This window comes from Hemitrygon akajei, chromosome 29 (assembly GCF_048418815.1).
Source record: "Hemitrygon akajei chromosome 29, sHemAka1.3, whole genome shotgun sequence".
In the NCBI taxonomy this organism is placed as follows: Eukaryota; Metazoa; Chordata; class Chondrichthyes; order Myliobatiformes; family Dasyatidae; genus Hemitrygon; species Hemitrygon akajei.
Genome location: NC_133152.1, coordinates 17,532,939 through 17,677,117, shown reverse-complemented (window position 1 = coordinate 17,677,117; position 144,179 = coordinate 17,532,939). Strand labels below are relative to the sequence as shown.

Sequence of the window (144,179 nt, the reverse complement as noted above, 5' to 3'; positions counted from 1 at the left end):
TCCGTCCCCATCAAATCAGGATTGTACATGGCCCCTACTTACAGATAACAGATACTCATTCCTGGAGTGGCGGCTGCGCGCTGCGTCGCGCCGCCATCTTGAATCTTAGCAAGGTAAGGATAAAATCTTCAGATGAATCACACATAAATAATGAACTAAAGCACATTAATATTAAATATCACAAGGTACAGAACAGATTAACCAGTGACACTTCAAATACAATGCAGCCAGAAATTCAGGAGCCTATTAACCTGGGGGAAGAAACTGTTTCTCATCCTGACTGTTCTTGTGTTTATGCCTGGTGGAAGAAAGTCAAAGAGAATGCTAGATGGATGGGTGGAGATCCTTAATAATACCAAGAGCCGTGTGTATGCAGCGCTCCTGATAAATGCCCCCATGGATGGTAGGGAGACTCCTATGATCCTCTCAGCTGTTCTCACAGTCCTTTGTAGGGACTTCAGGTCCAATGCTCGACCGCCCCCATACCAGATGCAACTTGTCAGGACGCTCTCGATGGTACTCCTGTAGGACACAGTTAAGATGGGGGTTGGGAGCCTTGTCTGCCTCAATCTCCTTAGGAAGTGGAGGTGCTGCTGTGCCTTCTTATTCAGGGAGGTAATATTAAGGAAGCAGGAGACTTCATCCATGATGTGAGCTTCCAGGAACTTGGTGCACTTAACTCTCTATACAGAGGAGCCATATATTCGCAGAGGCAGATGATTGGTCTGCACCTCCCTGAAGCCCACAATGAGTATACCTTTGTCTCCTCCATGTTCAGATTCAGATTGTTGTTCTCACACCAATCTACCAACCACTCTACTTCCTCTCTATACTCTGTCTCGTCATCGTTCTTGATAAGGCCAACCACTGTTGTGTCATCCGCAAACTTGATAACACGGTTCGAGATGGATCTTGCAACACAGTCTTATGTCAGCAGTGGACTGAGCACACAGCCTTGGCAAGTGCCAGTGCTCGGTGAAATGGGATGAGAGACATTGCTGCCCACACGGACGGACTGTGGCCTTACTGTTAAGAAGCTGAGTATCCAGTTGCAGAGGGAGGTGTTGAGACCCAGTGAGGACAGTTTCCACACCAGCTTCTGCGGTATGATAGTGCTGAATGTTGAACTGGTCTATATACAGGAGTTTGACATATAAGACCCCATTTTCCAGTGGGATAGGACGGAGTGGAGGGCAGAGGCTATTGCATCATCAGTGGATCGATTTGGATTGAACTGAAAAGGATCCAATGCAGCCAGGAGAAAGGCTTTAATTTGCACCATGACCAGCCGCTCAAAGCATTTCATTATAGTTGATGCTAATGCCACGGGACGGTAGTCATTCAGGCAGGTTGCTATCGCCTTCTTTGGCACTGGAATGACCGTAAATCCTCTGAGAATGCTCCCATTTCACCTTCCTAAGCAGGAAAGCACAGCTCTTGCTTCCATGAGAGCGGTCGCATCTCCCAATCTAAAAGCAGCATCATGATCCCTCAGCCTGGCACGGACCCCGGCAGTAAGCCATGGCTTCTGATTTGCCCTCAGCTGGATGTATTTCATAATGGCAACATCCTCAGTAAACTTCTCCACTTAGCTGGTCACAGAATCCACAGCTCCCTGAATGTTAACGCGGTTGCCATAGGTGGCAACATCGCTGAACATTCATTTGATTCCTTAATGTTTGCTGAGCTAACATAATTAACTTCCAATAATTTGTTTCCAGGTTCCTTTGAATCCCAATGTTATTCAATCTCATAGCCAGTCTATAGTCCCTCTGTATAGGAAGCCTCTTAGTACCCTCCTCACAACCCAGGCTGTCACCTATCTTTGTATCATCAGCACTCTAGGATATATTGCATGGCTTGTCATCCCAATTGTTGACGTGCACTGACTGTGAACAGCTGAAGCCTTGCCACTGATCCCTGCGGCACTGCACCAATCACAATCTCCAGACCAAAAAATAATCTGTTCCTGTTCTGTACCCGCTGTTCACTAAACAAACTATTATCCACAATTCTGTGCCTTCTAATCTTATTTGATAAACTGTGGGTCCTCCTTTTGAAGACCTTCTTGAAGTACAAATATGCTTCATCAACTAATTCATCCTTAACCTCTGAACTAGTTATAGTCTCAAATTCTCTTTTATTTGACACGATTATCATATTGATCTTACCTAGTTTTGCTATTAGATTCACAGTGCCCTGTTACATGTCCTTGATGAGATAACATTTCCTTTATGAATGCTAACATAATGATATCATTCACTTCCCTTTATGAATTATATCAAGCTAGTGGGTGCTCTTGTCCAGTGAGCAGCAGTTTTGTGAGTGACAGCACCTTGTTAATGAGAGAGGACAGAGAAGAATTGCCACAACCGTGGACTCTGCTGCGCAGCAGATTCAACAATTGCGCTTGTGAATATGCATGTGTCAGTTAGTTACTATTTGATTATGGCAGTATTTAACTCCCCACTTTTCGTTGTAGCGCTTGTCCATGCTGAAACAAAGCACAGCAATGTTACGCTGCCTGCTTGCATTTGGCCTTGCTTGCGAATGTGGACCATCGATTCAACTGACACTGAAGACTAGCGGTATGTTTTGATTTCATATTTAGACATTCCCTTTCAGCCATAGTGTTGGCATCTGTTGTGTCTGTGCACAACTACGTTATCAATTAATAAAAGCACGCACACAAGAGATGGCTTTACTGTGTGTGTTCATGTTGCAGTAAGCGAGAGAGAGAGAACAATGTGCATGTGTAGACAACAGCACATGTGCAGACAACAGATCAAATGTAGGGCTAAGTGGGGAGGAGAATCGTGTTAGATAATAGATAGTTGCAAAGGTTCGTGGATTGTGGGAGGGAATATGATATCAGGGTGGATGGAGACCAGAGGACCTCGTCATATTCAAAATGGTAAAGCGCTTGCAAAATGTTTGGGAATAGAATTTTGTAACTCAGCACCCTCTTTTTAAATTTTTTATTTAATCCTTTCATGTTGTAACATGTTAACTGGTATGAATTTTCTCCAACCATTAACAGGCTGTTGATTTTAAAAGATTGGATATGACGAGGTCCTCTGGTCTCCATCCACCGTCATATCATATTCCCTCCCACAATCCACGAACCTTTGCAGTGATCTATTATCTAATACGATTCTCCTCCCTGCGTGCGATTGTTCTCTGTACTACTGGGGGTGGGGACGGTTTCTGCCGCCTTTATTTACACATGTTTCAAATATGAGGAGATAATGAGTCAAATTCTCGAAATCAGGAGATGGAATCTGTGAGAGGCAAAGAAAAACATACAAATTATAGGGATCAACGTATCATTGGTAAATTGTTTACTTCATGAATTTAAACACTACCTGCTGATGTGCTGTCTATAACAACATCAGACCAGCAAACGAGTTTAGTCTGCACTAGCTTATCTCTTAAACATTTTGTTAGATTTTTATGACCACTCATCTCACACTACCAACAGCTTTTGGTACAACTATGTTTCCAGGAATCTTCGGACAATTAATGTAATGATAGTTCTGGCTGTACATGTCTAAAGATGGAGTTGCGTTTGAAACCACTCCCATGCTTTTGTTAATCAGTTTCACCTCACATTGACCAGCTTCTCATTAGCTGAACTACATGAATAAATAGATTGTTGCTTAAACGTCTGTGGTTAAGACTGCAATAAATTTACAATGACAGCATCTTCCAATTGTTTAAGAAGAACACACATGAAGTTACATGCTGACATTATTCAGAGCACCTCTAAGATTTAACTTTTCCAAATTATTTTTTTATACGTGGCACTCAGAAGTCATATCGGTTATTGGCCTGGCCCTTCCTGCAATGAAAGTGACCTCTGTTTTAAAGTGTAGACACTCTACCTAGGAAATGAGAGCAATTCATATCTTCTATGTGGCTGAATTATCCCAACATTGAGAAGTGTTGAAATGCATTTTTGGTGAGCCAGTCAGCTGTGTCATTCAATCTTTCTATGACAGGCAGGTGTTAAGGTAGAAATGTAAACTCATCTGAACTCATAATGTAAATGAAATATTCAATTCGAGGTCATTTCTGAGGAAGGATGTGGAGTTTAGAATCACAGCGCCATCTAGTCCATGATGAACCTATAAACTGCCTAGTCCCATCGACCTGTATCCAAACCATAGCCCTCCATACTCCTCCCATCAACGTTTATGTGTCACCCCTCCTGGGGCATAGGTGACCAACAGCAGCTCCACAGAGCTCGACAGAAGGTTGATCATATGTTAAAGTTAAAGTCTGTCCCGAGTCTTATAGGCAAATCAGGCCGGTGCTTATGCCAGTTTCCATGGCGTGAAGCAACTGAGAGTACAGAGAACCCCCCACAAGATAGGATGTCAGTCTATCGTGAGGTTAACTCCCAGCATTTTGCCGGTACCCATTTTCAGCTGGGTGGACCATAATTTGCGGTTAAGTGCCTTGCTCAAGGACACAACACGCTGCGTCGACTGGGGCTCGAACTCACGACCTTCAGGTCGCTAGTCCAAAGCATTAACCAGTTGGCCACGCACCACACAACTTCAAATGTCTTCCAGGAGCAAATCCTTCCTCCTTCAAGCTTGAGGTCTTTTGAGAGTTCTGCAGCATAGTGTTGATATCCCCGTGTACAACCCTCCTCCTTTTGCAGCCGGGCTTGGAACTGCCCATGGCATTGTTCTCCCATAAACGTACCTATCCAAACTTCTTTTGAATGTTGAAATCAAAATCACATGCACCACTTGCACTGGCAGCTCATTGCACACTCTCAGCACTCTCTGAGTGAAGAAGTTGCCCCTCATGTCCCCCTTAACCATTTTACCTTTCACCCTTAACCCATGACCTCTAGATGCAGTCTCACTCAACCTCAATGGAAAAAGCCTGCTTGCATCTACCCTTTCTATACTCCTCATAATTTTGTATGCCTCTACCAAATCTTCCCTCAATCTTCTGTTTTCTAGGGAATAAAGTTCTAGCCTATTCAATCTTTCCTTATAACTCAGATCCTCCAGTCCCGGCAACATCCTTGTAAATGTTCCCTGTACTCCTCAATATTATTTACATCTCTCCTGTAGGTAAGTGACCAAAACTGCATACAATACTCCAAATTAGTCCTCACTGATACAGCTTCAAAATAGCATCCCAATTCCCAATATAGTTCTATTAATGTGGTCATACCTTTCTTGTTCCTCAGTCAGGGGCGTATCTACGGAAACTCGTGCCTATAGCAAGCACTGAAATTGTGCCCCTGTCCAACATCTGGCACCCATCTTTTAGAAAACTTTTCCATAATATCAGCTCAAAAATACAAGTCATGCTCGTTAATCTTTTGATTAACATATTATGGCACTACCTGAAAATTATAACTGTACCTTCCTTGCTTTCACTGATGCAATTTGTCTATGATGTGATCAAAGTCAATTTTTTTAGCAAGAGGGTGGTGTAAGATTATTGCTAATTTGGTCACACACTCTCAAAAATGTTCTCCACTGCTGGAATAGGTGATATTCAATTGGTGGCTGATCATGAATAAAGTTCAGTCTCAATAAAGTACCTGACCAGAGGCGTGAGAGGATCGGCTTGTTTGTGGGTTTTCCAGGATCAGGAAAGTGACTAATTATGCGGAAAGATCCATTCGCTGTATAAAACCATCTGACATTTTTAGATTGTTGGAGGAAATTGGAGCATCTGGAGAAAACCCCACACAGCAGCAGGGAGAACATGCAAACTCCACACAGACAGCACCGGAGATCAGGATTGATCCCAGGTCATTGGAACTGTGAGTTGGCAATGCCATTAACTTTATCCTGTGCTACCTTTCTGAATGGAAAGATTCTTAGTCACGATCAAGAGTGTGGATGTCACTTTAATTGAGATAATGGCTACAATCTGAATCCAGGATCTCTGTTTGATCAGTTCAGTTATCACAGAGGTGTACAGCATGAGAACAGCTCCCTGATTCACTGAGCTCGTGCGACCATCCAACACCCAACAACGTGAACAACATTTTGTTCTCCCCACATTCCTATCAACTGCCCCAGGTTCCACCTCTCTTCTCTGCACTCTAAGGTAATTTGATGTGTCCTGTAGATCCACCAACTTTCATGTCCTTAGGTTTTGGAGGAAACTGCAGCCTGGATGAAGCCCACACAGTAACAGGGAGGACGTGCAAATTCCACACAGACAGCTCCAGAGATTACCATTGAACTCAAGTCACTGAAACTGTGAGGTGGCAGTACCATTAATTCTGCAGTGTGTCACCTTTCTGAATGTCAAGGTGATTGGTTAACCTGTCACTTTAATTGATAGTTAGAATACTGGGGAACGGCCAGGTGTCACTGTATCACCATCCATCTTGTTTCAATTCCCATTGCCTTGTGCCAAGACCTTGAAAGCACATGTATACTCTTATCAAGTCTTCCCATGACCTTGGGTAGATTGATTCCTTTCTCCATAACACTTGTACACAAACTGTGTGAAATTCAACAGATTAAAAACATTTGGTATTGTCTCCTCCCTCTTTGAGCCTCTGAACCAAGTCTTTCATCTTTTGAGATACGTGTAGTTTGGAGGACTCTAACCGGAGGACTTACTGCACAACTTAAGAATCAGATTACTTATTTTATGTTGAGTATTTATATGAAAAGAACATAGAGATCCAGCACAGAAACAGCCCATCTAGTCCTTGCCATACTGACCCGCTATCCATGTACTTCTCATAAACATTGAAATTGAGCTCACATTTGCCACTTGCGCCGGCAGCTCATTCCACCCTCTCATGACCCTCTGAGTTCAGAAGGTGCCCCTCATGTTCCCTTTAAACGTCCCACCTTTCACCCTTAACCCATGACCTCTTGTTGTAGTCCCATCCAACCTCGGTGGAAAAAGACTGCTTGCAGTTACCCTATCTATACCCCTCATAACAGCACTATTAACTTATTATTCATTTAGTTCCCTTCCTCCCACCCACCTTGTTCTCTCTGGGGCTTCCTCAGAACATTGATCAAGGGATATATTTTTAAAAAATATACATAGTATTGACAAGATTGGGAAGGAAGGGGTAGAAGAGGCTGTTACCACTAAGTTCCCTTACTTGCTCCAGATTGTTAACCAGATTCACTTGATAAGAGGTAAAAAGAAACTTACTTCCTAATCTGATCAATCGTTATAGCACTGAGCCAAAATCAGGAGATGCCAACTGTAGTTAAAAGGTTCAACTGAACAGATCAGGAACTTTCACCATTTCTTTCCTGTATTTTGTTCTTTGTGCAAATGAATGAAAATTTCTAACATCGTGAACACAAGGAAAATGAAACAATGACAAAGGAAACGCTAATAATTACCCTGTAACTGGGTGCACAAGATTGACTATCTGGGGGGTTCAGAAGAGAAAGAGGTGGTAGACGCACGTGCAAAAACAAGGTTTAAGAGGCACCTACAGAGGAGATAATGCTGGAAACCAGTGGAGTGTCCAACCATGTGAATCTCCAGCTATTTGGTGAAACTATTACATGTCAGACAAAGAAGGATATTTTGCCTCTAACTGCTACAGACAGCAATTTGGCCTCTTCTATCACATAGAATCCTTTCATCTAATCCACCATTCCACCCCACCCCCATCTTCTCCCACTTTAAGCTAACTTGCTTTCCTTCTTTCCCAGTACTGATGAAGAGTCTTGCAGCCGAATGATTTACTTTGCTTCCCCTTCCATTGTTACCGTCTGATCAACTGAATATTCCCAGCATTTTCCAGGTTCTTACCATAGAACCATAGAACATTACAGCACAGAAACAGGCCTTTTGGCCCTTCCTGGCTGTGCCAAACCACTTTTCTACCTGGTCCCACTGACCTGCACCTGGCCCATATCTCTTCATACACCTCTCATCCATGTACTTGTCCAAGTTTTTCTTAAATGTTAAAAGTCAGCCCGCATTTACCATTTCATCTGGCAGCTCATTCCACACTCCCACCACTCTCTGTGTGAAGAAGCCCCCCCCCCCCCATGTTCCCTTTAAACATTTCCCCCTTCACCCTTAACCCATGTCCTCTGGTTTTTCTCTCCCCTAGCCTCAGTGGAAAAAGCCTGCTTGCATTCACTCTATCTATACCCATCATAATTTTATATACCTCTATCAAGTCTCCCCTCATTCTTCTACGCTCCAGGGAATAAAGTCATAACCTATTCAACCTTTCTCGGTAACTCAGTTTCTCAAGTCCCGGCAACATCTTTTTATATGTTTTTTAATATGTTCTTTTTATATGTTTTTTAAACACTTTACTTTGGAAGCGTCTAATAAGCCTCTGTGCTCTGAATGTCGGCGACTGATCTAACAGTCCTTCAGCCACGGAACATTGTGTGGAGTGCCGCACAGTATCATTGCCCGGGAGGCTGGACTGCAAAACACCTGAGGTGATGCATAAACAGTGTAGCTCACTTGATGACAAATCCACTTGGGTATGGTGTGCTAGTCTTCATTAGTTGGGGAATTGACTCCAAGAGCCATGAGGTAATGTTGCAGCTCGATTAAAGTCTGGTTAGATACTGTGTTCAGCTCTGGTCACCTCATTCTGGCAAGGATGTGGAAGCTTTCGAGAGGGCACTGAGGGGATTAACCAGGATGCTGCCTGGATTAGAAGGCATATCTTATGAGGAAAGGTTGAGTAAGCTTTGGGGTGAAGGAAGATAAGGGGTGACTTGATAGAGGCACATAAGATATTAAGAGGCGTAGTTGGAGTAGATGTCCAGCACCTTTTCCTCAGGGCAATTTGAGAGGGCTTACTTTTAAGGAGATTGTAGAAAAGCATAGTAGGGGGTGGGTATCAGAGGTAGTTTTTTTACACAGAGTGGTAAGTGCATGAAACACGCTGCCAGGGGTGGCCATAGAGCCAGATACATTGGGGACGTTTACAAGACTCTTAAGTCGGCACACTAATGAAAGTAAAATAGAGGGTTATCTGGGAAGGAAGGGTTTGATTGGTCCTGGAGAAGGTTAACAAGTTGGCACAACTTTGAGGGCCAAAGGGCCGGTACTGTCTTATGTTCTGTGTTTGGCCCGGTTCTGTTCGGTGTTGCTTGCTGCTCTGCAATGTCTCCTCAGCTCCATGCCGAACTGAGGCTCTGTACTGCTCCGGCTACAGTGACGTCTAGGTTCACCTCTGTGCTCACACACCATTTACCCAGCTTTGCGATGAATTGAGGCTGTGACCTCCTCCAGCTGCAGTGACGCCTGGCTCTGTGTCTTTTGTAAAACTCCAGTTCTGAGGCTATTTGCTTACGTTATTGTTGGCATGATTTGTTCTCCCTCTCCTCTGCCCCCCATTATCTCAAAAGCATTTCAGTAATTTTCCATGGCAGTTTAAATGAAGAGCACACCTTTGTGTACACAAGAACGATAAAAAGTTCCCGCAGCTAAAGAAAGAAATTGGTGGATACAGCCCAGTGTGCCACAGGCAAAGCCCTCCCCAGCATTCAGCACATATGCAAGCCCTCCTCAAGAAAGGAGCATCCATTATCAATGACCCCTGTCAATCAGGTCATGCTCTCTTCTCATCACTATCATTGAGCAGGAGGAGTCACAGAAGACTTAGGTGTCTCACCACCGGGCTTAGGAACAGCTGTTATCCCTACAATCACCAGTCTCTTCAACTGGTGGGATAATTTCACTCCCACAACTCTAAAGTGACTATGACCTACAGACTCATTTTCAAGGACTCTTTCCAGGTCAAATTCTCAAATTTTTTTTTTTTTTTGCACAGTTTGTCTCCTTTTGCACACTGCTTACTTGTCAGTCTTTGTTTATGTACAGGTTTAGTAAATTCTACTGTCTTCTTTTTTTTCCTGTAAATACCTCCAGTAAAATGATTCCCAGGGTAGTATATGGTCACATTTATGTACTTTGATCATAAATTTACTTTGAACTTTGAAATTTTGAATCATACCAGAGACCATTTAGTCGCAGGCCGTTTGTCCTGGTAAAATGGTGCCCTGACAAGAACCCTTGGCTCAGTGTCAGCAAAATGAAAGAAGCTGGTTATTGACTTACAGGAAGGGGACAGTGCACGTGATCCTGCTTACACCATGGGTGCTGAGGTTGAGAGGATTGAGAGCATCAAGTTCCTAGGAGTAACCATTACCAACAGCCCGATCTGGTCTGATCACATAGACGGCCTGGCCAAGAGAGTGTACCAGCAGCTCTACTTCCTCAGGAGGATCAGGAAATTCACTATGTCTCCACTTGCCCTGAACAACTTTTATAATTGCACCATCCAAAGCATTCTATTGGGATGGCAAATAGCCCGCCCTCGAAACTGACGAGAGCAGTGGTCGCAGCTCAGCACGTTGCAGAAATCAGCTTCCCCTCCATGGACTCTGCCTACGTTTCTTGCTGCCTCAGTAAAGTGGCCGGCATTATCAAAGACCTCACCCAACGGGGAGAAGAGACCGACAGCATTACCACCAGGCTCGAGGACAGCATCTATCCCACTGTTATAAGACCACTGGATGTACCTCTTGTACGAAATGATTACCCCTTGACCTCACAATCTAACATGTCGTGGTCTTCCACCTTATTGTCTGTCTGCACTGCATTTTCTCTGTAACTGTTACACTTCATTCTGCCTTTCCCCTGTACTACCTCAAAGTATTGATGTGACGAAATAATCTGTATGGATGGCATGCAAAACAAAGTCTTTCCTTACCTTGATACAAATGACAATAATAAACCAATTTATCAATTATCTTGTTTAAAGTTCTGTACAAATTGTCCTGGACAATGAAGGTGAGCAAAAGCAATCAAAGAAAAAACTGCAGATGCTGATTTAAAAAACTGCAAAAGCAGATCACAATCTATCCATCTTGGCTCAGTTTTTCCCTTTCTACTAGTATAGCCTGACCCACACCCCTGCTATTAGCAACACTCAATTCAGATAAGGGAATATAATTTGGCTCTGTTTATTCATTTGATCTCACTCTATCAGAGATATCACCACCCCACCTTCTGCTCTGCAATAGAAACTTTTTTGTAGTCTCTCATTCTCAGTTCTAACCAGTATGAAACCTTAACTCTGTTGGGATTGGCACTGCTATTGGTTTGTTCTTGTCACATGTACCAAGAAACAGTGAAAAGCTTGTCTTTCATACTGTTCATAAAATCAAATCATAACACCGTGCATAGACTATAACAAATTAAGACAATGCAGAATAAAGCGTAAAAGCTTCAGAGAAAATTCAGATCAAGTAAACAATAAAGTACAAGATAGAGTCTATCTCATCGTGGAAGACTGTAACATCAGGACAGCGAGTTGCTGGTCTCCCCTCTCACAGCTGCAGGAGCGACCTCTCTCTCCCTATATGGTTGGAGGGATGTAGGGAGGGGAAGGGGAGGGTCGATGATACTGCTGCTTATGTTTGGGAGAAGGAGGGGAGTTTTGGGGTTCTGATGCTTCTATTATTCATTCTTTGGGGTTTCTTGTTTTGTGGATGTCTGCGAGGAGTAAGAATTTCAGGTTGTATATTGTATACATTCTCTGATATGAAATTGAACCATTTGATTTGAAGAGGTCTCTTCAGGATTCTGTTAACAGTAGGATAGAAGTTGTCCTTGAACCTGGAGGTATGTGCCTTCGGGCTTTTTTAAAAATCTTCTGCCTGATGGGAGAATGGAGAAGATCTGGGGCAGGTGGGGTCTTTTGGTTTTTCTGGCTTCTTTACTGAGGCAGTGAGAAGTATAGACAGAGTCTTTAGAAGGGAGGCTGGTTGGTTTCCATGAGGTGCTGAGCTGTGTCCACAACTCCCTGCAGTTTCTCACACAAAATGCTGGAGAAAATCAGCAGGCCAAGCGGCATCTATGGAAAGGACCACAGTCAACCTCCCCTCTCCCCCTCCTTTTAAATCTACACCTTGTCTTTTTTTCTCCAGTCATGCTAAACGGTCTCGGCCTGAAACATTGACTGTACTCTTTTCCATTGATGCTGGCTGGCCTGCTGAGGTCTTCCAGCATTTTGTGCTTGTTACTTGGATTTTCAGCATCTGCAGGTTTACTCTTGTTTTCTCTGCAATTCTTGTGGTCTTGTGCTGAGTTAGTGCCATACCAAACTGTTATGCATCCAGATAAAATGCATCGATAAAAATCGGTAAGGGCTGACGGGGCATACCAAATTTCCTTAGCCTCCTGAGGAAGAGGAGGGTGCTGGAGATCTTTCTAGGCCATGGCACCAATGTGGTTCAATCAGGACAGAGTATCAGTGACATTCACACCTGGGAACCTGAAGCTCCAAACCCTCTCAACCTCAGAAGCATTGACATACACAGGAGCATGTGCACCAGCCTCCTTTCCGAAGGCTAAGGATGAAACCCAGGATGTTGGAATTCTGAGTGGTTCACTTCCCACTGCCTTTACCATTTTCCACCTTGAAGAAAAAACCCTGGTTTTAATTTCAATCCAAACAGAAAATTAGGATACGTACACGGGGGGGGGGGGGGGGGGGGTAGTCTAGTTTCTCATTCTCTATATTTCCTTCTCTTTTACCCCTCCTTTTCTGTGCCTCCATAATCATGTCAGACTTGATTGGATTGGTGGATTAATTGTGGTCATGTGTGGGTGAGTGCTGGAGACTCTGGGGAATTGACAGGAATGTGGGAGAATGAAATAGAACAAATATAAGTGAATGTTTGAATGGAATTTGTGAGCCAAAGGACCTGTTTCCAAAATACATCACTCCATAAATCCAAGTGGATGAAGGATATACTTGCTTCCCTCTTCCTACCTCCTCTGCTTGCTTTCTGAACCATTGATATCACTTCTCATTTTGTCTGTTGTCTCTACCGTTTTTTCTCTCTCTTTAATTAGAAATCTCTCTCTATATGTCTCCTCCCCCCCCCCCACCATTCTTCTGCCTTTCTCTTCTCATCTTGATAGATTTTTAAATTTTCCTTTATTGATCTAATCTCAGTTATTTTTCCTTCAAGGTAAGACAAGGGTCTCAGGACTTGTTCTCATGGTGTGGAAAAATTGTGCAGCCAATCAATATTTACCAAACTCAATTAGATGTTATTTTCCCACAATTAAGATCATGTCATTTTTTTCTGAAGGTCAGTTTTTTTTTCATAAGGTATAAATACAGATCACAGAACGTGTGTGGAAGCCCCACAGCAAATTGCAAACATGATCCGTTGTGCCTTGGCTGCGTTGCTTATCGCAACAGGTGAGTACAGTATCTTTGAGATCACGTTTAGTTTCCTTCTTCATTGCGGTTCAAGGGAATTCAACTTCAGTGCTTTTCACGGAATGAAGAACTCGTTTGCCCCTCCGAGTCCAGAAGCCAGATGTCCACCAATTCTTCAATTTCAGGTGGCAGGCCAAGAGGTAAAGGAGAAGGAATGGAAATGGCTTTATAGGGGGACAATCTATAAAATCGGACAGTATTTTCAATAAATAGTGAAAATAGTGTAGAGAGAAGATAGTTATAAATCAATAAATAGCCTGTAATTCTATTAAAAAGATCTGTTGATTAGCTTATAATTGTTCTAAAATTTCTGACCCAAACGTGCCTCTGTCATAACTTGCAGATGAGTTCAGTGCTAAGCTGTGGAAGATTCAGGAGTTGGTTTATCCTAGGTTTCATTCCAAACCAATCAAGAATTGTGAAACAAGCCATAAAATCTCTCAGACAGGTGAAAATGGTGAAGAATCTAGGGAATGGTGGAAACACAAAAACTTTGAAACTGACACAATGTCTTCTTTTGCAGTCTACGGTTGTGGTACTCCTGCCTACCAACCCATCCTCTCCAGGGTAGTGGGTGGTACAGATGCTAGACCCAACAGCTGGCCATGGCAAGTATGTCAACCCTCAAACCAAAATGGTTTCATATTTAAAGTGTTAAAACTGTTGAGCTGTGGCATCTCATTTGCTGCAAGCACGATACTTGTGAACAGCATCACGCAGATCAGGAGTGACGTTATGAGTCACTGCTCCCAGCTAAATCTCACCAAAGTGGAACCAGTGGGATTAACAAACCCAGAGCTTCAGACCCTGATCTGTACTTCGTTTTCATTAACGGAAGAGCAGACACGTTAATGTTAAACAAGAATAACATTAACTCTAATTGGCAGTCATACAGATGAGAACGATGAGAAGAGTAAAGAAAATGATCTCCCTCTCTGTTTGCACTGGGGTACAATTGCTACCCATTCTTCTGTGGGAATCCATTTTTCATATAGGATTCCTGGAATCTGAAATATTTGACAATAAGCTGCCCCCACACTTCTTCCCACACCACCATCCCAGGCCCCAGACAGTCCTTTCAGGTGAGGCGCCACTTCACCTGCGAGTCAGCTGGGGTGATATACTGTATCCGGTGCTCCCGATGTGGCCATTTATACATTGGGGAGACCCGCCGCAGACTGGGAGACCGTTTCGCCAAACACCGGCAATCAGTCCTCCAGCAGTGGCGGGATCTCCCTGTGGCCACACACTTCAATTCCACAGACCACTCCCACTCCGACATGTCTGTCCATGGCCGCCTCTACCGTCAAGATGAGACCTTATCTCCCGCCTAGGTAGCCACCTACCTGCCGGCATGAATATCCAACTCACAGACCTCCGTTGATACCCCTGCCCCCCACTTACCCCCATCCCTATCTATTATTTTAGTCTGGTTCTCTTTCTCTCTCTTTTCCCCCCTCACTATAATCACCCCCCAGCCCTACCTTTCTTTCTCTTTTATTTCCCATAATTCTCCACCTTCCCCCTAGCCCATTTCCCTCCAGCCTATCATTTCCCAGCTCTCTACTTCATCCCTCCCCCCACTTCTTATCCCCCCTCGACCATCCCATGTTACTTCACTCCTGATGAAGGGTCACTACCTCCTCCCATAGATGCTGTCTGGCCTGCTGAGTTCTGCCAGCATTTTGTGTTTTTATTTATTTCCAGCATCTGCAGATTCACTCATGTTGCCCAAGTTATCATTGCTTTATGTGACTGGGCCAATTGTAATGTCCCTGCATTCAGGTAAGGTGATGATTCTGGCATAATACCAACAAATATAGGAAGAACACTGAGAAAATGTTCTCTAGGAAATCATTTGCATTACGTTGATTTCCCTCATTACACATTTTTTTGAAGATGAACATTTGAATTTCTTGCAGGTCTCCCTCCAGGTGTCTAGAGAAGGTCGCTGGGGTCACATCTGTGGGGGATCTCTCATTGATTCAAAATGGGTTATGACTGCAGCACATTGCATAAAGTAAGTTTCTTGTGTTAAGGTGGAGTTGATGGGCTACTCGCTAAGACTGTTCATGTGGTTACATCTTGTTACATTGCTTGTGCTAGTCTTGTAGCTCAGTTTTTGTGGAACTGCCATCAACAGCAATTACGTTTACTTGAAACCCTCAATCACAGTGGATTAAGGGATTTGAGTACAGAGCTGCGTCTCCCAGGTAATCACTTAGCAAAGTGGAGCAGACACATCAACCTCGCATTGATAATTACTGACCTCTCTATCCTTCCGTTCACGTGGGAGAGCATGGGCAGGCAGATGTTGTAGAGCAGCTGGGAGAAGTAGCGCCAGGAACAGGTGAGCAGCTATGAATAATAATAATCTGACCAAAGGCAGCAAGATGGCGACCCGAGGCAGCCATTCTGGGAGCAGCTCGGGAAAATAAAGGTAAACTGCAGCAGCAGACCACTCAAGTAGATAATGCACTAGGCGTCAGGCAGTTGGGAGGAATAATTGAAGGAATAACCCAAAAGAAGAAAAGACAGCCAAATGGTTAGAAGAAATTGAAATTGCACAGTCCAAATGATAAACACAAACGTCATCAGTGGAAATTTTCAAATTCAGAGGAAATAATGAAATTGCCAATGGAAGTTGAAGGACTACAGCAAAACCAGTTAGAGTTAAAATGTGGCTGGCAGATCCTTGTCAAGAAATGGAGCAGGACTGGGATGTTTAATACTTAACACCCAGAGAACTGGAGCTGCAAGTTGTTAAAACAGAAAGCTTACTACGGCCATTGGTCGGCTTGTAAGAGATGCTTTCAATGATTAGTCAGTACACGTTGCCCAATGTTACAAGGAAAACTAATGACTATCTTGAACCTGAATAGATAGCATTAGGTGAATCGTCAGCTTCCAATTGAAGATGCGAAGCTCATGTTGCTGAATTAAACAAAACACTCCCTTAGAGAGTAGAAGGGATGGAGAGTTTTCAGAGCCACCTCTCAGTGAGTGAGAGATATATTTCAGGAGTGGCTGGAGTGTGGCTGACAAACTCAGGCAAACTATAGTAAATCACCGTGTAGAGTTTTAAAAAGACAAGCAATTAATATTCAGGCAATGCTAGAGCTTTCCCAACAGAACCAAGAGCAAAACAAGGTGACTGAGACTAGAAAAATGTAGCCTGGTAAAGGAACAAGACAATCTTTCAGGACAGGAATTACAAAGTATTGCTTGTTGTTTGGAAATGACAGAGGGACCGGCACGAAAATATTCAACCTGCATGACTAACAGCATGAGGGCATGCAGCAGAAAGGACACCACAGGCTGAGGTCGTAAAACATTGATTATCAAGCACCTTTCACACCAGATGATGTTAGCTGACCACATGAAGTCTTTAACGATACTATGGACATTAAAAGTATGATCTCCTTAAGATCCCAGGAATGCTGTTGAATTTGTGAACAATTATTTTGACTTGGAGTTGGCATTCAGGCTCAAGGCTAAGGATTAGAAAGTGTGGGAAGATTTAGATATGTAGAGGAATGTGTAGAGTGGATGGTAATTATTCATATAACAATGCTGCAGCAAGGCAGTTGCAAGCTAGGGAACATCCTAGCTGAGGTGAAGACCACATCGAACGTGAGGAAGCAGAAAGGGGGAAGCATAGTTCGGGAAAACAAGTTGATAGGTTTTTGATTAGAAAGGGCATCAACGTTACGGTGAGAATGCAGGAGAATGAGACTGAGAGGGATAATAAATCAGCCATGATGGAACGGCAGACTCAATGGACTGAGAGGCCAATTTCTGCTCCTGTTGGCTTATGCGTCTTATGGTCTTCAGCAGAAACATAGAAATAATAATTACAAGATCTAGAATATTGAAAAACCAAGAGGAAAGATTTGGCTATAGAGGAATATTCCACAGAATAAGAAGAGTGAAAGAGGCACCTGCTTCTTCGATGCGTGGCCCAGTTGTGTATGGATTTATGACAGTTTAGTCTGCTTTGATTTATTTGTATATTCATACTTCACAATTTGAACACAACAGATCTAAATTGGGTTTATTACAGACCAAACTAAACATGTTCATATTCCCAGACGTTAACACAGTTGTGAATGTGTTAATGTCTGGGAATATGAACATGTTATTAATGTAAATGCCTGACTGGTATTGTGCATACAATGTCTATGCAAGTTTTCAAAAGCACCAAAACATGCAAGTTTATATTATACACATAATGATATATCAGTGTAATTAAGGAGACTGTTTTGAAAAGGGTATTTGATTTTCGATATTCATATTTCATCAGATGCTATCTGACCTGCTGAGTGTTACCAGCATTTTCTCTTTTTACTCCAATGAAAGCCATTTATCTCTTAAAACAATGTTCACTCCTTTCTTAGTGTAGTGGATGTCTGTGGGGTATGCTTTGCTTATGATGGCTGGTGAGTTGCTCGGAATATCACAGGGTTATCTCTTATAACATTGATTGAACTGTGCTTGCAGTTTTCAATTGAACACCAGAGCCACAAATAAGGCTGTGTTTACCTGATGCTCTCACACCAAATGAGACGGTGTAAACCTCAGGCGTAGATAACAAGAAGACCCAACTGGGCACTGCATTCCTGGTTGACTTGAACATGAGCAGCATTCATTTTAGGTTGTGTATGCAAAATGGTACTTTGATTTATGAACCTCAGAGAGGTGTTCATTGCAAATGTTGTTTGAATGCCTATATCAGCATCAAGAAACCGCAGCGAATTATAGAACATAACCGTTTGCTGAGCCTGCGTAGGGGTTCAGTGTGACACTGGTGTGACATTTTGCATTCTCTGCCAGCTTGCCTGCTGAATGAGTGGCATTTTGTTGCTGAGGTGAGTCAAGTTCTTTTTTCTCTGCAGTAGAGTGGTTTTGGACAGCCTGTCATGCAGTTCCAGTGCCATGTTAAGCACAGTCCTCCCAACCTCAGTCATACTGAGATGATCCATTCACAGCCCCTCAGGCCAAAGGAAGCTTCATTCCATTGGCGCACAATGAATTCCTAATTTCACGGCTGGGAATGAAAGAGGGCTCTGTCCCACTATCCTCGCCATTCTCCAAGTGGTTCAACATACATAAAAGAGTTGCTAATTGTGTAATGCTGGGGCTGATTTGGAAGCCTTCACAATGCTTACAGCACTGATTTCTTCTCACAGTACAAAGTACACCTACAGAGTGGGTCTCGGCAAGCAGGTCCTCTCAGAAGATGAAGCGGGCTCTGTCTATGTTCCAGTTGAGAAGATGTTCCGTCACGAGAAGTTCAGCATGATCTTTGCTGCCAATGGGTCAGTAGAAGAGAAACATAGCTAAATGAGAAAATGTTCTTCATTCCTCTCCTCCGACTGTTTGTTCTTGTTCTGGCAAAATGGAGTGTTTGACTGATAGATTAAACCTGCTCAACAAGAAATTAGGTAAATGAAGGAAGGAAAAAATGGGGTTATGTTGCCGTCACAAGAAGGGAGGTGGGAGAAGGCGCAATCTGAGAAAAATTATGGTACGGATATCTTGGTCAAGTGGCCCATAGCTCTGCTTTAAATCCTTTGTAGTGTCTAGTTAAAATATTCATCACAAATATATCTGTGATAGGAATTTGATACCCAGTACCTAAAGGGTGGTAGAGGCAGAACCCAATTTCTGTTTAAACCAGATTTGGATGTGTACTTGAAAAGCCACAGCCTGGCTTGCTGTGGGCCAAGTGTTGAAGGAGGGATGAGATCAAATGTCTTTTTATTGACTGGTGATATCCTGAATAGACTCATTGTATCATTCTAAGTAGAACTCAAGCATTGCAGTAATCACATTGACTCACAACAGCACAGTCTACAAGTGTAATAAACAGGGAGATTAACCATACACCTTTAGCCCAGCCAATGGTGCCGATACCACAACATTGGTTATAAATCCATTCTTTTTCTTACAGTAACTCTTCTACATTTTGTCCAGGGGGAGAACCTGGATCTCCATTCATGCCTCCTTACACAGTTATTTTCTGACTTCAATTACACTGTCAATGAGGTATATCAATTTCAGGTCTGAACTCCTCACTGTAAATGAGGGAATTATTCTAGCAGATCTCTCATTCACTGAAAACTGTATGTCCTTAGCTTTGTGGATAATAAAACAAGTAAAAGCAGATAGGAGTGAGTTGGAATAGTCAAAATATAAGCTATGTATGAGGATTTCAGCAGTAAGTGATCTGAGGAAGATTCATAGCTGGGGTGAAGCGATAGAAGGTTTAGGCCATGACATGGAGATACAGTCCAAAGCTCATACCAGATATGACATGAAGGCTGGAGATGCAAAAGTTCATTTCTGGAACATTCCCAGGGAGAGGGATGGAGAAGATGGTTAGGGAAAGCAGACTGTGATGGGGATAGTTCAAATTTCGAAGTACATTTATTATCAAAGTATTTATACCATATGCAACCTTGAGATTCATCTTCTTGCAGGCAGCCACAAAACACAGAAACACAAAATAATCCATGACAAAGCCCTTCACAGCAAAGACCATCAAACATCCGATGCATGAAAAAAAGAATAAGTCGTGCAAACAACAACAACAGAAAACAAAAAATAGACAGAACATAAACCGCAGAGTCCCTGAAAGTGAGTACACAGCCACAGAGCCAGTTCAGCACTGCGACGATGCAGGAGCCCGATGGCTGCGGGCCACAGCTGTAGAGTCAGCTCAGTGCCGAGACAAATAGAGCTTCACGGACTAGAGATTTGAACACCGGTTCGACTTCGCCCTCACCCTTGATGCCTTTATCTTTTCAATCTGGCTTGGTTCTTAAATCACCTTAATAACATTGGTTCGTGTTTCACTCTCGGGCCCAGGTCCCACTACTGCAGTCCAGCCCAAAGTTTCAATCCATCCTGAAGTCCACTCCAGCAATGACTGCCATAGCCATACCTACATTCTCGAGAGTTCATTTCGCCGAATCCTTCAGGATAACACAAAAATGCTAGGTCATCTGGATGGTTCAAAAGCACAACTCCCAAAGGAAAATAACAGGATGCAGATTGCAGAGATCATAGTCCAGAGAAAGTATATTATTAGAATAATTAGTAGTTTTGTTAGCTGCCTGCAAAACTTCACTGTATATTGCCAGTGCTATCCTGGTCACATTGAATACAGCTGATATTTAAGGTGTTAGGCACTGCCACCTTAGATAGCAGCTTCAGAAAACTGTGTGCTGGGATGTAAAGATCAATACTGAATTATTTTTCTTCCTTTTTCCCAGTTATGATATTGGTCTTCTCAAACTTGCTGAACCAGTGGTCCTGACCGACAAAATTGAATTGGGATGTATCCCTGCCGCTGGCACTATTCTTTCCAATAACTACAGCTGTTATATCACTGGCTGGGGATTGCTGAAGGGTGAGTTGATTAGTTATACAAAAAACAGGAATATATATGTAATAATGCAGTGCTTCACAACAAGTGTATCTAAGCTTTGGACCAAATGTGTTGGCAAGACTATGCAATTCAGCTGCTTTGGACTTCAATTACATAACAGTTAACTGTGGCAAAGTTTCACAACTTTTTGCAAATCTTTATTGATGCTCTTATTTTAGTTAATGTGCTGGCGGCTCGTGGAATCTGGATACAAACAATTGTATTAGAGCATAATAAGACAAAGAACCAAAAAGTCCATGAGAAAAGATATTACTCAAAGAAAACAGAAGAATGGCCAGCTACAATACACTGTGGGTGAAGAAAAAGTTGAGGTCAAAATTGAAACAAAAAGGAAATCGCGTATTTTAAGCATAGATGATGGTTGATAGTAAAACAGAAAACATAAAGGTTAAAGAAAAACAAAAGGAATGGCATTGTGTGGACCTGAGGTTTTTTTTTAGCTAATGCTGATTGGGATCTTGTTGTAGGACTCATTTACTGTATCTATTTTCTATCTGTATTGTACTTTGTGTTGTGCACCATTATGCTAGTTAGTCACGTAGGTTGGGGTGTGGTAGAAGCAAAGAGATTTGTTACACATTTGTGCTTTGTCTCTAGTTTGGGTAGCGCTAGGGAGCGATTCGGGGGTGATTTCTTTTTGTTGACTGCTTAAGTCCACTGAAGTTCACTTAAGTACGTTTAAACGCTAAGAATGTTTATTTTGTTATATCACTAATTTTAGTTCCATCAGTTTTTATCACTTTAAGATTGTTTGTTTTGCTAGTTCCTTAATAAAAGATCAAGTGTAGTCTTTGACTTTGGAAACTTGTTGTTGGATTGGAGAGTGCATCATACGGGGTGGACCCCCTCCCCACCCGGCTTAGTCTCGAAGCAGTGTTAGTTTGTTTGAGTGACCGCTACACTTGTCACAGCATTGACAAACCATAATAAAACACGTTTTTCAGGATCAGCTCACCTGAAACGTAGAAAAATTTTGTAAACTTTGGCAGAATTTTCACAACTCTGAAAGGAACTAAGGTAGAAAGCTTAGCCTAATCCTTTCATTGCTCAGGGATGAGAAACATCTGCAAAGTTAGAGGGATTAACTCACTTCACCTGATTCAACAGTTTACTGTACTTCAGTTGGTGCAGTGTGAGAGTGATGGGCTAGATAAAAAGGATAATTCTCTTTGGCAGAGCAGGGGGGAAGGAGCAGTTTGTCAAGATTAGCATCAACAAATATTAGTGGTGTGAAATGTTGGAATTCTGTTGCATTATATTGCTGCTGGAGACAACTTAAACCTAGGCTTTTCACATCCTCCATATGAATAACCTCTGCAAAGTTATTTGAATATTGGTTTAAACTAGTCTTAGAAGACAATTAAAAAAAGTCTATCTGATCAATAAGAGCGTCTCATACTTGAGAAGGTGATGGATGCAGTTAGTGTGCTTCAATTTTATTTCTTAGCTTCTTTCAGATTCTGTGCCCACTATCCTCCCAACTCTGGTTCGGGTTCCTCCCAGAAGACAACTATCCGTTAGCTTCATGTGCCCTCTATTTCCATGCACAATGCGATAATCAGTCTATTTTCCAAACACAGTGAATGCCGTGCTTTTCACATGTAGCGGCATCACTCCAGACTTCATACAGAAGGTAATAAACACTTGACTGAGGAAGAGAAGACTGTGGCTCAGAAGTGTTGACGTGTGGCCAAGTGGTTAAGGCTTTGGGCTAGCGATCTGAAGGTCGTTAGTTCAAGCCTCAGCCAAGGCAGTGTGTGTGTCCTTGAGCAAGGCACTTAGCCACACCCTGCTCCTGCACGTTTATAGCCCAGTGGCAGCGATTGGTGCAGTATGGACAAGACAAGACAAGAGTAGGGAACTGAAGTGGATGCAGCAGTAATAAGGTGCTCCATAGTCAGGGGTCAGATAGGCAATTCTGTGGAAGCATAAAGGAAACTCGGATGGTACCTTGTCTCTCAGGTGCCAAGGTCTGCAATGTTTCTGAACGCATCCACAATATCCTGAAAAGGGAGGAGGTCCTGAAAAAAGAATACAGGGAGTTGGGGAGGAAGTTGAGAATCAGGATCTTAAGGATAGTAATCTTGGGATTGCTGCTTGTGCCACATGACAGTGAGGATAGGAATAGAATGAGGTGACAGATAAATGTGTGGCTGAAGAATTGGAGCAGGGGGCAGGGATTCTGATTTCTGGATAATTGGGCCCACTTCAGGGCAGGTGGGGCCTGTACAAAAGGGACGGGTTGCACTTGAATCCAAGGGAACCAATATTCTTGCGGGCAGATTTATTAGAGCTGTTTAAAGTGGTTTAAACTTTATGGCTGGGGATGGGAATCAGTATGATAGAGCTGAGGATGATCCAGCAGGTTAACAAGTAGATGATGGGTGTAACATGAATGTAAGGAAGGGCAAGCCAATGATTGGGTACAAATGCAAACAGAGTAAAGAGCTAAATTGTACCACAGAGGCAAAATTCAAAAGGGCAAAGGATGCAGGACTGAAGGTGCTATATTTAAATGCACGTAGCTGTTGGAATAAGTTGGACAAACTTGTGGCGCCATTACAGATTGGTCGGTATGATGTGGGCATCACTCAGTCATGGCTGAAAGAAAGCCATAGTTGAGAGCTTAACATCAAAGGATATAATTTATATCCAAAGGACAGACAGGAAGGTATAGGGGTGGTGTGGCTCTGTTGGTAAGAGATGGAATTAGATCTTTAAAAAGAGGTGACATAGGGTCAGAGAATGTTGAATCTTTGTGGCTGGAGTTAAGAAATTGCAACGGTAAAAAACATTATGGGAATCATATATAGGCCTCCAAATAGTAGCGAAGGGATTGAATTTGAAAAGGGGCCAGATGGACTACATCCCAGAGTCCTGAGAGAGGTTTCTGAATAAATAATGGATGCATTGTTCATGACCTTTCAAGAATCACATGATTCTGGCAAGGTTCCAGAGGACTGGAACCTTGCAAGTGTCACTACACTCTTTAAGAAGGAAGGAAGGCAAAAGAAAGGAGATTATAGACCAGTTAGCCTAACCTCAGTGCTTGGGAAAGTGTTGGAGTCTATTATTAAGGATGGCATTTTAGGGCAGTTGGAGACTAATGATAAAGTAACTCAAAGTCAGCATGGTTTCTGTAAGGGGAAATCTTGCCTGACAAATCTGTCAGAGTTCTTCGAGGAAGTAACAAGCAAGATGGACAAAGGAGAGGCGGTGGATGTCATTTATTTGGATTTTCTGAAGACATTTGATAAGGTGCCAAACATGAGGCTGCTTAACAAGATAAAATCCTATGGTGTTACAGGAAAGATACTGGCATGGATAGAGGAATGGCTGACAGGCAGGAGGCAACGAGTGGGAATAAAGGGGGCCTTTTCTGGTTGGCTACCAGTGACAAGTGGTGTTCCTCAGGGGTCGGTATTGGGGCCGCTACTTTTCACGTTGTCTGTCAATGATTTGGATAATAGAAATAATCGCTTTGTGGCAAAGTTTGCGGATGATATGAAGATAGGTGGAGGGGTAGGTAGTGCTGAGGAAGCAATGCGATTGCAGCAGGACTTAGACAAATAGGAAGAATGGGCAAAAAGTGGCAAATAGAATACAGTGTTGGGAGATGTATGATTTTGCATTTTGGTAAAAGGAACAATAGTGTGGACTATTATATAACTGGCGAGAAGGTTCAAACATCAGAAGCGCAGAGGGGTTTGGGAGTCCTCATGCAAGACTACCAGAAGGTTAATTTACAGGTGAAGTCTGTGGTAAAGAAGGCAAATACAATACTAGCACTTATTTCAAGGGGAATAGAATATAAAAGCAATGAGATAATGCTGAGCCTTTATAAGACACTACTCAGCTGCACTTATTGTCAACAGTTTTGGGCCCCATATCTCAGAAAGGATGTGTTGTCATTGGAGAGTGTCCAGAGCAGGTTTACAAGGATTATTCAGGGAATGAAGTGTTAACATATGAGGAGTACTTGGCAGCTTTGGGCCTGTACTCACTAGAATTTTGAAGAATGTGAGAGGGATCTCATTGAAACCTACTGAATGTTGGAAATTCTAGATAGGGAGGATACGGAGAGGATGTTTCCTGTGGTGGGCGTATCCAGAAATAGAGGGCACAGTCTCTAATTTGAGGGGTGGCCTTTCAGAACGGAGGTAAGGAGGAATTCTTTTAGCCAGAGAGTAGCGAATCTGTGGAATCTGTGGAGGCCAAGTCCGTGGGTCTACTTAAGGCAGAAGTTGATCATTTCCTGATTGATCAGGGCATCAAAGGACATGGCGAGGAAGCAGGTGTATGGCAGCGTGTTGTGTTCTTGAGCAAAGCACTTAACCACGCATTGCTCCAGTCCACCCAGCTGAAAATGGGTACCGGCAAAATGCTGAGGGTTAACCTCGCAATAGACTGGCGTCCTATCCGGTGGGGGGCGGGGGAGTCTCGTACTCTCAGTCACTTCACGTCAAGGAAACTGGCATAAGCACCAGCCTGATGAGCCCATAAGGCTCGGGACAGACTTTAACTTTAACTAACTAGCAGGTGTATGGGGTTGAGTGGGATCCAGGATCAGCCATGATGGAATGGTGGAGCAGACTCGATGGGCTGAATGGCCTAATTCTGCTCCTATATCTTATGCTCTTGATACCTGGATATTACCTGGTCTCTCTGTTACAGATCCCATCTGATTTTCCAACTTTTTCCCACTGCTTCCACACTTTGCTTTCTGCTCGCCTCCTCAAAGCATTCCTGCTCCATGGGTGCTGGTCACCCTCCAAAACCTAAATCAAGCCACAAATGAGGGGCAGAAAATCCTTCAGTCATGGCCACATCTCACTTGTGAAGTCTTGTGTCAAATCCCCACATCTGCTTTGCCCAGCCGTGGGTTGAAGTAGGAACACCAGCTGATTTCTCCCCCTTTCTGACCAATATATTATAGAGACTTATTACAAGGATCAGTTCCACCACTCAAGCTTTAGGTAAAAATGTTTCACTAACTGCCAGCTCTCTGACATGTCAGGAGTGCATGTAGATTCCAGGACATTATAGAACAAAGAACATAAAGTAAGTATGCAGATTATAGAACAGTGCAGCAAGTATAGGCCATTCCACACTCAAAGTTGTGCTGACCTATAAAGACCTACTCCACCATCAATCAAACCCTTCCCTCCTACACAGCCCATAACCCTCCATTTTTCTTATATCCATGTGCCTATCTAAGAGTCTGTTAAATGCCCCTAATGTATCCATCTCTATACCACCCCTAGAACTCCATTCCAAGCACCTACAGCTCTCTGTGTGAAAACCATGCAGACACCTTTCCTCTAAATCCAAGTTTACTGGCACAATCATTCATTTTCACTGCTGTTACATCTTCTTTTGTTCCACAAGTTTCTCTGAGTCAATATAATAGACTTGACTTTCGAGGGCATAATCTAGAATTCTAATGAGATTGGGTGGGGCTGCCACCTGAGATCAAGGGTTAAGGGTGAAAGGTCAAAGGGGGACATGAGGGGAGACTTCTTGATTCAGAGGGTCGAGAGAGTGTAGAACAAGTGGTGCATGCGAGCTCAATTTCAATGTTTAAGAGAAGTTTGTCAGGTACATGGATGGTAGGGGTATGGAAGGCCATAGACCTGGTGCAGGTCAATAGCAGTCAAGTCAAGTCAAGTCACTTTCTATTGTCATTTCGACCATAACTGTTAGTACAGTACACAGTAAAAACAAGACAACATTTTTCAGGACCATGGTGCTGAAGGCAGATTAAATGGTTTGGCATGGACAAAATGGTCCAAAGGGCCTGTCTCTGTGCTGTACTTTTCTATGATGCTATGACTCTACATTGTGGGAATTATCAGATGGGTGTTGGGGGGTGGTGGTTGAATTACTGAGGATATCATCCACCAAAAGGGAGATCAAATCCAAGTTCAGTGTGTTTTTTAAATACCCCAAGGCACTTGTTGAAACAGACCATTTGTTCTCCTGGTATCTTGTTCTAGCTACATTACTTTGTAACAGTCAATGATCGGTCTTGAGCCCTCCCTGGGATGACTTTATCATAAAGAACACTCCAATTGGATTTTGAGAGTACACATAGCAAAATCTATAGAACAGAGTGTCTGGCAGTAGCAGCTTTGAACATATTATTACCATTTAAACATCATTGCCAATTTCTCATTGCTAACTGATTTGGTTGCTTTCCAGCTGGTGGTACTACTGTATCTAATGTCTTGCAACAAGCTTACCTGCCTGTCGTGGACTACGCCACTTGTTCCCAGCCCTCCTGGTGGTGGTTTATGGTAAAGAAATCAATGGTGTGCGCTGGCGGAGATGGAGTTATTTCTGGATGCAATGTAAGTTGACCTGCAGAAATTGCCCATCGTTTATTTACAGGCATCATTGACAGACACCGAGCTCCTCTGCAGCAACTGTACTCTGTTTCTGTACCCCACCAGGGAGATTCTGGAGGCCCCTTGAACTGCCAGAATGCTGCAGGTGCCTGGGAGGTGCACGGAATTGTCAGCTTTGGATCGTCCCGCTGCAGTGAAAAGAACAAGCCAACTGTCTTCACCCGTGTGTCTGCCTACAATGAATGGCTAACTGAGGTACCCTAACCAATCTTAAATATGGAACAGTACAAGAACCCATGATGTCTTTACTAAATGCAATACCAAGTTAAACTAATCACATTTCTCCATTTCCTGCTTATTAATGTGACTCACAACCTCTTTAACACCACTGTCATATCTCTTTCCATTTCCACCCCCGCCAGCCTATTCCATTCTCTGTAAAAACTTGCCAAGAACATCTCCTTTAAATTTTCCCTTTCTCCTCTGAAATGCACGCTGTCTCCTACTTCATATTTCTGGCATGGGGAAAGGATTCTGACTGTCTACCTATCTAGGTCTCTTAATTTTATTGATCTATCAAGTCTCCCCTCAGCTTCTCAAACTTGCCCAACCACTCCTTATAGCCCATGTCCTCTAATGCAAACAGAATCCTGGTGAACCTCTTCTGCACCCTCAGATATCAATGGTCACTGAAGTAGCAAGGGATAGTGATATCCTTTAACAGTACATTTGCTCCAGCTCTTCTATGACTGCTGGATATCCATCTACCACTGCTATCACATTTCTTCCATCACGGTCAAGTCCTTCCCCGGCTGTCTCCTAACCAAACACAGTTCTCACATTCCATTGAAATTTGTGTACCCCCCCCCCCAATACTCTTGGAATTCCCATTTTCCTTCATTTCACACCTGATGGATGCCCCACCAGCTCCCAAGGGACATGTTCTGAAATTTCCTCCATAATGCACTTAGCATTTTATTCACTCATTAAAACATGCCCCCAGCTAAGCTTCGTGGCACCTGTTATTATGTGGTTCAGTGTCAAAACTGGTTCAGTAATGCTCCTGTGAGGTGCCTTGACTATATTAAAGATGATGTGTAGAAATAAGTTCTCAATACTGGCTACAAGGAAATAACTAGAAAGTTGAGGCTCCTTTCTCCTGACCACAGAACTTTCTATGTTGGTATGGGAATTCCACACAGGTGGTCTACAGCTCATTAAAAGTACTGCCGACCGAGAGAGTTAAAGTGAAATTGTGAGGAGACTGTACTTGGACCCAAAATAGTGCAGAGTTTTTGCCCATCATTTGCAGGGATGGTATATTGAGACAGATTGTACCATCAGCCTTCGATGGAAAACATCTGCTGTTGACTTTCCTGACACTTGTTTAGAACAGGAACCCATCAAGTATATTGAGGCAGCTCCTGCAATACTAAGTCATTGTCAACGTGATTCTGATTTCGTAACTCTGGAATCTACTCCAAGTTAGCCCTTTCTTCCCTGTGATTAGCACACCTGGTCACCTGGGATTTCAGGAAAAATGCTAGAGACTAAGTTTATGCAAAACCCTCTTCCAGCCACATAGGAGGGCTACACCGATATCCAGGATGGCTTGAAATTGTGCAGCATGTCAAGTACTTTCTAAAAACTGCATGGAGTACCTGGGCAGGTCAATAGCATCAAACAACGTTCCATGAGTATCTGGATGCTCCTTCTGTAGCCCATGCCATGTATGGAAGTTCCTTTAAAACTTACTACAAGGCTGACGAAGCCAACCACCTCAAAGAGCAACAGGGTAGGATTGTTATGGGGCTAATGTTAAGAGAGATAAAATGGCACAAGGGATAGTACTATGTCGCATGTACCCTCAGAGGCAGCTGTCCCATCCGGATGCCCGAAGAGGATAGTACTGATGAGGGACTGAAAAGAAAAGTAACCACTGTCTAAGGAAGTGGAACCAGTAGTTATAATTGGAATTATTTTAATTACTGATTAAAGCTGTTTAAGTGTCCAACTAGAAATGGAGGTATTGTCATTTAAGCATCACTAAAGTTAAATATTGTTTGATTCAGATTGTGAGTTGTTAATCACATGTTAGTCAAACCCATACATTCATCAAAAGAAAACTTTTCATCCAAGAGTTAGATGAAGAGTGTATTTAAAATTGATCCTTTAACAATTTATTTTGAGAAAGCTATTCTAAAAAAAGTTCTTTTACTTTACAGAAAATGATGAACAACTAGCGTGATTTACTCATAGATTGAGAAGACTACAAACATCTGCAAAACAAAAATAAATGTACTCATAAAAGATTAAATTGTGGTGAAAATCTTTATTTGCACATAGTACACTATATGTAAATCCATGAAACTAATATATGTGAATTCCACAGGATGGACATGAATATAAAACATCACTAATCCAGGAACTCTGTCCAGTCGCATAGAGCACCACGCAGTCCTTTCAGCCCAAATAGTCTGCGCTGATCTGTTATTCTGCCTGGTCCCATCGAATGCATCTGGATCATAGACCACCATACACCCCTCCCCAATCCCTATTAGCTCGTTCCATACTTATAAGACCACAAAATATAGAAGCAGAGGTAGGCCATTCGGCCTGTCGAGTCTGCTCCGCCATTCAGTCATGGGCTGATCCAATTCTTCCAGTCATCCTCACTCCCCTGCTTTCTCCCCATACCCTTCGATGCCCTGGCTAATCAAGAACCTATCTATATCTGCCTTAAATGCACCCAGTGACTTGGCATCCACAGCCGCTCGTGGTAACAAATTCCACAGATTTACCACCCTCTGACTAAAGTAATTTCTCTGCTTCTCTGTTCCTAAATGGACGTCCTTCAATCCTGAAGTCATGCCCTCTTGTCCATGTTATTTCCTAACATGGGAAATAACATTGACATATCAAATCTGTTCAGGCCTTTTAACATTCAGAATGCCTCTATGAGATCCCCCCCTCATTCTCCTGAACTCCAGGGAATACAGCCCACGAGCTGCCAGACATTCCTTAGATGGTAACCCTTTCATTCCTGGAATCATTCTTGAGAATCTTCTCTGAACCTTCTCCAATGTCTAAAATCAGGAACCCAAAACTGCACACAGTAGTCCAAGTGTGGTCTCACGAGTGCCTTAAAACCACCCTCTGAGTGAAGGAGTTCCCCGACGGGTTCCCCTTAATCATTTCACCTTTCACCTTTAACCCATGACCTCTATTTCCAGTCTAAACCAACCTCAGTCTGCTTGCATTTACCCTAACTATTCCCCTCATAATTTGTATACCTCTGTAAAATCTTCCCTCGTTCTCCTATGCCAGAAACCTACTCATGCCTTCCAGATCCTTTCTCCAATTTAGAGTATCAACTTGAGAATCAATCCCACTCTTCTCCACCATATACCTGCACAAATCTGCACCAAAAATAAAATACAATATTGGCCATGAAAAGTCCTTGGCAAATAGGATTACAGAGAATCCCAAGGAATTCTATGCATATATCAAGAGCAAGAGGATAACTAGAGAAAGGTTAGGACCACTTATGGATAAAGATGCTTGGATGTAGAGAATGTGGGTGAGATCCATAAGGAGTACTTTACATCAATGTTTACCAAGGAGAAAGATGTGGAGGACAGAGAGATCAGAGTGACACGTAATAATATGCTAGGGTATTTTGAGGTAAAGAAGGAAATAGTGTTGGGGCTCTTAAAGAACATTTAAGATAGATAAGTCCTCAGGGTCTGATGGGATATACCCCAGGTTATTGAGGGAAGCAAGAGAAGAGATTGCTTGCGCCTTGACCTATTATCTTTGCATACTATTTAACCAGAAGCAAGGTCCTGGAGGACTGGTGAGTAGCTGATGTTCCATTATTCAATAAATTTATTTTCAAATGTCACCAGAAACAATCCTAAGATTCAATCCCCCCGGGTATCCTTAATAAATCCAAAATGGAATTTAAACCATAACAGAATCAGTGAAAAACCACACCAACTGACTGTTCAACTGACTGGGCAAAAAACAGCAGACTGTGCAAATACATAAAGAAAGAAAGAATAATACCAAATAAATAAGCAATAAATATTGGGAACATGAGATAAAGAGTCCGTGAAAGTGAGTCTATAGGTTGTGGGAACTTCAGTGATGGGGCGAGTGAAATTCAGTGAAGTCATCCCCTCCGGTTCAAGTGCCTGATGGTTGATGGGTAGTAACTGTTCCTGAATCTGGTGGTCTGAGGCTTCTGTACCTTCTTCCTGATGGCAGCAGTGACACAAGAGCAAGACCTGGGTGGTGGGGGTTCCTGATGATGGATGCTGCTTCCCATTGACAACGATACATGTAGTTATGCTCAATGACGGGAAGGGGTTTATTCGTGAAGGATTGACCCAGAACTGGTCCTCCGAAATGGTACCACCGAGGTATGTAAAATAACTGTCTATCTCAATCCCTAATCTTCTGAAAAGGATTGGCTCATGAACCTCCACTTTCCTCCTCATGAAGTCAATAATTAGCTCTTTGGTCTTGATGACATTGAGTAAAGAGGTTGTTGTTCTGACGCCACTCAGCCAGTTTTTCAATCTCCCTCCTATATGCTGATTCGTCACCACTTTTGATTCAGTCTACAGCAGTGGTAACATCAGCAAACTTGAAAGTGGCCTTGGAGCTACGCTTAGCCCATGCAGTCATAAGTGTAAAGTGAGAAGGGAACCAGAGATAATCCTATGAACTATAGACTAGTGAGTCTCAGGTCAAAGGTAGCGGTTACTGGAGAGAATTCTTATGGACTGTATGTATGAGTATTTGGAAAACTACAACCTAATTAGAGACAGCCAATATGGCCTTGTGCAGGGCAAGTCATGTCTTACTGCATTTACCGACATATCCAACCTCTTGCTTTGGAAGTCCAAGTTATCCATTTGTTTCAGCAAGCTTCCATTATACTGGTGCCTAAAAAGAACGTGGCAACCTCTTTCCAGTAGCACTTCCATCCAGAGTGATGAAGTGTTTTGAGAGGTTGGCGATAAATCGTATCAACTCCTGGTAGATCCACACCAATTTGCCTACAGGCAAATTAGCTCCACAGCAGATGCCATTTCATTGGCTCTTCACTCAACATCTGGACAGCAGAGATGCATAAATAAGGATGCTCTTTATTGACTACAGCTCAGCATTCAACACTATCGACCCCTCAAAACTTATCAATAGCCTTCAAGACCTTGGCCTCAGTATCTCATTTTGCAACTATTTCCTTTACTGCAGACCCTAGTCAATTCAGATTGGCAACAGCATCTCCTCCACAACCTCCATCAGAGCAGGTGCACTAAGAATGTGTGTGCTTAGCCCCTTCCTCTACTTGCTTTACTTATAACTGTGTCTAAGCACATCTCCAGTGCCACTGTCGTAGGCAGACGCACACTTCTGTTTTAGCCTGAATCAAAGGAGGTGGTGAATCAGCATATAGGAGGGAGACTGAAAATCTGGCTGAGTGGTGAGACAACAACAACCTCTTACTCAATGTTAGCAAGGTGAAAGAACTGACTTTTGACTTCAGTAGGAAACCGGTAGATCCATGAGTCAGTTCTCATTAGAAAATCAGAGGCGGAGAGGGTCAGCAACTTTAAATTCCTCAGTGCTGTCATTTCAGAGGACCTGTCCTGGGCCCAGCACGCAAGTGCTGTAGCACTTCTACTTCCTTAGGAGTTTGCGAAGATTCTGCATGTCATGTAAATCTTTAGCAAACTGCTATTAATGTGTAGTGGAGAGTATATAGAGTAACTACATCACAGTTTAGTATGGAAACACCCAAGCTCATGAATGGAAAATCGTACAAAATGTAGTGGATGTGGCCCAGTCCGTCACACGTAAAGACCTCCTCACTATCGAGCATATCTGCACAAAATATTGTCGCAGGAAAGCAGCATCCATCATCAGGGACTAGGGATCTTGCTGCTGCCATCAGGAAGAAGGTACAGGAGCCTCAGGACTCACGGCACCAGGTCAAGAACAGATATTACCCCTCAACCATCAGGCTCCTGAACTAGTGGGGATAACTTTACTTGCCCTCACTGAACTGTTCCCACAACTTATGGACTCACTTTCAAGGACTCCATTTCATGTTCTTGATATTTATTTATTACTTACTTATTTATTATTCTTTCTTTCTTTTTACATTTGCACAGCTTATTGCCTCACCAACTGCATATCAGTGTGGTATGGCAATTGTCCTGTATTGGACCGCAAACCACTCCAGCGGGTGGTGAAAACTGCCCAGTGGAGCATCGGCACCTAATTGTCCACCATTGAGAACATCTACCATAAGCGCTGGCTAGACAGGGCAAAAGGCATTATCAAGGATGCATCTCACCCTAACCATGAACCTTTTACTCTCCTCCATCCAGTAGGCACTACAGGAGCCTCCGCTCCTACACCAGCAGGCACAGGAAGAGCTTGTCCCTGAGGCCGTGATCCTGCTGAACCTCACATCACGGTGCTAAGTAGTATTGCACCCATATTGTACTGTCTCAGTACTTTTATATTTGTGTGCTGTAGCACTTACTTTTTATTCGCAGTTATTTTGTAAATAATACTATTCTTTTGCATTTCTGGTTAGATGCTAATTGCATTTCATTGGCTTTGTATCTGTACTCGGCACAATGACAATAAAGTTTAATCTAATCTTTTGCACACTGGTTGCCTTCCATTGATTCTATCATGGTTATTGCATTTATTAAATATGCCTGCAAAAAAAGGAATTTCAGGGTTGTATATGGTTGCATATATGTACTTAAAGAATAAATTTACTTTGAATGTTGAAGGGACTTATCCTACGTGGAGGCCTGTGATTAATTGTGTTCCACAGGGATCTGTGCTGGGACCTCTGCTGTTTGTGGTGTACTGTTTATAAATGACCTGGATGAAAATGTAGATGGATGGATTAGTAAGTCCGCAGATGATATGAAGGTTTATGGTATTCTGGATAGCATAAGGGGACTAACAAGTAATATAGCAGAATATAAATCTTGTGGATACTGGCAGAGAAATAGCCAATGGAGTTTAAACCAGGCAAATGTGAAGTGTTACATCTTGGTAGTTCAAATGTAAAGAGACTGTACACTGTGAAGGACATGACCTTTAATTGCATCTGGAGTATTGTATACAGTTCTAGTTGGATGTTGAGGCTTTGGAGAGGGTGCTTAAGAAGTTTACCAGGATGCTGCCTGGATTTGAAGGCATGTGCTATAACGAGAGGTTGGACAAACTTGAGTTGTTTTCTTTGGAGTGGCAGAGCCTGACGAGAGATCTGATAGAGGTTTATAAGATTATGAGAGGCAAGATAAAGATCAACAGCGTCTTTTTACCAGAGTTGAAAAATGAAGTGGTGGGTGCCTGGGATTGTGGTAGAGGCAGATACGTTAGAGACTTTTAGGGATGTTTAGATAGGCACATGAATACGAGGGAAATGGCAGAATATAGCCATGGTGTAGGCAGAAGGCATTTGTTTAGTTCAGTGATTCCCAACAGGGGAGGTGATGTCCCTCCAAGGGGCATTTACATTTCCTAAGGAGGCATTAGGGGAAATACAAGTGATTGGGAAGCATTCCAAGACTCTTGGGGGGGGGGGGGGTGGTAAGCAGTGCCCTAACTTGAGGCACAAGACCTGACTGACCGTTAGTAGAGCAGGCACTTCCAAAAAAAAAAATAGGATGATGCACTGGAGCACAGGAACCATAGCTTCACAGGCGATGAGAACTCATTGTCACAATGCGTCTGAAACTCAGCAATCTCATCCAGACTTACCAACTGCACAGACATTATTGGGGATGCATCAATAAGCAATCAAGGTGCCCAACAGTTCCCCTTGCCTCGCGGCACAGAACAAGTTCATGCAATCTAACAGATGGCAAGTCAAGTACACCTCCTCAACAGATCTATGGAAAACAGGCAACGATGCCATGTTGGCAGGAACCAGACTGTCAAATAGAGCCCATCAGTGAACCTGCCGACTCTGAGGATTCCTCCAGATGTTCAAAGTGACATGAACTTCATATGTGTGGTCAAGAACCATCTTTGGGGATTATGAGACCATACGTGATTCGTCAGTCGTGCTAATTGGAATAGTATAAGGGTATGCAGAATAAACAGAAGCCACAGAAAGAGTCAATACAATACTATATTCCTGAAGTATGGTTTTATTCTGTTCCCATCTGATCAGCCCCAACTGTCTTATTTGTAATATTGTACTGTCTAATGAATCCATGAAACCATCAAGATTGCAGAACACTTCCGTAAAAGGCTCCCTGAAAGGCTACATGTGGTATTACTCAGTTCCAGAAGATGAAAGAAGCATTTGAAAATCATTGCACACTTGAATCATTTGCCAAGAAAGATAAAAATGACCTTGATAGTGGTCTCATTGCTTCTTGTAACATTTCCAAAATGATAGCAAAGTGTGGAAAATCTCATACAATTGGTGAAAGATTAATAATGTATTAGAAGTATTCACCACTGTTCTCAAATGGATACCAGGATTTTAAAATCAATTTATCTGAGTAATAACTCTGTAGCTCATTGTATTGACGAAATTAGTAAAAACATTGAGTATCAACTATGCACAGAGTTACAAAAAACAGAATTTGGGATACAACTGGATGAGTCAACTGTGTGAGACAATGAGGCATGCTAATAGCATAAATTTTAATCAAAAATTTAAGTTTATGAAGAAATTCTCTTTTGTAAAACAAGTATCAACTGAGAATCAATCTACAAAGAGCTCAACTTGTACATTGAGGATAAAAGTATGAGTATTCTGATTAGGAACATTGTGCACCATATTTCCCACACTGGTTTAGTGGCATTTATGAAAAAAGAAATTCCAAATCGGTTTGCAATCCATTGTGTAATTCATCGTCAACGTTGCGCAGCCAAAGAAACTCAGCCAGTAACTTTTTTCAGGTGACTCTTATAATATCTGCTATCAAAATTAAAGCTTATCTATTAAATATCATAATATTTCACCAGTTATTCCAAGATAACAATGAAGAGTTTGAACGCTTGCTTCTTCACGCTGAAGTATGTTCACTGTCAAAAGGCTGTTGTTTAAAATGTTTCCTTGATCTTTTTAACAGTGGTGAATTTTTGCTCAAAGTTGACAAGAGCTTGGGAAACAAGATTGAACTTCTACGTGGAGATGTGGCATACCTAGCCGATCTGTATGACAAAATGAATATTGTAAATATGAAACTGAAGGCTGAGAATTTCAATTTAATCCAGGTTAAAAAGTGTGGTGTCCACATTTATCAGAAAACTGGAAATATATAAGCAAAACATTGGGAATAGAAGGTTGTCACAGTTTCCCTGTATGGAATGTATGGCACTCTCTGTCACAGACAACCATTTTCAAGAGTACTGCTTACACCTGCAGCCACTCATGTAGTTTCAGAATCGATTCAAGGATTTGAACAATCTGCAAATTCTGGACTGGGTAATTAACATATTTCTTTGTAAGGTGGAAAAACAAGAAAGCTGGCAAAAAAAATTATCAAAATTCAGAATGATGAAGCAGCAAGAATGCCTTTCAAAAATGTCAATCTTTGTGCCATGTGGCTACACAGTCATACGAAGTTTCCTGGTCTTTGGAGAAGAGCCAGACTGCTTTTCAGAGCATTTCCATCCTCCTACTCTTGTTGAAAGAGGCTTCGGTGCAGTGAACCACATACTCACAAAAAACAAAAACCACTTGGACATTGTTATGCACGGAGACTTCTGCTATCACAACGTGAACCAGTTATTCCAACTCTTGCTATCAAGCTCAAGGATCATATAGATATCGAAGCTGCTCTACAGCACACAGGTGCTGTGTAAGCTAGGTTTAAAGACAAAAAATTCTAAAGCAGAATTACTTTTCTCATGTTAGCATATGGTAGACATATTTTTACACTACTTGAGTGCCAGAAAGTATATTGTGCCAAAAGAGGGGCTTTGGCAGGTATGAAAATGCTTTTGAGGAGGTGGGGTGTTGGCAAGTATGAAAGTGCTTTGGGGGGGGGGCTTAAAAAAAGAGGTTGGGAAACACTGGTTTAGTTGGTCATTTGATTACTTATTTAATTAGTTTGGTACAACATTGTGGGCTGAAGGGCCTGTTCCTGTGCTGTATTCTTCTATGTTCTACTGTCATGGACATGTTACCCAACTCAAAAAGTCTGGAAAAATAACTTTCCCCATCATAATCCAAACAATTATGTTCTGTTAATTAATAAGGAAACCTCCTGACTTTAGTTAGGTTGGCATATTTGTTACTTTAATACCACACAAATATGTTTAACTCAAGCCAGCCCTCCTTATTGCTAAATAAAACACTAAGGTAACAAAGATTTTAATATAATAAGAATCATTAAGGACAGTAGTGCTTTGCTAGTTATTCATCTAAGGACAGACAATAAAGAGTAACATTGCTAGTGGCACGCACTTCCAGAAAATGCAAAGTAAAATAACTTTCCTGTAAGGTGCCCATCAGAAATTAAAACCATATTCCGTCTGTGGCTAGGCCAGTATTTTGTGAAAGTTGAGCTAATCTTCGCTGCTTTTATATCCTCTGTTGATGAAGCCTATAATTATCTATGTTGCACAACAGCATCACAGGCACATAGCATAATTTCAGTAAGGTGCACAAAAATCATATTAAACTTACATTATATCCAATTTTTACAAGAAAAAAAACACAATTAGAACAAAAAACAAAGTCTATTTTACTGCTAAGTGATCAAAGTGTCACTAGTGTCTTGGTAATCTTGGTATATTGTTTCAACACTATTCTCCTGTCTTCTTCACATAACCTTTGAGACCCTTCACTAATCAAGACTCTATCAACCTCCACTTTAAATATACCCAATGATTTGGCCTCCATAGTCCTCTGCGACAATGAATTCCAGTGATTCACCATCCTCCGGCTTTCCAAATTCCTCATCAAACTCAGTCAGAATTTGGATGAAATACTTACTTTAAATTATGATCCATTTATTGAGTAGGATAAGAAATAATCTGGATAAGTGGGGGGCACTGAGACTGTCACTCTGAGGTAAAGTCAATGTAATTAAAATGGCCATAGCACCTCAGTTTAACTATCTTTCTATGATGCTTCCGTTAAATATTTCAGATTTGATCTACAAGCAATACAACAAAATTATTAGTGACTTTCTATGGGATAAGAAGAAGCCCAGAATTAAAATGAGTAAGATGTGTATGTCCAGGGACATGGGTGGGCTCAGTCTACCAGACGTCAGGGCATATAAATTATCCTTTGAAATGACCAAGTTAGCTAAACATTGGGACAGGGCTGATGTTGATTTAGATTGGGTAGTTATAGAACGGAGCTTGGCTGCACCACATTCTCCCCTTAACATTCTCTCACAACATGTGGAAAATGAGACTAATCTAAATCCTATACCATTTCACTCAAGGAGTGTGTGGAGTACAATTCATAATGCTTGTAGAATGTCACATTTAAATCAGTTATACTCCTCGCTCTGGAATAACCCTGCAATACGCATTGGGAAAAGAATGGTGTGCTGGAAAGAATGGAAGGTTAAAGGTGTAAATACAGTAGGTGATCTCTATGAGAATGGGATTTTTATGTCGTATGTAGATTTGCAGAGGGAATATAACTTTGTAGATAAAGGGAATTTCTGGAAGTACTTACAAATAAGACATTATATTAGCAGCATATTCAAGAATGGTGGCCCACAAAGTAACCCTTTAACTGAATACTTTACATTACCACAGGAAGTTCATAAAGCATCAGTGTTCTATAAAATGTTCAAGGACTCTGTGGGTGACCGTGTAACAATCTCAAAGCAGTATGGCAGAAGGATCTTGGAAGTGATATTGAAGATAACGAGTGGTCAAATATTTTATCAAATATGGGTAGACATATTAGGGAAGCGACAGGGAAAATTATTCAGTATAAGATAGTAATACAGATATTATTGGACACCAACTAGACTCTACAAAATGGGGATTGTTGATAATAATTTATGATGGAGATGTAAAAATGAAGCATGGACGCTGAAAAGGCATTTGTTTAGGTTAATTGGAATTTTCTTTACAGAGCTTTATATAGATTTGGTTTCCAAGACACAATTATTAAACTATACAGATATTATATGACAACCCTACTGCTAGGATTAAAATCAATTGATATTTATCAAATAGTCTTACCCTAGAAAGGGGCACGGGACAGGGTTGTGAATGGTCACTGCTACTCTTCGCATTATATCTGGAACCATTAGCTCAATACATCAGACAAAATGAAGATATCAGGGGAATTACTATTAAAGGGACAGAGCATAAATTGGCTTGTTACGTGGATGACATTTTGATCTATCTAGGGCAACCAAAATACTCTTTACCTAAGTTGATGCAATCCTTTGAACAATATGGTCAATTATCAGGGTACAAGATCAACATAGATAAAACCCAATTACTTTCATATAACTATAGCCCACCAAGAGAAATTGAAAGTAGATATTCCTGGGCATGGTAAACAGAGTCTTTCAAATATTTGGGCATCATTATGCCAAAAGATTTGGCAAAATTATCAAAATGTAATTATCAGCCTTTATATAAAAAATTAAGGAAGATATGGCAAGATGGAACCTGATTCCTTTTTTTTAGTCTCAGTTCAAGGATTGAGTCTATTAAAATGAATATACTGCCCAGACTGTTATATCTCTTTCAGACCCTACCAATAGAGATTAATCAAAATCAATTCAATGAATGGAACAAGATGTTATCAAGTTATATTTGGAAAAGTAAAAGGCCTAGAGTTCGTCTCAAAACTTTGCAATTATCAAAGGAAAAGGGGGGATGGGGCCTACCTTCTCTTAGAGATTACTATTTTGCAGCACAGTTGAGAGCTGTGATATGTTGGTGCAACCCATCATATGACACTCAATGGGAAAACATTGAGCAGCGGGTACTTCCCATCCCCATACAAGCAATTTTGGCTGATAACCTGCAAAGGTACATAAATACTATTGATAACCCATGGGTGAAATTGACTCTTAAAATATGGAAAACTACGGTAAAAGAATATAATCTAGAGGGAGATATTGCAATTCTCAAATGGTGTGCATATGACTCAGATTTTACACCAAATAAATTGGATGCTAGATTTAAGGACTGGACAGCTAAAGGGATAACAGTTCTTTGCAAAATAATGAAAGAAGGAACACTGTTCAGTTTTGAAATGCTTAAAGAGAAACACTTATTAGAAAAACAAGATTTTTATTGGTATTTACAGATGCGATGATATGTTAATAGGACACTTAAAAATGTAACTAAGGCAAGTACATGCTTGATAGAGCTATTTAGAAAAGCATATAATTCAGATAACGGTAGTAGAATCATTTCAAGCATGTATAAGGGTTTGTCAAATCTTAAGACACATTCGACTTCATACATTAAAACAAAATGGGAGAAGGAAGGAGGGATAATTATATCCGAGGTAGAATGGACAATAATATGGAGGTATCAATGGAAGTGTACCAGTTTACAGAAATGGGGGGGGGGGGGGGGGGGGGGAGTTCAGATGGAAAAACTTGATATCTTATTACACCCTCTCAGAAATCCCATTATGATAGTAACCTCCGTTTGCTGGAGAAATTGTGAAAATCAAAATGCAAATAATCATATTTTTTGGGACTGCCCTGTTATCAAAGACTATTAGAAGGGGATACACAATGCCCTACAAGACATCTTTAAATGTGAAATACTCTTAGAGAGTAAGACCATATATTTTGGGTATATACCTCAAGAATGGTTGAAAAGAGATAAATATTTAATGAAAATACTGTTGATGGCTGGTAAAAAGACTCTTACTAGGAAATGGTTATCACAGGAGAGCCCAACTTTAAATGCATGGATGGAAATTACAGTGGACATTTACAAATGGAGAAGATAACAGCATCTGTTAATCATAAGCTGGAACAATTTGGTTCATACTGGGAAAAATGGTTTAACTAAATAATGCCTCATAGGCCTGATTTTATTCTCACAAATCAATGAATATGTTGTAAAAAAAAAATCACTCCCTACTTGTACATAGTTTTTTCCTTTTGCTTGTTTTTTTTTCTTTCCACTCTTTTCTATAAGTGTATACCTCAGATAAATACTATGTGGAGATTTATAACTTAATATGATATATATGTACAATGTCTGAAATACATCTTATGGAAATGTTTGTTTGATGATGAACTTCAATAAAAAAAATTTAGAAAAAAGTAAATGTAAAAATGAGGTGGGCACATATTTTCACATGATTTGGGAGTGTTCCATGGTTTGTCCATTTTGCTGTACAGTTCTTGATTTACTGGGGAATTGGTCGGGTCCTACACTGCCCTTGTGCCCACGGCTTTGTCTCCTGGGTGATAGAACAATGATACTTATTGTAAACAATGACAAATTTACTAGTTTAAAGGTGGGTCTCATCACAGCTGCAAGAATTATATTGCAAAACTGGAAAAAACCCAGATGTTCCACTGTGAAGGAATGGACTGAGGAAATGGTTAAGATTTCATCATATGAACACACTGGGAAGAATTAACAGTGAGGGCAAAGTGCAAGACACATGGGATCAATTTTGGTTGTATGTTAATTTAAACTTAAATTAGAAGTTTTTTGTCTGTTTCTTAGTTTTACATGTTTTCTTGTCATGGGATGGCTGTGTAAATATGCTGTACTGTATCTGCTCTATGATATGCTGTGCTGCTTTGTAAAATAAGAATAAATAATAATAAAAATTTGAATTAAAATTCCTCATCTCTGTCCTAAAGGGACACCCTTCTACTGTGAGGCTGTGCCTTCTCATTGTAGACTCATTCACAATAGGAAACAACCTCTACACATCCACTCTATCGAAGCCAGGGGTTCCCAACATTTTGTGTGTCAAGGACCCAGCTGGGAACTCCTGGTCTACGTCTTTCAACATTCAATAGGTTTCATTCAATACCCCCCCCCCCCCCCTCAAATTCTTCTAAACTCTAGAAACAACAGTCAAATAACCATCAAACAAATGCTTCTCGTATTAACCCTTTCATTCCCAGGATCATTCTCATGAACTTCCCCGTGGATCCTCTCCAATGCCAGCAAATCCTTTCTTAAATAGGGAGCCCCAAAACTGCTCACAATACTCCCAAGTGCTGTCTGACCAATGCCTCAGAACCTCAGTGTTACATCCTTGCTTTTAAATTCTAATCCTCTCAGAATGAATGTTAACATTGTATTTGCTTTCCTATGTGAGGCCTCCCAAGTCCCTTTGCACCTCTGACTTGTTTAGAGAATAGTCTATGCCTTAATTCCCTCCAATATGCATGACAATACACATCCCTACACTATATTCCATCTGCTACTTGTTTGCCTATTCTCCCAGTCTGTTCAAGTGCCTCTGAAGACTCCCTGTTTCAGTAACACCATCTATATTTCTATTGTCTATAAACTTAGTCTCAAAGCCATCAATTCCATCATCCAAATCATCAATATCTCACGTGAAAAGAAGCATTCTCAATACCAACCTGAGGAACATCACTAGTCAATGGCAGTCAGCCAGAAAAGGCCGCATTAATTCCCATTCTTTGCCACCTGCTAATCAACCGATCTTCCTTACATGCTAGTACCATCCCTAAAAATCCATTCTAATTTTGTTTTGCAGCCTCATGTGAAAGGCCTTCTGAAAATACAAATAAACAACATCCACCAACTCTCCTCTGCCTACATATTGACATCCTCCATGACCATCATAACTTGCCCTTTTTACTTGCCTTTTCTATATCCTGTTGTAATTTGTACCCCACATCCACACTACAGCTTAGAGGCCTGTATGCAACCCCTATCAGGGTTTTTTTTTTACCCTTACAGTTTTTTTAACTCTGCCCACAACGACTGCACATTTTCTGATCCTATGTCACCTCTTCCCAAGAATTTGATTTATTTTTTTTAAACCAACAGAGCCTTCCACCCCTCTGCCTACCTACCTGTCCTTTAGGTACTTTTCCTTTTATCTCTTCCCTTCACATCCTCCAGGGACCAAAACAAACTTTCCAGCCAAAATAAGCATTCACTCGTCTTTACTTCAATGCATAGCATTTGGTGTTTACAATCTTGTCTCGTCTTTAGATTAGGTGATCACTCCATGAAGCAACTGTAGGCAGTCAACAATGGTACTTCTGGATGCCTGCTGCATTAGCTCTCCACTCCACTCCTAACTGACTTTGTTTTTTAAATCTGTGGGCTCCTGTACTATTAGAATGAGTTACCTTTTCAATATCTTAGCATCTGACTGGGCATTTTACAGCCATCCAGACTCAATGAATTCTTCAGCTTAAGGTATCACATTACTTCCTCCTCTAGTTTCAGAAATGGACCATTTTGTCAGTTATCTAACTGGGAGACAGGTTCAGTATTTCTCTCTCATTTTGCATAAGCTGATTTGCTGAACGTGTCCCACAACCCTGCTATTAGCCATACAGAAGATCTTGAAGCCACATTAGCTCATTTGGTTTCATCCTATTAAGGATATTGCCCATCTTCAGTCAATCCTACTGTTACTGTAAACTAAGGTCATCTCAGAACTGAAAAACAGAAGTTCTCTTTGTTCATGAATTGAATTGCACACCTCCAACATTGTCTGAGTTTATCTTTTTTAAAAATATATTTTGTATTACTTCAACTTATTTTTCCAAGCAAAATCCATCAGTGGTGAGCAGAAGGTTCTTAGAGACAGGATTTATGAGCATTTGGAGAAGCATAGCCTTCTTATCGATAGACAGCATGGCTACATGAGGTGCAGGTCACGCCTCGTGAGCCTAATTGAGTTTTTCCAAGGAGGTGACAAACAAACTGATGAAGGCAGAGTGGTGAATATAGCACATATGAATTTTTGTAAGTTGTTTGACAAGATTCCCCATTGCAGGCTCATCCAGAAATTCATGAGGCATGGGATCCATGGAAACCTGTCTGCACGTTTTCAGAATTGGATTGCCCATAGAAGCCAGATGGAGTCTATTCTGCTTGGAGGTAGGTGACCAGTGGTGCTTTGCAGGGATCTGCTCTGGGACCTCTGCTCATTGTGTATTTTGTAAATAACTTGAAAGAAGAAGCGAAGGGGTGGGTTAGTATGTATGCAGCTGACACAAAAGTTGGAGGTGTTATGGATAGTGTAGAAAGCTGTTGTAGTTGTATCAGGATAGTGACAGGATGCAAAGCTGGGCTGAGAAGTGGCAGATGGATTTTAATCCAGAAACGTGTGAAGTGATGCACTTTGGAAGGTCGCGCTTGTAAATGGAGGACAAGGTTAAGGCCATGATTTTTAGCAGTGTGATGGAACAGAGGGATACTGGGATCCAAGCCTACAGATCACTCAAAAGTGCTGTGCAAATCAGTAGTGTGGTTAAGAAGGAATTTGGTGTGCTGGCCTTCATTAGCTGAGGGATTGAATTCAAGAAACACCAGGTAATGGTGCAGCTCTATAAAACTCTGCTTTGGCCACACTTGGAGTATTATGTTCAGCACCAGTTGCTCCATATAGGAAGGATGTGGAAGCTTTCGAGAGGGTGCAGAGGAGATCGACTAGGATGCTGTCCACACAAGAAACCCTGAGGTGACTTGGTAGAGGTGTGGAAAATTAGAATGGAAAGCCAGCACCTTTTACTAGGGCAGCAATGGCTCATACCAGAGGCTATCTGCTTAAGATGTGTGGAGAAAAGTTTATAAATATGTCTGATGTAGTTTTGTTTTTAAATACACAGATACTGATGGGTGCCTGGAATGAGCTTCTGGGAGTGGTGGCAGAGGCTGGTACAAGGGGCACATTGAAAAGACTCTCACATAGGCACAGATTTAAGAAAAATGGAGAGTACAGACTGTGTAGGAAGGAAGGGTTAAATGGATTGTGGAGTACATTTGTATTGGTTGGCATAACATCCAAGCCAAAAGGACTGTACTGCTCTCTGTTCTATTTCCATCAACTGATGCTTCTCACCAATACACTTTACTTACCACTTCCACCAACCTGTGTACATCCTGCTGCTGTCACTTTCCTCTTTGCAGATCATTGCTTTGCTGGCTTTTGCGTCAACTGAAAATTGCAAAACTGTGCTTACACTCAAGCCCCTACAAGTCAAAGCCATTAGTCCAGATAAACAAAGTAATAGTCTTGACATAAACCCACAGAGAATCCCACTAATCATCTCGCCACAGTTCGAAGACCATTCGGCATGATCTTCTGTTGTTTGTCTTCGCCAACATTTCCCCCCCCCCCCCCAAAGGAACTTATAGGGGAAAAAAACTGAATTGTGTTTCGAGAAGAGATTGTAAATCTCAAGGTACGTGAAGCTGAAGACACAGCTGACGATGATTCATGAGTCATTGAGTTTTACTGACTCCTCAAATTCATGGCATGTTTACCTGCTCCAGTAGTGAAGTCTAATCTGCTGGATTCTCCAACATGGACTCAGACTGGCAGTCATTTGGGAGAGAAAGGCAAGCACGCCAAGATGTTGGAGCTCACCCATTCCACCAGATTTCTGTAGAGTTAACTCAGCAAAACCACACAGGAGCCAAAGGAAATATGCACAGGTACATTTTTCAAATTCAAAATGAAAACACATTTGCCAGAATTGTAAATTTATTCACCCCAACTCAAACATACAATTTCTTAACCAAAAAGAAAGATCTGCAAATTATTAATGATATCAAAACAATGTAAAATCAGTGCTGACCTTAAAGGGTTTCTGTAAACATAATTCACAGATTTTTTTCTCTTTTAAAAAAATATTCCATTAAAGCTTTTGTTTATTTTATCCACTAGACCCAGAACCAGGTTTAAACGGAATTTGTTTCTGGCATTGGAAGGGCACACTAAAGATTATTACAGTGAAAATCAAAGTAGCAGCTGTTCCAATTAAATTATGAGAATTTATGCTAAATTTGCTAACAAAAGATTCCTAGGTGGATATCTGAATTCTGTGCAGAATTCTGATTTTATTTACAGATTACTGTAATTTGAAATAGATTGACGCTAAACACCTGAAGATTTAGTACATGCATTAGCGTGCATGTATGTATAGATGCAGCTCAGTGCACAAGCACAGCAGCAGGTAAACACAGGATCAGCTCAAGTCCTGGTAGAAAATGAAGGACAAATCAATAGAGAATGGAAGATAGCGCTGGAGTCTTCCATCTTATCCTATGGAATGTCGTTCCTTTTCCCATCTTCCTTGTCAAACTGGTGGCTGCCAGACCTCATCTCCCCCTTTCCACTTCCTCTGTGGAACCCCCATCTGGGAATAGTCCATTGAAAAAAAAAATCCCCTTAAGTCTTAGCAAGTAAGTGGGTTGTTGGCAGCTGTCCTTACTGGCTGCTGTTTATAAGGAGGACATATTAACTGAAATGTGGGCCATCCAAGAACCATTTCACCATCAGGAAATTTCAGTGATTTAATCACCTCCAAGCCAATTATTCCTCATATAAGCCTCAGACCCACTTTCAAGATGGTGCCTTGCAACAGACTGGTGGAAAAGGAGATCCTTTTCTAAATTCGATGTGTGTGAGGAAAGATAAGGCACATAGAATTCAGAGCAGACTTTAGCTATTCCCCCTTGCACCTAATCCACTCTGTGCCTGCCAGGAGAACAACCAGAGATGAAAGGGGAAAGAGATACAAGTCAATATAAATCCCTTTTCTCAAATAATTAGTTAATTTCTCGACTGACTTTATACTGCTTCTTGACCCAGAGCAGCCGGAACACACGGATGTCTCTCCGCCATCCAATTTTTGGATCCCAACAGTATTCTGGCGAGAGAATTTTGGTGGGTTTATGCAACCAGAAGTATTTGTTAAGGTGACTCTCATCGTGCCAAAGGGCCTCCATATTTCGCTCCTTGTCCTGCATAATCCCCAGGTAGCAGGCCTCCGTCAGGTTCCTCACACTCTGCCAAGTGCCACCAAACACAGCAGCATGATAGTAGAAATCCCCCTTGCTCTCTATGTATGCTGCGGAGTGAGGGTTACTTTCATAAGTGTACAGGAACTTTGGCTTTCTATAGAACCAGGCGTGTAGGAGAGCCACTGACTCACTCAGTGCCTCTGTGCCGAAGCGACCTTTAAAATACTGATCCACATCAAAGCAAAATATGTAGTTGGCCTCCTCTTTGGCATGATTGTCAATCAACTCGTAGATCTGCTTCATACGGAACATGGAATTGTCCTGCCATCGCTTGTGCCTTTCAACTTTAAGACCTCTGACTTTCCCTCTTCCACTCAGCTTTGAAACTATCTGTTCAAGCTTGGTCAGGTCATCTACAAACACATAGAAGATGACAGAGAATCCCGGCATGAAATGTTCATCAGCAGTCATCAGGAAATGCTCCAAGTACAAGTCCAAGTAGCTGAAACATGGAAAGGTAAACCCTCTTAGAAGCAGTAATTAAACAGACTCACACAATTTTTGGCTCACACAACCAACTCTTTTCTAATTTCACAATCTCAAGCTATGATGAAGTTGCGTGAAATGCAGAGGCAACATCAGCCAATACTAACAGTTCCACATGTAATGGTGACCAAACCATTCTTCACTTTCTTTGCATCACCTCACCACCACACCCCCCAACCTCTGATTCTGGAAAATTTAACATGGGGACTGGGCAATAAGCTCCTGAGATCACAATTATCAGCACTAGGACCAGGAATACAGGTACACTTTCAGGTAAGACACCGACCAAATTCTTTTTTACCCAACAAGACTTAACCCAGACATCAGAACATTTAAGTCAACAGATTTTATCAAGTAATTACAACTGGTAAGTACACTAAACACATCCCCTTTACTCTGACAATTTAAAGTAGGACTTCGCAAACTTTGACACAGACATGACACAGTTCTTGTCCCTGTCCCTCATTGCTAAAATTGTGTCAATCCAACTCTTATGTGGTTAGAAGAAAATACCGGAAACACTAAGCTGGTCAGTCTGTATCTGTGGGAGAGAGAGAAAAAAAACAAAACGTTCCCCTTCGTCAGAATTGGGAAGGAGAAAAGTTAGCTTGCAGGGAGAGGAGAACATCACTGATGATGCAAAACAAGGGTGAACAAGCAGCAAACAAGGTTATCGGTCAGTGAATGAATGGGAGCAGTTAAGAGTGGAAAACATAGATAAAATAATCTAAATCTAAAGATAAACACGAGATTCTACAGATGCTGGAAATCTTGAGGAGGCAGGTTGGGAAGAAGAGTAGTCAAGATAGTTTTGGGAGTTGGTAGGCTAATAATGGATGTTAGAAACTAGCCCGTCTCCTGAGACTCCGATTCATTCGTTTCTTTCCTGGGTCTCCCTCTGTCGATCTTAAGAAAGTGAAAGCAACATGAATTTAAATTTGTCTATAAGCAAGCCAGTTTTAAAAATATTGGACATTTCACCTATGCTGACAGGGTTTGGAGGTGAAGGGTTCATCAAACCATAAACACACAACATGGAATCATTCCAGTTTGATGTTTGCAGCAGAGGCTGTACTCACAAGCTACAATTCTTCAAAACTGTTAACTTCCTCTCACTAACCCTATTTCCCTGATATTCCAACAGTTCTTGTGTCCCTAGATCTCAATATCATGTGCAACCAGTTCAGTACAATGAGGTCAGATTGGTCAAAAACCTTTGCTTTATGAATGTTAACGCAGGACACTTTCTCTCATAGCAAGCAGACAACATCTGAGCCTCTGCTTACATATCGACCTTTGGCACAACAGAGCTCACTGGAAAGGCCTTGGTTCTGGACATGATACAAGATGAATGGATTCCTGTTGTCCCACACAATATCTCCACTTCATTGGAAAAGTTGTTGGAGCCAAGGTGTATACAGCAATGGCAAAAATTTAAGGACACTGTTGGCATAATGCTTGACCTGAAATTGTACTGAGTCTAGGTCCACAACAAACCCAGTGTTTAAGATGAGATTTTGCATGAAATAAGATTAAGACTAATTTCTGTAGAAGCCAAAGTTTGGAAGAATGGTTTCAAAGTAACTCTCAAGTTGGCTGACTTGCAGATTCCAGGCTGAGGGAGTGTGCATTGAGGGATGAGCTAAGCTCAGTGCAGCCAATGCAGAAGTTCTGTGGAGAAGGATCACAGTCTAAGGTCTATCTGCAACTACACATGGAGGGGCTGAGTCAGGTGTGAAAAGCCCTCAAGCACTGAAATGATGTGTCACTCTGGGGGTGGTGCTATGGCTGTAAAAAAGTTGACACCAATGAATGTACTGACCATGAATGCAAAAGTTTTGTACTGTTGATTTGTATGTGTGTGCACGCATGTAAGTACACAAGTTTGTATGGATTTTTTTTACTATGAATTAAGTTTTTATGTTATATAAACATGAATTGGCGGCTGATGATTCCTTTTTATATATATATTGATGATGGTAAGTCGTATTGCTCTGGGAGTTGATTCCTAATGTTTTTTTTTTCTTATTTTCTTTTTTTCCCCTTTCTCTTGTAGTTAGTGGGGTTTTTTTTTAGTAAGTTGGGGTTCTCTTTTTTCCTTCTTTTCTTTATAAAATTCTTTTTTTTTCCATTATCATATATTATCCTTTTTTGATAAGTTTTTTTCAGCTTTATTAATTGTGTATATATATCTCAACTTGAAGTTTTGTATCATTTTATAGCTGAAGAAGATTATATATCAATAAAAAGATTCTAAAAATAAAAATGAAAATGAGATAAGTTTGCAATAAAAATGAAACATTGCCAAAGGAAGGGTAATATTGAAGTTCTCTGTGACCACTAAGATCATTCTTTTCTAATCAGTGCCTCACAGGCAACTTTTGTGGGCTTCCAGAAATAATTTACATGTTAGGAAATAAAACTTCCTGTAGTATTTTAAATAAACTCATTCCTATGCAAACTGAGTTATGTTATTTAGAAACTAAGCACATTGTGTATAATGTGGACTTGAAAATGCATGAAGATATTCCGGGATCTTTATTTTACACTTGCATTTTACATTTTTAATTATGAACTATCCATATCTTAACTGTTGAATATCATAGTCAATTGGATCAATTTAACCCAAAGCTTAGACAGTTTCCTCCTGGAACACCAGCAAAGAGAAGACTTTTTAAAAAAATAATACTTTTTATAAGATTTGTATTTTTTTAAACAAACTCGTGTGTTTTTTACACTCACTGGCAGAAGGTGGTATAGCAGCTAAACTATCGGTTTACCATAAATTCCAGTGTATAAGCCGAGAATTTGGCCCTAAATTTTGGTCCTAAAATTAGAGGGTTGGCTTATACAGAGGGTGCCAACTTTGGAAAAACAAATACACAGAAGACAGGTCGTATTTATTGGCTGTTATTGAGTCAAATGCATTCCACTGTCGACGCATGAATTCTTTGAATGGTTTGTTTAAACTCGTGTAGTGGCTGGAGCACAGACGTCAAACCACCAGGGATGACTGCAATGTCTGTATTTTCAGCTTTCAATGCTGCTTTTGTCTCACCTGACAAGTGCGCTTTGAACATGTCCCAGACAAGTAGCAACTTTTCCTTCCTGAAACCTTTGGGACGTCGATGCCGCACCTCTTTAACCAACTTCAAGCAACCTGCTTCGTCCATCCAGTAGCGTTCTTGAACGTAAACAACACCCCATGGGAATTTTCTGAGCAATCTTTGTTTTTTGTCTCAACACAAGATCACATCTATTCATAAATCGGGTGCACCAACTTCGCATAGCTTTGAAATTTTCGCTGACCTCACGGTGTTTTTCTCCCATTTCAACGCTTGAACTCAAATCATTACTCTGGTAACAATGTATCCAGATGGTCGCTGGTGATTCACTTTTTCTTCCAGTTCTGGCCACTGGCATGTTTTCCTGCAGTTTGTACATTTCGTCTATGGCATTTTCCTCAGTGTGTCCTCTGCCTTTCTTCACTCTCTCACTTGTTTCTCGTTTACACTAAACTTTTTAGCAACTGCAGAATTATTCGTTCCTTTAGCAAAATCAACAACTTTCAGCTTGAAGCTAGCATCATATCGCATTCATTTTAATCTTTTGTACACGGTGGTCGCAAACTCAATACTGAGTACACGTACTGATCCTGCTACCCCGTGTTATGTTTTAACAAGATGACGATAGGCACTAAATAGTTTCACGGGGGTTACATTTCAGAGGATCCTTTTCCTTTGGAAACTTAATCTAAAATTTCACTCCTGATTTATTTATTAAGAATTCACTTATAACATTCTTTAGCAGGTATTGGTTCACAAAATTTCCAGGTTCTGGATCCGACAAAGCTGAGCACCGGCATGTGAGATCTTGTGATCTTTTCTGATTAAATCAAAAACCTCTACAAAAGGGGTCGGCTTATACAAAAGTAACATGAAAAAGTCACTTTTTTAGCCTTGAAAATGGGGGTCAGCTTATACTCCGGGTCGGCTTGTACACCAGAATTTACTGTAATTACCTTTCTCATTTTTCATTGCCTAAGTATTAGCACATTACCCATGTGATGGAATTGCTTTAATTATGTTGCTTATTAACTAGTTTATTCCTAATTTTACTTACATTGACAATACAAGTGATGGATTTTCCAGAGGTACCATCTTTATTCTTTTTGCCTTCACATTCTTTGCCGTTCATTTACCTCTTAGCATCATTTCTCAGCCCTTTATTTCATTTATTCAGTATTTGTATGTTTGTTTGTACTCTAAAATAAATGATTATTAGAATTAAGACTGCTCATCCTTCCTGACTCCCGAAAGAACCCCAAGGATCGGAAATGTACAGAAATCCAATGGCGATCATTTACAATTATAAGGAGCTTCCTTCATTGTGTTCTATTTTAATTATTCTCAATGTCCCAATAGGTTAATTCAGCTTCTTTTTAAAACTATGAAGGAATTGGTATCCTTGCCTAAATAACTATTGTACTCATGTTTCAAGAAATCTGTTGGCTTAGATTCATCTAGGGTTTCTTGTATATATTGGATCTTTATTTGCAAATGGTGTTTAATCATAGGTTATCGCACAGTAGCCAGAGGGTGATCACGGGACTCTCTGTAACACAATATTCAACATACATACTTGCCAACTGCAAAGACTGAGAGACCAATAACAGTGTTCTTTTTCTTGTGCATCTCATCGAAATCCGTTGGGTTAAAGGTCCCTTCCCAAATGATCGGAGCATTCCAGCTTGTGCAGGTTTGAACATCAGTCCTGGTCCTGGAGAGTATGGAAAAGATAACTATGAGAAACAACTATCTTCTCCACATGTTACCTCCAATGCTGTCTCATTTGGTGCACTGATCCAGGCAGGTAAGAATATTCTAATCACAAACAAGAGAAAATCTGTGGATGCTGGAAACCCTCAAAGTGCTGGGAGGACCTCAACAGGCCAGGCAGCATCTATGGAAAAGAGTATAGTTGACTTTTCGGGCAATGTTTGTCTCAGTCACTAAGTACTGACAGGGAAAGACACTGAAGCCACGCCTCCTTACTTATTTAATGTCCATTATGCCACTGGCGTTTAGGGCAGCAATGAAGGTCCTCCAACTCTTGTGGTGCTCAGGGCTTCCTTCAGCACATCAGCAGCTTTCACTGCTGTCAGCTAGGCAAGTCCCAGGTAGAGACTCCAGGAAAACCATCTCACTCAAATGTAGAAGGATCTTCTGCAACAACTTTGTTTTACCAGTCAAGGTTGTTAGCCCTGAGCTGAACCCCTGAACCTGGAGGACTGGTGGACCACTCTTACTCTGTCCTCTACCCTTTGACGTGTTTGGCATGGGTGACCCTACCAAGAGCCAAAGCATAAAGCCCCGAGTCCAGCTAACATCACTCTCCGGGTCATTGAGGCACCAAACCTCCAAAGCCGACAGGTTGTGATCCTCTTGGAGGGAGGCCACAACTACTTTCCCAGTATGAGATTCATTATATTACAACACAGAAACAAACTATTCAGCCCAGCAGTTCCACGCTTCCTATTATATTTACCCCAGCCAAAATTGTCAACATCTGTTCCCTTCACCCTATGAAATACAGCCTATGTGCTTTTTCTCCCCCCAACATTCTTCTGAAGCTATTGTGTTCTTATATGCAAACACGAGGAAATCTGCAGATGCTGGAAATTCAAGCAACACACACACAAAATGCTGGTGGAATGCAGTCCTGACGAAGGGTCTCGGCCCGAAACGTCGACTGTACTTCTTCCTATAGATGCTGCCTGGCTTGCTGTGTTCCACCAGCAGTTTGTGTGCGTTGCGTGTTCTTATACGCCACTGATTTTTATGTGGGGAAATAAAGATGTTTAGCACACCTCAGAGTTCATAAAGACCATGCATGACAAATCATCAAAACACAAGTCAGTGGTTCAAGTCTGTTCTGAGGAACCGATGTCTCATTTGTGGTGACACTGATTGCTACCCTTTACTGTATATTAGCTTTTTTAGAAGAAAGTTGAAAATCCAGAAAACTGCAGATGAAGCAATAAAAATTAAAAAAAATGCTCAACTATTCAGGCAAGACCAGATCTGAGAGGAGACAAGAAGATTCAATGTTTGAGGTAAAAGATCATTTGCAGAACCGCCTATATATTGCAAAAGTTGGGAAAGAATGCTATAAATGAGGGGAGGACAAAAAAACCCCAAAGGATTAGGTAAATAATTACTTGATATTTGTCATGGACGCAGTGCGTTAAAGGAGTGGTTCCCATGTTATGTGACTCAGAATAAACTGTTCTTTCTCAAACCACCAGACAGTGGCTAATAGAATGCCTCAGGGAATCAGTGCTTATAGGCTTAGTCATAAAGATATCCTGCACAGAAACATTCAAATTGGTCTTGTACTCCTCTGAATCTTTCTTATCCATGTACCTGTCCTAACACCTTAATTACCCACAATTGTACCTGCCTCGACCGTGCCCTCCAGTATGTCAGTGCATATACCCTTTGGCCTCTGCATGAAAAAGTTGTCCCACAGCTCTCTGTTAAATACTTCCCTTTCACCTTAAACCTACAGCCTCTAGTTTAAACTTCCCCTCCCTGAAAAAAGACTGTGACCATCTACTTTACTTATGTCCTCAAGATTCTATTATAAGGTCACACCTCAGCCTTCTTCACTCCAGGGACATTAAGTCCTCTACCCTAAGCAACACCCACATGAATCAATTCTGCAGCCTCTCTAGCTAAATTACACCCTTCCTTTAGCACAGCAATGAAAACGGCACATAATACTCCAATGTAATCTCATCGATGTCTCAGACAACTGTAACATGCCATCCCAACTCTTGGGATGCCATGTTACAGTGACCTCACCTGATGAAGACAAGTGTGCCATGAGCCTTCTTCAACACCCTGTATCACGACCTTCAGGGAACCATGTACCTATACCCCTTGGTAAAGGGCTCTTCAGCACTCGAGGGCCCTGTATTTCACTGTGCACTCTCTTGCTTTAACTTCCCCAAAAAAACCCCATCACTTTGCACTTTTCCAAGTTAAATTCCATCTCCCATCCCTTTGCAGCTGGAGGTCGTGATGCACATTGGCACCAATGGCATGTGTAGAGAGGAGGGAGTTAAAAAAGAGGCTGAAGAGCAGGACCTCCAAATCTCTGCATTACTCACGGATGCCACGTGCTAGTCAGGGTAGGAATTGGATGACGGTACAGGTGAATGAGAAGCTGCGAAAGTGGTGCAGGAGGCAAGGTTTCAGGTTCTTGGATCATTGATGTCTCTTCAGGGCTAGGAGTGAACTGTACAAGAGGGACGGGTTGTATCTAAATTGGAGAGGAACCAATATCCTGGGCAGGAGGTTCTCTAGTGCTACTTGTTAAGGTTTAAACTAGACTGGCAGGGGGATGGGAACCAGTGCACCAGGTTAGAAAATGAGGAGATAAAGAGTTAGGTAAATATCAGGGTCAGTAAAAACAGGCAGGAGCAAAGTAGTAGATACAATAGGACCCGTAGGTTGATATCTATGTATTTCATGCTAGGAGTATTACAGGTAAAGATGATGCACTTAGAGACCTATGATGTTGTGGCCATTACAGATCTTGGTTGAGAGGGGGACAGGAATGGGTGCTTTATGTTCAAGGGTTTTGATGTTTTCGGTATGATAGAAAGGACGGTAAAAAGAGGTGGGCGAGGAGTTGAAGGCAGATGAAGAAAAGGTATAAAAAGTTATAGGGTTGTTGTCATGGGGGGGGTTGCAACTTTACTCATAACAAACTGAGACTTTCTTACTGTACATGGTTTAGATGGGGCAGAATTTGTTAGGTGCATCCAGGAGGTTTCCATAAATCAGTATGTAAATAGTCCAACAAGATGAGGGGTTGGACTGGAATTGGTGATGGCCAGGTGACTGCCCTTTCAGTGGGTGAGCAGTAACAGCTTCTTAAGTTTTAAGATGTCTATGGATAAGGATAAGCTTAGACTTGCAGGGGAGTTCATTGGAAACATCTGTTTTTGGCCAGATCCCCATCCAACACGTGGAGGGTGTTTAAAAACCAACTGCACTGAGTACAGGACAGGCACAGCATTTTCCAGTCAGAAGGACAGGGGTGGTAAGGTAAGAAAATCCTGAATGTCAAGGGCGATGATAAATATAGTCAAGAAGATAAAGGAAACACATGTAAAGCTTAGGAAGCTAGAATCAAGCAGAGTCCTGGAGGATTATAAGAAAGTAAAGAAGGAAATTAATAAAGTTAGTGAATTTAATAAAGGCTATGAAAAATCTTTGGAAAGTTGGATTAAAGCGAATTCCAAAGCATTCTATACATACATCAGGAGTAAGATGATACCTAGGGAAAGGGTGAGACCATTTAACGGTAAAGGGAGGAACCCTTGCTTGAATGTGGCTGAGGTCCTTGCTGAGTACTTTCTAAGGAGAAGGATATGGATGAAAGGGAGATCAGTGCCAAGAGCAGTAACATGCTAGGGCATTTCAAAGTAAAGGAGGAGGTAGTGTTGGGTCTCTTAGAGAACATTAAGGTGGCTCAGTCCTCAAGCCCTGATGCAACATACCCCAGGTTATTGAGAGAGGTAAGAGATGATCTTGCTGGGACCTTGATTGATATCTTCATGTCCTCTCCAGCCAAGGCAAAGTCTTGGCAAACTTGCAAGTAGCTAATGTTGTTCCATTGTTAAAGAAGGGAACTAGGGGTGATTCTGGAAACTATAGACCAGTGAGTCTAAAATCAGTGGTAGGGAAGATACTGGAGAGAATTCTTAGGGATAAGATTTACGAGCATTAAAAAAAAACCACGGCCTAATTAGGGAGAGCCAGCATGGCTTTGTGCAGGGCAAATTGTGTTTTACTAATTTGATCGAGTCTTGTAACGAGGGTGATTGATGAAGGTAGAGCTGAGGATGTTGTCTACTTGGATTTTAGTAAGGTGTGGGAGGCTTGTCCAGATTTAGATGCATGGAATCAATGGTGAATTGGCATTTGGATTCAAATCTGGTTTGTCCATTAAAGACAGAGGTGGTGGTTGAAGGGACTTATTTGAGCTGGAGGTCTGTGGTTAGTGGTGTTCTACGGGGATCTGTACTGGGAACTCTGCTATTTGTGATGCATGTAAATGACCAAGATGAAAACTTACATGGGTGGGTTAGTAAGTTTGCAGATGATCCAAAGATTGGTGGTGGTGTTGTGGATAGCATAGATGACCAGAAAAGAATATAATGGAATATACATCATTTGCAGATACAGGCAGCGAAATGGTAAATGCCTGACAAAATATGAAGTGTTATACCTAGCTAGTTCAAATGTAAAGAGGCAGTGTGTAGACCCTTAATAGTGTTGATGAGCAGAGGAGTCCATGTTCATAGCTCCCTAGAAGTTGCCTAGAATGTGCTTCCTGGGATGGTAGTAGGGGCAGATGCATTAGGGACTTTTAAGATAGACACATTAATGTGAGAAAAATGAAGGGCCATGGATATTGTGTAGGCATAAGGGACTAGTTAAGTTAGCCAGTTGATTATTAATTGTTTGGTTTGGCAGAACATTGAATGCCAAAGAGCCTTTTCCTGTGCTGTACTGTTCTATGAAACCATGCTGACTTTGGCCCATTTTATTTTCTGCCTCCAAGTACCCTGACATCTCATCTTTAATAATAGATTCTAACATCCTGCCAATCACGGCAATTAAGTTAACTGGTCTGTAATTTCCTATCATCCCCATTCCTTCTTAAAGAGTGGAGTGACATTCATGAAATTCTAGTCTCCTGGAACAATTCCAGAATTTAGTGACTCCTGAAGGAGCACAATCTCTTCAACTATCTCATTCAGAACCCTGGGGTGTAGTCCATCTGGTCCAGGTGACTGATCTACCTTCAGACCTTTCTGCTTCCCAAGCACCTTTGCCTTTGTAATAAGCAAGTACACTCACTTCTGCCCCTGACACTCTGGCAATTCCTGCTTAGAAATGTCAAGCAACGGTGTACTCCAATCTGAAAACCAACTTTCAACTACTATCACTATGTCAGGATACCATGGATTCCACGTGAAGTAACCTCTCAGATCAGCCTACCACAGGGATCTTTGCTAAAGTCCACATAGGGAACACTTGCCCTCTGCCCTAACACCTCTTCAAAAAACTTGGTCTAACTTGTGAGACTAGATTTCCCATGCATAAAGCCATAGTGACTCTCCCTAGTCAGTTCTTGACTTTTTAAAATGAAGGTACATCCTGCCTTTTAGTTACCCAAATTATCCTTGCTGCCCATCTTAAATAAAGGCACAAGATTAGCCACCCTTCAATCTTCTAGTACCTCACACATGGCTAACAATTCAAGACCAACATACAGGTGAAGTAAGCAATTATTGGACTTTATTGCAAAAACACTTTAAATTCAGGAATAAGGGATTACATAAGGCTAGTTGCAATTGAACCAAAAACCCTACAAAAAGTAGCGGCTATGCCCCGATACATCATAGGTAAAGCCCACCCCATGACTGAGCACATCTACACGAAACGCTATCATAGGAAAGCTGCATCTTTCACTGGGGACTCCCACCACCCAGGACATGCTTTCACTGCTGCCATCTGGAAGAAGGTACAATAACCTCTGGACTCACAGCATCAAGTCAGGAAGAGCTACTAAACCTCAACCACCAGGCTCTTGAATCAAAGGGTTCACTGAAAATCACTTGCCCCATAATTGAATTGCATTTATTTATTATTACTTCTTTCTTGTTGTATATGCACAGTTTGTTGACTTTTGCAGACTGGGTAAATGCCCAAGCTGGTGCCGTCTTTCACTGATTCTGTTACGGTTATTATTCTATGGTTTTATTCAATATGTCCACAAGAAAATGTATTTCATAGTTGCATATGATGACATATATGTACTTTTGTTATTAAATTTACTTTGAATTATAGAACTTTCTTGAGATGTCATCTGCAGTATCATGCAGTTTTTGGCTCTTTACCTAAGAAAGATTGCACTAACCATTGAGGGAGCGCTGTAAAGATTTACAGTACAGTAATAGATCCTGGGATAATGGGTGCCTCCTGTGAGGAGCATCAAAGTAGTCTGTGACTGTATTCTTTTAAGTTTGGAGTAATAAGAGGAGCTCACTGAAACACAAAGGTCTTGACAGGCTGGATGAAGGGGGTAGGTTTCCTACAGCTGAGGAGACCAGACAGGAGACACAATTTGAGAACAACAGGTAGGCCATTCAAGACTGAGATAAGGACTCATTTCTTCACAAGGAAGGTGCTGAATCTTTGGAACTCTCCACTGGCATTCTGGAGGCTCGGTCACTGAGTTCATTCAAAATAGAAAAGGTAGATTTCTGGATATTAATGGAATCAGGGGATATGTTGTTAAGTACTGGTAGATGATGCTAAGTTGAAGGTTTGTAATGATTGAAGAAATAAGGTTGAAAGCCAGGACTGATTTCTTCTCCTCCTCCTGAGTTCTAAATGTTTACACCAGAGTCTTACAGCATACATTTGCTCACAATTCAAAAATTATTTTAGCATTAAGCAGATTAACACTATTTAGTAACGATGGGTTTTGAAGAAACCGAAGCCGCAATGGTAAGTTCTTGGTAGAAAGCCTCTTATGATAAACTCTAGGTCCACTTGCATGTATATTTTTTTTAATACACAGTATTTCTGTATTTGCACATTTTTAAAAATCCATTCAATATACATAACTTTACTTGTTTATTTATTTTATTTTTTTCTCTCTCTCTCTCTTCTAGATTATGTATTGAATTGAACAGTTGCTGCTAAGTTAACAAATTTCACACCACATGTCAGTGATAATAGACCTGATTCTGACACTTAAATAAGCATAAGAACATGGGACAAAAGAAACAGGAGCAGAGGTAGGCCATCCAAAACATCCAGCCTGTTCCACCATTCAGCAAGATCAAGTCTGATCTGGCTCTGGGCTCAGCTCCATTTAACTGCTGTTTCCCTCATAATTGGTAATTTCCCTGCTATGGAAAAATCTGTGAGTTAAGTTTAGTTAATGAGGTCACCTCTACTAGGCAGAGAACTTCACAGATTCATTGCTCTCTGGTGTTGTGTATTTAATATTTCAGTAATCTTGTCTACATATATATATTGTTTGATTGAGCATTCTTGCTCCTTTAGATAATTTATTAAGGGTTATATGTAAAAAATGTGAATTGCATGTGTCATCATGCTACCACGTTATAAGTGCACTCCTCGTTGAAAGTAAACTCCAAGTTAGACCCGCATTTTGGACTCGCGTGTCATCCTTTGAGTTAGTTTAATGTTACAAAGTTACAAAACATAACACCTGGGAAAGCAGTCTCTCCTTACCTTCAACCAAAATCTATTCCTTCAAGTCTCAAGGCTACGTCTACTCGTTATAGCCTCACGTACCAGTGGAAACAACTTTCTTGCCTCTATCTTATTCTTCCCTTTGTCTGTAAGATGTGTCTATAAGATCCTGTCTCATTCTTCTGAATTCCAGCGAGTCTACTTCCAGCAACTTAATCTCTCCTCACAGACCAACCCCGTCATCTCCAGAATCAGTGTGGCAAACTTCCTCTGCACTGCCTCCAAAGCCATACATGGAAGGATAATGTCCTAATGCAGGCAGATGGGATTACTATAGAGAGGGGAAAAGGTCAACAGAGAACTGATGGGCCGAAGGATCTGCTTGTATTCTGCACAGCTCAATAATTGAATATTACTGGACTAGTTATCAATGATATGGTCTTCAATACCATCACCTAAGCATCTAGGCAATTCAAATCAGACAGAAGCTTGGAATAAAAGAGATATGACAGTATTCGGTATTAACAGCAGTAACCAAGAATCCATTGAATCGTTTCAAAAGTTACAAAACAACTGGTAATAAGTTGTAGAAGGATTGCATGCTTAGAAGCAAACAGGATCAGCAATTTAAAAAAAAATGAAGTCCACTAGCATCATTCAGGGAAGAAATACTGCCATCGGTACCTAACGCATTCTGTAGGTGACGGCAGACCCTAAACAGTGTTGAATTCTAATTGCTTTCTGAAGTAGTGTAGCATGTTATACACTTCAGGGTGCCCAGGGATGATCAGCCAACGCTGCTCATGACACATACTCAGATAGAAAAAAGTCCCAGCTGCCACAGTGGGAGACAAACCCATGTCAAATGTTAGCAAATTTTACTAGTGGGGTAAAACATGAAAAGATGGCCAACAAACAAAGGCATACCTTGAACTATACGACAGTGAGACAGCACCCATGAGATAGGGTAGAAAGTCTTTAAAATGAGAATGGGGCAGATCTTAAAAGGATAGAAAACCTACAGCACAATACAGGCACTTCGGCCCACAAAGCTGTGCCAAATGTCCTTCCCTGAGAAATTACCTAGGGTTACCCATTGCCCTCTATTTTTCTGAGCTCCATATACCTGTCCAAGAGTCTCTTAAAAGACCCTATTATATCTGCCTCTACCACCATCACTGGCAGCCCATTCCACGGACTCACCACTCTCTGCGTAAAAAACTTAACCCTGATATCTCCTCTGTACCTACAACCACCTTAAAACTGTGCCCCCTCGTGCTAGACATTTCAGCCCTGGGAAAAAGCCTCTGACTATCCACACAATCAATGCCTTTCATCATCCTATATACACCTCTATCAGGTCACCTCTCATTCTCCGTCACTCCAAGGGAAAAAGGCTAAGTTCACTCAACCTATTCTCGTAAGGCATGCTCCCCAAGCCAGGCAACATCTTTGTAAATATCCTCTGCACCCTCTCTATTGTTTCTGATGACAGAATATAGTATTAATGATAAGAGTCTTGGCATTGTGGAGGATCAGAGGGATCTTGGGGTCCGAATCCATAGGACATTCAAAGCTGCTGCGCAGGTTGATTCTTTGTTTAAGAAAGCATGCGATGCATTGGCCTTCGTCAATCGTGGAATTGATTTCAGGAGCCTCTCAGGATCTTCTCCATCAACTTACCAACCACTGAAGTAAGACTCACTGCTCTATAATTTCCTGGGCTATCTCTACTCACTTTCTTGAATAAAGGAATAACATCTGCAACCCTCCAATCCTCTGAAGCCTCCCCTGTCCCCATTGATGATGCAAAGATCATTGCCAGAGGCTCAGCAATCTCTTCCCTCGCCTCTCACAGTAGCCTGGTGTACATCTCATCCGGTCCCAGTGACTTATCCAACTTGATGCTTTCCAAAAGCTCCAGCACATTCTCTTCCTTAATATCTACATGCTGAAGCTTTTCAGTCCGCTGTACATCATCCCTACAATTGCCAAGATCCTTTTCCATAGTGAATACTGAAGCAAAGTATTCATTAAGTATCTCTGCTATCTCCTCTGGTTCCATACACACTTTTCCACTGTGACACTTGATTGGTCCTATTCTCTCATGTCTTATCCTCTTGTTCTTAACATACTTGTAGAATGCTTTGGGGGTTTCCTTAATCCTGTCCACCAAGGCCCCTTCTGGTTCTCCTAATTTCTTTCTTTAAGCTCCTTCCTGCTAGCCTTATAATCTTCTAGCTCTCTATGATTACCTAGCTTTTTGAAGCTTTCATAAGCTTTTTTCTTCTCAACTAGATTTACATCAGCCTTTGTACACCACGGTTCCTGTACCTTACCATCCTTTCCATCTCATTGGAACTTACCAATGCAGAACTCAGCACGTAAATATCTCCTGAACATTTGCCACATTTCTTCTGTACATTTCCCTGAGAACAACCGTTTCCAATTTATGCTTCCAAGTTCCTGCCTAATAGCCTCATATTTCCCCTTACTCCAATTAAACGCTTTCCTAACTTGTCTGTTCCTATCCCTCTCCAATGCTATGGTAAAGGAGATAGAATTGTGATCACCATCTCCAAAATGCTCTCCCACTGAGAGATTTGACACCTGACCAGTTTCATTTTCCAATACCAAATCAAGTACAGCCTCTCTTCTTGTAGGCTTATCTACATATTGTGTCAAGAAACCTTCTTAAATGCACCTAACAAAGTCCACCCCATCTAAACCCCTCACTCTAGGGACATGCCAATTGATATTTGGGAAATTAAAATCTCCCACCACAATAACCCTGTTATTATTACACCTTTCCAGAATCTGTCTCCCTATCTGCTCCTTGATGTCCCTGTTACTATTGGGCGGTCTTTAAAAAACACCCAGTAGAGTTATTGACCCCTTCCTGTTCCTAACTTCCACCCACAGAGACTCCGCAGACAATCCCTCCATGTCTTCCTCCTTTTCTACGGCCATGACACTATCTCTGAACAACAGTGCCACGCCCCACCCCTTTTGCCTCCCTCTCTGTCCTTTCTGAAATGTCTAAAGCCTGGCACTTGAAGTAACCATTCCTGCCCCTGAACCATCTAATTCTCTGTAATGGCTACCACACCATAGCTCCAAGTACTGATCCACACTCTAAGCTCATCCGCTTTGTTCATAATACTCCTTGCATTAAAAAAGACGCATTTCAAACCATTGGTCTGAGCGCGTCCCTTCTCTATCACCTGCATATCCTCCCTCTTGCACTGTCTCCAAGCTTTCTCTATTTGTGAGCCGACCACCTCTTCCTCCGTCTCTTCGGTTTGGTTTCCACCCCTCAGCAATTCTAGTTTAAACTCTCCCCGATAGCCTTTGCAAACCTCCCCGCCAGGATACTGGTCCCCCTGGGATTCAAGTGCAAGCCGTCCTTTTTGTACAGGTCACTCCTGCCCCAAAAGAAGTCCCAATGATCCAGAAATCTGAATCCCTGTTCCCTGCTTCAATCCCTCAGCCATGCATTTATCCTCCACTTCACTCTATTCCTATACTCACTGTCACCTGGCACAAGCAGTAATCCCGAGATTGCTACCTTTGTGGTCCTGCTTCTCAACTTCCTTCCCAACTCCCTGTAGTCTGTTTACAGGACCTCCTCCCTTTTCCTGCCTATTTTGTTGGTACCAATATGTACCATGACCTCGGGCTGTTTTCCTTCCCACTTCAGGATACCTTGGACTTCAGGATATACAGGATCTTCCATCCAGTCTGCCCGTGAATCCGGGGGAGAAATGGTCCCACCAGCTGGTCTATGGGAGCAGCTTGCTTCCTGCACTAAGAGCCTTCCCCTACCACACCAAAGAACTGGAAGTCAGGCTCCCCATGGAGATCTTGAGCAAGAGACAGACACACACAAAATGCTAGAGGAACTCAGCAGGTCAGACAGCATCTAATGGAGGTAAATAAACAGTCAACATTTCAGGCCAATATTCTTCGTCAGAATCCAGCTGAATCAGAGACCCAATGAAGGGTCTCACCCAGTAGATTGTAAATTTTCCTCCATATTTGCTGACTGACCTGCTGAGATCCTCCAGCATTTTGCTTGCATTGCTCAAAATCTGCAGAACCTCTTGTGCCTGTGGAGATAGGTGACTATGGACCAAGTAGTACATCCTAGGAACAGACCAGTGGCGATGTCAGACAAAGAAAGTTTAGCCCCAATACCTTTATCTATAGAAAACAAAACAATATTTGCCAATGATTAATAAATGCTTACAAAATACGTACCAATAGTCCAGATAATTGTCTGCATGGTTTCCAGGTTTTAATTTTAATCCTTTGGGCAAATGACATTTCTCCATGGGAAAGAATCCTTCTACAAACCTGAAAGCAAATAATTGAATACACAGTTAGACTGGTCAGCAGTATATTAGTAAGTGAGACCAAAACACATGAAATTAACCTTGGGTAGGAAATGATGCTCTCAGCTCTGTGTGCCTGCAGTGTAAGCAAGAACATGACGTCAACCTGACACGATTCTTTCCTCTTTAGGTCTCTTACCATCACACCTCCCTTCAGTTCACCCACACATCTGAAAGCCTATATTTCAGCATAGCTCTTCTACTCGCATCTCCTGTCACAAATCAGAGGGTCAACTTTTTTTTTTTTAGCAAGTCAGTACCTTCCCCCTGTGCTGCTCCTGGGATCTGAAGTCTCAAACCCTAACAAGCTTCTCTCGATGACCTTCCTTCCCACTGGGACTAATCTGGTTACTTTCTTCAGGTCCAGTTTACCTCCCAGTGCTGATCCTATAGCTATGGCCAATGGGTGTACAACCACTGCCCTTTTCAGCACTGGTGTCTAGGCTGTCTGTTTACTTGTGGGCACAGCTTTCACTGTACATGACTTTATTTGAGTCCCATTTGGTTGTAAAGCTGGAGTCCAGCCAAGGCCTGGCCAGACTGTGGCTGTCTGGGCCCATCCCAAGCACGTGTGGCATCTGTTTGCAGTGTAGCACTGTCCCTTTGGTGGGCAAGGTTTCCTGAGCCAGGTGAGTTGGTCAGAGCCAGACAAGACTCAAATATTTTCATGATGAACACACCTAACTCTGCCCCTGTCAAACGGATCAAGTCCTGTCAGCCTAGTTCTAGAATGCATCCAAATCAGGAGGTTGTCAAAGGGATGATGGCTCTTGAATCTACATGAACCCTCCAGGTCTAATTTTATCTTATGCTATCTGCCACTTACAGGCCTGGATGTCTTGCATATATTCTGCTCCACTGACCATCTCACCTTCCTTTGCTTCTCATTTAAAATCGTTGCCCACTCACTTTACCCCAAGCCATCTTGATTGGTCACCACTACCTGCTTCTGCACGACCAGCCTTCTCAATTCAGAAAGACTAAACCATCTCAGGTCTCTCGTGCTATCTCTCCACACCATTCACTTCCCTTCAATCATTCTACCTTTACATCTTCATGGGCTCTCAAACAAAATTCACAACCATCTCTTTGTCTTTGGCCTCTTTTGTTTTGTTACTTCCATCCTGCTACACAGAAGGCTACCTCCAATTTTCCTCCTCATATTGATCTCCATTGTGGTACCTTTTCCATCCCCAAACTCTGCTTCCTTCTGCACCTCCTCTGGAAAATAAAAACTTTTCCCATTCACTAACAAGAGAAAAATCTGCTGATGATGTTCACTTTTCTTGCTGTTCCTATTCAATCGCATTTTTTTTTTTTAAATGCAGTTCTAAACATCCAATTCTTGATCTTCCATTCACCTCAACATTTAAATACCAGTTTGTTAGTTGCCCAAATCCCAGTTCACCTCATTATTTTTGCCCTGGGCATTCCCTGGCACAGCCCTCACTTTTACTTCAGTAAAGAAGTCACTGCAAGAGATTCTAATTGAAATTAACTCAGGTAAATATGATCTCAACCCGGTGGATCGTAGAGTGACTATTAGTAGCAACTATGTAGACCATTATGTCAAAGATCGCAGACAGCTTAAAGAGTGAGAAGAGGGTCTGTTTATCATTTTTGCAATCACAAAGAATGTCACTAGAGTTGATGAAAAACTGTCTGTAAGGGTTATCTAGCCTTTGGAGGAAAGAGTAGGGATGGCTGATCTGAAGGAAAGAGTTAAATCTCTGAGAAAAGACATCGGACATTTAATCTCGGAAACAATGGAGGTTAGAAGTTTGGTGGTTATCAGGAGTGATTAACAGGAGTAGGATGACAATGCAGGAAGTGAGTTTGGGAGATGGGGGAGCTACTAAAGGAGTATTTAGGTTGAGGGTCAAGATTGGATGGAAACGCGATCGAGGCAAGAAGGCCCTGGGCATTGGCCGAGTGGTCTAGGGTGAAGGAGGGAAGTGGAAGGGGAAGCTGACTGAACTCAAAAGAGTTTGTGGAGCTCCTCACAATTGTGAGGAGCTCTGTGTGGATAAAACAGGGGGAGAGCGACAGAAGTTGTTTTAGTGTAGAGAAAGAACTTGGGCTATTTCTGCATTACACAGTGATTCTGGAACCACACACTGTTTTCCAAGGGAAGACTTCATTCACTTCTCCTGTCAGATCCAGTTGTACTCAAAATAATTGGTTATAAATGGCAAGGAGCAACAATTTTAATGGGCACTGAACCAGAAAATGATGGAATGATTTAGCCACTGAAATATTGTCCTAACTTGCAGGATAAAAGTTGGACCACTGAGAAACACAAAGTCTTGCTGTAGGAATGACTGGAGGAAGGAACCGACGACATCGGTGGAGAGCAATACAAGGCAAGGTCAAAGAAGCTTTCACCTGACAGAAATAATGAGCTCTAGTGGGGTGGCAGGCTGAGAGGACTGCCATGGGCACGGGCTGGAGAGTTTATATGGAGTCTGAGTTTAAAGTTTGGATGATACCAAACTCAGGAGGAGAGCAAATATGAAGAGCAAGGAGGTTAAAATCACAGGGGACGTGAAGCTGCTCATAGCCATAGCGTGGTGGTTAGCACAATGCTACGGAGTTCAGGCAACCTGGTGTCCATTCCCACTGTAAGGAATTTGCACGCTCTGCAAGTGACAGTCTGGGTTTCCTATGGGTGCTCTGGTTTTCTCCCCACAGTCCAAAGGCACATCGCTTAATTTGTCATTGTAAATTGTCCCGTCTTTAGGCTAGCTTTAAATCGGGGGATGCTGGACAGCATGGCTCAAAGGGCCGAAAGGCCACATTCTGTGCTGTACCTCAATTTTTAAAAAAAAATAGAAACGTATCTCTTTCAAGCATTTTTAATGGTTTAAGATGAATGAGTACTTTAAAACAAAAAGGCAAATGACATTGGGACATGTTAAAATGCTCAAGGTGGAGGTGATTATAAAGGAATAAAAGGTCTGCCCACATGTCTCCACAAAATGGGAGGCAGACCTCAGCAGTTGCAAGTGAAAATGCACCACATTTAAGTGTCCTAATAAACAACGGTGTCAGCCAAGACATTAATTACCTTGACTCTATACTATATATTGAAAATGATATCAATCACAAACTGCTCACGGCAATATCAGTAATGGGTGGATCCAATGAAATACTCCAGACAAACACTCCACCCCACAAAGTTAGAAGTCACTTAGCTCTGTGAATTTGCCAAGTCTCTGCAGGACCAAAGGTGAGGTAACACATAGGCAAGAGACGACAGATCTGTTTGCATGCATAAAACAGACAATAACACATTGAGAGCTTACTTTAAAAAACTAAGGGAATGAAAGAAAATGTAGATATCAGAATCAGGTTTAATATCACTGGCATGTGTTATGAAATTTGTTAACTTTGCGGTAGCAGTACAATATGTGATAAATACAAAAAAACAAATTACAGTAATTATATGTATATTAAACAGTTAGGTTAAAATAAGTAGTGCAAAAACAGAAATTTTATCAAGTGTTCATGGGTTCAAGTGGACATGACCAAGCCTCAATGTCCACTTAGAAATCAGACGGCAGATGACCATGTCAGTATGTCAAAAGACCAAAACATGATATCAAACAGAGGTTAGAAAATTCTACAGCCAAAATAAAACACTGAGGAACTCAATAAGCATACAAGCTTAAGAAAATCAGAATGTGAATAGAGTCTTTAAGGCGTGGTCAAATCAATAAAAATCACAACAGTGCAAAAATAATCCCGCGTTGTACCAAAAGTTCTTAAAAGAAATGCATGCATATTACAGTGATGCACATTATCACTGATACAGCCAGGACTGTGCGCCTCAGTACAGCTCCAACACCATTTGCAGGTTTGCTGACAACACCACTGTTGTGGGCCGTATCAAAGGCGGTGATAAATCAGCATACAGGAGGAAGACTGAAAACTTGGCTGAGTGGTTGATGCACCATCAATAACTCTCTGAGACGTGAGGCGAGATATCGGCTTTTATTGACTGGAAGAAGGAACAAGCAGTAGTTGACCATCATACTACATCCTGGAGACTGAGTGCAGGGCTCAGGCCTCAATCGCCTTTATACCGGGGTCAGTGGGAGGAGCCACAGGAGCAGTCAGCAGGGGGGCGTGTCCAGACAGGTATATGTAGTTCACCACAGTGGTGTAATAACAACATCCTCTCTCTCAGTGCCAATATGACCATGGAACTGATTGTAGACTTCAGCAGAGAGGAACCAGAGATCCATGAGCCACTCCTCATCGGAGGATCGGAGGTGGAGAGGGTCAATACCTTTAAATCCCAGGGTGTCACCATCTCAGAGGACCTGCCCTGGACCCATCATATAAATACAACTGCAAAGAAAACATGACAGCACCTCGACTTCCTCAGGAATCTGCAGAGATTCGGCACGTCATCAAAAACCTTGGTAAACTTCTATTGACGCCTGGTGGAAAGTGTTACAGCCTGGTATGGGAACACCAATGCCTTTGAACAGAAAATCCTGCAAAAGGTAGTGGATACGGCCCAGTACATCACAGTTAAAGTCCTCACAACCATTGAGCACATCTCCAGGAAACGTTGCCATAGAAAAGCAACACACGTTAAAGATTCTGACCACTCAGGCCATGCTCTTTTCCCATTGCTGCCATCAGGTAGAACGCACAAGTGCCTCAGGACTCACCATCAGGATCAAGAACAGTTACCACCCCTCAAGCATCAGGCTCTTGAGCAAAAGGGGATAATTACATTCATTCTATTGCTGGTGTTCCCACAACCGATGGTCTCAGTCGAAGGACTCTTTATCTTGTTATTTCAGATTCGTTATTCACTGCTTTTTATTTACATTTGCAGTGTGTTGTTCATTGATCCTGCTTACAGTCACTGTTCTATAGATTTGCGGAGAATGCCCGCAGGAAAAAGAATCTCAGGGTTGTATGTGGTGACATGCATATACTCTGATGATAAACTTTACTTTGAACTTTAAAGGGGAGGAAAGGTTAAAAGTAATTAATTTAACTTCAATGGTGGACAAAATAGTGAAATTAATTTTAAGGACAGGTGTCCAACCTGATGGCATATTCCATCTGGGTAGTCTCCAACCTGATGGCATGAACATTGACTTCTCTAACTTCCGTTAATGCCCCACCTCCCCTTCGTACCCCATCCCTTACTTATTTAGTAATTATTATAACTTTCCCCATCTTTCTCTCTTTTCTCCCTCTGTCCCTCTCACTCCTTGCCCATCCTCTGGGCTCCCCTCCGCCTTTCTTTCTCCCTAGGCCTCCCGTCCCGTGTTCCTTTCCCTTCTCCAGCTCTGTATCCCTTTTGCCAATCAACTTTCCAGCTCTTAGCTTCACCCCACCCACTCCAGTCTTCTCCTATCATTTCGGATCTCCCCCTCCCCCTCTCAAATCTGTTACTATCTCTTCTTTCAGTTAGTCCTGACGAATGGTCTCGGCCTGAAACATCAACTGTACCTCTTCCTATAGATGCTGCCTGGCCTGCTGCGTTCACCAGCATTTTGTGTGTGTTGCTTGAATTCCCAGCATCTGCAGATTTCCTCGTGTTCAGTTTATTCTTCATCTTTTTTCCATTTCATCACAGAGTTCTGGCACTAGTCTTATACAAGAGAGCAAATTGCAGGCAGGACTGTACACTGAAGTCCAACTAATGTTAAGTAAACACCAGCAACATTTATTTACTTTTCATTTCAATGCTAATGATGTCCTTATAGAGCGGCTGCCAATTTTCAGTGGTTTGTGCATTTCTGAGAATTGTTACCATGTTTGTGCTGTTTTCGAATTAATGCATGGCCGCATCAAGTTTTTGTGCATCAACCTGGTTCTGATGTTTTCTGCAATGCATTTATCTGTTGTATGCTTATTGTGCAAGTTCAGTAATCCTTTCTCTCAACTTGCTGCAACCAGCTCCCCCATGCCAGCTATTACTGTGACTAGAGTAACATTCCAATCCCAAGCTCCAGACGGCGTATCAGAGTGCAAAAGTTCAACGACAGCAAAATTATCCTCAATAACAACCCATGCAGCTTCAGGTCATCAGGCCTCCGAAGTTTTGTCTAGAGGGTACATGGCATATGAACGGAGAGGAAAATCTAGTTAAGAACATAAGAAATTAGAACAAGAACATTTGACCCTTTCCACCATTCATCAAGACCATGACTAGGCTTCTACCTCAGCCTCATTTCCCTGCACCGCACCAATAACCCTTGATTCCCATAATATCCAGAAACCTATCAAACTCGCTTCTGAACGGGCTCAATGACTGTTCCACAAAGACAAATACAGCAGAGAATTCCAGAGATACAGTATAGCACTATCTGAGTGAAGAAATTTCAGTCCGAAACAACCTACCCTTATTATGAAGCAGTAACTCCTGGCTCTAGACCTCAGTGGGAGGGGAGTGGGGGGGAATTAACTGCAGAAGTAATTTCTCTGTGTAGTTGCTTTTGCCTAGACTGCAAATGAAATCTTAGGGAGGGATGGGAGAGGTTATTCATAGACCCAATCGGAAAGCTGGATAAAGAGGTATAAGAAAATGGAATTTGTTTCCACAAAGAGTTGGTGAGGCAATAGTTAAGATGCATTTAATAAAAAGAGGCATGAATATACCACAAGATTTAAACAACGGTACGAGATTTCTGTGCAGTACTGAGAACAGTATACAGTCGGCCCTCCTTATCTGCGGGGGATTGGTTCCGAGACCCCCCGCGGATACGAGAAAACGCGGATGCTCAAGTCCCTTATTTAACCTGGCTCAGTGCGGTGGTCTTTAGGAGCCAGCGGAACCCCGGATTTTATTTAACATGTTCAGTGCGGTGAACGTTATGACCCGGCGGCGCAGCTCTGAATCCGCGGTGTTTCTGCTCACAAAAATAATCACGATCACGATTGAAAATAGGGTGGAAGTGATAAAGCAATCGGAAAGAGGTGAAACACCAACAGTCATTGGAAAAGCGTTAGGCTACAGTCAGTCAACGATTGGAACAATTTTAATGGAGCATGTAAAAGGCCCTGCCCCGATGAAAGCTACAATTATTACTAAGCAATGCAGTGGTTTAATTATTGAATACGTATGTTTCTTAAATGTTTTATATGCATAGAAAGGTAAAATATGTACTACATACTAAGAAAAACATTTGACTAACTGACGCTAAATAATACCAGATACACCTGTTCTGACTTAAAGACGGACTCAGGAATGGAACTCATTCATAACCCGGGGACTGCCTGTACTTTTAAATCATTTCTAGATTACTTATAATACCTAATACAACATAAATGCTATGTAAATAGTTGTTATACTGTATTGTTTAGGGAATAAGAAAAAATAGCCTGTACATGCTCAAACAACGAGTGCTGGAGAGAGAACTTCCGGGTTTTCCCGAACCGCGGTTGGTTGAATCCGCGCATGCGGAACCCGCGGATAAGGAGGGCTGACTGTAGATCAGTTGCCCCAAATGACCCATTGCTATGCAATTGATTCAATGTACCTCGGTCTTGAACTGCCAAGTTTCTGGTAAACATGTACTGCAGTACAGTACAGACAAACATTGCCAATAAATTTAAAAAACACACACACATTGTCACTTATACATGCAATCCATGTAATCAACTGAAGTAACTGTTACAGCTTGGAAGTCAATAGCTACAAATGGACATTAAATCATTTATTATCTTGTTAACACAAGTTTTTTTTTGTTACTTAATCCCACCTCCCCAAATGAAATTGTTCTCTGCCTGTAGACAATGCTTAAAAAAAGGTTGCCTTTGTTCTCTATCCCTCGATTGCCAAGTGCAGGCTTGCATTTCATCAGATAAAAAGCAGAAAATTTGAACTTAATACACTGAATTCCAGTTAATTGGGACACATCAGGACGAGTATGTTTTGGTCCAATTAAGCTGTGCATGTCGCAACGTCATGGAAATATTTTAAAAGATATTAAAAAACCCACAAAATTACTGTTTAACTGGGCAACAAATTATTTATTTAAATGAAACAGAACAAATTAGAACAGTACCAATATGACTACAGTACTATAAAACTGTATTACTTCTTAATAGTTATTGGAGGATATTATGATTTTTGATTGACTGTAAATGAACAAAAACCAGCGCAAATAATGGACTGCCTTCATACAATGCTATCGCTGCCTGCATCCTCCAAATCTTCATTTTCATGACAACTTTGAAGATGATTGTCAATATCTCCAAATTCATCATTTCATTTTCAATCATGGCTGCTTCTGGCATCTCTGTTCACTGCGCTATCAAGCATTCAGGCACAAACAATTCTGCATTGCTTCATACTTATTCCTCGCCAACTATCAGTGACAAAAATAACTGACATTTGAACACAAGCACACATGACAGTCACTATTTTAAAACTGTTTGTTCTAAGCACAGTCTAACAGCCATGCAAGTGCATCTGATACTACCTAGAAAGTGTTTAGCAACCATCTCCTGCCCCAATTAAGCAGCATAGTGTCCCAAGTAAACAAAAGGGAATCCTGGCTACTATCTCGATTTTGGGAATTCCCTACCTCATTAATACGAGGTAGGAATGGTTCCATTTGGCGTGAGTGGCAAATGTGGCTGTGATCTTTCTCTCTCCAAGATCCCCAGCACCAGGATTAACAGAAGCTACTGGCGATTACTCTCCTTGTAAGAAACATTTTTTTTACATCCACAAAAAAACAAATTTAAATGAAGAACATTAAAGACAGGATAAACAGGCTCTCAGAAGATTTTCATTCTAACACTTCAGTGGCAATTAAGCAAACATCCATTAGTACTGGGAGTACTGAGATGCAGAGAGCATTCCGTAATTTTGTAAGGATTACCAAACATTCTACCACCTGGCCCCATTCCACAAAGTAGAGAATCTTCCTCCACTTTAGTGCAAAGTAACTGTTTAGTAAATAATTGATCCTGTAGAACTTTGTCAGTGGTTAAGAAGACAGCTATAGTGCCAGAAAAGAGCCTGAATGATAGAGGGTGTTAAAGATCACTACTTCAAAAAGGATATTTCTTGTAATTCGCATTTTATTGTAACATGTACTGAGGTACAGTGAAAATCTTAGCTCTGCTAGTCATTCATGCAGATAATCTCACAACAGAGGCAGTACAAGGGAAAAGAACACAATATACTATAAACACAAAGTCTGCAGATGCTGGAAATCCAAAGCAACACACACAAAATGCCAGAGGAATTCAAGAGGTCAGGCAGCATCCATAGAAATGAGTCCTGAGGAAGGGTCTCGGCTCTAAGTGTCGACTGTTTATTTGTTTCTGTAGATGCTGCCTGACCTGCTGAGTTACTCCAGCATTTTGTGTGTGATGCTGAATTTATTGTTACAATTACAGAGAAAACGCAGAGCAGGTGAACTAGATTGTGAGGTCGTGAGTGCATTTTATTATACAATCAAGTCCATTGTCATTTAAATATTTATACGGAAACCGCCAGAAACAATGTTTCTCCAGACCAGAGTTGTAATATAATACAAAGACCACTCTGTAAGAAGGATCAAAGCTGCCCTTGAGCCTGGTGGTTTGTGCTTTAAGGGATGTGCATCTTCTGCACGATGGGGGGGGGGGGGGGGTGTTAGAAAAATGAATGTGCAGGACAGGAGGGGTCGTTGATTATCTGAAGCAGTGAAAAGTGTAGACAGAGTCTACATGAAAGGGAGGCTGGCTTTTGTAATGTGCCGAGCTGGGTCCACAACGCACTGCAGTTTCTCAATGTCTTACTTAGGCAGAGCAGTTGCTACATTCATCTGTGAGACAGGATGCTTCCTATGGTGTATCTATTAAAAAAAAATTGACAAGGACCAGCAGGCGCATGATGAAAACCACCATATATTTAAGGATTGTGTAATTCAAAGTAATATTTTACTGGATGAGAAGCAAGCAGTGCTAGTTGTATGAGTTCAGAAGGTCAAGAGCAACTTGGATAAATAATTAACTGTTTTTGGACCAAGAGAAAAAATTGAAAGCAGAATAAAAAGCAAATTCAATGATGCAAAACCTAGTTGCAATGATGACGTGGGTACAGTCTTAATCAGAATCAGGTTTATTATCACCAGCATGTGACGTGAAATTAGTTTACTTGGCAGCAGTTCAATATATAATCTAGCAGAGAAAAAAAATAAAAAGCAAATCAATTACATATATTGAATAGATTAGAAAAAGAACGTGGAAAAAACAGAAATACTGTATATTAAAATAAAAGTGAGGTAATGTCCAAAGATTCAATGTCCATTTAGGAATCAGATGGCAGAGGTGAAGAAGCTGTTCCTGAACTGCTGAGTGTGTGCCTTCAGGGTTTTGTACCTCCTACCTGATGGAAACAGTGAGAAAAGGGCATGCCCTGGGTGCTGGAGGTCTTTAATAATGGACGCTGCCTTTCTGAGACACCGCTCCCTGAAGATGTCCTGGGTACTTTGTAGGCTAGTACCCAAGATGGAACTGACTAGGTTTACAACCCTCTGCAGCTTCTTTCAGTCCTGTGCAGTAGCTTCTCCATACCAGACAGTGATGCAGCCTGTCAGAGTGCTCTCCACAGTACAACTATAGAAGCTTTTGAGTGTATTTGTTGACATGCCAAATCTCTTTAAACTCCTAATGAATTATAGCTGTCTTGCCTTCTTTACAACTACATCAGTATGTTGGGACCAGGTTAGATCCTCAGAGATCTTGACACCCAGGAACTTGAAACTGCTCACTCTCTCCATTTCTGATCCCTCTATGAGGATTGGTATGCATTCCTTCATCTTACCCTTTCTGAAGTCCACATCAGTTCTTTCGTCTTACTGACGTCGAGTGCCAGGTTGTTGCTCCAGCACTACTCCACTAGTTGGCATATCTCACTCCTGTACGCCCTCTCATCACCACCTGAGATTAAGATATTTGATTCTTCACTACACTAAAAGCAAGTTCAAATGCACACATTTCAACATCACAGAAGTGAAGTTTAGGAAAGGGCACACTGACACTGCCTCTCGCCCTGGCAGCAGAAGATCCAGAGAGCTCAGCATCATTGAGAATTGTGCAAAAAGGATCACTGGGGACCTGAGTCACCCCAACCACAATCTATTCCAGTTGCTACAATCGGGGAAACAGTACTGCAGCATAAAAGCCAGGAACAACAGGCTCTGGGACAGCATCCACAAGGCCATCAGACTGATTAACTCATGCTGATTTGAGTGTATTCTATGTTACATTGACTATTCTATTTATTATAAATTGCTATGATGGCACATTTAGACGGAGACGAAACGTAAAGATTTTTACTCCTCATGTATGTGAAGCATGTAAGAAATAAGGTCAATTCAATTCCTCGTGCAACTGCTGTTGATCTAGGCACTCAGAGGTATACAGCAAGGAAGCAGACTATTCAGCCCATTGCATCCATGCCAACCCATCTTCCAGAATCTGCCCCCTAATGCAATTCAGTGCACATCAAGGGCTTTTCTTAAATGCTGCCCATGGCTTTGCTTTCACCACTCTCTCATGCAGCATACGCTAGGTAATCACTCTGAATGAAAGAGATTCATCTCATGCCTCCACATCTCTTTTCCCTTACCCCAAATGCATGCCTTCCAGTTTAACTACCTCTCCTAATGGGGAAAGAGTTCCCTGCAGACTACCCAATCTACACCCCTCAAATATTACTTGCCTCAATCATCTCCTCGCTTAGCATTCTCTGCTGCAAGAAAACCACCCCTCCTCTCTCCAGGCTCTCCTCATGGCCAAAATGCTCCATTCCGGACCAAACCCTTATGACTACCCTTTAAAGAGTCATTACATCTTTAATTGTGCAGGTAAATAATAAGAAACCGTGAAACTGTCATCCTGGTTTTTAGCGGTTTCAGTTCATATCTCAAGTCCTCAGTATCTGCAAACTTACTGATTTATACAAGCCTCACACTAGATTAACATGAAACTTCCAGGGTCATAATTATATCTGAGGAAGAATGGACAATAATATGGAGGTATCAATGGAAGTGTACCAGTTCACAAAAATGGAAGGAGTTCAGGTGGAAAAACTTGATAAGATGTTTTATTACACCCTCTCAGAAATCCTATTATGATAGTAACCTCCCTGTTTGCTAGAGAAATTGTAGATATCAAAATGCAAACCATTATCATATTTTCTGGGAATGCCATGTTATCAAAGATTATTGGAGTGGGATACACAGTGTCCTACAAGACATCTTTAAATGCAAAATACCCTTAGAAAGTAAGACCATATAGTTTGAGTATATACCTCAAGAACGGTTGAAAAGAGATAAATATTTAATGAATATACTGTTGGAGGCTGGTAAAAAGACTCTTGCTAGGAAGTGGTTATCACAGGAGAGCCCAACCTTAAATGCATGGATGGAAATTACAGTGGACATTTACAAAATGGAGAAGATAACAGCATCTGTTATTCATAAGTTGGAACAATTTGATTCATACTGGGAAAAATGGTTTAACTACATAACACCTCGTAGGCCTGATTTTATTCTCACAAATCAGTGAATGTTGTAAAAAATATCACTCCCTACTTGTACATAGTTTTCTCCTTTCACTTGTTCTTCCTCTCCTCTCTTTTCTGTAAGTGTATACCTCAGATAAATATTATGTGGAGATTTGTGGTATATATGACTATATGATATACATGTTCAGTATCTGAAATACATCTTATGGAAATGTTTGTTTGATGATGAACTACAATAAAAAATAAATTACAAAAAAACTTCCAGGGTCAACTTGAGAACCTCCCCGATAAGGGTATACATTGTTATCCCTCCAAACCACAATCATATTTGCTAATTCTGCAGCTGGACACTGAGCTGAAATGTTCCAAATCAATGAACATCGCTTCTGAGAGCCCAACTCAACATTCCCCCCCCCCCCCCCCCACCAAGGCTCCAAAGAACAGTTTAATGGATATGGATGCATTAGATCCCAAAGTCAAATGTGCAAAGGTTTATGGAAAATAGTCAGTGATGGACAGCACTTTCTGAACTGAGGGCCAAACTACTCTTTCGAGGGACAGCTAACTGATCAGTGCAAAGTTGTCCAAAGCAAGTGGCTATCTGTGGGTGGCAGAACACAACACTTTATAGTACAGGTGACCTGGGTTCAATTCCCGACTCTGCCTTAAAGGAGTTTGTACACTGCCCCCGTGACAGTGTGGGTTTCCTCTGGCAGTCCAAAGACAGCGGTAAATTGTCCTGTGATTAAGCTAGCTTTGAATTGGTGGTCTGCTGTGCGGCAGGCATCACAGAGCTACTCCACACTGTATCGCAATCAATAAATAGAGGGAATTGTCTCACTTGAGAATGTAACCATGAATCAGCATGGTTACTTGTTCTGACCACAATATCTGCATGGTAATGTTGTCTGGCTCAACTAGGTGTGCTTATAGACAGCATTAAGGCTGTCAGATCCCTAGCGAGAAGTGCTCAGAGTATTTTGTCCCAATCGGAATTAAGGACAGAGGCAGTGTTATCCCCCAGTTTGTACTACGCGTCTGGAGTTCACTTGACCATACAGCTTTCAACACACACTTGGCTGCTTCTGTTTGAAGCGCTTTGTACATCACCGTGGCTGAAAGGCATCCTTATTACCGGAGAGTAGATGAAGGAAGATTGAAAACTGCTCACCTTCCAAGGAGCAGCTGCCGCCACCTCCAACCCGAGGCCAGGAACCTGGAGCCTCACGTGCAGAGCCCTATCAAACGCCACCTGGGTGAAGACCAAGTAAAAGCTTCCATCAAGAGAAGTAATTCCCTACCTGAGGAAAATTGGGTCCACCATTGAATAGGCAGCAAAGACGAGGAGAAAGCAAAAGCATTTCTGTTTCATCACCAGGTACCTGAATAGGAAAAGAAAGAAGCATGAATCCCAGCGTGAAAATCCAGTTGAGCTCCTCTGCTGCCTTTCTTCCAGTTTTCTGCCCTAAATTCATTCTGCCAGTCCCTCCAAACCTGGGAGTTTTCTCTGGAACATTTGAGGCTCAGGAGAGACCCAAGAGAAATTTATAAGCTTCTGAGACACACAGAAAGGGTAGACAAGTCAGCATTTTTTCCCCCAGAGGGGAAAAATGTCAAGTACCAGATGACATGCATTTAAGGTGAGATGGAGAAAGTTTAAAGGAGATGATTGGGTCAAACATTTTTTTGGAAAAAACAGGGAATGGTAAGAGTCTGGAATGGAATGCTGAGGGGAATAGTGGAAGTAGATACAACAGTAGTTTTTGAGGGGCTGGTGGACTAACACAGATATGCAGAGAATGGAAGGAAACAGGCAGACAAGAAACCCAATCCCCTGTACTGCTAAGTGTATAGTGTATGTGAGTATAGCTAAGTGAGTGAGTGGGTATGAAAATGGATATGGTAAAGAAATGGTTAACAATTAGAAATTTGTGGGCCTGTTATGTTGTTGGGCAGATTGATCCTTGATACTAAATAAAAGGAGGACAATACATGACCCTGGTATATGGGATGACAATACATGAAAACAAGCTAAAAAATGCTGATTTGCATAAAAGCCATCAATTACCTTGTCTCTAAAAATGCTTTTTTTTAAAAAAATTGTTTGATCAAGTCAAGTCACTTTTTATTGTCACTTCGACCATAACTGCTGGTGCAGTACACAGTAAAAACAAGACAATGTTTTTCAGGACCATGGAGTTACATGAAACAGTACAAAAACTACAGTAAACTACGTGAAAACAGCACAGGAAAAAAACTACACTAGACTACAGACCTACCCAGGACCGCATAAAGTGCACAAAACAGTGCAGGCATTACAATAAATAATAGACAAGACAATAGGCACAGTAGATGGCAGTAAATTGGTGTCAGTCCAGTCTCTGGGTATTGAGATTGTAAGCTTAATAGGATGCATTGTCCCTGGGGAGGCAGAGGCCGACTGTTGAAGTAAACACAAAGTACACTGCAGATGCTGTGGTCAAAGCAACACGCACAACATGCTGGAGGAACTCAGCAGGTTGGGCAGCATCTGTGGAAACAAGCAGTCAACGTTTTGGGCCGACACCCTTCGTCCGACTGTTGAAGGTCACCCAGTTGTGGGACTTGCAGGTGTGGAGGATGTATGTTGGCTTAATTCGTGAATGGGAATTGGATTAGCTAAACTGGGGTCGTGTAAGCGTCAGACTGGATCCCTGGCCCCTTCCAGCTGGACTGGGAGGTAGCGATAAGTGCTACAAAGGTGGGCAAGTCCCTTCTTGGGCAGACCACTCGCCGGGGTCCCACCTTCGGACCGAGCAGCTGAACCGTGCCAAGGACCTCCACCCTAGCCAGTCCACGGTCGATCGCCTGCCTCAGGGACCACGCAGACGTTGTTAAGTATATTCGGCTGTGTAGACTACTAGGGGTTGCTTAAGTTAGCCCTACCTATTAGTGGTGTAGGTAGTGTACAATATAAAGCATTTCTCGCAACTCTCTATTTTCTTCTCTTCATTAACAATAAAATGGGTTTTGAAGGAACTACCGAGTTTGGGTCCATTTGTTCAAGCGAAACAAAACAGGTGCAGCATCCACCCATTACGATTATTCTACAAAGTTTGTATTTAGATCCTAGATTTGCGGAACATCTCCTTCTTAAAATATCAAGAACTTTCACTTCAGCACCGCTGTGGTAAAGCGATGCAGTTTATAATATCCTCTATATTTTGTAGTTACCCGGCTTTGTTTTCCCAGTCACCACGACCTGACCATCGGGAGATGTCATTGCTGGCCTTCCAACATGATCATCCCTTAAAGGCTTCAATCAGAAAGTTCTCAATTCTCTCTTCAAACCCCAACCCCTCATCAGTAGCATTCCCATGTTTTCCATCACCGTGTCCTTTTGGTTATGTTTAAACCTTTCAAAAATTGGAGAAACAGAATCCCTTAATGGACAGGGATTTCCTTTTATTGTTCCGACTCATCTGATGTGCCCTTGCCAGAATTTTCTCTGAGCTTGCAACCTCAGGCCAGAAACTCAGAACAGTAATGTCGGTCAGGACAAGAGTTCCATGTTCAGTATTGTGTCAGTATGAAGCACACACACAGGTAAGGTACAGGACAGGTCAAATGCAAAGGTAGAACTGCCTTTGCATTCTCCAAAATATAAACGCCACACAGTTTCACTGGGACAGAACTGGCTGGCAATGCTAGTTGACCTCCCCCTTTGCTTGGTTAGTTACTCCTCCTCACTCTGTCCCTGGTCCAGACCTTACTGAATCCCAGGGAGGTTGGTGACAGCACTCAAGGCAGAGATCCGCACCATGTTGAACCTGGCAGTGATCGAGCCCTCTGAGAGTGAGTGGTGCAGCCTGGCGGTGAGTGTGCCAAAGCCCGAGGGTTTGCATTGACTCCGAAAAAATCAACGCCATCTCAAAGTTTGATGCCTACCCATGCTGTGGATTGATGAGCTGCTGGTAACCTTGACCTGTGCAAGGGTTATTGGCAGATCCCACTGGCAAAGGACTCTTGTGAGTACACCACATTCAGCACTCCCCTTGCCCTCTTTCATTTCACTGTCAGGCCACTCGGGCTGCACAGAGGCTTGGTGACCTTCCACCGGCTGACTGACCGTGTGCTGAGGGGATGCGAGAAGCATCGTGCGGCCTACCTGGATGACATGGTCCTCTTCAATGCCAGCTGGGAGGACCACCTGAGTCACCCTTCAGAACATCCTCAAGAAGACTGCAGCCGTTGGCTTGACACTGAACATCTAGAAATGCGAGGGGGCCCGCGCTGAGACACCGTATCTGGGCTAACAGCTAGGGCGAGGACTTGTTCAACCACTGGCTTACAAGGTTGAGGACATCAGAAATAATCCCTAGCCCCACATGAAGAAACAGAACCAGTCCTTTGTAGGGTTAATCGGGTGGTGTCGCCATTTTATCCCTCAGTTTGCTACCTTGGCCATCCCACTAACAGAAATTACACTGAAGTCTGCAAAAAATCCAGTCTGGTGGACTAAAGAATGTGAGGAAGCTTTTGTGACACTGAAGGAAGCTCCATGTGCCTGGCCAGTCCTAATCAGCCCAGACTTCACCAGGTCAAGTCGAGGCCTCAGCAGTGAGGATCGCAGCAGTCCTGGCCCAGGGAAAAGAGGGAGAAGAACAACCAGTATTGTACCTTAGTTGGAAGCTGCTACTGCGGGAGACAAGGTATTCCACTGTCGAGGAGGAAGCTCTTGCCACAAAATGGGCCTTCGAGAGCCTCTGGTATTACTTGGAAGGCAGAGAATTCATTCTGGAGACTGACCACAAAGCCCTCACCTGGATCCAGGTGACCACAAGGCATCAGATAGTACCTGGCTCCACAACCATTCCACTTCAACATCCATCATTAGGCAGGACAACACAACATCAAAGGCAAATTATTTCTCCTGCTTGCCCACCTTGTCCAATCAAAAAAGAGGTGGGGGGGAAGGGTGTTAATGTGGCAGAACAGGTTGGCATTGCTCATTCTCCCACTAACCTTGCCTCTTTGCCTGGCTAGTCACTCCTCCTTGTTTTGTCCCTGGCCTAGTTTCCCCAGTAGTTTACACATTTTGCCCTCCCGTTCTGCAGCTCTTGGGAGTTCACCATTTACACACAGCAACAATAAAACAATCACTATCTTGACTAATGAAGACAATCCAAGCTGCTTGGCTTAAAATTTGTTTCTCCCCCCCAGCTGGTAACTCTCGTCAGGCATGCTTACCCACATCCGACAGCAGGATGTGACACTCACACATTGTGAAACTAAAGAAATCTCTAAATTTTAAAAAAAAAGTGGGTCACACAGTTACGCATGCAAATATGTAATTTTATTTTTAAATCGTTTTATTAATCATTATTGAAGATTGACAAGATACATTAAGTCAATAAGGAACTAAATTAGCAAATAACTGATCAACAAAGCTAAGCAAAGAATCTCCTATATTAAAACATTTGATTGATTTATGGAATAAGATAAATGTTGACGATGAGACAAAGAAATCCTTATTAGCAAAGAGATCTTTAATCCAAAATAGACTTATTCCTTTTACAATGGATAATCAACTTTTATATAATTGGTTTCAAAAAGGGATTAGATATATAGGAGATTGTTTTGAAGGAGGTATATTAATGTCATTTGATCAATTAAAGAATAAATATAAAGTATCAAACAACACTCTTTTTTGTTACTTTCAACTAAGGGCTTATTTAAGAGAAAAGCTAGGTCAAACAATGTTACTACCGAAACCCAATGAAATAGAAACTTTAATTCAAAAAGGAAAGATTAAAAAATTTATCTCTTGTATGTATAATTTGATTCAAAAACAGGCAATTAAACAAGGAATCCATAAGTCAAGACAAAAATGGGAAAGTGATTTGAATATCAAAATTGAAGAAAAAAACTGGTCAAGACTATGTCTTGAGAGTATGACAAATACAATAAATGTTCGATTAAGATTAGTGCAATACAATTTTTTACATCAACTATATATTACACCACAAAAAATAAACAAATTAAACCCAAATCTATCTGATCAGTGTTTTCGATGTAACCAAGAAATTGGTACTTTTTTACATTCTACTTGGTCTTGCTCTAAAATTCAACCTTTTTGGACAAATTTAAGAGTTTTAATGGAACAAATCATTGGAATACAACTTCCACACAACCCAATATTACTTTTACTAGGTAATATTGAAGGGATAAAACCGATATCCAGATTGAATAAATATCAGAAAGAATTTATAAAAATTGCATTGGCAGTAGCCAAAAAAGCTATTGCAGTGACTTGGAAATCGGATACATATCTAAGTATAGATCGTTGGAAGAACGAAATTTATGGCTGTATTCCACTTGAAAAAATCACTTACAATTTAAGAGATAAATATGAAACATTTTTGAAAATTTGGTGCCCTTATTTACAAAAGACAGGATTCCGAAGATGAAATAATTGGTTACTTGGGGAAAGAAATAAATGCATACACTAAAGTTATTACGAACTCCGTGGAGCGTGTGGGGACCCTCCAGTATCCAGGCATTCCTTTTTTTTTTCTCTTTCTTTTTTTTTTAGGGATGTTAGGGGGAGGGGTTAAGGGGAGGGGGGCTGGGTAACATTTTTTTTTCTCATACACATTTATTCTGTAACTATTTGAAAACAATAAACAAAGTTTAAAAAAACACAAATGTGACACATCAGCGATAATAAACCTGATTCTGAGAAAAAAAACAAAGCTAAGCAATATGTCAATAATAAGAAGAAAAAAGTGTTAAGAATATTTTTTTGAAAGAAAAAGGAGGGGGAAAAAAAAGAACCCCAACTAAAAAAAATACCCCTACTAACTGAAAAAAAAACCAAAATAACAAAAAAAAAAACCCCCATTGGGAGCACAACCCTGGAGCTATACATCATACAAGCTACCATATTAAAAAAATCAATCCACCATCTCAAATCCACTTAAAGAAAGATCAGAAGGAAACCATATTAATTAACTCAAATCAGATGATAGTAGCAGGCAAATGAACCCCACCTTCTCTCAAAATCAAATCAAGGATCAAAAGTTCGACTTCTGACTTTCTCTAAACTAAGTCAGCATTGCCTGAGAGTACCATTGTATCAGAGTAGATTCTTTCCATTTCAACAAAATAGCCCTTCTGGCCAACGATGTATCAAATGCAATTACATGTTGGTCTAATGGAGAAATACCATGAATATATTGAGGGATTATACCAAATAAAACTGTCAATTTATTAGGTTGTAAATTAATTTTTAAAACTTTAGAAATTGTAGAGGAAACAGACTTCCAAAAATGTTTCAATACAGAACACGACCAAAACATATGTGTCAATGTGGCCGTCTTGGTTTTACATCTGTCACACTGACTATCAACATTAGGAAACATTTTAGACAGTCTCTCCTTTGTCAGATAGTAACGATGTACAATTTTAAATTGAATTAAAGAGTGACTGGCACAAATCGAAGAAGAGTTAACCAACTTCAACATCCGCAACCAATCTTCTGTTATCAGGGTCATGTAATGAAATTATGCAATATCAAAGCAGCCCGTAGGCAGAGAGTTAACAACAATGGAACTAGAGACAAGGTCAAATCAACTGCGCTCTCAGCAGAGTCTCGATGGGTTGAGTTAAGAAATGGCGAGGGTAATGGCAGTTGTACACAGGCCTCCAAACAGCAGCCGGGATGTGGATTACAAATTACAGCAGGAGATAGAAAAGGCGTGTCAGAAAGGCAATGTCATGATATTCGTTGGAGATTTTAACAAGAAAGTGGGTTGGGGAAAACCAGGTCAGTACTGGACCTCAAGAGAGAGAATTTGTAGAATGTCTAAGGGATGGCTTTTTAGAACAGCTTGTTGTTGAGCCCACTAGGGGATCGGCTGTACTGGATTGGGTGTTGTGCAATGATCTAGAGGTGATAAAAAAAAAGCCTCTTAAGGTTAAGGAACCCTTGGTGAACAGTGATCACAATATGATCAAGCTCACTTTGAAATTTGAGAGGAAAAAAAAATAAAATCTAACGTGTTGGTATTTCAGTGGAATGAAGGAAATTACAATGGCATGAGCGGGGAATTGGCCGAAATTGACTGGAAAGGGACATTTGCAGGAAGGACAGCAGAGCAGCAATGGCTGAAGTTTCTGCGAGAAATTAGGGAAGTACAAGATAGATATATTCCAAATAAGAAGAAATTTTCAAAAGGAAGATGGACACTATCATGGCTGAGAAGTGAAATCAGAGCCAAAGTAAAAGCAAAAGAGAGGGCATACAAGGAAGCCAGAGCTACTGGGAAGCTTTTAAAAACTTGCAGAAGGAAACTAAGGTGGTCATTCAGAAGAAAAAGATGAATTATGAGAGTAAGCTGGCAACTAATATCAAAGATACTAAAAGCTTTTTTAAGTATATAAAAGAGTACAGTGGCACTTACAAAATTCCTATGGAGCTTGACAGGCAGGATGCAGGAACATTCTGGGTGGCAAGTTGATGCAGGAATGCGAGATGCTGCCTGATGTAACTGTGACCAATGCTCATTCCTTTGTGTTGACCTGCACACTCTGGTTTCCTCAAACATGTGCAAGTTAATTAGCTATTAAATGCCTCCTAATATCTAGATGAGTGGTATAACCTGGAGGAGCTGAGGGGACTATAGAAAAATAGTATAAAATTTAGTGTAAAAGAAACTGCTTGATTTGTCAGTGCAGACTTTGAAGAAAGAAAAAGGGGGGGGGCTACATGGAAGAAAGAACAAGTGCTACACCTGCCCCTACACCTCCTCCCTTACTACCATTCAAGGCTCCAAAAAGTACTTCCAGGTGAGGCGACACTTCACGTGTGAGTCTATTGGGGTCATATACTGTGTCCAGTGCTCCTGGTGTGGCCTTCTGTGCATTAGTGCGACCTGGCATAGATTGGGAGACCGCTTCGCCCAGCACCTACACTCCACCCGCCAGAAAAAGCAGGATCTCCCAGTGGCCACCCATGTTGCTTCCACTTCCCATTCCCACATGTCAGTCCACGGCCTCCTCTACTGTCACGATGAGGCCACACTCAGGTTGGAGGAGCAACACCTTGTACTCCGTCTGGGTAGCCTCCAACCTGATGGCATAAACATCGATTTCTCTAACGTCTGGAAATGCGACCCCCACCTCTTCACCATTCTCTTTTCCCTCTCACCTCATCTCTGCACTTCACAATCACCTCCCTCCGGTGCTCCATCCCCTTTTCCCCTTTTCTATTTTCCATGGCCTTCTCCAGCCCTGTATCTCTACCACCAATCAACCACAGATCTTTACTACTCTCCCCCCCCCCCCGTTTCACCTATCACCTAGTGTTTCTTCCTCCCCTCCCTCCACCTTCTAACTCTGACTCCTCATCTTTTTCCTTCAGTCCCGATGAAGGGGCCCAGCCCGAAACGTTGACTATACACTTTTTCCACAGACGCTGCCTGGCCTGTTGAGTTCCTCCAGCATTTTGTGTGCGTTGCTAAGATTGCCAGCACCTGCAGATTTTCTCTCATTTGTGAGTGGGCTAAAGGACTTACTTCATTCCTGTGTGCCTCTGTAACAGGGGTTCCCAATCTTTTAAAACCTTGGACCAATACCATTAAGCAAAGGGTCTGTGGACCTCAGATTGAGAACCCCTGGTCTATGTGTGGTGAACTACATATATCTGTCTGGACACGCCCCCCCCCCACCCCCCGCTGACTGCTCCTGTGGCTCCTCCCACAGACCCCGGTATAAAGGCGATTGGGGCCTGAGCCCTGCCTCTCAGTCTCCAGGATGTAGCATGGTGGTCAATTGCTGCTTGTTCTTTCTTCCAGTCAATAAAAGCCGATATCTCGCCTCACATCTCAGAGAGTTATTGATGGTACATCACTATGAATACTCATTTCCTGTTACTCCTTGAATAGCTTGACATTTATCAGCTCCACTTACATTGTTACTGTGGAGACCAATAGGTTTACGATCCTAGAGACATTAGAGATGCTTCTGGAGCACCAAGCACAAACTTGGACTCTCATCAAGAATCTTTGACTGCTGGCTCCGTTTCAACTGACTTCGAATTACATTTCTGGGGTTAAATTCTGGACTTCCTTCCAAACAAATTCCCATAATAAACCCAGTAAAGGGTTCATGTAAGCAGTGAGGGCATTCATACTGAATAAGCTGGATACTCGAGCTTTGAGCACACAGTCTTAAAGAGCCAAATAACTTGCTTTCATGTAGTAAGAGGAGATGGAGAGAGTAGAACAGAGAGGAAGTCAATATTGTAGGCAGCCGTTAGTGCTGCTGCCTCAAACCATTAGGATTTAATCCTGATCTCAGCTGAGGCCAATGTGGAGTTTGCTCATTTTGACTGGATTCCCCAACTTTCTTCCATATAGCAAAGCTGTGCTGGTGGGCTAATAGCTGCTGCAAACTCCCTTAGTGACAAAGTGATCAACAGGAAGCACAAACAGAATGTTGGAGGAACTCAGCAGGGCCAGGCAGCATCGACAGAAAAGAGTAAACAATAGAGTAAACAGCTCTCAAATCCTTGAGAACAATGATATACAGTGGATTCTGCTTAACAGGGACACATCAGGACCAGTACATTTTGGCCCAATTAAACAACTGCCCCAATTAACCACAACTTCATGGAAATAGTTCAAAATGTATTAAAAACCTGTTTAACTGAGTAACAAATGATAAATTTAAATGAAATTTAAATATATTTAAATATAAATGATGTATTCAAATGAACGTTAACAGTACTACAACAGTTCTATAAAACTAGTTCCTAATGGTCAAAGGCATTCATCCAGTTAACACTGCTGTGTTATCTTGATTGACTGCAAAATAAACAAGGTCTGTGCAAAATATCTAACGCAGTATATGGACGGCTTTCATACAATGCTTTCAACAACTGAAAATCTTCATTTTCAAGATGACTGTTGATTCCTTCAAATTCTTTGTAGCTCCTAACGAAGTAGTGAAATTGTTTTCACCCGCATTCAGGTTTATTATCACCAGCATGTGTCATGACATTTGGTAACTTAGTAGCAGCAGTACAATGTAAATACATGGTAATATAGAAATAAAAAAATAAGTAAATATATTAAAATAAATGCAAAACAGAATAATATATTCTTAAAATAGTGAGATGGCGTTCATGAGTTCAATGTCCATTTAGAAATCGTTTGGCAGAGGAGAAGAAGCTGTTCCTGAATCACTGAGTGTGTGCCTTCAGGCCTCTGTACCTCCTACCTGATGGTAACAATGAGAAGAGGGCATGTCCTGGTTGATGGGGTCCTTAATAATGGACGCCACCTTTCTGAGACATCACTCGTTGAAGATGTCTTAGATACTATGGAGGCTAGTATCCAAGATGGAGCTAATTTTACAACTTTCTGTAGCTTCTTTCGGTCCTGTGCAGTTGCAAACCCCCACCCACCGCAGCAGACAGTGATGCAGCTTGTCAGAATGCTCTCCACAGTGGATCTATAGAAGTTTGAATGTCTTAGGTAACAAACCTACGGTAATCTCTTCTAAGTTCTAATGAAATACAGCTGCTGTCTTGTCTTCTTTATAGCTGCATCGTTATGTTAGGATCAGGTTAGATCCACAGAGATCTTGACAACCATGAACTTGAAACTGCTCACTCTTTCCACTTCTGATTCCTCTATGAGGATTGGTTCGTCTTCCCTCGTTTTACGCTTCTTGAAGTCCACAATCGGCTCTTTCTTCTTTCAATCTTTCAAGGTTGTTGCTGCAACAACAACATTCAGCTACGTAGTATATCTCACTCCTGTACGCCCTTTCATCACCATCTGAAATTCTACCAACAACGGTTGCACCATCGGCAAATCTATAGATGGTATTTGAGCCACACCAAGCCTCACAGTCATGGGTATAGAGGGAGCAGAGCAGTGGGCTAAGCACACACTCCTGAGGTGCGCCAGTGTTGATCATCAGCGAGGAGGAGATATTGTCACCAATTACCTAAGTGTATTTTGGAATTAAATTGACTGAAGACTGGTTTCCAGATAGGTGGGCCCTCAGTAAGAGGTTCAAGATGGACTATCTCCTTGCAGGTGCTTCAGCCTCAATTTGTGGACCCTTGTGCTGACTTTGGTATTAAGAAGGATAAGTTCATGGGATCCCTTTCTACAAGTCATTTAACTGTCCACTTGTTAACTGAGTGTTCATCAGATTAATATGCTTCAGGCAAGCATAAATGTGCCAGATTAGCATTTCAATTATATATATATTTTTTACATTTTTCATTGAAGCTGGGTTGGTCCATTCATTTAATGATGATAGCAGCCCAGGGAATTTGTGGTCCACAAGATTACAAATCTTTGTAGAAAATTTCATGATACATAAATTCTTAGTGTCACATCATTGCTTCATTTGAGCCGAGAGATCAGCTCCAAAGCTATTTCATGAAGTACAGTTGAGGTGTCATAAAATGGATGGGGTGTTTTTGGATAAAAGGAAGAACTTTTCTTGAAGGACTGTGTGGTTATCACATCAACAAATGATCTGCTTTCCAGAGGGATCAGTCCCCCTGTGATTCCCTTGTCCATTTGTCCCTCCCCATTAATTTCCCTCCCAGCACTTATCCCTGCAAGAGACTAAAGTTCTACACCGGCCTGCTCACTTCTGCCCTCACCTCCATCCAGGGCCCTAAACAGTCATTCCATGTCAGGCAACGATGCACCTGCAAATCTGCTGGGGTCGTCTATTGTATGGAGTGCCCCCGATTCGGCCTCCTCTGCATCGGAGAGACCCATAATAAAAGGTGCTTCTTCAAGTGCCTTTGCTCCATCCGCCAAAAGTAGAACTTCCTGACGGCCAAACATTTTATTTCCAGATTCCCATTCCTCATCCGACATGTCAGTCCATGGCCTGTTCTTCATTCGTGATAAGGCTCAGGGTCGAGAAGCAACACCTTGTATTCTGTGTGGATAGCCTCTGGCCTGATAGCACAAATATTGATTTATTGATTTCTCCTTCTGGTTATATTAACCCCCCCCCCCCCAACTTCTTCTATTGACCACTCTGGCCTCTTAGCTGATTATCATCTTCCCCTAGGCCCCCTCCTCCTTCCACTTCTCCTACGATTCACTCTCCTCTCCTCTCCAGCCTTTTATCTCTAGTACCCACCTGGCTTCACCTTCCAGCTATCCTCCTTCCCCTCCCCTCAAATTTTTATTCTTGCATCTTCACCCTTCCTTCCCAGTCCTGAAGATGGGTTTTGGCCGAAATTTTGACTTCAGATTCACTTCCAGAGATGCTGCCTGACCTGCTGAGTTCCTCGGGAATTTTGTGTCTGTTATTATCATAGTTGGGTGGATTAGCAGAACAAGTCCAATTAAATATTCGTCTCCTACCCCAATCCCACCCCCACCCCCCAAGAGGGTTCTCTCACCGTGCAGTCAGACAGCATTATTTGTCAGAATTTGGTCATTTAGTTAATGGCAACATGAACAAGCTATTCTTGATGCAAGATGATAAGATCCCCAACCTAGGAATGATCTCTGTCCTTGCTGCCTTCAGTGCAGCTTCCAAGCAGGGTTCAACTTGGACAAGTATTGACTCAGCAAGCTAGGAAGGGACTGCAGGTGGAAACCATCGGTAGGTTTCTGATCTGTGGCCAGAAGCCATGATATTTCAAAGGATCAGGAATCAGTAATGGGGCAACTTCTTTCAAGTTGTATAACTCTGTTCTAGCACCGCTGATGGCACTAAACGTACATAGGATATCAACAGTAGTCTTGGACACTGGCTGAGAGACATGATCCGGTGTTGGTGAATTCATCATTTTGTTAGGCCAGCTCTCCCAAGCTGAACATGCCTAGAGATTCACAAAGGTGAGTGGAGTATACATACATGTTTGTACCTTTAGGAACAATATACAGAATGTGGAATGTTCAAAATATCACTGTACTATAGAATTTAGAAATGTACAGGATGAGTCCTTATTAGGGATGAACTGGTGATGGTCTGTAACTTTAAATTTCCTGGTGTTATCACATCAGAGGATCTGTCCTAGGGCCTGCATGTAGGAACCATCACAAAGTACAACAATACCTCTAATTTATTAGACGTGTGTGTAGATGTGGCACATCATCTAACATTCTGATAAACCTCGCTAGATGTATAGTGGAGAGCACCCTGACTGGTTACATCATGGCTTGGTCCTGAAACAGCAATACCCAAGATTGGGAACGTCTACCAAAAAAAAAGGTAGAAACTGCCCAGTCCATCACAGAATATTCCCTCCCCAAAGTGAGCACATCTACAAGGAGTGCTACATCCATCATCACAGAACTCCTTCAATCAGGCCATATTCTCTTCTTGCTACCACCACGAGGCAGGAAGCTCTGGAGCTTTGGAGCTCATGCTACCAGATTCAGGAACAGATATTACCCTCCAACCATCAAGCTCCTGAACCAGCATGGTTAAATTGTCTCACCTCAATGCTCAGCAGATTCCACAACTTATCAACTCACTTTCAAGGACTCTACAACTCAAGTTTTCAAAATTATTTACTTTTTATTATTTGCACAATTTGTCTTTATTGCTTTGTGTCAGCCTTCATTATTTATAGTTTTTATAATATTGTATTTCTTATTTTCCTGTAAATGCCTGCAATAAAATGTATTTCAAGCTAGTATGTATATAGTGACAAATACATTCATTGATAATAAATTTACTTTGAACTTTGACACTAATATCTTTCCATACCAATCATTGCTGTTAGTGGAAGGTTGACTACCTTTAATAAGGACTTTCCATTGTCAGGTTCTATCCTGGTTATTTACCTTATGAAGCACCAACTCAGAAGAACTAAATCAGCAGCTAGTTTTGGGAAGTATCAGAGCCACAATGAAGAGATGAGCTGTCCTACAACAATGGTGGACAGGGAATGACTAGCATTTAAAGAAATAACCTATGGTTTACAAAAAAAAATCCTCTGAGGCACAAACACGCAACAAGAAAACTGGTTTGTCCGTGGCTGATAGAAGAAATGAATGACAGTGGTAAATCCAAAACAAAAGTCATAAAATTAAAAATAGAAAGGAAGACTGAATATGAGATTATTTAAAATACATCAATGCATAGGTCATCACACTACCATGTGATGCATGTGTGCCTCACTTAACGGAAAGTTGAAATTACACCCATATTTCAGACTCCTCTTATCATCCTTTGAAACTAGTTTCATGCTTTGAAGTTAAAAACATGACATTGGTGACACAGCTACAGACTTGATAAAGTGCAGCGAGATGCACAAACTAAAATAAGAAGTGCAAGGAATGGACAAAATGGCCATAAGTAGAAGAATTCAGGGTTCATAAAGGGTGAGTACTAGGTGATAATAATCACTAAAAGAAAAATCAGAAATGGCTGGCTAGATCTGAAAGATTGACAATTTGATTACACAACAGGTAACTGGCTCATGTACACAGAGCTATTAGAACAGCATTTTAAAGTAAATAGAAAAACCAATGAAAAGTGAGTGCCAATTTTGCTGAGATCATAAGTTTACTTCGAAGTTGGACTGTGCAAACAAAACCGTAGAAATTAGCTTAGCTGCTACTGTAAAAGTAATACAGGAATACTTAGAACCAAAGCCATTATTGATTGCAGAACATAAGCGGAATCAAAAGGAAGGGGAGTCCATTTTAGCTTGCGTGGCTGAATTAAAGAGATTACCTAAGAATCATCGTTTTGGTAATGGGCTTAATGATACACCAAGAAATCATTTAGTTTGTGGAACCTTACAAGAAAGCATTCAAAAACAGCTCCTAACTGAAGCATAACTTACATTCAAATGAGCTGTGGAAATCACTGCTTCAATGGAAATGGCATGCAGAGAAGCAATTGAGTTGCAGTCAGGAATAAAAGTGAATAAAATTGCAGCATCCAACCAGAAATCGGCTCAGCCGAACTCATTTTATTACGTAGTGGCAGGGGCTCACATTCACCAAACAAATGCAGATTTTAAAGTGAAAGTTGCAGAACATGACACGTACAAAGAGGATGTCGAGCAGACAAAGATAAATGGACTGCTTCTACAGGTGTACCATAGAGAGCATTCAGCCTGCATCACTCTCTGGTATGGGGTGGGGGGCTGTTGCACAGGAGTGAGGGAAGCTGAAGAGGGTTGCAAATTTAGTCAGCTCCATCTTGGGTACTAGCCTACAAAGTACCCAGGACATCTACAAGGAGCGGTGTCTCAGAAAGGCAGCGTCCATTATTAAGGACTCCCAGCACCCAGGGCATGACATTTTCTTATTGTTACCATCAGGTAGGAGATACTGAAGCCTGAAGGCACACACTCAGCGATTCAGGAACAGCTTCTTCCCCTCTGCCATCCGATTCCCAAATGGACATTGAACCCGTGAACACCACCTCACTTATTTAATATATATTATTTCAGCTTCTGACTAATTTTTCTTTCTTTTTTAAAAATCTTTTTATTAATTTTAAACAAACATAAATGAAACATGAATACAGAGAGCTTGAAAGTACATAATTAATAGGTTAAGGTATAAATACAAATAGATGATAATCCATATATAATAACCTCCCAAACTCATAGTAATTATGAAAAATGGAGTAAATAAGAAAACCCCCCCAAAAAAAACCTAACCAACATGGGCCATTGCATTATGTCAAATATATACAGTAGCATCAATAACTCTGCACCTCCATCCAAATAATTAAGGATAATAAAAGTAAGGTTTAGAAAAAGTCAGATTAGCTCCTATGAAAATGTTGAATAAATAGTCTCCAAGTTTCTTCAAATTTAACTGAAGGGTCAAAGACAACACTTCTAATTTTTTCTAAACTCAAACAAGAAATAGTTTGAGAAAACCACTGAAATATAGTTGGAGGATTAATTTCTTTCCAGTTCAATAGGATAGATCTTCTGGCCATTAATGTAACAAATGCAATCATCCACTGGGCTGAGGGGGATAAACAACTATTATCCACCAATGGTAAACCGAAAATTACAGTAACAGGATGTGGTTGCAATTTGATATTCAGAACTGTTGAAATAGTACCAAAAATAACTTTCCTATAATTTTCCAAGGGCAGACTAATTTTTAATCTATTCAATATACATATTCTGTAATTGATTTACTTATTTATTTTTACTTTTTTTTCTATTATGTATTGCATTGAACTGCTGCTGTTAAGTTAACAAATTTCACGTCACTTGTTGGTGATAATAAACCTGATTTTGAATCTGCTCCAGGAATAGAAAAAGTTAAAAAGTCAAGTGACAGTTTCAAAAAGCGTACCAATCTGCATGCTGATAATATTGAGAGTGACAAAGGACTGTATAACCTTGAGATTTACAGTGTGAAGATTAACAACCCACAAGCAATATGGCCTACACAAGTGAAGGGCGAATTAATTAAAATGGAATTCAACACTAGCCCAGCTGTCTCAGTCATTCTACAAAATGAGTTTGAACAGCATTTCAAAGATAGCAAACAGAAGCCTGAAAAATATCCAACTAAGAACTTGTACTGAAGAAAAGATGACTCCAGTGGGAAAGACATATGTAGCAGTAAAATGCAACAACCAACAAGCCACATTGAGCTTGTATGTGGTAGAAACAGGAGAACATGCATTGTGGGGACATGAGTGGCTGAGACAGTTACAACTTGATTACAGGTCTGTCCACCAATTGTATGTCACATTCCTTGCAATGAAGCCAACTAAAAGAAAGGTATTGGATGATGCCAAAACTGTCTCCATGCTGTACACTTTGAACAGCTGCCCAACAGAGAACAAACAAGTATCGGTGCCAAGTTCAGTGCCTCTGGTTGGAAAGCATATGGGACCAAGGAAGGGCTATGCTGCTCAGAAGCATCACAAAAGGGATGAAAGCAGTGGTTAGACTACAGTCTCTGCATGAAACACAACTGAGGACTACGTTAATCAGGCAAACTTGCAAAACATGACCTGGTTTTAAGCTGAAAGTGAATTCAAAGAGTTGGAAAAAAGTTGCAAGCATTCAGCTTTTTGAGTATAAAGAACCGGAATCTACTCTGTGTGCATTGCATGAACTTCAAGTGCGAGACAATAAGCTGCCTATAACAGTAGATGCAAAGATCAAAGACCAGCTGGATGAAAGAAAGGCCGAAAATCAAAAGGAGTCACTGGAGATGCGAAAACAGAGGGTTCATCAGTTGATGTTGTGCATGAGAAAACCAAGATGAGAGATCAGCTCATAAAGTGAGCAACTGAAGGATTAATAATAATACTCTAGTGAACTAAATGCACCCTCCCAAGTTAGTAGCCACAGTCAGAACGACTTCTTGCATCTTAGACGACTCCTACAACCACCACAGAGGTGGTCCTAGAACCCAATATCACAGCCTCAAATCTCACTTGCCAAACTGAGTGACGCCCCTTGTCAGGAAAAACATTGTCCCACAAGAGTAAGAAGTCCTTTAGTGATTAAATCTTTAAGCCTGAATAGGACAATTTAAAGTTTACTTTGTTGTGGATGTCTATATAAAGTAGTGGTATTGTAGAGTATATTATGTATATAGTTGAGATGCATTGTCTATTGAATTGGACTTTATAACTAAACAAGAAGGAGTGCTGTGTATCTAATAATTCAATAATATTCGAATAATCTTGATTGTTTAATTAAGCATTCTTGCTCATTTAACCCTCACAAACTGCTTGGGTCAAATTTGACCTGTTTTGACATTTGACAGCAGTAAAAACACCCTAAATGCCATTTTTTTGCCAAAATTTGATGACTTTTCCTAAAATGACCCAAAATGTGCAAAAAAATGATAATATTTAAAAATGTTATACTTTTGTACATTGAGGCTGTTCCGGGTCAAATTTGACCCATATCTATTGAAATGGATTTTAGATCTCTGAAACATTAATCAAGGATTAATCACCCATTTATCAATGACAGATAGGCTATTTATACATTCTAAATAGATCTGTGGTTCAAAATTTGGTATAGATACTTGTTATGAGGGAATTCTTGGACTGGGTCAAAATTGATCTGGATCATACTGTGAAGGTATAGAATATGAACAGATTGCCTGGGTTAAAATATTAATTACAGGTTATATTTAAAATGTTAATTGCACACAGAATCAACCTTCCAGGTGAGACATGCGCACCTTGCTTAACTTAAAGCCGTATTTTGGACTCCCCGCATCGTCCTTTGAATTAGTTTAATGTTTTGAAGTTACAAAACATGAAAGTCAGTAAAACCAAGGACCCATCTTACCCTGGTTATTCTCTGTTCTCCTTCTCCTGTCAGGCAGATGGTACAAAAGCCTCAGAGCATAAACTACCAGAATCAAAGATAGTCATTAGACTTTTGAAAGGACGTCTGATACACTAAAAGTTGTACTCTTGATTTCTCTATGTATAGCGGTGCTAGAAAGTTTGTGAACCCTGTAGAATTTTCTCTATTTCTGCATAAATATGATCAGATCTTCACACAAGTCCTTACCCTAGATAAAGAGAACTCAATTAAATAAGCAACAAAAACATTACACTTGTTTATTTATTCAGAAAAATGATCCAATATTACATGCATTTGTTGAAAAAAGTATGTGAACCTCTGGGGTAATGCCTTCTACAAAAGTTATTTGGAGTCAGGTGTTCCAAACAATCAGATGAGATTGGGGATGTGGGTTGTAGAGATGCCCTGCCCTATAAAAAAAGATGCACAAAGTCAAGTTACTGACAGAGCTTGCTGTTCTCAAGAAAGATCCATTTATGTGCACCATGCCTCGATCCAAACAACTTTCAAAGGACCTTAGAAGAACTGTGTTGATACATAAAGATGGAAAAGGCTACAACAGCATTTCTAAAGACCTTAAGTGTTCATCAGTCCACAGTAAGAGAAAATGTCTACAAATGGAGGAAATTCAGTATTGTTGCTCCTCTCCCTAGGCGTGGGCATTCTGCAAAGATCACACCAAGAGCACAACGGGCAATGCAGATGGAGATGAAAAAGAAGTCAAGGTTAACAGCAAGAGACCTGCAAAAATCTCTAGAACTTGCTAAAGTTTCTGTTCATGTGTCTGCTAGAAGACATACACTGAACAAGATTGGTGTTCATGGAAGGACACCACAGACGAAACAACTGCTCTCCCCCAAATAAAAATAAATCTGCTGCATGTCTCAAGTTTACAAAAGACCACCTGGATGTTCTACAATGCTTCTGGGACAAGGTTCTGTGGACAGATGAGACAAAAGTTGAACTTTTTGGCAGAAATGCACATTGCTATGTTTGGAGGAAAAAGGGCACTGCACACCAGCACCAAAACCTCATCCCAACTGTGAAGCATGGTGGAAGGAGCATCATGGTTTGGGGCTGCTTTGCTACCTCAGGGCCTGGGCAGCTTGCAATCACAGAGGGAAGAATAAATTCAAAATTGTATCTAGACACCTTACAGGAGTATATTACGGTAGCAGTCCATCACCAGAAGCTTAACAGAAATTGGATAATGCAACAAGACAATGATCCAAAAGACAAGAGTGAATCAACAGAATGGTTTAAAAAGAAGAAAATTCATGTTTTGGAATGGCTGTCAAAGTCCTGGACTTAATCCTATAGAAATGTTGTGGAAGGACCTGAAGCAAGCAGTTCATTCAAGGAAGCCCACCAACACCACAGAGTTGAAGCAATTTTAAAAGGGCCTATTGCAATGCCCCAAAACATCCCCCAAGCCGATGTACAGGACTGATCAACAATTACAGAAAACGTTTGATTGAAGTTATTGCTGTACAAGGTGATCACATTTACTGAAAGCAAAGATTCACATACTTTTCCCAACAAATACATGTAATGGATCATTTTTCCACAATAAACAAATGAACAAGTATAATTTTTTTGTGTTATTCATTTAATTGGGTTCTCTTTATCTGGTTTTAGGACCTACATGAAGATCTGGTCATATTTATTCAGAAGTTGAGAAAATTCTAAAGGGTTTACAAACTTTCCAGCACTACTATACAATCATAACCCTTGCACTTCCTCTGTAACTGAAAAACTGTATTTTGCATTCAATTTTGTTTGAACTATCTCAATGTAATTATGCATACAAAGCTTTTCACTACCTCTCACTACTTTTGACAATAACAATAAGTGCAGCCCCTTACAGAGGTAGTTGAATTAATGATGGGGGAAAATAAGAAATGCCAGAGATGTTAAATAAATATTGTGTGTGGCCAGGAGAGAGACAAAGATAACCTGCCAGAAATATGAAGCAATAAGATTTAGGTATTGAAGGAAATCATTGGTGAGACTGAAATCCAAGGACCCAGTGATCTACATCCAAGAGTTTTAAATAGATGGTGACAGACTCCATGGTTTCATTGATCAATATCTTTCAAAATTCTAGATTCTGCAGTGGTTCTGGCAAATGAACACCAATTATCAACAACTGAGTTTTTTTCTTGTGACATGTACTGAGGTTCAGTGAAAGGCATTTGTTTCCATGCCAAACATACAGATGCTCCAAGAGGACCACAACCTTGCCGTGGGGTTTGGAGGCTTGCGTGCCTCAATGACCCAGAGAGCTATGTTGGCTGGAGTCAAGGCTTTATGCTTTGGCTCCTGGTAGGGTCACCCATGCCAAACAGGTCAAAGGGCAGAGGTCAGACCGGTTTTCCAGGTTCGAGGATTCAGTTTAGGGCTAACAACTCTGACTGGTAAAACAAAATTGTTATATAAATGAAGAACCCTCCTATACCTGCGTGCGACAATATGGCAGACAGAGATGGAGGAGCTTCTTTGCTGCCCGAAACGCTAGTAGTGAAACAGGCAGTGAGCACAATCAGACAAATCATTCCATATACAAGAACATCCAGGCAGTACAAACAGAAAGCAAAACAGATCAAAGTATGTCGTGTTACAGTGACAGAGAAAGACAGAATCAGAATCAGGCTTAATACCACCAGCGCACGTCATGAAATCTGTTAACTTACAAAGCAATGCATAATAATAAGAAAAAATAAATGAAATCAATTACAGTAAATAAATGTGTATTAAATAGTTAAATTTGAAACACTGCAAAAACAGAAATAATAAAAGTGAGGTAGTGTTCATGGGTTCAATGTCCATTTAGGAATCTGACGGCAGATGGCAAGAAGCTGTTCCTGAATCCCTGTGCATGCACTTCTGTGCCTTCTTCTTGACGGTAACAATGAGAGCAGGGCATGCCCTGAGTGATAGGGGTCCTTAATGATGGACATCACATTTCTGAGACACCACTCCTTGAAAACGTCTTCGATACTATGGATGCTAATACTCAAGGTGAAGCTGACTAATTTTACAACTTTCTGTGGCTTCTTTCAATCCTGTACGGTAGTTCCACCCCCCCCCCCCCATTACCTGACGGTGATGTAGCCTGTCAGAATGTTCTCCATGGCACATCTGTAGAAATTTGAATGTCCAACCGACTCTCCTCAAATGCCTAATGAAATATACCCACTGTCTTGGATTCTTTATAGCCACATTGATATGTTGGGACCAAGTTAGAGCCACAGAGATTTTGACACCCAGGAACGTGAAATTGCTCACTCTCTCCACTTCTGATCCCTCTACGAGGGTTGGTTTGTGCTCCCTCGTCTTGCCCTTCCCGAAGTCCACAATCAGCTCTTTCATCTTACTGACGTTGAGTGCAAGATTGTTGCTGTGACACCACTCAACTAGCTGCTATACCTTACTCCTGTACGCCCTCTCATCGCCATCTGAGATTCTGCCAACAATGGTTCTATCATCAGTAAATTTACAGATGGCATTTGAGCCATGCCCAGCCACACAGTAATGGGTGTAGAAAGTGTAGAGCAGTGGGCAAAGCACACATCCTGGCAGTGCACAAGGAGGAGTTATTAATACAAATCCACACAGATTGTAGTCTTCCAGTTCCCAAGTAGAGGATCCAATTGCACAGGGAGTGTCCAGGTGTTCTGAGGCCATGTGAAGAGCCAGAGATTGTATCTGCCATAGGCCTATTGTGGCAATAGGCAAACTGCAGTGGGTCAAGGTCCTTGCCAAGACAGGTGTTGATTCTAGCCATGACCAACATCTCCAAGCATTTCATCACTGTAAATGTGAGGGCGACTTGGCGACAGTCATTAAGGCAGCTCACGTTACTCTTCCCGGACACCGGTATAACAATTGCCCTTTTGAAGGAGGTGGGAACTTCCTTCAGTTGGTTGGTACAAGTTTCCAGAGCCTTAGCAGGTACTCCATTGGGCCTGCCGCCTTATGAGTGTTCACCCTCCTGACATCGGCCTCCAAGGCAGAGATCTTCATAGCTGTCGTTATATTCTCTCTTTTAAAGCAGGCTTAAAAGACACTGAGCTCAACTGGTAGTGAAGCATCACTGCCATTCACACTATTGGGTTTCACTTTGTAGGATGTAATGTCCTGCAAACCCTGTCAGAGTTGACGTACATCCAATGTCGTCTCCAACCTCACTTGGAATAGTTTCTTCACTCCGCAAGTCATACCTGTTTTTCCTGTATAGGCCTGGGTCGTCAGACGTAAATGTCACAGATCTAGTCCTCAGCAGGTGACAAACCTCCTGTACATCCACAGCATTTGATTGGGAATATTTTTGTAGGCACACACTCATCCACACAGGTCTTAATGAAGTCAGAAACAACTGCAACATACTCATCCAGATTCAAAGATGAATCCCTGAATACAGTCCAGTCCACCGATTCAAAACAGTCTTGTAAGCGTTCCTGCGCTTCCCTTGTCCATGGTTCTCACTACTGATGCTGCAGTCTTCAGTCTCTGCCTATACTCAGGGAGTAGAGTACAGCCAGGTGATCAGACTTTCTGAAGTGTGGGCGTGGAATAGCACGGTAGGCATTCTTGATGGTGGCGTAACAGTGGTCCAATGTGTTGTTTCCTCTGGTACAAGTGGATGCTAATTATTTAGTGACTTTTTCAAGCTGGTCTGGTTAAATTCTCCCAAAATGATGAGGAAGACGTCAAGGTGTGCTCCTCTGTGCACGTTGATCACATTGCTCAGATCATCTAGAGCCCGTTTGATATAGGCCTGAGGTGGAATGTGTACCGATACCAAAATGATCATAGAAACCTCTTACGGCAAGTAAAATAGACGGCACTTAATTGCAAGATATTCCAGATCTGGTGACCAGAACTGGGACATCATTGATGCCTTTGTGCAGCAAGAGGAGTTGATCATGAGGTGTACATCACCATTATCACCTCAGCTTTTCAGAGGGTTGACAATCCTATCCTGACGGTGTACAGTGAATCCATCAATCTGAATCGCTGCGTCCGGTATGAAAGGGGTTAACCAGGATTTCATGAAGCAGAAGTGTCACGCTGCCCTAATGTGTCTCTGATGCAGCACCCAAGCTGAGACTGTCAATTTTATTTACCAGAGACGGTATGTTTGCCAGCAAGATAGTCAGTAATGGTGGTTGAAAATCATATGGCCACTGTTGGCATTATTTCTGTCAGTTTTAAGCACCACTGGATTATTCAAATCACCTTAAAACATCTCGATTAACAATACAGACCTCAGATGCAGCTGTGATTCTCAGCTGTAGCAGGATGACACAGGAATATTTAGCTGTATCCATCGATCTGCTCTGCCGCTAGTTTGCCCTTTTGAAGGCGCCCCAGAAATGCAATATGAGAAAGAAAACAATGAACTACCAAAATGTTTCATCTAATCATGATGATGCTGGAATATATAATAAAGGACAATAACTGAGAAAAGAATGGCATTCTCCTCAATAATTATTTGCCTTCTTGCTTTTGGTAAGGTATTGCTGATATTAAAGGGGGTTTGAGGTGCCTGCCCCTACACTACAGTGCCCCTACAATCATTGCACCTGCAGTATTGGTTTCCTTATCTAAAAGATACACATTCCATAGTGTGACAGAAGATGTCTCAAAATAGCTCCTGGGTTGCGTTTTACAGTATTAGAGAGATTACGTAGATTAGGCCTGTATTTTATACATTTTATAAAATGTATAATGTATTTTATACATCTTAGACAAATTAAGTGGAGATCTCATTGAAATGTAACAAGCCCTTACCAGATGGATGTTTTCTTGACTGAGAAATCTAGAACCCAGGATCACAGACTCTGAAGGTGGGAGAGGCCATTTAGCACCAAAATGAGGAGAAATTTCACAACTCGCAGGCAGTAAAGTTTGGGAATTCTCCATCCCAGAGTGCTATAGAGGCCCAGTCAGAGAGTCAAAGTTGAGAGGTTCAAGCTCCTAGGAATGAACACCACTGATCGCCTGCCCAGGTCCAACTACACAGAGATCACAACAAAGCACACCTTCACCTCTACTTCCTCAGGAGGCTGAAGATATTTGGCATGGCCCCATCAAATCTTGGCATTTTTTTTTAAATCAATGCACCACAGCAACTGCTCTGCATATCACCACAAGAAACTAGAGAATTTTGGTCACATCTCAGCCGATCACCTCTATGAACTCAGTCAGCTCTCCTCTCTGCCTTGGTACATATTGGTACCAACGGCATAGGTAGGAAGAGGGAGGAGGTCCTGAAAACAGACTACAGGGAGTTAGGAAGGAAGTTGAGAAGCAGGACCTCAAGGGTGGTAATCTCAGGATTATTGCCTGTGCCACATGACAGTGAGTATAGGAATAGAGTGAGATGGAAGATAAATATGTGGTTGAAGGATTGGAGCAGGGGGCAGGGATTCAGATATCTGGATCATCTGGACTCTTTGGGGGCAGGAGTGACCTGTACAAAAAGGACAGGTTGCATTTGAATCCGAAGGGGACTGATATCCTGGCAGGGAAATTTGCTAAGGCTACTGGGGAGAATTTAAACTAGAATCGCCGGGGGGGTGGGAACCGAACTGAAGAGATGGAAGGGGTGGTTGGCTTACAAATAGAGAAAGCTTGTAGACAGTGAGAGGGAGGATATACAGGTGATAGAGAAGGGATACACTCAGACTGATGGTTTGAGGTGTGTCTATTTTAATTCAAGTATCATGAACAAAATGGATTAACTTAAGAGCGTGGATCAGTACTTGGAGCTATGATATTGTGGCCATTACAGAGACTTGGATGGCTCTGGGGCAGGAATGGTTACTTAGCCTTCCAGGCTTTAGATGTTTCAGGAAGGACAGGGGGGGGAGACAAAAGAGGTTGGGGCATGGCACTGCTGATCACAGATAGTGTCACACCTGCAGAAAAGGAGGAAGATATGGAGGGATTGTCTACGGAGTCTCTGTGGGTGGAAGGCAGGAACAGCAAGGGGTCAATAACACTACTGGGTGTTTTTTTTAAAAATAGGGGCTGCACAATAGTAACAGGGATATCGAGGAGCAAATGGGGAAACAGATTCTGGAAAGGTGATAATAACAGGGTTGCCAAGATGGGAGATTTTAATTTCCCCAGGATTGATTGGCATCTCCCTACAGCAAGGGATTTAGATGGGGTGGAGTTTGTTAGGTGTGTTCAGGAAGGGTTCCTGACATAATATGTAGATAAGCCTACAAGAGAAGAGACTGTCCTTGATCTGGTATTGGGAAATGAACCTGGTCAGGTGTCAGGTCTCTCAGGGGGAGAGCATTTTCCAGATAGTGACCACAATTCTATCTCCTTTACCATAGCATTGGAGACAGATAGGAACAGACAAGTTAAGAAAATGTTTAATTGGAGTAAGACGACATGTGAAGTTATCAGGCAGGAACTTAGTAGCATATATTGGGAACAAGATGTTCTCAGGGTGTTACGTATTCAGGCAACAATAAATATATGCGAGTTAGGCAAGGGTTTTTATAACAAATAACACGTTTATTAAACACTGAAAACAAACCCCCCAGAAGTAAGCAAACACTAACGTAACCGGAAAACAGCTGCTGTGCGGCAGCTTAACAGTTCTTAAAGCGATGCAGCTCTAACAGTTCTTAAAGCGATATTGCCAGAAGTTCAAAATGCTCAGTCCATTTAAAAGGAGAGACTTTTTAAGGCGATTTAAATTCTCTTCCACGTCGTTTTCCTTCGATCCCCGGCGTCGAACTCTTCCCACGAAGAATTTTATGAAACGTAACGGCTTAAAGGCACTGACCTTTCCTTCCACACTGTCCTCAATCTTCTGCTATCCCGCAGAGATTAACACGAGAACAGTCAACGAAATCCTTCCGAATGAGGATCACACAAGGTCGAACCCATTCCACCGTCGAAAATCGATTCTCCTCGATCTTTAACTCCCGAACTCCGATCTTCACTCTCCACTAATTCTTAACTAGCAGTATTGTAAAGAAACTGCTGGCAATGACCTTTTAAACTTTAGGCATTAGATAAAACTTCATCTTTCAACTAAACTGCGTCATCACATTAAATCCCGCAGTGGCATGAAGTCAACATGGCAAATCCAGCCACGAACTGCCCCTCCCCACAGGGTGGGGTCCTCCTTTTATACCCTGTAAAAAAAAAAACCTGTCACATGATCTCTACTGGCGGGAAAATGACATCACCACCATCACAAGACCATTACCTCAAGTCCAGTATAACTTCAACCCCAGTCACGTGACAAGGGTACCACTGTCTCGTGTCACGAGTACGTAACAAGGGAAATGTACAGAAGAAATGTGGGAAATGTTCACGGGATATTTGCATGGTGTTCTGCATAGGTACATTCCAATGAAACAGGGAAAGGATGGCAGGGTATAGGAACCATGGTGTACAAAGGCTGTTGAAAATACAGAAGAGAAGAGCTTACGAAAAGTTAAAAAAAAACTAGGTATTGATAGAGATCCACAAAATTATAAGGCTAGCAGGAAGGAGCTTAAAAATGAAATTAGGAGAGCCAGAAGGGGCCATGAGAAGGCAAGCAGGATTCAGGAAAACCCCAAGGCATTCTACAAATATGTGAAGAGCAAGAGGACAAGAAGTGAGAGAATAGGACCAATCAAATATGATAGTGGAAAAGTTTTGTATAGAACCTGAGGAGATAGCGGAGATACTTAATGAATACTTTGCTTCAGTATTCACTATGGAAAAGGATCTTGGCGATTGTAGGTATGACTTACAACAGACTGAAAAGCTTAGCATATAGATATTAAGAAAGAGGATGTGCTGGAGCTTTTGGAAAGCATCAAGTTGGATAAGTCGCCGGGACTGGATGAGATGTACCGCAACCACTGTGGGAGGTGAGGGAGGAGATTGCTGAGCCTCTGGTGATGACCTTTGCATCATTAATGGAGACAGGTGAGGTTCCAGAGGATTGGAGGGTTGCAGATGTTGCTCCCTTATTCAAAAAAAGGGAGCAGAGATAGCCCAGGAAATTATAGACCAGTGAGTCTTACTTCAGTGGTTGGTAAGTTGATGGAGATCATCCTGAGAGGCAGGATTTATGAACATTTGGAGAGGCATAATATGATTAAGAATAGTCAGCATGGCTTTGTCAAAGGCAGGTCATGCCTTACTAACCTGACTGAATTTTGAGGATGTGACTAAACACGTTGATGAAGGTAGAGCAGTAGATGTAGTGTATATGGATTTCAGCAAGGAATTTGATAAGTACCCCATACAGGGCTTACTGAGAAAGTAAGGAGGCATGGGATCCAAGGGGACATTGCTTTGTGGATCCAGAACTGGCTTGCCCACAGAAGGCAAAGAGTGGTTGTTGGTACGAATGAGGAGCAACTCTGATGGGCAGAAGAGTGCAAAGTCGCCCCCCCCCCCCTTTTGAGAATCGCAAAATCGCTATTATTTCGGGTCTGATACCAAGGAAATGAGAGAGATAACAGCAAGGGCAGTTGTTATTGACAACGCTCATGAAAAATTGATGAGAGAGAAGCCACAGGTTGGAATGTCTCCTATTGACAAAAAGAGAGCTTACTGCTATTGTCTCGTGGAGAAGGATTGTTTATTGAGTACTCTTCTATTCATTGAAACTCGTCAGGGGGCAGTCAGAGTGGTCTGGTTGAGGGATTGCATCATCCCAACCTGATTGACACCTGAGACCCCGTGAGTGGGGATAAAAGTAGGGTCTGGGGAACACCCCTCAGACGCACCAGGAGAGACGCTAAAAACTGGTGGGGGGCTTGTGTGTGTGTCCACCCTTGCCTGGGTGACGAGTCCTCCACAGAGTGGTCTAGCTAAAGGACGGAGGGGTCATACGTGAATGGCCACAACAGTTTAACGCATCGACGGATCAAGATCGTAAAAGGAAAGTCGGCAAGTCAATAGCTGTTACTCTCTCTCTCTCTCCCCAACAATTGCAACACAGTGATCAACAACTACCGCAGCCTGCATGAACTGAACTTTATATTTCCATCGGACAATTCATTATCCCCTAGACAACGATAGAACTTATTTCTTATTGATTATTATTATACCCTCACTTTTAGGTTTAGTATTGATGACGTATATTATCTGTATATTTGCATTGATATTATTTTTGTGTATTTTTACTAATAAATACTGTTAAAAATAGTATCATCAGACTTCAACGGATACTCCTATCTTTGCTGGTAAGATACCCAGTTACGGGGTTCGTAACATTGCAGACAGGTCATATTCTGCATGGAGGTCGGTGACCAGCGGTGTGCCTCGGGGATCTGTTCTGGGACTTTATCTCTTTGTGATTTTTATCAATGACCTGGATGAGGAAGTAGAGGGATGGGTTAATAAATTTGCTAATGACACAAAGGTTGAGAGTGTTGTGTATAGTGTGGAGGGCTGTCATAGGTTACAGTGGGGCATTGATAGGATGCAAAACTGGCTGAGAAGTGGCAGATGGAGTTCAACCAAGATAAATGTGAGGTGGTTCACTTTGGTAGGTCAAATATGATGGCAGATTATAGTATTAATGATAAGACTCTTGGCAGTGTGGAGGATCAGAGGGATCTTTGGGTCCAAGTCCATAGGACACTCAAAGCTGCTGTGCAGGTTGACTCTCTGGTTAAGAAAGCATACAGTGCATTGGCCTGCATCAATTGTGGGATTGAATTTAGGAGCCGAGAGGTAATGTTGCAGCTATATAGGACCCTGGTCAGACCCCACTTCGAGTACTGTACTCAGTTCTGGTCACCTCACTACAGGAAAGATGCGGAAACCATAGAAAGGGTGCAGAGGAGATTAACAAGGATGTTGCCTGGATTGGGGAGCATGCCTTATGAGAATAGGTTGAGTGAACTTGGCCTGTTCTCCTTGGAGCGACAGAGAATGAGAGGTGACCTGATGGAGGTGTATATGATGATGAGAGGCATTAATATTGTGGATAGTCAGAGGCTTTTTCCCAGGGCTGAAATGGCTAGCATGAGAGGGCACAGTTTTAAGGCAATTAGAAGTAGGCACAGAGGAGATGTCAAGGTAAGCTTTTTTTTAAAAAAAAAATTAAAGCATAGAGTGGTGAATACATGTAATGGGCTGCTGGCGACAGTGGTGGAGGCGGATACAATAGGGTCTTTTAAGAGGCTCCTGGATAGGTACATGGAGCTTAGAAAATTAGAGGGCAATGGGTAACCCTAGGTAATTTCTAAAGTAAGTATATGTTCGGCACAGCATTGTGGACCGAAGGGCCTGTATTGTGCTGTAGGTTTTCTATGTTCTATGTTTTCTAGATAAAGCAGCCAGCATCATTAACCAGCCCAGACATATTCCATTTGCTCCATTCCCATTGGCAGATAATCAAAAACTTGAATGTAAATAAAAACAAGCTTAAGGACAGTATCTAACACAGATCAAAAGATTAAATGTGATAAAAAAAATGAACTTTCAACTTCACAATCTACCGCAATACGCACTTTATCATTTACTGGCACTGAACCATTTTGGAAGCTTTTAAGTTTTATTCTGCATTATTACTCTACCTTATTCCAGCTCAATGCACTGCATAATGATATGATCTGAATGAACACAAGTATGCAAGACAAGCTTTTAACCGTATCTGGGTACGTGTGACCATAATAAACCAGTTCTAATTCATACAGAAATGAGTCAGAGTTTCTGGTTATTGGAGAATACTGGAAAATTCCTAATAGAATCATAATTTTATGAGATGCTTAGGTATAGAGGCCTATCAATACTTTTGCCCAGGGTCCAAATGTCTAAAACTCGAAGGTGTACATTTAAGGTGGGGGTTAAATTCAAAAGAGATCTACAATTCAAGTTCGACACACAAAATGCTGGAGGAACACAGTAGGTCGAGCAGCACCCAAGGTATATCACAACCGGAATTATTTCCAGGTAGCAGACGATTTCCTTCCACGCCGCGTACTAGGCAAGTTGCAGCAGTGGTTTGCCATTGCCTTCTGCCGGGTGAGTTTTTTTTTATAAAAAAAAGAGATCACCAGTTCTTAACGGGCGCCGGCTGGATTTGACCTCTCACCCCAAACTCCAGCACTGATGCCACTACGCCACCAGCCAGCCTCTACTGAGGGGAATAAAAGGCAAATGTTCTGGGCTGAGACTTTGTGCACAGAGCCTGAAATGCTCTGCCAGGGATGGCAGTGAAGGCAAATGTCATCGAAGATTCTGAGAGGGTCGCAGACGCACACAGCATATATTGAGAATGGAGGGATATGGGCATTGTGGCGGTAGAAGGGATTAGTTTAGTTAGTGTATTTAGTTGGGCGCACCATCACGGACTGAAAGGCCTGCTTCCATGTTCTACGTGCAGGAAAATGATCCTGAAATAGATCATAAACACAAAAGGGTTTGCAACTGCTGGAAATACAGAGTCAAAATAAATTAAAGGCCAAAGTAGATTTGAAGGCAAAAGTGAATTAGGTCAAATTAGATCAGCTGTAATTTTGATGAATAGCATAGACCACTTGAACCAAACAGCCTTGACCTATTGCTAATCTTTATTTTCTCATTACTTTGTGTAAGCGAGTTTCAGAAGTTGCAAACATTTCACTTAATGCACTTTGGCACAAAGCTGACCAGAGAAAGATTCTTTAAGGGTCTGAGCTTACATAAAGAGATGTCCAGAATATGTGCAAAGAAAAGAAAAATGAACTCTCAAAGTGAAAGTGAGTGAATGCAAGAGTCAAGAGAACTAAATATTCCAAAAGATCAAGTGGATATGACAACAAGGAAAAGTTGGACAAACCTGCGCTGTTCTCCCTTCAGCATCAGAGACTGAGGGAAAACCTGAGCGTAGTTTTTAAAATTATGAGAGGCATAATAGATAGGGTAGACAGCAAGAATCTTTTCTCCAGGGTAGAAATATCCAATGCCAGAGGACATGCTTTTAAGGTTGTTGGTTTGGGGGGGGGGGGGGGTGCTGGTGCGAGGCATGTTTAAAGGCAACTAGGGAACTCTTTTTTTTTTTAAACATGGAGAATTATGTGCCTGGAACCAGTTACCAGGTGTAGCAGTAGAATCAGGCAGTTTCATGAAGTTTAACAGGCTTTTAGACAAACACAGAATATCAAGGAAATGGATGGATATCTTTCATACACAGCAAGAAGGTTCTTAGTGTAAATAGGCAACAAGGTCAGCACAACATCACGGGCAGAATGGCCTGTCCAGTACTGTACTGTTCTATGTTTTTAAACAAAAGATTACTTTTGAGAGATTTGGTCCATACTATGCCAATATGCCTTGTGAAGAGGCCGAAATAACACATCCCTGTACTTGCATTGTTGATTGGGCTCGGAAAGTGATTCCCAATGGGGGCAGTTACGTGTCCCAAGGCAGCGTTAGGGGAAATAGAAGTCGTCATGGGGCGTTCAAGATTCCTGAGATGGGGGAAGAGGAGCAAGTGGCACCTTAATGAGGCACGAGATTTGAACAACCATTAGTAAAGCAGGCAATTCCAAAAAAAATAGCATGAGGCACTGGAACACAGGGAGAACCATAGCTCTGCAGGCAGTGAGCACCTGTCATCTCAACATGTCTGAAACTCAACAATCTCATCCGATCTTACCAACCAAACAGACATTATTGGGGATACATAAATAAGCAGTCAGTGTGCCCAGCAGTTTCTATGATGTGTGGCATGGCATGAGTTCATGCAATTTAACAGTTGGTAAGTCAAGTACATCCTCTCAGCTTTCTCTACAGAAAACAGGTTACGCGAAGATACCTCACTGGTTCTGTTTCACCATTTGGTTCCAGCCAATCAGTGAACTTGCCAAACTCAACGATTCTGCTTGAGGTGTCCAAGGTGACCTCAACTTCATATGTGCAGTCACCATCTTCGGGGATAATGAAACCCTGTGTGATTGGTCAATTGCGTTAACTGGAATAGTATAAAGGTAACTTGCCAACACCAGCTCTATCCCGACTAACATTCAGATTCCAATCTGAATCCTTGTCAAAGTAATTTTCGCTGTTGTGATCGTCCTCATTTTTGCCTTGCCATTCCTTTGCATGCCGCAACCATAGTTCCATCCGTGTCAACTCACTGCTATCGTCAACATCCGACAGGCATTATCAGTTAGTGTTAATTTTTTTATTTTAATTTAGCCCCATTAATGATGGATAAATAAATTGAGCATGATCTCCAAGTCTCAAGGTGGTGAAGCCTTGAATTCTAACACCGTAAGAAACAGAAGCTACAGAAAGTGCATCAACATAACAATGCTATGAAACCATCCAGTTTGCAGAACACTTCTGTAAAAGACTCCCTGAAAAAGCTACTTGTGGTATTGTGGTACTTGTGGTGGAAAAGGCACCAAAGCATTCAGGCTCTCACGACCAGACTATGTAACAGTTTCTTCTCCCAAGCTACCAGACTCCTCAATACCCAGAGCCTGGACTGACACCTTACTGCCCTATTGTCCTGTTTATTATTTATTGCAATGCCTGCACTGTTTTGTGCACTTTATGCAGTCCTGGATAGGTGATGCACCATCAATAACTCTCGGAGACGTGAGGCGAGATGGGCTTTTATTAGCTGGAAGAAAGCACTGTCAGCAGCAAAAGACCACCACACAACATCCTGGAGACTGAGGGAGGAGCAGTGCCTCCAATCACCTTTATACCGGGGTCTGTGGGAGGAGCCACAGGAGCAGTCAGCGGTGGGGGGGGGGGGGGGGAGGGTGTCCAGACAGGTATATGTAGTTTACCACAGTAGGTCTGTAGTCTAGTGTAGTTTCTTCCTGTGTTGTTTCTTTACGTAGATCAGTCTAGTTTTTGTACTGTGTCATGTAACACCATGGTCCTGAAAAACGTTGTCTCATTTTTATTGTGTATTGTACCAGCAGTTATGGTCGAAATGACAATAAAAAGTGATGACTTGACTCAGTTCCAGAAGAGGAAAGGAGCATTTGAAAAGCGTTGGACACTTGAGTCATTTGCCACAAAAGCTAAAATTAACCCTGTTGATGGTATCATTGCTTCTTATAACATTTACAAAATGAGAGCTAAGTGTGCAAAATCTCATGCAATTGGTGAAAGATTAATAATGCCTGCTCTATCAGAAATGCTCACCTTGTTCTCAAAATGGATATGTGTAAAGGGGGTTTCTTCTTTTTCTTTGTTACTGTGTATGTTAATAAAAATGGCTTCTTTGTTTTGTTAAAAGTAGGAATGCTTCTTTGTTGCGAAAGAGTGCTGGAAGCTTGTTTGGGTTAAAATTTACTGATAACGAGAATTGTATTCCTTTGTAAACCAATTGGGATTAATGTTCTTTCTTCTGAGTCTGTAAGCTATTGTTGGCGGGCTTTTGGGGAGATCGGCGCGAGGGGGTGAGAGAGAGAGGACGCGATGCTGTAAACTGGGCGAGGAACGGACCCCAAGTGGGGGTCCAAGGCCAGGAGGTACCCCGAGGAGAGGAGACGAAGATAGATGTGCTTGGTTGACCACTTCGGGTGGTCCTGAGCTGTAAGTCGAGGAGTTCGGAGGGGATCGAATGGTGGCCAGAAGACTTCAGTAATTAAGCTCCAACAGTTGTGCACGAAGTGGTTTGGACTTTGATAAGTTTGGCGCCTTTTCTTTAATTTTTTTTCCTTCATATATACTGTATCATTATTAATCACTTAGTTATAGTAACCTTTATAAATTGTACTCATTTAATCGCATAAGGTGTACTGTCTGTTCTTTGGCGAGGCGGGGACATCACACAGCATCCACACCAGCTGATCACCCAGTTTGGCGGGGCCGAAGGCTGCTCCCCCTAGACGAGAACGAGCTGAGCGAGCCTGAGGCGACCCAGGGGGTTACATAGGTATTTTAAAAACCAATGCCTTTGGTTTATCAAAAATGGACATTTATGAATATATCAACAGAGAATCAATTTACAATGAGCCCATAATGTACATTGAGGATAAAAGTATTAGGAACAGGATTTCTTGTGCAACAGATGGAGCACCATATATGATAGGTCGCCATGCTGGTTTAGTGGCATTTATGAAAAATAGAATTTCCAAATTTGTTTGCAATCTAATTCATCATCTTATCACAGTCAAAAACTTCAGCCAGCAAATTTTTTCAAGTATGACTATCAACAAAATTAAAGCTCATCCATTAAACTGCATAATATTTCACCAGTTGTTCCAAGATACCTGTGATAGCGGTCTGCTTTTTGATGCAAATCTAAGCTCCAAGCACCCATTGAAGCAGGCAGACAGTGGCAGATCAGGGGCTGTACGAATTGAGGCAGGCGGTAGCTGATCAGTGAGATGCAATGACCTCTCCCACCATCGGAGGCAACCCATAGTGCCTGTACCTTACGCCAATCAGGTTGGGCATAACTCGTAACTGTTGCCTTCCGTGTTGGCTTTGCTGCTTTGCAGCAGCACCGGAGCGACCTCTCCGGGGCGCAGACCTGGGTGATGAATATAGAGATCCTGGACTGCCTAGACATCAAGATCCCCCTCTCAGTCTCGCAGATGCAGGCCAAAGGAATGTGAAGCTGTACATTTGGCAGCAGCTTAGCTGCAGGAGCTGCCGGGAGGTGACATGATAACGTCATCCAATCGCCTCAGGGGCTCCACTCCGGATTTGTGTAGGGTTCACTCCTTAGCCTTCTCTTCTCCCGAAGATACCCACAAGGCAGTGGGATCCGTAACCCTGCATACAGGCCTATACCGGGTATTGCACCAGGCAAACCATAGAGAAGAAAGAAGAAACCACCAGTCATGTGACTGGCCACCTGGAACGTTAGGACCGTGGGACCTGGCCTCTCAGACGACCTGCAGCAGATCAACGACAGCAGGAAAACAGCAATCACTGACTCCGAGCTGAGGAGGCTGGACATCGACATAGCAGCACTGCATGAGACCAGACCTGCTGCAGACGGCGTGCTGCAGGAGAGGGACTTAGCCTTCTTCTGGCAGGGCAGACCACCTGAGGACCCCTAGTGCATGGCGTCGGCCTTGCTGTCAAGAACAGCCTGTTATCCATGATCGTTCCTCCCACCAGTGGGTCAGAACGCATCCTTTCCCCCAGCCTTTCAACGTCGTCCAGTAAAGTGAACATCCTGAGTGTCTACATTCCAACGCTGGGCTCACCTCAAGAAACAAAAGATCAGTTTTACGAGGACCTCGATGCTACCATCAGCAAAATACCAGAATCTGAATGTATCATTCTGCTTGGTGATTTCAATGCTAGAGTCAGATCTGACCACAGCTCATGGCCAACTGCCTCAGACACTTCGGCATTGGCAAGATGAACGACAACGGCCAGAGACTGCTGGAGCTTTGCTCCTATCACAAGCTGTGCATCACCAACACGTTCTTCAAGACAAAGCCTCGCCATAAAGGTCTCCTGGAGACACCCAAGGTCTGGACACTGGCATCAGCTGGACATGATCATCACCAGAAGAGCTGCCCTCAACAGCGTGCCTCTAACACGCAGCTTACACAGTGCAGACTGCGACACAGGCCATTCCATGGTGTGCAGCAAAGTCCAACTGAAACCAAAGAAGATCCACCACACCAAGCAGAAAGGATGCCCACGCATCAACACCGCTAAGGCAGCGAACCCAGAACGTTGCACAAAACTCAACGACCAAAGGGAACAGGCTTTCAAAGCAAGTACAGCCACAACCACGGAAGAGCAGTGACAATTCATTCGTGACACCATCTACAACACTGCCGTGTCATCCGTCAGGAAGGAGGAGAGGAAAAACCAAGATTGGTTTGAATCTCACCTGTCTGAGATGGAACCTGTCATCAATGCCAAGAGAGAAGCTCCAATCAACTGCAGAAGAGACTTGTCAGAGCAGAATCTCACTGCACTGAGAATGGCAAGAAACAACGCTCAAAAGACAGCTAGACAGTGCGCAATCGACTTCTGGCAGAACCTGTGCAGGAGCATCAAGACCTGCGCCGACAGTGGCAAAGTGCAAGGCACGTATGAGGCTTTCTTCATCCCCTTCGGGCCCACCGCTAGCAAGATCGCTGCGCTGGAGTCCAGGGACGGTGAAGTCATCAAAGACTGTGCCACGTAGATGCAGAGGTGAGCCGAGCACTACCAGCACCTGTGCTCCACTGAGAACATGGTTACTGGGTCAGCCCTCGCCAATATCCCTGCCCTACCTGTCATGAAAGAGCTGGATCTATCCCCCAGAGGAAAAACTCAGCAAGGCCATCGACTCACTTGCTCACGGCAGGGCACCAGGCAAAGACGGCATCCCTGCAGAAGTGATCCAGTGCGGGAAACCAGTGCTCCTAAGCCATTTTCACGGGCAGCTCTGCCAGTGCTGGGAGGAGGAATCAGTTCCCCAAGACATGCGAGACGCAAACATCATCACATTGTTCAAGAATAAAGGAGACCGCAAAGTCGTTGCGGTCATTGCATATGTTCCATATGCTGGAAGAGTCCAGTACCAGAGGGCATGGTTTGAGAATAAGGGGTAGGTCATTTAGGACAGAGTTAAGGAAAAGCTTCTCCCAGAGAGTTGTGGAGGTCTGGAATGCACTGCCTCAGAAGGCAGTGGAGGCTAATTCTCTGGATGCTTTCAAGAAGGAGCTAGATAGGTATCTTATGGATAGGGGAATTAAGGGATATGGGGACAAGGCAGGAACCAGATATTGATAGTAGATTATCAGCCATGATCTCAGAATGGCGGTGCAGGCTCGAAGGGTCGAATGGTCTACTTCTGCACCTATTGTCTATTGTCTATTGACTGTAATAATTACAGAGGTGTATTCCTGCTCAACACCATTGGCAAGGCGTTTGCCCGAGTGGTTCTGAAGCGACTGCAGACACTGGCAGAACACGTCTACCCCAAATCCCAGTGTGGCTTCAGAGCAGAGAGATCCACCATCGACATGATCTTCTCACCCGGGCAACTACAGGAGAACAACCGGGAACAGAGACAGCCTTTGTACGTTGCCTTTATCTATCTGACCAAGGCTTTCAACCTGGTTAGCAGAAGAGGCCTCTTTGCACTCCTGAAGATGACTGGATGCCCAAAGCTGCCGAATCTCATTGTCTCTTTCTATGACAGCATGCAGGGGACAGTACAATTCCATGGATCATCCTCAGAGCCTTCCCCATCCAAAGCAGAGTGAAGCAGGGTTGTGTCCTTGCCCCAACACTCTTCGGGATCTTCTTCTCCCTCGTACTGTTGTACAATTTCAGGACATCTGATGACGGAGTGTACCTACACACTTGGTCCGATGGTGAGCTCTTGAACCTTGCCTCAGAGCAAAGACTAAAGTGCATCAGGTCCTGATCCGGGAGATACTCTTCGCTGATGATGCCGCCCTGACGTCACACACACAGTCTCGTCTCCAGAGGCTAGTCAGTTCCCTGGCACGCTTGCCAAGAGTTTGGCCTCACTATCAGTCTGAAGAACACAGAGATCATGGGCCAGGACGTCAGCGAAGCCCCCAGCATCGGCGACCACACCTTGCAAGTGGTAGATGAATTCACCTGCCTAGGATCGACAGTCTCCAGCAATCTGTGCCTCGATCCAGAGCTCAACAGGTGAACAGGGAAAGCCACTGCTGCTATGGCCAAGCTGTCAAAGAGAGTGTGGAAAAACAACAAGCTCACCCCAGCCACCAAGATTGCAGTGTACAGAGCCTGTATACTGAGTACTCTTCTCTACGGCGGCGAGAGTTGGACAACTTACGCATGCCAAGAGCACCACCTCAACAGCTTCCACCTACAGCGCTTGCGTCGGGTTCTGGGCATTTCCTGGAAAGACTGCGTGCCAAACAAGGACTCCTGGACCAGGCCAGCATGCCAAGCACGTACGTCCTTCTCACACAGCGGCAACTGCACTGGCTTGACCACGTCTGCCGCACGCATGATGGGCACATCCCCCAAGGACATCCCATACGGAGAACTCGCCGCAGGATCCCGGCCCATAGGGCGCCCACTGCTGCATGACGGGGGACGTTTGTAAACTTGGCCTGAAGTCTGCTGATATCACTTGGGAAGAGACAGCTGCAAATCTCTGCACCTGGAGACAGGCTGTACGTACAGGCATTACCAATGTAGAGGAAACACAAACTCGACTGTGGTCAGAGAGTAGTGAGGGAAGGAACGCTGCAGCGTTGAGTACCCAGGCACCACCATCAGCCTTCGTGTGCAGCTCAAGAATCGGCTTATTCAGCCACACCCAAATGAGTCCTAAACCAGGTGCACACATTATCTACTTAGGCAGACAGAATTAATCTATTTAGATTAATTCCAAGATAACAATGAAGAATGCTTGCTTACTCACAGTGTGCTGGCTATCAAAAGGCTGTTGCTTAAAACATTTCCTTTATCTTATTGGCACTGTGGTTGAATTTTTGCTCAAATTTGATAAGTGTTTGAGAAACAAGATTGAACTATGTGGAGATGTGGCATACCTAGCCGATCCTTCATACTTCATACTAAATATGAAACTGCAGGGTGAGCATTTCAATTTAATGCAGTCAAAAAGTACAGTGTCTACATTTATCAGAAAATTGGAAATATACAAGCAAAACATTAGGAGAAATCATTCTCACAGTTTCCCTATATGGAAAGTATGGCACTCTCTTTCACAGATGGTGATTTGCAAGAGTACTGCTTACACCTGAAGTCACTGATGAAGGATTTTCAGAATTGATTCCAGGATCTTTGCAAGGTGGCAGAACAGGAAGAGAGCTTCCAAGAAGAAATTATCAAAACTCAGAATGTAGAAGCAAAAATACTTTTCAAAAATGTCAGTTGTGATAAACCACATACAAAGTGTCTACATGTTTGCTCTTCCTCGCATTTGCATCCTCCTACCTTGATGAAAGTGACTTCACTGCAGTGAACCACATACTTGGTGGACATAGGGCTTTTGCTGTCACACCTCAAACCAGATATTTCAACTCTTGCTAAAAACCATCAAACTCAAAGATCACATAGAAACATAGAAAATAGGTGCAGGGGTAGGCCATTCGGCCCTTCGAGCCTGCACCGCCATTCAGTATGATCATGGCTGATCATCCAACTCAGAACCCTGTACCTGCCTTCTCTCCATACCCCCGATCCCTTTAGCCACAAGGGCCATATCTAACTCCCTCTTAAATATAGCCAATGAACTGGCCTCAACTGTTTCCTGTGGCAGAGAATTCCACAGATTCACCACTCTGTGTGTGAAGAAGTTTCTCCTCATCTCGGTCCTAAAAGGCTTCCCCTTTATCCTTAAACTGTAACCCCTCGTTCTGGACTTCCCCAACATCGGGAACAATCTTCCTGCATCTAGCCTGTCCAATCCCTTTAGAACTTTATACGTTTCAATAAGATACCCCCTCAATCTTCTAAATTCCAGTGAGTATAAGCCTAGTCAATCCAGTCTTTCTTCATATGAAAGTCCTGCCATCCCAGGAATCAATCTGGTGAACCTTCTTTGTACTCCCTCTATGGCAAGAATGTCTTTCCTCAGATTAGGGGACCAAAACTGCACACAATACTCCAGGTGTGGTCTCTCCAAGTCCTTGTACAACTGCAGTAGAACCTCCCTGCTCCTGTACTCGAATCCTCTTGCTATGAATGCCAACATACCATTCACCTTTTTCACCACCTGCTGTAGCTGCATGCCCACTTTCAATGACTGGTGTACAATGACACCCAAGTCTCGTTGCATCTCCCCTTTTCCTAATCGGCCACCATTCAGATAATAAACTGTTTTCTTGTTCTTGCCACCAAAATGGATAACCTCACGTTTATCCACATTAAATTGCAACTACCATGAATTTGCCCACTCACCTAACCTATCCAAGTCACCCTTCATCCTCCTCACAACTAACACTGCCGCCCAGCTTCGTGTCATCTGCAAACTTGGAGATGCTGCATTTAATTCCCTCCTCTAAATCATTAATATATTGTAAACAACTGGGGTCCCAGCACTGAGCCTTGTGGTACCCCACTCGTCACTGCATAGTCATAGTGCATATCACATTCATAGTGAAACTGCTGTAAAGAAAAAAAAATTTGAAACAGTAATTTTTCTCATGTTAGTATGCGGTAGACATGAACCATATTGGGACACTGAAAAGTATACTGTCCCTAAGAGGGGCGCTGGCAAGTACCAAAGTGCGTTGGGCTAATAAGAATTGGGAAACATTGGGCTAGGAAAATATAGCTCTGATATCGCGACCTAGCAAACTTTTTACTGGCTCTGACAAAGATCTGGGTGTGGTACTGCTCTTGCTAGAGTTACTACGCAAACAGTTCATAGCAGTTTGTAATACACACAAAATGCTGGAGAAACTTAGCAGGCCAGGCAGTACCTATAGAAAAAAAAAGTACAATCGACATTGGGCGTCGGCCCGAAACGTCGACTGTACTCCCCCCACCACCCCATAGTTGCTGCCTGGCCTGCTGATTTCCTCCAGCATTTGTGCGTTGCTTGGATTTCCAGCATCTGCAGATTTCATTTTGTTTGATATCAGTTGGCAAAAAAGATATTTTGGTAACAATTGTTCGAGATTGTGTCAGGTACAACGATTGACTGGTACGAGATTTTAAAACACTATAAACACTTAGCTGACAGGCTGAGCCCTCGAATTAATAACAGTATGGCTTACTGTAAACTGAATTAAGTAGAGAATCGATTTTGGTTATCGGTTAACTGCGCGTAATTATGTACAGTCGTAAAATAACACCATATATAAAACAGTACGTTAAGTTTCTCGATAGCATTCATTCGTCCCTCTGCTTTCTTTAATAAGTAATGTTTAATCGTTTCCCAATAGGTTTAAACGACAGACTCAGTTGGTTTCAATGTCAAAGTCAAGAATATCGCCCACATCTACTCCTTAGACTTTTATATATCAATCGCCCACCACCTCGGAGAACCCGTTGCCGCGGCTCTCTCACAAACAGCAACAGCAACTACGCAACTCAACAGTTAATGAGCATCCGAGCCAAGGCACGCTTAAAAATTTCGCCAAAATTCAAACGTTTATATCCACGGCGCAAAGCTGAACTTTTGAACACAGTGACTCGGGCAAAAGACAGAGTTAGAAACTCTACAGTATTAGTTTTAGTTTCATTCAAATGTTGGAGAGCACCGGGGGGGGGGAGCGGCAGGAAATGGGGGGGGGGGAATGGAGACTACTCACTTCACGTAGGATATCCACTTTGTGACCATCCATTTCGGGGTCATTTGAAGAGCAGTAGCGAAATGTTTTGATTCGTGAGAAGGTTGCTCCCTCGTCGGCGTATTGCCCCGCTTTAATTTCAACCCCGAGCTGGGAGTCCTGATTTACAGCTCCTTTACAGAGCTGCGTTGGAACTCTACAGCCAACCACTGCCTTCAGTGGAAAGCGGTAGTACTGACGGCGCAACAGCAGTAAATGGGCTTGCGTATCGATACCGGTACTTCAGAAGTTCCAGAAGTTAAAAGAATTGTTCGGCTGTAAGTGTTTTTTAAATTTAAAAAAAAATTATAAACCAGAACCGACATGACTCTTATAAAGGCCTGTCAAAACCATTTTAACCTCTTTTTGTCTCTTTATAAATATACAAAGAGAATAGAGGATGTGGAGTCGGGGCTCTATGGTAGATTTTGGATCATGGTCCTCTTTCAACCGATGAGGTTAATCTGATCTGGAAAAATGACCACAAACAAGCCTGGAAAAAAAATGCAGTTGTCAGGTACCTAGAAGATTGTCGGCGGGTATTCTCCGCCCCCACTTCTGAGCTGAGCTGACGAAGGCAGAATTTGGCGGCTTCCTCTTAATCTGCATTGATAGGAAGCAACAAACGTATGGTCCATGGACGTATTGTAGAATTCAGCAGTGCTCAAGCTGATCAGCCTTTCACCCACTGAGAGTGCCCGGAGAAAGCCTGGTAACTCTTGGTATGTCCCAAAGGATTGTGGGGGAGAGAGAGGCCAGGAGAAGGTTAGGGATCCAAGGTCGCGCCACACATCAATGGGTTTCAGTAAGGATGTCGTGCGATTTAGTGGTTAGACTAGAAATAATCCGAGGAGTAAGACTGGTGATTGGAGGTTGGGATAACTACTATTAGGGCTGGGTTTCAGAGAAGGGATGTTTGGTTATTGTGTGGTGATGCCAGTAGATTGGTAAACAGTATTGAAGATCAGATAGGAGAGGGCTACATACCTGAATTGGAGGGAGAGGAGCACGGTAGGAAAGGAAGCAGTGGGACTTGAATGCCCACTTTGATGAAGGTTTAAGAAGTAGCTTTATTGCAAATTAACAAAGTGTGTTTCTGCCCAACTCTATGGGCTGTGTATGAGCTGTTGAAGACCTGTGTGTTATGTCCTTACATGCATTGCACATTGATGGCTACCAATGCACCAGCAGCCATGGAACGGCAATCATGCATTTTAATGCAACTTTCAAGACCAGCCCAGTTTTCAATTCTTGAAGTTAGATTGCATATCACACAACAGTGACATACTCCTAATTCAAAATCCAGGTCAATTAAGTCGGTACAAAGCAAATACTTACTTCTTTGCAGCACTTTTCCTGTTGTTGGATGATTACAGAATAATCCCTGAACTTCTCTGCAGACTTGTGCTTGTAGTTAGGACCTGGAGATCACTGAGCCAATCGATGCTGAATAATGCTTTGAGATACATTGCTAAAATTTTGAAACACTTACTTCAATCCCATCCAAATCAAGATTTTGAAACACACAATGGAAAAGAAAATGTGAAGCAATCCAACTGTCTACAGAAGTGCAGAATAGTTATACCATATCAAAAGGCTGTTTGACCTTACTGGTTGGAACAAGCTCCGCATAATCTAGCCAGTGCCATTCCTCTGTCTTCTCTTTCCATAGCCCCAAAAAGTCTTTGATTTCTGCTTTTTAAATGGTGCTATTGAATCTGCTTCCTCTATTAACGCAAGAAGCACATTCTCAACCCTAGTCACCTACTGTGTGAAAAAATATATCCTTGTGTCGCTTTGTCCTCATTGTCAAGTTCAAGAAATAAGTAAGAAAGTAATTGTGAAAGTGATTGGAGGTGTCAAAAGTAACAAGAGGATTTTTTTGCCTATCACTTTCACACTTTTTACTTTAATCCTTCACCTCTCTGCCATTGGGAACTGTAATGTCTATTATAGCTATTTCACAATAATGTTTACTACATTAGCTATTATACTATATAATAATGAAATACATATTAATGTCAACTCTATCTATAGTCTTCATGATTTTAATTACCTGTGTCAGATCTCCTCACCCCCATTTCCATGGTGGGAGAAGAACCTGAGCTTTTCCAATCTATCTGCACAACCGAGATCCACCAGCCCTGAAGTCATCTTACTAAATCTTTTCTGTGGCTTCCCAAAAGCCTTCCCAATTCATACCCAGAATAGGACAAAACATTCCAGTGTTTCAGAAAGGTTCATCATGACTTTCTCCATCTTCTATTCAGTGAAATAAGCCAAGATTCTATATCCTTATTAGTTCCATTCCTAACTTGCCCTACTACTTGCAATGAATTCTGCACATCTACAGTATGCATAATCCCTCCAACCCTGCATCCCTTTTTGAATTATGTCCTCCAGTTTATATTCATTCATCATCATCTTTATGTGCCATGTCATATGACATGAGCAATATTGTCTAGCAATTCTTAGCAAATTTTTCTCCAGAAATCTTTTGACATTGCCATCTTCTGGGCAGTCTTTACAAGCAACACACACTAAATGCTGGAGGAACTCAGCAGGCCAGGCAACATCTATAGAAAAGAGTACAGTCAACATTTTGGGCTGAGATCCTTCATCAGGAACAGAGAAAAAAAAGATGAGGAGTCAGAGTTGGAAGGTGGGTGAGGGGAAGAAGAAACACAAAGTGATAGGTGAAACCAGGAGGGGTGAAGTAAAGAGCTGGGAAGTTGACTGGTGAAAGAGATAGAGGGCTGGAGAAGGGGGGACCTGATATGAGAGGACAGAAGGCTTGCTGAGTGTGTCACTTGGATTTCCAGCATCTGCAGATTTTCTCTTTGGTTGTGAGTGTCTTTACAAGCCTGGCGTCAGTAGTCACATAACCACAACTTGTGATATGACCATCTGCTCCCCGTGGCTTCACGTGTCCCGGATTGGGGTGGGGGGGCACTAAGCAGGGTGCCTCACCTTGCTCAAGGGTGACCTGCAGTCTAGCAGAGAGAAGGAGCGTCTCACACCTCCTTTGGTAGAGATAGACCTCCACCCTGCCACAATGTTTATATTACCCCTACTAATGCATCCTACTAAACTATATTCATTCATACACTCAGTGGCAACTGTATTGGGTACACAAGTACACCTGCTCATTAATTTAGGCACTTATTCAGAGTTTTGTGTGAAGTAAAGTAATCTTATTATTATCGAAGTACATATATGTCACCATTTACAACCCTGAGATTCTTTTTCTTGTGCATTCACAGTAAGTACAAAGAAACACAATAGAATCAGTGAAAATATGCACAAAACAAGACAAACAGCCAAAATATAAAAGCCAACAGACTGTGCAAATACAAAAAGAAGAAAAATCAGATAAGATAACAATAGTAAATAAATAAGTAATAACTATTGAAAACATGAGATGAAGAGCCTTGAAAATGAGTCCATATTTTGTGGGAACAGTTCTGTATTGGAGTGAGTGAAGTTATTCCCTTTGGTTTAAGAGCCTGATAGTTGAGGGGTAATAGCTGTTCCTGAACCTGGTGATAGTTCAATGCATAAAAGCATGCAAACATAGTCAAGAGGTTCAGTTTTTTAGAGTAGGGAAGAAATGTGATCTAAGTCACCTTGACTGTGGAATGACTGTTGGTGCCAGATGGGGTGGTGTGAGTATTTGAAAAACCACTGACTCCTGGGATTTTGACAACAGTCTCTAGAGTTTACAGAGAATGCTCTGTAAAAAAAAAAAACAACAAAACAAAAAACATCAGGTGGACGCCAGTTCTGTGGGCAAAAACACCTTGTTGATGAGCGAGGTCAGAGGAGAATGACCAGGTTGGTTCAAGATGATAAGAAGGTGACAGTAACTCAAGTAACCATGCATTACAAGAGTGCAGAAGAACATCTCTGAATACACAACATGTTGAACTTTTTGAAGTGGATGGACTACAGCAGTAGAAGACTATGAATATACACTCTGTAGCCACCTTTTAGGTACTGGAGGTTGCTCTGCATATAATTTCATCTTCCACCTCTTGCCCCATGCCACATGTCAGCCTATATCTCCTTGATGTTTATTTGCTCCTCTTGAGTGCATGGAAATTATGCTGAGAATTTGCAAATCCAGATCATTAATATAATAACAGCTGTAGCAGGAGAAATTCCAATATGTACTTTCCACCAGTCTGAGAAACCGTGTTTTCCTGCATCCTTGTTTCCGGCTTAAACCAATATTCTACTTCTGCTGATGGAAGAACTTTTCTTCCATGTCCTTTCATCTTGATGAAAAGTTTATAACATGGCACTCTACCAAACAGCCTTGTGCATTGAGAGTGAAGCGATGAAATTAGACAAATGGCCACTCTTGTATCAGGAAATCATATTTCTATGAAGTTCAGTAATGATGCACTTAAAAGAGTCACGCAAAATCTGCACTATTAAACAGAAATGGCTGTTTATATGTTTGCATTAATGAGCAGGTGTACCTAATAACGTGGCCAATGAGGGTATGTTTCCTGTTGTATGAGTCAAGAACAAGGAGGTACCATATCAGGTTGAGGACTGAGCCAGTGAAGATAAGGAGGAATTTATTTCCATGGGGAGTTATGAACCTTTGCAAATCTTTCTCTTGGAAGGTTGTGGATTAAGTATGTTCTTGGCTCAGATAGATATCTGGAGTACAGCGAAATGAAGATCTTTGGGGGATTGGGTTGGAAAACAGAGTTAAGTTTAAAATCAAATTGATTATGATCATATTAAGTGGTGGAGCAGGGTCGACATTTCGATTCCCTCTGTGTAGTTTTTGCAGTTATGTTACTTCTTTGCACATTTTAAAGCTTTAAACCTTATTAATTTTCCATTACTGTTTTTGATGAAATAATTGTCACCCATTATTCTGTAATGCTTGATACGTTAGTACATCATAAAGATCAATATCTTCATCTAATAGCCTTTCTTTCACATTAGATTCATTATTCTACACCACAAATTTAGAATGGCCAGTATCTCAACTTCTTGATGCATGGTCAAAGTCTTGGCTCAGTTATGACACTTTTTGTATGTTCAATGCTTGTAATTCAACCTGGGCTCAGAGAGGGATATATGAGGCTATATTTTGAATAGACCATTTCAATCAATAACCTTTTAGGAAGCTCAAAAACAAAAGGAAACTGGAGCACTGGAAACATTTAAATGATCAGACATGAGAGATAAGTTAATTTAACAGATAGATGATCTTACAATAAAATAGACGAAACAAACAGAAAGAGCTGGTAAAAAAAAAATTACTAGGTTTAATATAAAGTCCTGAAGGACTAAGTTTACTGGTTTATTAATTGGTTTATTCTTTTCACATGTACCGAGGTATAATCAAAAGTTTGCCTTGCATGCTGTTCATCGTCATCATCATCATCAGGTGCCATGGACTGCCATGGCCCACACACTCCTGTTTCGGGTCAAGTGGATCAATTCATTGATATTCATTTCCAAGTTCTCTGGCTGCTGTCTCCATCATCATTTGTCTTTGCCTTCCTCTTGCTTTCTTCCCTTCAATCTTTCCCATAATTACCGTGCATTCTAACTCCTCTTTCCTAATCACATGTCCAATGAAGTTACGCCATGACGCGGAACTCTCCTTCCGCCTGCTCCGTCTCCAAGCTTACTTCTTTGACAAGGACTCTCCTACCCCCACCGATGACCCCTTCACCCGTCTTCAGCCCTCTTCCTCTTCATGGACACCCCGCTCTGGTCTTCTGCCTGCTCTGGATCTCTTTATTGCTAATTGCCGACGGGACATCAACCGTCTTGACTTCACTGCACCCTGTTCCAATTCCAACCTAACTCCTTCCGAACACTGTGCTCTCCAGTCCCTCCGCAACAATCTCAACCTCACTATAAAACCTGCTGATAAGCAGGGAGCTGTTGTTGTCTGGCGTACTGACCTCTACCTGGCCGAGGCACAGCAACAACTCTCTGATACCTCCTCTTATTTACCCCTTGATCATGACCCCACTAAGGAGCACCAGGCCATTGTCTCCTATACCATCACCAACCTTATCAGCTCTGGGGATCTCCCATCCACTGCCACCAACCTCATAGTTCCCACACCCCGCACTTCCCATTTCTACCTCCTACCCAAGATCTACAAACCTCTCTGTCCAGGTAGACCTATTGTCTCAGCTTGCTCCTGCCCCACTGAACTCATTTCTGCATACCTTGACACTGTCTTATCCCCCCTTGTTCAATCTCTTCCCATCTATGTTCGTGACACTTCTCATGCTTTGAATTTTTTCAATGATTTTAAGTTCCCTGGCCCCCACCGCCTTATTTTGACCATGGACGTCCAGTCCCTATATACCTCCATCCCCCACCCGGACGGTCTCGAAGCTCTTCGCTTTTTTTTGGATTCCAGACCTAACCAATTCCCCTCTACCACCACTCTCCTCCGTCTAGCGGAATTAGTTCTTACTCTCAATAATTTCTCCTTTGGCTCCTCCCACTTCCTCCAAACCAAGAGTGTAGCCATGGGCACCCGTATGGGTCCCAGTTATGCCTGCCTTTTTGTTGGCTTTGTGGAACAGTCCATGTTCCAAGTCTATATGGGTATCCATCCCCCTCTTTTCCTTCGCTACATCGACGACTGTATTGGCGCTGCCTCCTGCATGCATGCTGAGCTCGTTGACTTCATTAACTTTGCCTCCAACTTTCACCCTGCCCTCAAATTTACCTGATCCATTTCCAACACCTCCCTCCCCTTTCTTGATCTTTCTGTCTCCATCTCTGGACACGGCTTATCTACTGATATCTACTATAAGCCTACAGACTCTCACAGCTACCTGGACTATTCCTCTTCCCACCCTGTCTCTTGCAAAAAAGCTATCCCCTTCTCACAATTCCTCCGTCTCCACTGCATCTGCTCTCAGGATGAGGCTTTTCATTCCAGGATGAAGGAGATGTCTTCCTTTTTTAAACAAAGGGCTTCCCTTCTTCCACCATCAACTCTGCTCTCAAACGCATCTCTCCCATTTCCCGCACATCTGCCCTCACCCCATCCGCCCGCCACCCCACTCAGGATAGGGTTCCCCTTGTCCTCACCTATCACCCCACCAGCCTCCAGGTCCAACATATAATTCTCCGTAACTTCTGCCACCTCCAACGGGATCCCACTACCAAGCACATCTTTCCCTCCCCCCCCCCTTTCTGCTTTCTGCAGGGATCACTCCCTACGCGACTCCCTTGTCCACTTGTTCCCCCCATCCCTTCCCACCGATCTCCCTCCTGGCACTTATCCTTGTAAGCGGAACAAGTGCTACACCTGCCCTTACACTTCCTCCCTCACCACCATTCAGTCCTTCCCAGACAGTCCTTCCAGGTGAGGCAACACTTCACCTGTGAGTTGGCTGGTATGGTATACTGTGTCCAGTGCTCCTGGTGTGGCCTTTTATATATTGGTGAGACCCAACGCAGACTGGGAGACTGTTTTGCTGAACACCTACGCTCGGTCCGCCAGAGAAAGCAGGATCTCCCAGTGGCCACACATTTTAATTCCACGTCCCATTCCCATTCTGATATGTCTATCCATGGCCCCCTCTACTGTCAAAATGAATCCAAACTCAGTTTGGAGGAACAACACCTTATATACCAGCTGGGTAGCCTCCAACCTGATGGCATGAACATTGACTTCTCTAACTTCCGTTAATGCCCCTCCTCCCCTTCTTACCCCATCCCTGACATATTTAGTTGTTTGCCTGTTCTCCATCTCCCTCTGATGCTTCCCCCCACCCCCCCGCTTTCTTTCTCCCGAGGCCTCTCGTCCCATGATCCTTTTCCTTCTCCAGCTCGGTATCACTTTCGCCAATCACCTTTCCAGCCCTTAGCTTCATCCCACCCCCTCCAGTCTTCTCCTATCATTTTGCATTTCCCCCTCCCCCAACTACTTTCAAATCTCTTACTATCTTTCCTTACAGTTAGTCCTGACGAAGGGTCTCGGCCCGAAATGTCGACAGTGCTTCTCCTTATAGATGTTGCCTGGCCTGCTGTGTTCCACCAGCATTTTGTGTGTGTTGTTCCAATGAAGTTACATTGCCTTTTCATGATTTCATACATTATTTCTCTTTTTGTGCTTGTTCTGTTCGTGACATCCTTGTTAGATATTCTTTTCATCCATGATATTCTTTGCATCCTCCTCAAAAACCACATCTCTGCTGCTTCAATTTGTTTCCTCATGTTACTAGATATTGTCCAACATTCTGAGCCATATAACATAACTGGATAAACGTAACATTTCAGTACTCTGAGGTGGGTTGTCATGCCTAGTTTAGTGTTGGTCAGTATACTCTTCATTCTCGTAAAGGTGTCTTTTGCCATTCCAATTCTTCTTCTGATGTCCATGTCGCACCTGCCATCTGATGTCACCCAGCTTCCTAGGTAGCAAAAGTTCTGTACTTGTTTTTATGTCTTCCCCGTTTATTCTTAGCCTGCAGATAGGATTCTCCTTCTTTTTGAATATCACCATACATTCTGTCTTTTTGCAATTGATAGGTAGACCCATTTTTGCACTTTCTTCAACAACTATATCAATTATACTTTGTAGTTCTTCCTCCATACTTGCAATTAACACAGTGGCACCCACATATCTGAAATTATTGATGTTTTCACCACCAACTTTGATTTCCAAGATGTCTCTTATTTTTTGTAATATTGTTTCACTGTACACATTAAACAAATCAGGGGAGAAAACTCACCCTTGTCTAATGCCTCTATTGATTTTCGTAAACTGACTCACTTCTCCTTCTATTCTTACAGCGGCAGTTTGTTCCCAGTACAGATTTCTGACTAGGCGGTGGTCTTTCGAATCTAGATCTAGAGTTTCCTGTAATATTTCAAATAACTTATTGTGCTTCTCTTTATTAAACACTTTTGTGTAGTCAATAAAGCGAACAAACAAATCTTTTTGTACTTGAATAGCTCGTTCCGATAGTATCCTTAACATCAATATCGCATTTCTTGTACCTTTGTCTTTCACAAAACCACATTGTTCTTTACCTATTTCAGGTTGTATCTTACTTTTAGCTCTTGCCATCAAAAATCTTAAAAGTATCTTGGTGATATGACTCATTAAACTTACGGTCCTATGTAATTCACATTCTGTTGCTCCAGGTTTCTTAGGAAGAGTGATAAATACTGATTTTTTCATCTCTTCTGGTTCACGCATATCACATCATCACACAGCGCACTGAGCTAGAACAGTACTTTAAGGCCCTCTGTTGCTTAGGGTTTATCATGGATATGTCCCAGTTGCTTCCGTGATATGCAAGTCAGAACGGTACAATACGGAGAGCAAACTGTTGCCCAGATAACAGGCTCCCCAACACAGCTGATGAATCCAAAGGAATGGCAGAAACCGACTCAGTTTGGCACCAGTAATGTTGCAGGAGTCGCCAGTCAGCATTGATCTCAACGTGGGGACTCCAGCTCTGGATTTTTTCCCTCAGAGTTTACTCCAAAAGCTTTCCCCATGAGTAGATACAGCCACAAGGCAGCGGAAGTTTGAGGTCAGAGTTTTTCTTCTCCCAGGTGAGCTGCCAACTGCGGCTGACGAGCCCCATCTGCCTGAAGTGATGGTTTTTAAGGCTTCAGTAACTCACCTTTTCCCTTCTCCGGTCAGTAGGAATGGATCCACCAGGCTTAGTAGTTAAACCACGCATGAAGGGCAGGAGCTGGAGATTATCTGAGTCACACACCATTGTAGAATTTAATAGGTAGTGGGAACTTATCCCAGCTATAACAACCTTAAGGAACCAGGAAAATAATAGCAATACAAATTAAAGTGTAAAGGCTGCTGAAACATTTCAGTGCAGCTAAACGATAAAGTGCAAAATCACAATGAGGTGGATTATATGGCCAAGAATCCATCTTATCGTACAAGAGTCCATTGAAGAGTCTGATAACAAAAGGATAGACGCTATCCTTGAGCCTCCTGGTACATGCTTTCAGGGTGGGTCTTTGATTATGCTGACTGCTTTAATGAGGCAACAAGAAGTATAGACAGAGTCCGCGGAGGGACTGCCGGTTGCCCTGAAGCGCTGAACTGTGTCTCTGCTGTTTCTTGCCATCATGTGCAGAGCAGTTGCCTAGTGCTGTTCCTTGAACTTACATTTGTCATTGCTGGAGCAGTGTTGTATTCTGTGTTTTCACTTTGGCGTCCTCTACCTTGAAAGATTCAAGCACAGATTGGGTGACACTTCTGCAATTCTTAAGGAGGATACTGAACTTCCAATTGCCTGTCACTTTAATTCTCCCTCCACTCTAATCTGTCTCTTCTGGACTCCTACAACTTGCACAACTAACGCTCAAAGAACAATATCTACTTCTTCATCAGCAGCTTGAAATATTTGCTTTCTTGCTTTTCCGTTCTGATAAGGGCATCGAACTATAAAGTTAACTCTGTTTATCTCCGTACAGATGCTATAACTGAAAAAGCATCTTTTCAGACATGTTCCTTAGAACCTTATTTTCCCTCTAACAGCCTCATTCAACTTTCTGAGAGATGATGCTAAAAGAATTGAATCACCAATCCTAGTTCCTCTGTAATTACAGATAATCCTATCCTCTATACTTGCCTAACCCACTGAGAACTTACAGCAATTTTACCTTTGGCCAAAGTGTAAAATATTTTAGAACCAGTATTGAAGAGCTTCAATATTAATAAGCTTTGGTTACCAACATGGAAAGGCAATACGTTTTGGATTTTAACTTTTTTTCCCCTTCTTTTCAAAATCTTGCCTTTTCTCTTTAACCTCCTTCATCATGAGTAATTGGGAAGAAAGCCCCACCACAGTAACACAGAGAGGAACTCAGCAGGTCAGGCAGCATCTAAGGAAGGGAATTAACAGTCGACATTTCTGGCCAAGACTCTTCATCAGGATTTGAAAGGAAGGGGGAAGAAGCCAGAATGAGAAGGTGGGTGGAGGGGAAGGAATACAAGCTGGCAGGTGGCAGGTGAAGCCAGTTGAGGGGGGAGTAGGTGGGATGAAGTGAGAATGCTGGAAGTGATAGATGGAAGAGGTAAAGGGCAAAGGAAGAATGAATCTGACAGGAGAGGAAAGTGGACCATGGGTAAAAGGGAAGGAGGAGGGCCAGCTGAGGAGAAGAGAAAGGGTAAGAGCTGAGCCAGAATGGGGAATGGGAAATGAGAGAGGAGGAGTGGGATGAAATTACTGGAAGTTAGAGAAATCAGTGTTCGTACCATCAGGTTGGAGGCTACCCAGGCAGATATGAGATGTTGCTCCTCAAGGCTGAGAGTGGCCTCATTGTGGAAGTGAAGGCGGCCATGAACCGACATGTTGGAATGGGAATGAGGAACGATGTTAAAACGTTCAGTTGCAGGGAAATCCTGCCTGTTGCAGCGAGAGTGAAGGTTTTCAACAAAGTGGTCTCACAATTTAAGTTGGGTCTCACCAATGTAGAGGAGGTCACACTGGGAAGACCAGATACAGTTGATGACGCCAACAGACTTGCAGGTGAAGTGTTGCCTCACCTGGAAGGGCTGTTTGGTGTCCTGAATCTTGGTGAAGAAGGAGGTGTGTGGGCAGGTGTAGCACTTGCGCCATTCGTAGGGATAACAGGGCGGTCAGCGCAATGCTTTACAGTACAGGCAACTAGGGTTCAATTCCTGCCTTTCCCTGTAAGGAGTTCATGCATTCTTCCCATGACCACGTGAGCTTCCTCCGGGTGCTCCGGTTTCCTCCCACAGTCCCAGTAGTAGGTTATTTGGTCATTGTAAATTGTCTCATGATTAAATCAGGGGATTGTTGGGTGCTGTGGGTCGGAAGGCCTATTCTGTGCCGCATCTCAATAAATAGATAGATAAATAAATAGGTGTCAGGAGGGAGATCAGTGGGGAGGGATGAAGTGAGTCATGGAAAGGGCAATACCTGCAGAAAGTGGAGAGTGGGGGAAGGTAAAGATATGTTTAGTGGTAGGATCCCATGGAAGGTTAGAACTAGGAAGGTGAGATATGTTTTCTCTTTTTCCTTGTCCTAGAACACAGAAGAGTACAACACAGTAAAGGCCCATCAGCCCATGATGTTGTGCCAACCTATAAAAGTTTAATCCAAGATCCATCTAACCTCTCTCTCCTACACAGCCCATAATGCTCCATTTTCCTTTCATCCATGTGCATACTGAAGTCTTTTAAATGCCCCTAATAGACAATAGACAATAGGTGCAGAAGTAGACCATTCAGCCCTCCGAGCCTCCACCGCCATTTTGAGATCATGGCTGATCATCTACTATCAATACCCGGTTCCTGCCTTGTCCCCATATCCCTTGATTCCCCTATCCATAAGATACCTATCTAGCTCCTTCTTGAAAGCATCCAGAGAATTGGCCTCCACTACCTTCCGAGGCAGTGCATTCCAGACCCCCACAACTCTCTGGGAGAAGAAGTTTTTCCTTAACTCTGTGCTAAATGACCTACCCCTTATTCTCAAACCATGCCCTCTGGTACTGGACTCTCCCAGCATCTGGAACATATTTCCTGCCTCTATCTTGTCCAATCCCTTAATAATCTTATATGTTTCAATCAGATCCCCTCTCAATCTCCTTAATTCCAACGTGTACAAGCCCAGTCTCTCTAACCTCTCTGCGTAAGACAGTCCAGACATCCCAGGAATTAACCTCGTGAATCTATGCTGCACTTCCTCTACAGCCAGGATGTCCTTCCTTAACCCTGGGGACCAAAACTGTACACAATACTCCAGGTGTGATCTCACCAGGGCTCTGTACAAATGCAAGAGTATTTCCTTGCTCTTGTACTCCATTCCCTTTGTAATAAAGGCCAACATTCCATTAGCCTTCTTCACTGCCTGCTGCACTTGCTCATTCACCTTCAGTGACTGATGAACAAGGACTCCTAGATCTCTTTGTATTTCTCCCTTACCTAACTCTACACCGTTCAGATAATAATCTGCCTTCCTCTTCTTACTCCCAAAGTGGATAACCTCACACTTATTCACATTAAACGTCATCTGCCAAGTATCTGCCCACTTACCCAGCCTATCCAAGTCACCCTGAATTCTCCTAACATCCTCATCACATGTCACACTGCCACCCAGCTTTGTATCATCAGCAAATTTGCTGATGTTATTCTCAATGCCTTCATCTAAATCGTTGACGTAAATTGTAAACAGCTGTGGTCCCAATACCGAGACCGGTGGCACCCCACTAGTTACCACCTGCCGTTCCGAGAAACACCCATTCACCGCTACCCTTTGCTCTCTATCTGCCAACCAGTTTTCTATCCATGTCAATGTCTTCCCCCCGATGCCCTGAGCTTTGATTTTACCCACCAATCTCCTATGTGGGACCTTATCAAATGCCTTCTGAAAATCGAGGTACACTACATCCACTGGATCTCCCCCGTCTAACTTCCTGGTTACATCCTCGAAAAACTCCAACAGATTAGTCAAGCATGATTTACCCTTGGTAAATCCATGCTGGCTCGGCCCAATCCTATCACTGCTATCAGATATGCCACTATTTCGTTCTTAATAATGGACTCTAGCATCTTCCCCACCACCAATGTCAGGCTGACAGGTCGATAGTTCTCTGTTTTCTCCCTCCCTCCTTTCTTAAAAAATGGGATAACATTAGCCATTCTCCAATCCTCGGGAACTGATCCTGAATCTAAGGAACATTGGAAAATAATTACCAATGCATCCACAATTTCCAGGGCCACCTCCTTTAGTACCCTAGGATGCAGACCATCTGGACCTGGGGATTTGTCAGCCTTCAGTCCCATCAGTCTACTCATCACCGTTTCCTTCCTAATGTCAATCTGTTTCATTTCCTCTGTTACCCTATGTCCTTGGCCCATCCATACATCTGGGAGATTGCTTGTGTCTTCCTTAGTGAAAACAGATATAAAGTACTCATTAAATTCTTCTGCCATTTCTCTGTTTCCCATAACAATTTCACCCAATTCATTCTTCAAGGGCCCAACATTGTTCTTAACTATCTTCTTTCTCTTCACATACCTAAAAAAGCTTTTGCTATCTTCCTTTATATTCCTGGCTAGCTTGCGTTCGTACCTCATTTTTTCTCCCCGTATTGCCTTTTTAGTTAAGTTCTGTTGTTCCTTAAAAATTTCCCAATCATCTGTCCTCCCACTCACCTTAGCTCTGTCATACTTCCTTTTTTTAATGCTATGCAATCTCTGACTTCCTTTGCCAACCACTGTGGCCCCTTTCCCCCCTTTGAATCCTTCCTTCTCTGGGGGATGAACTGATTTTGCACCTTGTGCATTATTCCCAAGAATACCTGCCATTGCTGTTCCACTGTCTTTTCTGCTAGGATATCCGTCCAGTCAACTTTGGCCAGCTCCTCCCTCATGGCTCCATAGTTTCCCCTGTTCAACTGCAACACTGACACCTCCAAGCTGCCCTTATCCTTCTCAAATTGCAGATAAAAACTTATCATATTATGATCACTACCTCCTAATGGCTCCTTTACTGCAAGATCGCTTATCAAATCCTGTTCATTACATAACACTAAATCCAGAATAGTCTTGTCCCTGGTCGGTTCTCGTACAAGCTGTTCCAAGAATGCATCCCGTAGGCACTCTACAAACTCCCTATCCTGTGGTCCAGCACCAACCTGATTCTCCCAGTTCACCTGCATGTTGAAATCCCCCATAACTATTGTGACATTACCTTTGCCACATGTCAATGTTAACTCCCTATTCAACTTGCACCCAATATCCATGCTACTGTTTGGTGGCCTGTAGACAACACCCATTTGGGTCCTTTTGCCCTTACTGTTCCTCAGTTCTATCCACACAGACTCTACTTCTCCTGACCCAATGTCCCCCCTTGCAAAGGACTGAATCTCATTCCTCACCAACAGGGCCACCCCACCCCCTCTGCTCACATTTCTGTCCCTACGATAGCACGTATACCCTTGTACATTCATTTCCCAGGTCTGATCTCCCTGCAGCCATGTCTCCGTTATCCCAACATCATAGTTACCCATTCGCAACTGGGCTTCAAGCTCATCCGCCTTATTTCTGACACTTCGTGCATTCAGATATAGAATTTTTAGCCCATTTCTCCTCTCTCTGTTTGAATCGCTGCCTATTGTGCTTAACCCAGCTCCCCGAACTCCCATCGGGCTATACGCCCCTAGAATTTTGTTGTCCTTCCTAAATTTACTTATTCTTTCAACACATTTAACTTCATGTTCCGTCAGACCATCCCTCTGTACATGTGTCCTCCTTATCACTTGTTCCGCCTCACCTTTCTCTACTACACACTTAATATTCCGGAACCGTGTAGTCCCCACCTGTCCTTTATTCTTCCTCTCGCTATCCTCTCTCACATTCTGGATCCCCGCCCCCTGCAAATTTAGTTTAAACCCCCCCCCCCCCCAAGAAGCACTAGCAAACTTCCCTGCAAGAATGTTAGTACCACTCCAGTTCAGGTGTAAACCGTCCCTTCGGAACAGATCCCACCTTCGCTGGAACAAAGCCCAATTATCTACAAACCTGAAGCCCTCCCTCCTGCACCATCCTCTCAGTATTAATCTTTATAATCTTTCTGTTCCTTGCCTCACTCGCACGTGGCACAGGTAGCAATCCTGAGATTGTTACCCTGGAGGTCCTGCTCTTCAGCTTTGCACCTAACTCCCTGAACTCCCTACGCAGAACCCCCTCACTCATCCTACCCACGTCATTGGTCCCTACATGGACCACAATATCTGGATTCTTGCCCTCCCTCTCGAGAATAACCTGCACCCGATCTGAGATGTCTCGGACCCCGGCACCAGGGAAGCAACATACCATCTGAGACTACCGATCATCCCCATAAAATCTCCTATCCACCCCCCTGACTATAGAATCCCCTATCAATACCGCTCTCTTCTCTTCCCTCCTCCCCTTCCTAGTCGAGGGCCCAACCTCAGTGCCAGAGACAGGACCACTGCAGCTTGTTCCTGGTAGGTCATCTCCACCAACAGTGTCCAAAACGGTATACTTATTTTTGATGGGAACGGCCACAGGGGTGCTCTTCTCTCTCTGTCTGCCCCCCCTGCCTCTCTTGACTGTCACCCATTTGCCTACCTCCTGTCTTTTCGGTGTGACCGAAAATTCTACCACCATCCCTGCCAGTGTGTTCCATGCACTTACTAAGTAAAAAAAAAACTATCTCTGACATCCCCCCATGCTTTGGTCCAAAATCTTTAAAAGTATGTCCTCTCAAAATTTCCCTGGGAAAAAGGTGCTGCTGTCTACTCTATCTACATGTGCTTCTTATTAGCTTATACATCTCTTTCAAATCACCTCATCCTTCCTCTGTCCAAAGAAAAAAGCTTTAGCTTGCTCAATGCTTCTGCCTGCTTTGGAATTCAGCAGCATGCTGGTAAATTTCCTCTGCACCCTCTCTAAAACTTCTACCTCCTTTCTATAACGAGGCAGTCAGAACTGAACACAATACTCTAAGTGTGATCTAACCAGGGTTTTATACAGCTGCAACTTCACAGCTCTTGAACTCAGTTCCCCCAGCTAATAATGATCAACACACCATGCACCTTCTTAATCACCCTACATAACCATATAATCGTATAACAATTACAGCACGGAAACAGGCCATCTCGGCCCTTCTAGTCTGTGCCAACACTTACACTCACCTAGTCCCACTGGCCCACACTCAGCCCATAACCCTCCATCCCTTTCCTATCCATAACGTATGCCTTCTTAACCACACTCAGGGATGGTTATGATAATGCAAAATTTTTGACTTGATAATTAACTCTGGTTCTTCCCCTTCAGATATGACCTGACTTGTTCAGTCCCAGCACTTTACATTCTGTTTCAGGTCTTCAGTGCCTGTGCTTTTGGTGTGCAGTTGCTGTTTAAGATCCAAGTGCCATTATCAAGTCTTGTGAAATTGACAAACTCCCTTCTTCCCTCATTCTTCAGGCAGGAGATACAAAAGCTTGAAAACACACACCACCAGGCCCAAGAACAGTTTCTAACCAGTTGTCATAAGACTCTCACAATCTATGTATTTATGACCCTTATCTCCCTACACCACACTTCCTCTGTAACTACACTCTGCATTCTGTTACTGCTTTTCCCATATCCTAGCTCACTATACACATGTCTTGAAATGATCTGTACAGATATCCTGCAGTACTAAGTTCTTCTCTATTTTTCAGTCCACATGACAATAATAAGCCAATTCCAATTCTTATACTGTGTGTGTGTGTGTGTGTGTGTGTGTGTGTGTGTGTGCGTGTGCGCCCTGAACTCCTGGTGGAGTTATCGGTGCGCCATCATGACAAACTTTTTTGCACCGATCTTTTTGGGGATTGCTTATCGTACGGCGTGTCTTGGGCATCTGAAACCTGGCGAAGCCCATCCCTCTCTAGGTTTTTTTTTATGAGGTTGAGTTGCTAGTTCGACACTCAACCCAGGCACGGATGGAGAGTGGGCAAGGGAGCCGGCCGGATACGAACTCGGGACCTCTCGCCCCAAAGTCCCGCACTGATGCCACTATGCCACCAGTTTTAAATGCAATTAGAAACATAGAAACATAGAAAATAGGTGCAGGAGTAGGCCATTCGGCCCTTCAAGCCTGCACCGCCATTCAGTATGATTATGGCTGATCTCAGAACTCAGAACCCTGTACCTGCTTTCTCTCCATACCCCCTGATCCCTTTAGCCACAAGGGCCATATCTAACTTCCTCTTAAATATAGCCAATGAACTGGCCTCAACTGTTTCCTGTGGCAGAGAATTCCACAGATTCATCACTCTGTGTGAAGAAGTTTTTCCTCATCTCGGTCCTAAAAGGCTTCCCCTTTATCCTTAAACTGTGACCCCTTGTTCTGGACTTCCCCAACATCGGAAACAATCTTTCTGCATCTAGCCTGTCCAATCCCTTTAGAATTTTATACGTTTCAATAAGATCCCCCCTCAATCTTCTAAATTCCAGTGAGTATAAGCCTAGTCGATCCAGTCTTTCTTCATATGAAAGTCCTGCCATCCCAGGAATCAATCTAGTGAACCTTCTCTGTACTCCCTCTATGGCAAGAATGTCTTTCCTCAGATTAGGGGACCAAAACTGCACACAATACTCTAGGTGCGGTCTCACCAAGGCCTTGTACAACTGCAGTAGAACCGCCCTGCTCCTGTACTCAAATCCTTTTGCTATGAATGCCAACATACCATTTGCCTTTTTCACCGCCTGCTGTACCTGCATGCCCACCTTCAATGACTGGTGTACAATGACACCCAGGTCTCGTTGCATCTCCCCTTTTTCTAATCGGCCACCGTTCAGATAATAATCTGTTTTCCTGTTCTTGCAACCAAAGTGGATAACCTCACATTTATCCACATTAAATTGCATCTGCCATGAATTTGCCCACTCACCTAACCTATCCAAGTCACCCTCCATCCTCTTAGCATCCTCCTCACAGCTAACACCGCCACCCAGCTTTGTGTCATCTGCAAACTTGGTGATGCTGCATTTAATTCCCTCGTCTAAATCATTATATTGTAAACAACTGGGGTCCCAGCACTGAGCCTTGTGGTACCCCACTAGTCACTGCCTGCCATTCTGAAAAGGTCCCGTTTACTCCCACTCTTTGCCTCCTGTCTGCCAACCAATTCTCTATCCACATCAATACCATACCCCCAATACCATGTGTTTTAAGTTTGCACACTAATCTCCTGTGTGGGACCTTGTCAAAAGCCTTTTGAAAATCTAAATATACCACATCCACTGGCTTTCCCCTATCCACTCTAGTAGTTACATCTTCAAAAAATTCTATAAGATTCGTCAGACATGATTTTCCTTTCACAAATCCATGCTGACTTTGTCCGATGATTTCACCTCTTTCCAAATGTGCTGTTATCACATCTTTGATAACCGACTCTAGCATTTTCCCCACCACCGATGTCAGACTAACCAGTCTATAATTCCCCGGTTTCTCTCTCCCTCCTTTTTTAAAAAGTGGGGTTACATTAGCTACCCTCCAATCCTCAGGAACTAATCCAGAATCTAAGGAGTTTTGAAAAATTATCACTAATGCATCCACTATTTCTTGGGCTACTTCCTTAAGCACTCTGGCCCTGGGGATTTATCTGCCTTTAATCCCTTCAATTTACCTAACACCACTTCCTTACTAACATGTATTTCCCTCAGTTCCTCCATCTCACTAGACCCTTGGTCCCTTACTATTTCCGGAAGATTATTTATGTCCTCCTTAGTGAAGACAGAACCAAAGTAGTTATTCAATTGGTCTGCCGTGTCTTTTTTCCCTATGATCAATTCACCTGTTTCTGACTGTAAAGGACCTACATTTGTCTTGACCAATCTTTTTCTTTTCACGTATCTATAAAAGCTTTTACAGTCAGTTTTTATGTTCCCTGCCAGCTTTCTCTCATAATCTTTTTTCCCTTTCCTAATTAAGCCCTTTGTCTATGGCTAATGTCTCCTCAGTGCCCATTGAAGAGGGAATCTGTATTGTTTCCCATTTCTGCAGGTGCAGCATATTAATCACCCTCATCAGAAATACTTAACAAGGATATCAATGTTCATTCTCTGCCTCCAATGCACAATTTATCAAGATGATGATGGACAGCTCACACACAGAGAGATGTTAGAGCAGTCTAAGACTTCATTAAAACCAATCAGGAATTACTTACAAATTCACTTAGTCATTTTAGTTACTGGGTACGTATCTGATGCCCTATTTTGTAATGCCCCTTACCAATTTAATAAGCTTCACCATGGTACTAATTCTAACAGGGAACTGATAGCAAAGTTATTACGCATCCTATTACATTATGTTGAAAATCATTTTGCTAATATCATTAAGTCTATTCACTCTAGGCTTCTTTCAGTATCATGTTTGATTGAAATAAACAAGGATACTTAATACAAAAAGTTGTTTTCCAAAAGCGGATTGGTTGCACAGAGTTCATATCAATTATACAAGGTGTGATATCCCTAGGTTGATATGAATCTCACGTGATGGATTTCAATTAGCAACCACCGAGAATTACCAATTACAATTACCATAGAGGAATGGTATAACCATGAGGCAAATAAAGACTTCATTGCATTCTTTTCCTTCGCATTTATCACTGACAAAACTGGTACAAAGATTTTGTGCAGATGAGTGGACACTGGGAAGATGAACCATACCTTCAGAGAATTAGCAAATCTGTAATGTTAAGAACGTGCAGGGTGAGGTCATGCTGGATCATGAGATTACAGATTGCCATAGTGAACATTTGTGCTGCTGATAGCTAATGACACCTCATGGCTGCCCAATGTTAAGATAAATCCATTCTCTTCAACATGATTGCCACACAGCACAATGAAGGATATACAAAATACAAGGTAAGTTTATTATCAAAATACATGTACAATATGTCACCATTTTCTTGCTGGGCTGGTATTCACAGTAGAATAAATAAATACAATAGAATCAATGAGAAACTGCACACAGAGGCTGACAAACAACCAATGTGCAAAAGAAGACAATCTGTGCAAACATAAAAGATTAATACTGAGAACATGAGTTGCTGAAAGTGAGTGTGGGTTATGTCCAGAGTTGATGTGAGTAAAGTTAATCCATGCTGAGTCAGAAGCCTGATTGTAGAAGGGTAGTAACTGTTCCTGCACTGGGTGGTGCGGGTCCGAAGGCTCCTGTCCCTCCTTAAAGGCAGCAGCAAGAAGACAGCACGGCCTGGATGCTGAGGACCCTTGATGAAGGATGCTGCTTTCCCTTGGCAGCGCTCTTTGTAGATGTGCTCAATGGTGGGGATAAGCTGGGTTGTATCCACCACCTTTTGTCCACTTTTCCATTCAAGGGCATCCACGTTTCCATAACAGTCCGAGATGCAGCCAGTCAGGATACTCTCCATTGTGCAACCATAGAAGTCTATCATGGTTTCAATGACATGCCAAATCTGTACAAAGTTCTAAGAAATGCCAAAGAATTTAAAATGACTGATGCTCCCCACCTCCTACCTCCTTATGAGGACTGGTTCATGGACCCTCGATTTCTTCCTCCTGTAATCAATAATTCTGCCCTTCGGTCTTTCTGACGGTGAATGAGAGGATTTTCAATCTCTCTCCGATATGCCGATTCGTTACCACTAACCTATTGTTGTTCTTCCTTTCTGCGCTCCGTGGTGCATCGGGTGGCAGCCTTGCCGTTTCCTTAGTATTTTCGTCCTTTTTTTATGAGGCTGAGTTGCTAACTTGACGTTCAGCCCAGCATGGGCGGAAAGTGTGCGGGAGCCACTCAGATTCGAACCCAGGACCACTCACCTCAAAGTCCAGTGCGGACTCCACTACACCACCGAGTGGCTAATCACTAACCTGAGGGGTTTTCGATCCATTGGCGAGCCCGGATGTAATGATAAGGAACGGGTAGAGGCAGCGATGTCTGTTTCACTATAAACTCATTGTCGTGCTCAGATGTAGCGATCTTGTGTCACTCGGGTTCTACCAATCTGGAGCATCTAATGGTTAAGTGTCGGACGTTCTACTCTCTGAGAGCTCTCTGTTGTGAACCTCACTGCCACTTACATACCACCAAAAGCAGACAAGCAAGCACTCGATATCTAGAGTGTCATGATTAAAAAACAAGAAAAGGCCTACTCTGATACCTTTCTCATCATTGCTGAGAACTTCAATCACTAATTTGAAGAAATTAATGCCCATCTGGCATCGGCACATCAGCTGCAGCAACGGAGGATGCAACACACTTGACCACTGTTACACTGTGACCACAAATACCTGCTTCCATCCCTAAATTGCATTTCAGGATCTCTGATCATCTGGTTATCCTACTCCCGCCCGCTAAGGAGTCAGGCACCAGAGGTGAGGGGAGGCAGAGGAGCGGCTACAGGACTGCCTTGAGTCGGTGAATGGGCCACGTTCAAGGACTCATCGGGGACCTGAATGAATACATCACAGTTGCCGCGGACTTATAAAGGCAGTTGCGGAAGAATGTGCCTGCACAACATCATTCAGAGTATTCCCCAACCTGAAGCCTTGGATGATCCAAGACATTCATAATCAGATGAAAGCGAGATCAGTGACGCTCAGGACTGCTGATCTGGATAAGTACCAGAAGTCCGGATATGACCCCCAGAAAGTCATCTCACATGCAAAATGGCAACTCCGGACTGAGCTTGAATCACAGAAGAACATTCAATAGCTGTGGCAAGGCTTAAATGGCATCACCTCCCACAAAGCGAAACCATGTAGCATAAACTCAATGGCAACTTTGCTAGGTACACCTGGATGTCTACTCATTGATACAAATGTAAACGGGGTTTCTTCTTTTTCTTTGTTACTGTGTATGTTAATCAAGATGGCTTCTTTGTTTTGTTAAAAGTAGGAATGCTTCTTTGTTGCGAGAGAGTGCTGGAAGCTTGTTTGGGTTAACATTTACTGATAACGAGAATTGTATTCCTTTGTAAACCAATTGGGATTAATGTTGTTCTTTCTTCTGAGTCTGTAAGCTATTGTTGGCAGGTTTTTGGGGAGTGAGAGAGAGAGGACGCGATGCTGTAAACTGGGCGAGGAATGGACCCCAAGTGGGGAGTCCAAGGCCAGGAGGTACCCCGAGAAGAGGAGACGACGATAGATGTGCTTGATTGACCACTTCGGGTGGTCCTAAGCTGTGAGTCGAGGAGTTCGGAGGGGATCGAATGGTGGCCAGAAGACTTCAGTAATTGAGCTCCAACGGTTGTGCACGAGGTGGATTGGACTTTGATAAGTTCAGCGCCTTTTCTTTATTTTCTTTTCCTTCATATATACTGTATCGTTATTAATCACTTAGTTATAGTAATCTTTATAAAATGTAATCATTTAATCGCATGTGGTGTACTGTCTGGTTTTGGGCAAGGCGGGGACATCACACAGCATCCACACCAGCTGATTACCCAGTTTGGCGGGGCCGAAGGCTGCTCCCCCTAGACGAGAACGAGCTGAGCGAGCCTGAGGCGACCCAGGGGATTACACAAATATCTAATCAGCCAATCATTTAGCAGCAACTCAGAGCTTAAAATCATGCAGATGATGTCAAGGAGTTCAGTTGTTGTTCAGACCAAACATCAAAATGGAGAAGAAATGTGATCTAAGTGACTTTGACCGTGGAATGATTGTTGGTGCAAGATGGGGTGGTTTGAGTATCTCAGAAGTTGCTGATCTCCTGGGATTTTCATGCACACCAGTGTAATGGCTTCTTTGTAATGTTCACTGCTGAGGTAACGGTTTCTGTGTAGCAGCGATGTTTGGGTTATGGCTGGAGATAACAGGACTGTGGATGCATGTTAGCCAATCAGGATTTTTTTGCCCTGTCTTGTGATTCTGGAAGCAGTTGATTTCACAGGCTTTTGCCAGAGGGAGAGATGAAGAGAGAAGTTGCGAATGGAGAGATTTGGTAGACTGCCAGACTCTTTATAAGAGTTATAAAGCTTAATCATTTAATCACATATTGTGTACTGGTTCTTATTTCAGGGTACTGTGCTGATTTGTAACAAGGGACACATCACGCAGCATCCACCCAACTGAGACATCTTAAGTTTGACCGGGCAGGGGGTTATCACCCCCTATATTAAGCTGCTAGACGAAGCGAGTGTTACAATTGTGCGAGCTATGTTCGGGATTAATTCCATTGGATACTATGTGATTACCCTGAGCAATAAACCAGTGGGGCAGATATTTGTACTCGGATGAATTGTTAATTCCACTGTTAAGTACTGTTAAAGTTGCAATTGTGAGCGGAGGTTTGATAAAATGGCTGGCGCAGCTCTCGTTTTAACGCAGACCAGCACTGAGGGAGCAGTAGCATGGGGCAGAGATTTCAAAGACAGGGTCTGTGGACTTGTGCTTGTAGTTAGGACCTGGAGATCGCTGAGCCAATCGATGCAGAAAAATGCTTTGAGATATATTGCTAGAATTTTGAAACACTTACTTAAATTCCATCCAAATCAAGATTTTGAAACACACAATGGAAAAGAAAATGTGAAGCAATTCCAACTGTCTACAGAAGTGCAGAATAGTTATACCATATCAAAAGGCTGTATCTCAAAGTCCTGTCCCTGGTCACTATGTATCCTGGGAAGTCCATAATAAACAAAATACTTCTCCCATAACACTTTTGCCACCGTAGTCGCCCTCTGGTCCTTGGTAGGAAAAGCCTGAGCATATCTACTGTAGTGATCTGTGATGACTAAGACATTTGCCATGTTGCTGGCATTGGAAATCCATACGCACCAGGTCCAGGGGGCCTGCACTCTGCAAGTGGGACAAAGGAGCTGCCCGCGTAGGCAGTGTCTTCCGCCATGTGCAGCGAATGCACGACTTGCAGTATTCTTCGACCTCCGACTTCATTCGGGGCCAGTAAAACCGGTCTCTGAGCAATCCATAGGTCTTTTCCACCCCCAAATGTCCAGAATCATCATGAAGTGACTTCAACGCAATCCTCTGATACTTCTCTGGCAGAACCAGCTGGGAATGCCGAAGTCGCTCCGGGGGTGAGATCTGGTTCTTCAACTCCAACCGAGGCCATTCTTTCAGAGATGGAGGCACCGAAGCATGTTTCGTCTTCTCCGCCTGAGCCATGTCTCCCTTTTCAACTGCGGACCAAATAGTGCCAATGCCCGGATCATCTCGCTGAGCAGCTGCCACTTCCCCAGAAGTCAATTCCGGCAGCTGACTTGTCTTCAGAGCAGTCAGGTTACAGTAAACTTATGGAATGGTGTCATCAGCTCCCAATTGATCTACTGCTGGATCTGGCCTCTCCTTTTCCTCTGCCTTCACGGTGATGGCAAACTGACACATGGTCTTAACCCCAAGGGCAGGAACGTTCTCCCACTCCACGTCCATGACCAGTCCCTCATGC

The 144,179-nt window shown here is 42.4% G+C and overlaps 2 protein-coding genes across 3 annotated transcripts; one reads left to right on the top strand and one right to left on the bottom strand.

Moving 5' to 3' along the window:
* The first annotated feature begins 2,487 nt into the window (after positions 1 to 2,487).
* Positions 2,488 to 29,360, top strand: LOC140718258 (chymotrypsin-like elastase family member 2A). The gene is made up of 10 exons (XM_073031764.1): positions 2,488 to 2,588; positions 5,684 to 5,797; positions 13,130 to 13,222; positions 13,767 to 13,855; positions 15,166 to 15,263; positions 18,433 to 18,561; positions 20,521 to 20,657; positions 26,898 to 27,046; positions 27,149 to 27,298; positions 29,269 to 29,360. Exons 1-10 carry the CDS (start codon positions 2,492 to 2,494, stop codon positions 29,284 to 29,286), a joined length of 1,074 nt encoding a protein of 357 aa, XP_072887865.1. The 5' UTR covers positions 2,488 to 2,491; the 3' UTR covers positions 29,287 to 29,360.
* Positions 29,361 to 45,707: 16,347 nt separating this feature from the next.
* On the bottom strand, positions 45,708 to 119,987 carry LOC140718257 (alpha-1,3-galactosyltransferase 2-like). Of its 2 annotated transcripts, none has more exons than XM_073031763.1 (5): positions 119,772 to 119,987; positions 78,042 to 78,122; positions 64,105 to 64,200; positions 52,175 to 52,312; positions 45,708 to 47,489 (listed from the first exon to the last, which is right to left on the bottom strand). In XM_073031763.1, the coding sequence occupies exons 2-5, from the start codon at positions 78,110 to 78,112 to the stop codon at positions 46,793 to 46,795; spliced, it is 1,002 nt and encodes a 333-aa protein (XP_072887864.1). In that variant the 5' UTR covers positions 78,113 to 78,122; positions 119,772 to 119,987; the 3' UTR covers positions 45,708 to 46,792. The 2 variants fall into 2 exon arrangements, with proteins under 2 accessions (XP_072887864.1, XP_072887863.1); XM_073031762.1 differs by lacking the exon at positions 119,772 to 119,987 and adding an exon at positions 119,233 to 119,439.
* Positions 119,988 to 144,179: the final 24,192 nt, after the last annotated feature.

Coding starts and splice junctions, on each gene's coding strand:
- LOC140718258 (XM_073031764.1), top strand. CDS start 2,492: ATGCTGAAACAAAGCACAGCAATGTTACGCTGCCTGCTTGCATTTGGC. Junction 5,798..13,129: donor GATCCCAGGTCATTGGAACT/GTGAGTTGGCAA, acceptor TTTTTTCATAAG/GTATAAATACAGATCACAGA. Junction 20,658..26,897: donor TGGCTGGGGATTGCTGAAGG/GTGAGTTGATTA, acceptor GTTGCTTTCCAG/CTGGTGGTACTACTGTATCT.
- LOC140718257 (XM_073031762.1), bottom strand. CDS start 119,276: ATGACCCCGAAATGGATGGTCACAAAGTGGATATCCTACGTGAA. Junction 52,313..64,104: donor GACAATTATCTGGACTATTG/GTACGTATTTTG, acceptor CATACTCTCCAG/GACCAGGACTGATGTTCAAA. Junction 47,490..52,174: donor TCAGTCTTTGCAGTTGGCAA/GTATGTATGTTG, acceptor TCCATGTTTCAG/CTACTTGGACTTGTACTTGG.